The sequence below is a fragment of the Callithrix jacchus genome, chromosome X (genome assembly GCF_049354715.1).
Source record: "Callithrix jacchus isolate 240 chromosome X, calJac240_pri, whole genome shotgun sequence".
NCBI lineage: Eukaryota > Metazoa > Chordata > Mammalia > Primates > Cebidae > Callithrix > Callithrix jacchus.
In genome coordinates this window covers 41,459,031-41,603,209 of record NC_133524.1, presented here as the reverse complement: position 1 = coordinate 41,603,209, position 144,179 = coordinate 41,459,031, and the positions used below count along the sequence as shown (strand labels likewise).

The 144,179-nt window shown below is 40.2% G+C and overlaps 3 protein-coding genes across 13 annotated transcripts; 2 read left to right on the top strand and 1 right to left on the bottom strand.

The window, feature by feature from the left end:
- The first annotated feature begins 27,139 nt into the window (after window positions 1-27,139).
- MED14 (mediator complex subunit 14) lies at window positions 27,140-113,788 on the top strand. Of its 6 annotated transcripts, none has more exons than XM_078363099.1 (31): window positions 27,140-27,272; window positions 32,928-32,954; window positions 35,580-35,685; window positions 47,425-47,598; window positions 48,221-48,350; window positions 49,083-49,211; window positions 49,896-50,003; window positions 50,864-50,996; window positions 52,010-52,160; window positions 52,683-52,794; window positions 59,113-59,238; window positions 60,404-60,482; window positions 64,932-65,091; window positions 69,214-69,408; window positions 69,784-69,918; window positions 74,151-74,227; window positions 79,707-79,867; window positions 79,952-80,098; window positions 80,740-80,831; window positions 81,799-81,951; window positions 82,575-82,844; window positions 87,264-87,404; window positions 90,656-90,767; window positions 95,375-95,506; window positions 97,968-98,150; window positions 99,303-99,538; window positions 103,351-103,530; window positions 103,623-103,730; window positions 108,263-108,388; window positions 108,771-108,963; window positions 111,463-113,788. In XM_078363099.1, the coding sequence occupies exons 4-31, from the start codon at window positions 47,425-47,427 to the stop codon at window positions 111,534-111,536; spliced, it is 4,017 nt and encodes a 1,338-aa protein (XP_078219225.1). In that variant the 5' UTR covers window positions 27,140-27,272; window positions 32,928-32,954; window positions 35,580-35,685; the 3' UTR covers window positions 111,537-113,788. The 6 variants fall into 6 exon arrangements, with proteins under 6 accessions (XP_078219225.1, XP_078219226.1, XP_078219222.1 ...); XM_078363100.1 differs by having other exon boundaries at window positions 27,140-27,331; XM_078363096.1 differs by having other exon boundaries at window positions 27,140-27,855.
- A 1,981-nt stretch (window positions 113,789-115,769) lies between these two features.
- On the top strand, window positions 115,770-137,800 carry CXHXorf38 (chromosome X CXorf38 homolog). Of its 6 annotated transcripts, XM_078363104.1 has the most exons (8): window positions 115,770-116,024; window positions 116,188-116,322; window positions 121,605-121,644; window positions 123,770-123,889; window positions 125,652-125,801; window positions 126,095-126,274; window positions 129,308-129,467; window positions 129,925-133,081. In XM_078363104.1, the coding sequence occupies exons 2-7, from the start codon at window positions 116,243-116,245 to the stop codon at window positions 129,464-129,466; spliced, it is 729 nt and encodes a 242-aa protein (XP_078219230.1). In that variant the 5' UTR covers window positions 115,770-116,024; window positions 116,188-116,242; the 3' UTR covers window position 129,467; window positions 129,925-133,081. The 6 variants fall into 6 exon arrangements, with proteins under 6 accessions (XP_078219230.1, XP_008987397.1, XP_002762839.1 ...); XM_008989149.5 differs by lacking the exons at window positions 121,605-121,644; window positions 129,925-133,081 and adding an exon at window positions 134,224-137,800; XM_002762793.5 differs by lacking the exon at window positions 121,605-121,644.
- Window positions 135,410-135,868, bottom strand: MPC1L (mitochondrial pyruvate carrier 1 like). Its single transcript, XM_035289383.3, has one exon. It carries the CDS (start codon window positions 135,818-135,820, stop codon window positions 135,410-135,412), a length of 411 nt encoding a protein of 136 aa, XP_035145274.1. The 5' UTR covers window positions 135,821-135,868.
- Window positions 137,801-144,179: the final 6,379 nt, after the last annotated feature.

Here is a 144,179-nt window from a genome sequence, read left to right as displayed (position 1 = left end):
GCAAGGCATTTCAATGGGGAAAGAACAGATAGTCTTTTCAACAAATAATACTGAGAAAATTGGATATCTACATGTACACCATACTAAAAACTTAACTCAAAATGGAACAGAGACCTAAACATAAAAGGTTAAGCTATAAAACTTGTAACAGAAAACAGGAGAGCAATATGGCAGAATAGGAGGTTCCCTCACTCATATCCCCCCACAACAAGAATTCTGTACCCATCCACGGACAAAAGTGTCTTTGTGGGATCCTTGGGATACAGGTAGGAAGTTGTGAAACCCGGTGGAGCCCAAGATCTAGGAGGGTCATTTTGAGAGTGCAGACCCACACCTAGGTGGCAGACCAGCTGCCTGTTGTCCTGACTTCAGACCTGGAAATAGCCCTGTTCTTCTAAGGGTTTGGCTGCAACCCCATTTGTCCTTGAGCCTGCTAGCAAAACCATTTGCCAAGGGGTCCTGGAAGAATCAGGCCACACTAGTGCCTCAACAGACAGGCCTACCAACATTGGCGTAGGTAGTAAATCCAAACACGATCCTGTAACTCGGCCCCAGCCCCTCTCAACAGTGGTCCCAGATTGGAACTACTTGCCCAAGGACCCAGAGGGAAATTTGCACATATGTGCTACTGGGACAGTCTTGCTGGCCTCTATCCCACAGTAGATCCTGAAGGGGCCCTGTCTCAGCTACAGCTCCTCTCTGCCACAGCCCAGGAGTATTTCCACCTACGCAGAAAACTGCTGGGAGACTAGCGCATCTGAGCCATTGTGACAGGCTTGCCAGCTTCCTTCCCACAGCAGATCCTGAAGAGGCCCAGAAGCTTCACTCCAGCCCAGTCTGGGAACAAACCCAAAAGCACAGAGAAATGCTGCAAGACGTGCCTGTCTATGTCACCAGGACGGGCTTGCCAGCCTACATTCCATAGCAGACCCTGAAGAGGCCCTGTCTCAGCTTCAGTCCAGAGCTATTCCACCTGTGCAGGAAACTGCTGGGAGATACATTGGGACAGGCTTGCCAACCTCTGTCTCCTAGCAGTTCCTAAAGGAGCCCTGAATCTCAGCTCCAGCCCCTCTCAGCTGCAGTCCTGGAGCAATCCTTCCCACATAGGGAACTGTTGGAAGTCTTGCCTGATGGTGCCACCAGATTGGGCTTGCCAATATCAGTTCCACAGCATTTTCTGAAATAGCACTGAAGCTCAGTTTCAGCTCCTCTCAGCTGTGGTCTGGGAACAGTTCTGCCCAGCTGGGATCCCGCCAGGAGATGTGCCCTTCTGAGTCCCTGGATCTTGGTTCTGGAGGGAGGCAAGTCTGGCAGTGACCCTGAAGGCTGACTCTTTTACCTCAGTCTCATTGCGGATCATGAAACAGCCCTATAAATAGACTCCAGCCCTTCTCAATTGCAGTCTGATAGCAGGCCTGCTCACCCAGGAGCCCACTGGGAGACATACTTACCCCTGACCCCGGAGACAGGCCTGAAGCTCTCGGTCTCATCTGTGGACCCTGAAACAACCCTGTGTCTCTGTTCTAGCCACTCTCAGCCATGGACCAGAGCAGTATGGCCAGCCTAGGGATCCATCCAGTGATCTAGTAGCAGCCTTCTCAGAGTCACGGACGAAGCCATACCCATCAGTGTGCCTGGTAACAGGCCTGCCATCTATGAATCCTGAAGTGGACCCTCATCCTAGCATGAGCCCCACAGACGAAGATCCTGGAAATAGTTCAGTCCACTAGGGACCATATAGAATCCATGCCCAGTAAAGCTCCTTGTAATAGGCCAACTTTGGTCTCCTCTTCAGACCCAATACCAGCAACATGATGTAGATTCAACCCCACTCAACTAGGATTGTGGAGGCAATCTCATCAACCCAGATACCCAATATGGTTTGGATTTGTACCCCCACCAAATCTCATGTCAAATTGTAATCCCCAATGTTGGAAGTGGGGCCTGGTGGGAGGTGGTTGGATTATGGGGGTGGATTTCTCATGAATGGTTTAGCGCATTCTTCTTGATACCATCCTCATGTCCATGACAGAGTTTTCATGAGATCTGGTTGTTAAAAGTGTACAGCACCTCCCCACTCTCTGTGTTGCTCCTTGTTCCTACCACATGAGACACCTCACACCCCCTTTGCCTTCTGCCATGATTGGAAGCTTCCTGAGGCCTCCCCACAGGCAGAAGCCACTATGCTTCCTGTACAGCCTGCAGAACTGTGAGCCAATTACAACTCTTCTCTTTATATATTGCCCAGTCTCAGATATTTCTTTATAGTAATGTGAGAATGGACTAATACAATACCTAACAGGATAAGATTTTAACTTGCCAAAATTTATCCGTAAAAATTGAAAGAGGGGTTTGCTCCTTCAAATGCACAGCTACACAGACATCACCAAAAGAAGTTATAACAACAAATGCCTACATCAAGAAAAAAATCGCAAATAAACAGCCTAATCTTATGCCTCAAGAACTAGAAAAAGAACAAACTAAGCTCAAAATCAGTAGAAGGAAAGAAAGAATAAAGATAAGAGCAGAAATAAATGAAATAGGGGCTAAAAAGATAACAGAAAACATCAACAAAACTAAAAGTTTGTTCTTTGAAAATGAAAACAAAATTGACAAACCTTTAGTCAGACCAACTAAGAAAAAAAGAGAAGATTCAAAGAAAATCAGAAATAAAAGAAGAGATATTACTGATGTCACAGAAATACAAAGGACCACAAGAGACTGTTATGGACAATTATATCCAAAAATTTGGTTAACCTAGAAGAAATGGACAAATGCCTAGGAACATACAATCTAACAAGAGTGAATTAAGAAGAAACAGAAAATATGAGCAAATGAATAATGAGCAATGAGATTGACTCAATAATAAGACATCTTCCATCAAAGAAAAGCCCAGGACCAGATGGCTTCAGAGTGGAATTCTACCAAATATTTAAATAACTAATACAAATCCTTCTCACACTTTTTCCCAAAAGCATGAAGAAGGGGGAAATACTTCCAAACTCATTCTATGAGGCCAGCATTACCCAGATGCCAAAGCCAGGCAATGGTACTACCAAAAAAGAAAATTCAAGGCCAATATCTCTGATGAATATAGATGCAAAAATCCTAAACAAAATACTAGTAAACCAAATTCAACAGCACATTAAAAGAATAATTCACCATGATCAAATAAGATTTATCCTTGGGATGCAAGGAAGGTTCAACATTTGCAAATCAATGAATGTGATAAACCATAATAACAGAATGAAGGATAAAAACTATATGATACGATCATCTCAATAGATGCAAAAAAAAATCTGACAAAATTCAACATCCTTTTGCAATAAAAAACTCTCAACAAATTAGGCATAAATGAAGTGTACCTCAACACAATAAAGACTATATATGAAAAGCCCACAACTAACATCATACTCAACAGTGAAAAGTTGAAAGCTTTTCCTCTAAGATCAGGAATGAGACAAGGATGCCCACTCTTACCACTTCTATTCAACATAGTACTGGAAATCCTAGCTTGAGCAATGAGGCAAGAGAAAAAAATAAAAGACAGCCAAACTGGAAAGGAAGAAGTTAAATTGCCTGTTTGCAGACAACATAATCTTACATACAGAAAACCCAAAGAACTCTCGCCAAAACTGTTAGAACTAATAAATGAATTCAGCAAAGTTGCAGTATACAGGCCGGGCGTGGGGGCTCACGCCTGTAATCCAAGCACTTTGGAGGTCAAGGTGGGTGGATCACCAGAGTTTGGGCGTTCAAGACCAGCCTGACCAACATGGTGAAACCCTGTCTTTATAATTAAAAAAAAAAAAAGTTGCAGTATACAAAAGCAACATGCAAAAATCAGTAGCATTTCCTTATACTAAAATCAAACTATATGAAAAAGAAATTAAGAAAACAGTCCCATCCACAATAGCATCAAAAAATTAAATATGTAGGAGTAAATTTAACCAAGGAGGTGAAAGGTTTGTGCACTAAAAACTACAAAACATTGATAAAAAAATAGAAAAGACACAAGTGAAAAAGTATTCTGTGTTCGTGAATTGGAAGAATTAATATTGTTAAAAATGTCCATACTACCCAAAGCAATCTACAAGGTTCAACGAAATCCCTATCAAAACTCCAATGTCATTTTTTCACAGAACTAGAAAAAGCAATCCTAAAATTTGTATGGAACCACAAAAGACCCTGCATAGCTAAAGCAATCTTGAGCAAAAAAACTGGAGCCTAAAGCTCAAAAACAAAAGCTGAAGGCATCACACTACCTGGCTTCAAAATCTATTACAAAGCTGTAGTAATAAAAACAGCATGGTATTGACATTTAAAAAAGATGTGTTGATGGGGGAGGGGATTCAAGATGGCGCTGTGAGAACAACCCAGGATTGGAGCCCGCGTTGAATTCGCAAACGGTGAGTCAGTGCTGCATTTCCAGACTGATCTTTGTTGCCCACAGAACGGGGAAACTCCCAAGTATAAAAAGACACGGGATGCCAGGCAGTAGGTCTGCCTGGCGAAGCCGGCAGCCGGGGCGGCGGTGGCCGGCCCTACCCAGCAATCCCCACAGGGCGCGCTTGTCCGGGTGCCTTGTTGAACCGGCAACCTGAGACTTGAGAGGGCTGGACTTGAGACTGAACGAGACTTGCACAGTAGCCCAGACCAGGGGATTGCAGGTACAGATCGCTTGGGATACCCAGTGGGACGAACAAAACCGCGATTTCAAACTATCCCGGGCAGACGGTCTGAGACGCTCTGTGGGGGAAGGGCATCCACCACTACGAAGGCAACCTGCCCCAACTGATATACACGCCCACTGCTGACGCAGCCAGCCGTTGCCGAGGCAACCCGCCCCAACTGAGATACACGCCCACTGCTGAGGCAGCCAGCCGTTGCCGAGGCAACCCGTCCCTACTGAGATACACGCCCACTGCTGACGCAGCCTGCCGTTGCTGAGGCAACACGCTACAACGAAGAGACTCCGCCGCAGGGCGTGGCGGAGACCACAGCAGAGCCGGCAGAAACAGCGCAAATCACACAACAGCAGGGCGGAGCCTCGGCAGCCAAACAGTGGCTAGTCTGCCTTTGAGCTGGGCAGGACACCTGATCGGACATCCAAAAATAAAGCCCAAACCCCTCAACACAGAGCATTTGAGAAAAAAAAAAAGGGGTTGTTTAATGAGCTGTGTTGCAGCAGAATCAAACATAGCAGCCTAACAGCCCTGAATGAACAACAGAGTGCACAGCTCAGCAATTAAACCCCTATAAAGTACAAACTGTCTCCTCAAGCAGCTCCCTGACCCCTCTATATGCAAAAGACTGTCATTAGGCAGGCATCATCCTGGGACAAAGAGAGCAGAAAAAGAAACTGGTAGCATCCCTCGCTGTGCCACGGCTACTAGAGGTGCACCCCAGACAAGCAGGGTCTGGAGCGGACCTCAACAGTCGTACAGCGAAGGGGCTAGACTGGTAGAAGGAAAACCAAGCAACAGAAATACTTCATCATCAACATTCTGGGTGTCCACTCAGAGACCCAAACGAAAAGTCAGCAACTACGCAGACAACCAGCGGACAAATCCACAAAGATGGGGAGAAACCAGCGCAAAAAGGAGGAAAACACCCGAAACCGGAACACATCGCCTCCTAGAAAGGACCAAAACTCCTCACCAGCAAGGGAACAAAGCTGGACGGAGAATGACTGTGACGAAATGACGGAATTAGACTTCAGAAGATGGATAATGAGAAACTTTTGTGAGCTAAAAGATCATGTATTAAATCAATGCAAAGAAACTAAGAACCTTGAAAAAAGATTTGAAAAAAGATTCGAGGAAATGATAACAAGAATCGATACCTTAGAGAGGAATATGAATGAATTAAAGGAGCTGAAAAACACAATACGAGAACTTCGCGAAGCAAACGCAAGTTTCAATAGCCGAATTGACCAAGCAGAAGAAAGAATATCTGAAGTCGAAGACCAACTCAATGAAATAAAACGAGAAACCAAGATCAGAGAAAAAAGCGCAAAAAGGAATGAACAAAGTCTCCAAGAAATGTGGGACTATGTGAAAAGACCTAACCTACGTTTGATAGGTGTACCAGAATGTGACGAAGAGAATGAATCCCAGCTGGAAAATACTCTTCAGGACATCATCCAGGAAAATTTCCCCCACCTAGCAAGACAAGCCAACACTCAATTGCAGGAAATACAGAGAACACCACAAAGATATTCCGCAAGAAGAGCAACCCCAAGGCACATAATCGTCAGATTCAACAGGGTTGAAATAAAGGAGAGAATACTAAGGGCAGCCAGAGAGAAAGGTCGGGTCACCCACAAAGGGAAGCCCATCAGACTCACAGCAGATCTCTCGGCAGAAACACTACAAGCCAGAAGAGAGTGGGGGCCAATATTCAACATTCTTAAAGAAAAGAACTTTCAACCCAGAATTTCATATCCAGCCAAACTGAGCTTCAGAAGTGAAGGAAGAATAAAATCCTTTGCAAACAAGCAAGTACTCAGAGATTTTGTCACCACCAGGCCTGCTTTACAAGAGCTCCTAAAAGAGGCACTACACATAGAAAGGATCAATCAGTACCAGCCATTCCAAAATCACACTGAATGCTAAAGAGCTTCAACATAATGAAGAATCTACAACAACTAACCGGCAAAACAGCCACTTAGAATCAAAATGGCAGTATCAAATTCACACATAACAATATTAACCCTAAATGTAAATGGACTAAATGCACCAATCAAAAGACACAGACTGGCAAATTGGATAAAAATCCAAAACCCATCAGTGTGCTGTATCCAGGAAACCCATCTCACATGCAAGGATACACAAAGGCTCAAAATAAAGGGATGGAGGAAGATTTACCAAGCTAATGGAAAGCAAAAAAAAGCAGGAGTTGCAATTCTCATCTCTGATAAAATAGACTTTAAAGCAACAAAGATCAAAAGAGACAAAGAAGGCCATTACATACTGGTAAAAGGATCGATACAACAAGAAGAGCTAACGATCCTAAACATATATGGACCCAACACAGGAGCACCCAGATACATAAGGCAAGTTCTTAATGACTTACAGAAGGACTTAGACTCCCACACAATAATAGTGGGAGACTTTAACACTCCACTGTCAATACTAGACAGATCAACCAGACAGAAAATCAACAAGGATACCCAGGGCTTGAACTCAGACCTGGAGCAAGCAAACCTGGTGGACATTTACAGAACTCTCCACCCCAAATCCACAGAATACACATTCTTCTCAGCACCACATCACACCTACTCTAAAATTGACCACATAATTGGAAGTAAAGCACTGCTCAACAAATGCAAAACAACTGAAATCATAACAAACAGCCTCTCAGACCATAGTGCAATCAAGTTAGAACTCAGAATTCAGAAACCGACCCAGAACCGCACAGCTTCATGGAAACTGAACAACTGGCTCTTGAATGTTGACTGGGTAAACAACGAAATGAAGGCAGAAATAAAGAAGTTCTTCGAAACCAATGAGAATGAAGACACAACGTGCCAGAACCTCTGGGACACATTTAAAGCAGTCTCTAGAGGAAAGTATATAGCAATAAGTGCCCATATGAGGAGAATGGAGAGATCCAAAATTGACATCCTATCGTCAAAATTGAAAGAGCTAGAGGAGCAAGATCAAAAAAACTCAAAACCCAGCAGAAGACAAGAAATTACTAAGATCAGAGCTGAGCTGAAGGAGAATGAGACACGAAAAACCCTTCAAAAAATCAATAAATCCAAGAGCTGGTTTTTTGAAAAGATCAACAAAATAGACAGACCACTAGCCAGATTGATTAAAAATAAAAGAGAGAACAACCAAATAGATGCAATAAAAAATGATAAAGGGGAAATCACCACAGATTCCACAGAAATTCAAACCATCATCAGAGAATATTACAAACAACTCTATGCACATAAACTAGTAAACCTGGAAGAAATGGATAAATTCCTGGACTCCTGTGTCCTCCCAAGCCTAAACCAGGAGGAAGCTGAAACTATGAATAGACCAATAACAAGGTCTGAAGTTGAGGCAGCAATTAAGAGCCTACCTCACAAAAAAAGCCCAGGTCCAGACGGGTTCACAGCCGAATTCTACCAGACACACAAGGAGGAGCTGGTACCATTCCTTCTAAAACTATTTCAAACAATCCAAAAAGAGGGAATCCTTCCCAAATCATTTTATGAGACCAACATCATCCTGATACCAAAACCCGGCAGAGACCCAACGAGAAAAGAAAACTTCAGGCCAATATCCATGATGAACATAGATGCAAAAATCTTCAATAAAATATTGGCAAGCCGATTGCAACAGCAAATCAAAAAACTTATTCATCATGATCAAGTAGGATTCATCCCAGGGATGCAAGGCTGGTTCAACATACGCAAGTCTATCAACGTAATTCACCACATAAACAGAACCAAAAACAAAAACCACATGATTATCTCAATTGACGCAGAGAAGGCATTTGACAAAATTCAACAGCCCTTTATGCTAAAAACCCTCAATAAACTCGGTATCGATGGAACGTATCTCAAAGTAATAAAAGCTATTTATGACAAACCAACAGCCAATATCATACTGAATGGGCAAAAACTGGAAGCATTCCCTTTGAAATCTGGTACTAGACAAGGATGCCCTCTCTCACCACTCCTATTCAATATAGTACTGGAAGTTCTAGCCAGAGCAATCAGGCAAGAAAAAGAAATAAAGGGTATTCAAATAGGAAAGGTGGAAGCCAAATTGTCTCTATTTGCAGACGACATGATAGTATACCTAGAAGACCCCATCGCCTCAGCCCAAAAACTCCTGAAACTGATAAACAACTTCAGCAAAGTCTCAGGATATAAAATCAATGTGCAAAAATCACAAGCATTCGTCTACACCAATAACAGACTTAAAGAAAGCCAAATCAAGAGCGAACTGCCATTCGCAATTGCTACAAAAAGAATAAAATACCTTGGAATACAACTCACAAGGAACGTAAGGGACCTCTTCAAGGAGAACTACAAACCACTGCTCAATGAAATCAGAGAGGACACAAACAGATGGAGAAACATTCCATGTTCATGGTTAGGAAGAATTAATATCGTGAAAATGGCTATACTGCCCAAAGTAATTTACAGAATCAACGCTATCCCCATCAAGCTACCATTGACTTTCTTCACAGAACTGGAAAAAACCACCATGAACTTCATATGGAACCAAAAGAGAGCCCGCATAGCCAAGTCAATTCTAAGCAAAAAGAACACAGCGGGGGGCATCACACTACCGGATTTCAAACTATACTACAAGGCTACAGTAATCAAAACAGCATGGTACTGGTACCAAAACAGAGATATAGACCAATGGAACAAAACAGAGGCACCGGAGGCAACACAACATACATACAACTATACAATCTTTGATAAACCTGACAAAAACAAGCAATGGGGCAAGGATTCCATGTTTAACAAATGGTGTTGGGAAAACTGGCTAGCCATGTGCAGAAAGCAGAAACTGGACCCCTTCCTGACACCTTACACTAAAATTAACTCCAGATGGATTAAAGACTTAAACATAAGACCTGGCACCATAAAAACCCTAGAAGGAAATCTAGGCAAAACTATCCAGGACATAGGAGTAGGCAAGGACTTCATGAACAAAACACCAAGAGCATTGGCAACAAAAGCCAAAATAGACAAATGGGACCTAATGAAACTCCACAGCTTCTGCACGGCAAAAGAAACAGTCACTAGAGTGGATCGGCAACCAACAGAATGGGAAAAAATTTTCGCAGTCTACCCATCTGACAAAGGGCTGATATCCAGAATTTACAAACAACTCAAGCAGATTTACAGGAAAAAAACAAACAAGCCCATTCAAAAGTGGGCAAAGGATATGAACAGATACTTTACGAAAGAAGACATACATGAGGCCAACAATCATATGAAAAAATGCTCATCGTCACTGGTCATCAGAGAGATGCAAATCAAAACCACATTGAGATACCATCTCACGCCAGTTAGAATGGCGATCATTAAAAAATCTGGAGACAACAGATGCTGGAGAGGATGTGGAGAAAAAGGAACACTTTTACACTGTTGGTGGGAGTGTAAATTAGTTCAACCATTGTGGAAGACAGTGTGGCGATTCCTCAAGGCCTTAGAAATAGAAATTCCATTTGACCCAGCAATCCCATTACTGGGTATATATCCAAAAGACTATAAATCGTTCTACTCTAAGGACACATGTACACGAATGTTCATTGCAGCACTGTTTACAATAGCAAAGATCTGGAATCAACCAAAATGCCCATTGATAATAGACTGGATTGGAAAAATGTGGCACATATACACCATGGAATATTATGCAGCAATCAGAAATGATGAGTTCGTGTCGTTTGTAGGGACATGGATGAATCTGGAAAACATCATCCTCAGCAAACTGACACAAGAACAGAAAATGAAACACCGCATATTCTCACTCATAGGTGGGTGATGAAAAATGAGAACACATGGACACAGAAAGGGGAGTACTAAACACTGGGGTCTATTGGGGGGAAAAGGGGAGGGCCAGTGGGAGGGGGAGGTGGGGAGGGACAGCCTGGGGAGAAATGCCAAATGTGGGTGAAGGGGAGAAGAAAAGCAAAGCACACTGCCATGTGTGTACCTACGCAACTGTCTTGCATGCTCTGCTCATGTACCCCAAAACCTATAATCCAATAAAAAATTAAAAAAAAAAAAAAAAAAAAAAGATGTGTTGACCAATAGAACAGAATAGAGCCCAAAAATAACCCCAAGCACTTACTCAATTGATTTTTTACAAAGGTGTCAAGAACACACAATGGAGAAAGGACAATCTCTTCAATAAAAGGTATTGTGAAAACTGGACATCCACATGCAAAATGAACTTGGATTCTTATCTTATAACATGTACAAAAATCAACTCAAAATGGATTAAATACTTAAACATAAAGCTTGAAACTGTAAAACTATTGGAAGAAAACATGGGGGAAAATGCTCCACAACATGGGGGAAATGCTCCACAATAGGCTCAAAAGCAAAGGCAACAAAAGCAAAAATAAACAAATGGGATTGCATCAAACTAAAAACTTCTGTATAGGCCGGGCGCGGTGGCTCAAGCCTGTAATCCCAGCACTTTGGGAGGCCGAGGCGGGTGGATCATGAGGTCAAGATATCGAGACCATCCTGGTCAACATGGTGAAACCCCGTCTCTACTAAAGATACAAAAAATTAGCCGGGCATGGTGGCGCGCGCCTGTAATCCCAGCTACTCAGGAGGCTGAGGCAGGAGAATTGCCTGAACCCAGGAGGCGGAGGTTGCGGTGAGCCGAGATCGCGCCATTGCACTCCAGCCTGGGGAACAAGAGCGAAACTCCGTCTAAAAAAAAAAAAAAAAAAAAAACTTCTGTACAGCAAAGGATACCATTCATTAATAGAATGAAGAGACAACTCAAGGATTGGGAGAAAATATTTGCAAACCATGCAATTCGTTTCTGACAAGAAATGAATATCCAAAATAAGGGACTCAAACAACTCAATAGCAAGAAAAAAAAATAACCTAGTTAAAAAACGGACCAATGACTTGACATTTCTCAAAAACAGATATACAAATGTTCAAGAGATATAGGAAAATGCTTATCATCCCTAATCATCAGGAAAATGTAAATTAAAAGCACAAGGGAAATATTACCTTACACCTGAATGTGAGGTGATATGATAGAATATCATAGAATATATAATAGAATTGGTGATAATAGAATTACTATCAGAAAAACAGAAGATAACAAGTGTTAACAAGGGTATAGAGAAAAGGGAACACTTGTACATTGTTGGTGGAAATATAAATTAATATAGCCATTATGAAAAACATTATGGAATTTCCTCAAAAAAAAAACCCCACAATAAATAGAACTACCATATGATCCAGCAATCCCACTACTGGGATTAAAAGGAATCCAGGGCTGGGTGTGGTGGTTCACACCTGTAATCCCAGCACTTTGGGAGGCCGAAGTGGGTGGATCACCTGAGGCTGGGAGTTCGAAACCAGTCTGACCAACATGGAGAAACCTTGTCTCGTAAAAAAAAAAAAAAAAAAAAAGAAAGAAAGAAAGAAAGAAAAGAGGAATCCAAAGGAATTAAAATCAATATGTCAAGGTGATATCTGTACTCCCATGTTCATTGCAGCATTATTCACACAGGGTAAGATTTGAAAGCAATGAAAGTGTCCATCAATGAATGAATGGATTTTTAAAAATGTGGTCTATATACACAATGGAATACTATTCAGCCTTTAGAAAGAATAAAATTCTGTCACATGTGACAACATGGATGAACATGGAGGACATTATGTTAAATGAAATAAGCCAGGCACAGAAAGACAAATATCACACCATCTCACATGTGACATTTTTAAAAGTCAAACTCAAACAAGTAGAGAGTACAATGGCAATTCCCAGAGGCTGGAGGAGAAGGGTAGATATGGAAAGTGGAGATGTTTAAGTATGTGAGGTGGTGAATTTGTTAATTTGCCTGATTTAATTGTTCCACAATGTAAACATATATCAAACATCAAGGTCAGGCAAGGTGGCTCATGCCCATAATCCCAACACTATGAGAGGCTGAAGCAAGAGTATTACTTGAGGCCATGAGTTCAAGACCAGCCTGGTCAACATAGGGAGACCCCTGTTTCTATTAGCCAGGTGTGGTGATACATGCCTGTAGTCCCAGCTACTCAGGAGGCTGAGGAGGGAGGATCACTTGAACCCAGGAGTTCAAGGCTGCAGTGAGCTATGATCACGCCACTGCACTCCAGTCTAGGTGACCTAGCAAGACCCTGTCTCAAAAAAAAAAAAAAAAAAAAAAAAAGAAAAATTCTGTTTACCACAGTCTGCCCTGCCCTCTGGCCCCCGGTGATTCATGTCTCTCCTGTATGCAAAATACATTCACCTTCTCCCAAATTTCCCAAGGGTGTCAATCCCATTGCAGCTTCAACTCAAAGTCTAAACTCTCATCTAAATCTCATTAATTCAAAAATCCAACATCTTATTATTAAATCACTTAGATTAGGTGTGGGTGAGACTCCTGGCAATATTTCTCTCCATCTGTGGACCTATGAAACTGTAGAAACAAGTTATCTGTCGCTAATACATGATGATGGAACAGGCATAGGATAAGAGTTACAGACATTCCTGTTTAAAATGGAAGAAAGCTGACAGCATGGCTCAGAAAGATTAAAAATAAATAAATAAAAATTAAAATTAAAAATCAATAAAAATTAAAAAATAAAAAGGAAGAAAATGGAAGGTAAAAAGGAGTCACCAGTCCAAAGCAGTTTTAAAAGCTGGGAAACTCCCTCGGGTGTCAAGACTTGGAAATAATCCCACGTGCCTTTCAGTTCTGCCCTCTGGCTCTCTTACCTCTACCCACTGGGCTTTCAGTTCCTGTCTCTGAGCCATCCTTTTTTCATGAAAGGTAGAATGTGTTTACAGCTGAGTAGTTTTATCAACCTTCTTTCTGCCAGAGGAATTCTGGGAGTTTGACAGCTTCCTTTCACTTCAAACTCTGTCACTTTCAGTCCAAGCTGGCAGTACTTCTGCTGATATAAATTTCTCAAGAACCTTGTCTGCTTTGAGTAGATGTCATGGGAATTTACTACATTGAACAGAAGCCATGTCCACAAATCTGGTAGAGATCATCCATTCTCTAGCTTTGGCTGCTGCTGAGATGGCTCAGGGACACCCTATTTTTTTTTTTTTTTTTCCTTCTCAACCATGTTAGTTAGCAAGGGACACCCTTAAGCTTCCTAGAAGCCACTGGTGAGGCACAGCCTAAACCTCTTGTGATCAAATCTAACCTTTTGATCTTCTAAGGTTTCTGAAAAGAGTTGAACAGACACATATTCACCTTTTTCTCTATTCCATGCCTTTTTTTGGGAACCAGTCTCTTAATTTTAGTGTCGTCAATCTTGATATGCTGAGAATTACCCAATTTCTTTGTGTTTAACAGTCCTTTCCTCAATTTGTCTCTCACTTCTTGGATTTTACTATAATCAGCAAGAAGAAAATAGATGGCATCTTCAACACTTTACTTGACCAATCCAGTGAGACCCCATCTCTATAAAAATAAATTAGTCAGGTATTGTGGCATGTGCCTGCAGTCCCAGCCACTTGGGAGGCTGAGACAGGAAGATCATTTGAGCCCAGGAGTTTGAGGCTGTAGTAAGCCATAATTGTACCACTGTACTTCTGCCTGGGCAACAGAAGGAGACCCTGCCACTAAAAAACAAAAACAAAAACTCACTTTACTTGGAAATCTTTTCAGCTAAATATGTAAGTTCATTGCTTTCAAATTCTACCTTCCAAATAACTGCAGGACACAAATTTCAATCTTGCTAAGCTTGCTGCCAATACATAACAAGGATCTCACTTCCTCCAGATTCTAACAACATGAGCTCTCTTCCTTCTGAGGCCTCATCAGCAGCCTTCCTACAGTCCATACTTCTACTAACATTCTGTTCAAGGCAACTTAGGCTGTTATCATGCTCCACAAAATCCTCTTCAGACTTGGTTCTAAAGATACTTCCACATTTTTAAGTATTTTTTATAGCAGCACCACACTTTCAGGTAGCAAAATCCATATTTGTTTTCTATTGTTGCATAACAAACTGTCATGAACTTACCATATCCTGGCCTATGTTTTGTATTTTGGCATTTATCTTATCTGGCTTTCTCTTTCTAAGGGTTATTTTGTCTGTGCCTTATCCAAGTCCTCTATGCCCCACTATATTTTTTCATGGAGTTTCTTTATGCCTCTTCTCCTCTGTACTCTGCACCCACAGGTTTGCAGCAGCAGGCAGATGGCAGAAGCTCTATTAGAATTTTGTTTATTTTTCTACTTATAAGTAATTTGAACATGAGAGTATTTTCTTTTACCAAACACTGTTGAAGGCATGAGCCATTGTATTACTCTGTTTTCATGCTGTTGATAAAGACATACCTGATACTGGGTAATTTATAAAGAAAAAGAGGTTTAATGGACTCACAGTTCCATGTGGCTGGGGAGGCCTCACTTACAATCATGGTGGAAGGTGAAAGGCACATCTTACATGGCAGCAGACAAGAGAGAACTTCTGCAGGGAAACTCCGCCTTATAAAACCATCAGATCTCGTGAGACTTATTCACTATCATGAAAACAGCACAGGAAAGACCAATCCCCATGATTCAATTATTTCCCATCGGGTCCCTCCCATGAAATGTGGGAATTGTGGGAGCTACAATTCAAGATGAGATTTGGGTGGGGACACAGCCAAACTATATCAGTCCTATGTTGCTTTATTTTCTGAGATTTATTTGTGGGAAGAGGGGTGAGTAGGGAGATTCAGAATGAGGCAGTATTGCCATTGTCCTCCAAACCCAGAAGGCTAGTTTTTCACAATGGTATAGATTATCTATTCTGAAACTACTTTCTATGTATTCTACGATTGAGCAAATAAATATATTGAGCCAGACTGATCACTGTCAAAAAAGGAAGTTATAAATATGGAAAGAAGGGAAGACTAGAATGAACCTGTGGTGTTGGATTGAAATTTGAGGTATCAGTATGTACTCATGGCTTTAATATATATACATATATATATACACATACATATACATATATACACATATATACATACATATACATATATATACACATATATATACATACATATACATATATACATATATATAAAGAGACAGATGTGGAAACAAGTATGTGTATAAATGTAAACGTGTATACACAGGCACATGCATGCACATACACACATTTTCAAGAAGGAAAGAGTGAAAGGAACTGACCTGCAATTTATTTGGTGTCTTCACAAGGGGAATATCTCTAGTGGAAAGAAAATAATGCATACTTACAGTGATTACTGATATATCGGTATTTATTTTTTTCTTAATTTATGCTTTTGTTTCTTTGTTTTTTATTTTTATTTTTTTTATTTATGTTCCCATTCTTTTGCTTTATTTTTCCCTCCTCATTTCATGCCAACTATTGGATTCACGATGCCTCATTTTTTCCCTTCTTTTTCCTCTTCTGGCTTGGAAGTCATATAATCCATTTGTACTCTTGTAGAAGTTTCTCTTAAATTTGGCATACTTGGTTTGAAATCTAAAGTTAATCTACATTGGCTGGGCTTGGTGGCTCACACCTGTAATCCCAGCAGTTTAAGAGGCTGGGGTCAGAGGATTGCTTGAGCTCAGGAATTTGAGAGACCAGCCTGGGCAACATAGTGAGACCCCTGTCTCTGCCAAAAATACAAAAAAATTACTGGCATGTGCTGGTGCATGCCTGTAGTTCCAGCTACTTGAAAGGCTGAGACAGGAGAATAGTTTGAGCCCAGGAGATTGAGACTACAGTGAGCTGTGATAGTGCCACTGCATTCCAGCCTGGGTGACAGAGTGAGTACTTGACTCCAAAAAAATAAAAATAAAAAACAAAAATAAAGTTAATCTTTATCCTTACAGTCCTTCTGATGAATGCATGGACCTTGAAATACTCTACCTCCAATTTTTCCTTCCAATTTTTCATGTTACTGGTAATATTTTAATTCCATCTTGTTTTTAATATATTCAAACATTATTGTCATTTTTCTTGCTTTTTCAATTTTCTTAGTTTTTAAAAGTAGTGTCTATTTAGATTTATCTGCACATTTACTAACTTATTTCCCTCGGGTTTACCAATTTATTTGCTCACCATTACTTCTTGCATCCTACACTGTCCTTTGGGATTCAAAATACTTCTTTCTAAAGTGAATCCTTCAGAGTTTCTCAGGGTGACAGTCTGTGAATGATAAGCTCCTTCAGTCTTTGTCTGAAAATGTCTTTATTTTGCCCATCTTTGAATACAAAATGTAGTCCCGTGGTGTGGCAGCTATGAAAATATGCCACTCAGATCTCTTGCTACAGGAAGCATAATTGACAGATGGCCTCAGCTGCTGCACTCCGAATCTATTGCCTGTTAGCATGGAGACCACACTTCACACAGGCTGCTTTCAGTCAGTGATTCCACATGGCAGGGATAAGTTAGATCCATTCTTGTAAGACATGTGATTCCTTCGATGGGCCACTTTGGCTTCAGGATGCCTCATCAACCTGTCTGAACCTTTCTTTGAACCTAAATGTAGTCTTAGATTCTGACTATGCAATACTCCTTTCATTGGTGTCAGACCTGCAGAGCGGCCTGAAAGTTTTTCCCACCTCCTGGGGATCTCTCCCTCCCCTTTTACCCTTAGAGAATTTCTCCAATCAATCCTTGCATGTCCAATCCCATGCTGGCTGCTTCTTCTCAGAGGACTCAGGCATGGTTTGCGAATTAAACCAATATAAAATATATACAGGAATACAAGTCTCAGTCCCACCTTTGCCCAAATCTACTATTTCCCTCACCACAACCACATTCAGAGAGATGTACTACTTGTACACTCTCTGAATTTGTTATGGGAATATAACAACATATGAATACATATTCTTATTTTCCTTTTTCTTACACAAAAGATAGCATTCTATAAACACCGCTCTGGGCCAGGCGTGGTGGCTCATGCCTGTAATCCAAGCACTTTGGAGGCCAAGGAGGGAGGATCACCTGAGGTCGGGAGTTCAAGACCAGCCTGACCAACATGGTGAAACCCCGCCTTTATATAAAACAATAAAAAATAAACACTGCTTTGAACCTTATACATTTTATCTTTTAGGTCTTTTTAACTTGTTTAGTATTTTCAGTCTTTGTGTAACTGTGTCACAAGCGTTCTGGAAATTTTCCTTAAATCTATTTTACAGTTTATTTCTTCTCTTTGTAGCTGTCTAATCTGCTTTTTAATTTATTCACTAAATTGCTTTTCTGAAGCAATTCCAAATTTTTAAATCTTTACATTTTTATGGTTATTTTCCCCTAGTCTGTCTGTTCTTTTTTCATATTGTCTTATTCTTTTCTTAGCATTTCAATCCTTCATTGAGGTTTCTAATTGTCTAAAAGATACTGATTTTATATTTTCTTTCAAATTTTAGCCTATTGTCTCTGGTTTGGAGGACTCTAATCTTTCCTCTTTTTTTAATGCAGAACTAAATGTTTTCACATTTATGCCTTTTGATAACATTCAGAGGAAGTAATTTTGGCATGTTTCATAAATACCAAAGCAAAACTAAAATTATAATCCATATTTTCTTCCTGAGCATTGCTTTCTCTCTAAGCTTTACTTTTAGCTTAGAATTTGAAGTTTCCTTCCCTTTTGGCTCAATTCTATTTTCTTCAAAAATCACTAGAAATAATGGGCTCATTTTTTTAGAAGTAAAAATGAGTTCTGTACAAATCTTTTCACTGGTTTACAGGTAGTCCATCATAGGTCCCAAGGATCTTTGCATAGTCTTGCTAAGTGTGTCACACTAAGGCCTAACCATCCCCTGATACTGAACTGTGCAGCTGACTTTATCTGTGTATTATTCCAGCCTAATCAATGACTGGACAGATTTCTACAACACTTTCTCACTCTGAGCTACTTCATACTTTCTTACTCTTTTCTTTTGGCCAAGGGCTATAAAATTGGGCCCATGGGACATTATTTTGTGAAATCCAGATCTACACCCTGTCTGAGTTCCACTGATAGGAAGCCTATTTGGATAGCTGGATTAAAGTCAATCTTTCATGTTTCTTTCATTGTAAGATGAGCCATTGAGTCAATTTATGTGACAACGACTGAAAAATAGCATTTAAGACTCTGAAGATCACACATATGAACACTGTAACCCAGACAAATACTAACAGTAGGTTTTATAATCAGACTTTGTAGTATACTTTTAGGAATCAAGTGTGTCCAAAATTAAATGAATACTACAGGTCCTATCCCCAATCTGAAGGGTCTACAGAGCTAGCTATGAGAAAAGGGCCACTGTTCTTCAGCCCCAAGAAAGGTAGCTCCACCAATAGCTTGCACTATGCACCTGGAAAAACCTCAGGCACTCAATGCCAGCCTGTGAAGAAGCTGTCCAAGGCTGTGGGAGCCCACCCCCTGCATCAGCATGCCCAGATGTGAGACATGGAGTCAAAGGAGATCATTTTGGAGCTTTAAGATTTAAGGACTGCCCCACTGGATTTCGAATTTGCATGGGGCTTGTAGCCCCTTTGTTTTGTCCAATTTCTCCCTTTTGGAATGGGAACATTTACTCAATGCCTATACCCCTATTGTATCTTGGAAGTAACTAATTTTGTTTTTATTTTACAGGTTCATAGGCAGAAGGGATTTGCCTTGTCTCAAATGAGACAAGGGTTAATGCTGAAATGAGTGAAGACTTTGGGAGTCTGTTGGGAAGGCATGATGTTTTGAAATGTGAAAAGGACACAATATTTGGGAGGGGCCAGGGACAGAATAATATGGTTTGGCTCTGTGTCCCCACTCAAATCTTATCTCGAATTATAATTCCCATAATCCCCACGTGTCCAAGGAGGAACACAGTGGAAGGTGATTGGATCATATGGGTGGTTTCCCCCATGCTGTTCTCATGATAGTGAGTGAGTTCTCACAAGATCTGTTGGTTATAAGGGGCTCTTTCCCCTTCACTCCTCACTGGATGTAACTATAGTAACAAAGACTATTATTTAAACTTACTTGTCTATATATTTTTAAATGAAATAAACAGTTCATTAAATTTTTTTTTTTTGAGACAGAGTCTCACACAGTTCCCCAGGCTGGAGTACAGTGGAGCAATCTTAGCTCACTGCAACCTCTGCCTACCAGGTTCAAGTGATTCTCCTGCCTCAGCCTCCTGAGTAGCTGGGATTACAGGGGCCTGCCACCACACCTGGCTAATTTTTTGTATTTTTAGTTGAGACGGGGGTTTCACTATGTTGGCCAGTCTGGGCCCGAACTCCTGACCTTGTGATCCGCTTGCCTCGGCCTTCCAAAATGCTGGGATTACAGGCATGAGCCACTGTGCCCAGCCTTTAAATTTTTTCTTTCTCATAGACATGTGTGACAATTTACCTACATTAGATATTCCTAGAATATGCACGTGACTGAATGATTTTTCTGATCAACTACATTTAAAATTTCCCATTGCTCAGGGAAGGCCAGGATGGAAGGGGTAGGAGGAATGGGAGACTGGTGCTATGTATCTGTGATTGAACCCTGATAATCTTCAGTCACCCCTATTCTTTTTTTTCCAGTGGCCCTTAGTGCCTAGTAAGCCTGACTGGTTTCAGCCTAAGGTTAGGCAATAGGAGGAAGGTGACTGCAACCTTTTACTTCTGCTATGACTTGGTTTCAGTTGTTGGATATGGAAGAGTGCTGGCCATGAGGATAACAGCTGGTGAAATTCATGGTCCCTAGAGTACACTTACAGTGGCCTGCTTGGGCGGTGATAGAGGACATCATGGGCTGTTGCAAGTTCTACCCATTGTGCCTGGTTCCCACGAGCCTTCATCCCTCTGGGTAGAGGTGGGGGATGGCTGGCTGAAAGGAGAAATAGTGGCTACTGGTTTAAACAAATGGACTATATGGAAAGAGCAATAAACCTGGGACCTGGGGAAGGAATACCTCAGTCCCCAGGAGGTGTGGGAAGGGGGGAAATATTCAATGCCTTCTTTGTCCCCTACATGTAGCACTGCAGCATGGGAAAACAATCACATGGTCCACATGAGTCAGGCAGCAGCTGCAATTGGCAACACAACCCTGCTGCTAGGTTTACCATCCACATCCTCATGCTATGAAAACAGAACACTCATGTAGCTATGGCGGGATCTGAACTATTTCACTGTGCATGACACTCTCACAATAGCAGCACAGTTTAGCCATACCTAACACCGTCATAATAGCATGACTATTTGGCTGTGCCTGACACCTCAGCTCCTTCCTCATATGTGCACCAAGGCAACTTTGCTTCAGTCTCACTGGTAAGAATTAAGGCGTGGCACCCACGGTCATGGGTTCTATTAGCTATGGGACAACTCACTGTGCATATATAGTCTTCATGCTTGTCTCATTGCTCTGTGAGCGTGGAAGCATTGGAACCAGAGTTATCATGTTCATGACCCTGATGTTTGCCATGCTGTCTTACTCTCATTTCATTGTTTACTTTCAGCAGCTATGGATGGCAGGTTCATTCCTTGCCCCATTCGGAGGCAGGGGGGCTCTTCAACAAAGAGAACAAGGCAAGATGAGACTTTTATCTCTTTTTTTTTTATTGCATTTTAGGTTTTGGGGTACATGTGCAGAGCATGCAACAGTTGCATAGGTACACACATGGCAGTGTGTTTTGTTTGCTTTCTCCCCTTCACCCACATTTGGCATTTCTCCCCAGGCTATCCCTTATTGAAGAATATAATAATTGTATTCTAAATGGACTTCTTCTCTCCTTCTCCTATTTCTAATAATGCCCTTCTTTTTCTTCTTCCTTTGTTCACCCATTAGAAATCATTTATTTAAAAGATATTGAATTTTAGCATAGCTAGAAAATATTAAGATTATAAAATTGTGTAAATATTTTTTTAAGTGTTCCTTGGAAAAATTCTTTTCAAGGCCTGAAGTCAAAACAGTTAAAATATTTGACACTTTTGGCCAGGTGCAGTGGCTCAAGCCTGTAATCCTAGCACTGGGAGGCCAAGGAGGGCAGATCACGAGATCAGGAGATCGAGACCATCCTGGCTAACATGGTGAAACCCCATCTCTTCTAAAAATACAAAAAAATTAGCCGGGCATGTTGGCAAGTACCTGTCCAGCTACTCGGGAGGCTGAGGCAGAACTGCTTAAACCTGGGAGGCAGAGGTTGCAGTGATTTGAGATCACGCCAGTGTACTCCAGCCTGGGTGACAGAGCAGACTCCATCTAATATATATATATATATATATATATATATATATATATATATATATATATATATAAAATAAAATAAATATTTATTTATTTATATATTTTTGACACTTTTATCTCTTTTATAGGCCATTATAATTGAAGTTTCCATGTAGTTTTCTTTTTTTAATGTTAGACACTTTGTAAGTTACAATTTTTAAAATCTGAAAATAGATATATATTAAACGCTGTTCATTAGAAAAGTTCTGAGCCTTTAGTTGGCTACCTATTTCCTATCTTTTTTTTTGAACTTTTATTATCTATATTCTGAAACATACAGAAAAGAAGATTATAATGAATGCCCATGTATTCATCATCAGCTTTAACAATTGTCAACATTCTGCTAATCTTATTTCATCTAACTGCCAAACATTTTTTCTGAAGCATTAAAAAAAAATATTCCTGAGGCCAGGCATGGAGGCTCACACCTGTAATTCTAACACTTTGGGAGGCCAAGGCAGGAGGATCACTTGAGGCCAGCTTGAGGCCAGGTGTTTGAGATCAGCTGGGGCAATATAGCAAGACTTCATTTTTATAAAAAAAAAAAATTTAAAAATCAGCTGGGTGCAGTAGTGTGTGCCTGTAGTCCCAGCTGAGGCAGGAAGATCACTTGAGCCCAGAGAATAGAGGTTGTAGTGAACTATGATTGTGCCACTGCACTCCAGCCTGGGCAATAGAGTGAGACACCTGTGTACACCCCTACTGTAGTATAGTCAGGAAGGCCTCTCTGAGGATTTTATCATTTAAACTGATACTTGAAGGATGAGAAAGCAGCCAGGAAACAAGTATTTCAAGTATCTGCAACATAATGCAACATATCTTCAGTGGGAGGGAATGGTATGCACTATGTAACCAGTGAGATTAACACGTAATAAGGGAGTAGGTGGCAGGAGATAGGACAGATAGAGAGGTAGGAAAAGGCTACTCTACTAATGGCTTTAGAGGCCACAGTAAGAAGTTTGGGTTTATTCTAAATGCAAAGCCATTACAGTGTTATCATTTTTTTCTAGGTTGGTCAGACCATGCCCACAGTTCCTCCTTTCCTCCTCTTGACTTCACTATGAATGCTGTATCTGTTGAATGAATGAAGTTTCTGCTGTTGCTTTCCTTTTGGGATAAAAATTGATTGCAATATCTTATCAAAATAATGAAAAAAATTACTTTTCAATTCCTTTTCCACCCTTTTGAGTCTGAGGGGCAGCTGTATATTAAATGATACAATATATATCATAATTTCATTTTTTTCATCAAAAGAACTTTGAAGAAAATTCCCTTTTCTCCATGTTTTGCAATATTTTTTGTTCCTTTTGTTAAAATCAGATTAATCTCATCAAATATCTAAAGCATTTAAGTCAATCTAAGAGCTAGGAAAATATCATGCTGCTAGTTCTGAAACAATCTGAAGTGTGAATCAGGTGATCGCCAAATACAGAAACAACTGAAAAATGTGAATGAAAGAAGTATGTACCTATGCTATAGTGTGAAATATTATACTATAAGCTTTAAAATGATAAATTTGAAACTTTTCAAAAGTGGTTTGAATATGGGTCATTTCTTTAGCAACTCAGCCAAACATGCTAACATTTTCTCGATCCTTCCCCATTAATTTATTCTACTAGCCCTTCCTATGTTTGCCAAGTGGTTATATTACTGAAATCAGCCCAATTGTCCCATAGAATCGATGTTTACAGTCTTTTAAAATAAATATAGATATTGACCCTTCCAGTTTTAAATCTTGAAACTTATACTTGTCTTAACTGAGTTCCTTCCTCAGGAAAATAACCCTCATGCCTCACAGATAGTTTCAAGAAACTGAAACCAAATCACCGTATCTAGACAACAAAAAGCCAGGCCCCTCATCCTTCATGATTTCCTTACTTCTCCCTAATTCCTGTTTACCCACATGTAGTTACATTCCTTTCCCACCATATAAACCCCCAATATTAGTGAGTCAGAGAGATGGAATGACTACTTTCCTGGCAATAGTCGTCATCTCAGTGATTGGCTTTCTGTGCAGGGAGCAATGGGGCCTAGACTGAACCCCTGACATTTTGGTAACATTATCTGGTTGGGAGGTGGGATGTCACTGCGCTCAGGAGCTTTCCTTTACTTTACCTCTCTGGTCTCCAATAATTCAAGCACACTAAGTCTCATAGTCCTATTGCTGAATTGTCACCCTATTTTTCTTTACAACATTCTTTTTGATAAATAGTACTTTTGCATTTTTAAAGATATCTATTCAACTCACAGAAATGTCAATAAACTCCAATCTGATATGGGTGAAATTTTCTCTTTTCTAAAACAATTCCCACTGGTTCATTTTTTTTCTTTTCCTTGCAAGCTGGTTGTACTCTTTCTAGGTAGAATGTTACCACCAAATAGAATGACCACCAAAAAGCATGGTGTATAACTATCTTTAATATATGCAACAAGGCAGAATTAAAATCCTATTAACATCACACAGAATCAGAACTTCAGTATTAGAAAAGGCCTTAAGGACCATTTTGTGCAACCATCTATCTTTTGTGTTGACAACCAGAGTTTCTTGACCGAAGTCAACATTTTTTTAAAAGCTAGAGATAGGAAAAAAAAAAGAAAACCTGCAATATATAAAACGTGTCAAAACAACTGCAAAAGAAATGGTCCCATTCTAGTTAACATTAAAAACAACATTCCTTATGCAAATTAAAACCATACAATTAATTTTTGTAGGGAACAAACAAATTGTGTTAGACTGTCTATAATCAAAACGATGAAAGATAGTAAATGTTGGTGAAGGTGTGGAGAAACGGGAACCCTTGTATACTATTGATGGGAATGTAAATTCGTAGTACAGTCATTTTGGAAGACAGTATGGAGGTTCCTTAAGAAACTAAAAATAGACTTACTATATGATCCAGAAATCTCACTTCTGGGTATATATCCAAGGGAACTGAAATCAGTATGATGAAGAGATGTCTGCACTCCCATGTTCATTGCACTATTATTCACAATAGCTAAGATGCAGAATCAAAGTATCCATCAACCAATGAACAGATTAAAAAATGTGGTATATATACACAACAAATATTATTCAGCCTTAAAAAAGAATGAAATTCAGGCCGAGTGTGGTGGCTAATGCCTGTAATCCCAGCACTTTGGGAGGCCAAAGTGAGTGGATCACCTGAGGTCAGGAGTTCAAGACCAGCCTGGCCAACTGTGGCAAACCACTGTCTTTACTAAAAATACAACAACAACAAAAAATTCTTGTACTACTTGTTTTGGAAAAATAATAATAATAAAAAAATTAGCCAGGTGTGGTGGCGTATGTATGCCTGTAGCCCCAGCTACTTGGGAGGCTGAGGCAGGAGAATTGCTTGAATCCAGGAGGCAGAGGTTGCAGTCAGCTGAGATCACACCACTGCACTCTAGCCTGGGGACACAGTGAGAATCCATCTCAAAAAAAAAAAGAAAGAAAAAAAGAAAAAAATAGAGTAGAATGGTGGTTACCACCAGAGGCTGGAGGGGGAAGTGGGTGGGGAAAGGGAAAATATTAGTCAAAGGATACAAAGTTTCAGTTAGACAGGAGGAATAAGTTCTGGTGATCTATTGAACAACGATGTGACTACAGGTAATAATTGTATCTTTCAAAGATACTAAAGAGCTTTGGTACCTTTCAAAATTGCTAAGTAGATTATTTACTTATTTTTGAGACAGAGTATCGCTCTCCAGTCTCCAGGCTGGAGTGCAGTGGCACGATCTCGGCTCACTGAAACCTCCACCTCCCGGGTTCAAGCAATTCTCCTGCCTCAACTGGGACTACAGGCACACACCACCACGCCCAGCAAATTTTTGTATTTTTAGTAGAGACACGGTTTCACCATGTTGGCCAGGATGGTCTCTATCTCTTGACCTCATGATCAAGCCCCCTTGGCCTCCCAAAGTGCTGGGATTACAGGCGTGAGCCACAGCGCCCAGCCTAAAAGTTAATTTACATTTTTCTCACCACAAAGAAGTATGTATCTAATTTGATAGATATGTTAATAGCCTGGTTTCCCCATTCCACAATGGATACATGTTTTAAAACATCACATTGTATGCCATAAATATATACTATCATCAATTAAAAATAAAAATAACACTTAAAAATGAGGTAGCTGCCTTCCAGCAACCGTACCTGTAGGGCGTATAAATAATCCCAATGCATTTTAATAACTAGTATAGTGATATTCTGTTTCAATGTGCTTTAGGACCACCAAGGGAGGGAGCGAGTGAGATTACACCTTCAGAAGCAGATGAGCCGGTTTCAACAATGCTAAAGAATTACTCAAGTGATGACAGCGTGAGTACTCTAACCTTAGGGACCAGTATGAACCTCTCTTACACCTAAGAGAAGAGGGAGATAAAATTGCAAAAAGATGTTTAAGAGGGGTCACAGCAATGAATGCTTCTAATAGTGAATCTCTACGTTCGCTGCATATTAGAATCACCTTGGGAAAGTTCAGAAAGTACCCAAACCCAGACCTCACGCCAGATCAATTAAATCTGAACCCATGGTAGTGGAACCCATAGGCCTAAGTATTTTTTTTAAAAAGCTCCTCAGGTAATTCCAAAGTGCAGCCAAGGTTGAGAATAGCTGTTTTAAGGCAGATGCAAAAAATTAAATGTGGATTTGACGTGGGGGGAAGTGGTGGTAGGGATGGACGAACTGAAAAGCCCTTCAGAATAGAGCGGTGACTGTAAGAGTAAGGACAAAAACTGCATGAAACCCCATAGCAGGGGATTCAAGGACCGTTTTTGTGTGGGACTGACAGGATTTGGGGGACGGTGACGACCTCAACATACACCCGACTCTATTAAAGTTCAGTCATTCTGCCGGCGGCCCTGTCCCTACCCGCAATCATATTTTCTTGCACCTCTTCCCATAGTTAAAAAAAAAAAAAAGGCGAAAACGTTCTCCCACGTAACGCGCCGTGGACGTGTATGGGAGGAGCGAAGGCCTGAGACTCACAAGCGCGCGGCCGCTACCATTTCTTCGCGATTCCAGATCCAGAATTCATGAACATCTAGAGGAGGCTCCCCCGGCTGTGTTTGTGCCCCAGTTAGGGAGCGATGGACGATTTCTCTAGGCAAATTGTCGCCTTTACAACGCCAGAGGGTAGAGGCTGGAGTGAAAGCGCGGGCGGAGAGGGGGGGGTGGTAAGGGCGGGGCAACTGCTGACGTCCCCGCTGACGACTCCGGCTCCGCCCTCATCCCAGTTTCCGGCGGAGCGCGGCTCCCCTTTCCGCTTTCCCGCGCGCGCACCGGTGCCGCCTCACTCCCACGCGCCCCCCAGCGCTGCCGCGCTAGACAGCTGAGAGAACAGACACTGAGCTGTCGGAAAGGTCCGCTGCAGATCCCCCTTCCTCTCTGCCGAAAGACTTCCGCTTCGGGCGGTTAACATGTACGTTGCGGCTGTCTGGCGAAGCTGCTGCTGAGCTTTTGCGGACGCGCAGCTTTCCCTCTGCAGGGCCGCCCTGCTTCCCCCGGTTCCCCGCCTCCCCCCGCCCCTCGCTCCCGTCCCTGGGGTCGGCGGACTTCTCGCTACATGGGGGCGGGCTTCCGCGGTCAGCGAACGGTTTCCTGTTCTGAGGCTGCCCGGCGGTAGGCGGTGGCGACTCTGCCCGCGCCGGCTTCGGCGCGGTGACCGAGCGCCTGGGAGGCTTGAGGACCGTATCCTGTGCCGTTGAGCCAAGCCCGGTCCTGCGCCGCCATGGCCCCAGTGCAGCTGGAGAACCACCAGCTGGTCCCGCCCGGAGGCGGCGGTGGGAGCAGTGGCGGACCCCAGTCTGCCCCAGCCCCTCCTCCCCCGGGAGCCGCCGTGGCGGCGGCCGCTGCAGCTGCAGCTAGCCCGGGCTACCGGCTGAGCACCCTCATTGAATTTCTGCTTCACCGGGCCTACTCGGAGCTTATGGTGTTGACGGACCTGTAAGTGCCCCAAAACCCCTGCCTGTTCCCCAGCCCCCCTTCCCGCCCAACCGGCCGAGACGTTTGCACCTCCCTCTCTCCGAGAGGCTGCTGTATTCTCCGCTGGACTGCTTAGTCTAGAATTTCTGAACTCGTGGGGTTCGGCGGAGGTGGAGGGAGAAACAGCTTTGTATCTGGGGTCTTCCTGACAACGGTGTAATCGAGACTTGTTAATTTTGGGTGTTGTTACACTTCCACTGAAAATTGTATGAAATTTTTGTCTGAGTTCCCAGCAGAACTCTCTTGATTTCTTGGCTGGAATACATAATATTCCAGGTTTTAGAAAAAACTCCATAGACGGGAAATCTGTGTTACAGTCTCTTGACGATACGTTTTAAATATAAGCTGTAATTTCTTCTAAGTTAATGCAGGAGCTCTGTTGTGTATAAAATACAAATTTGGATTCAGAGTACTTTTTTCTGCAACCTTTGAGTGTTTGAGGTCTTAATGAAGTTAGTGTGAGTAGAATATTTTTTGGTAACTAGTCTGTTTTTTGTTGGAGTATGAAGGCGGTTTATAAATCACCTAGTTATCCATGAAATGCCTTGGGGCATGATTAAGTTGTTAATCCCTTCAAAATAGGATCAGAATATACTAGTGAATTTCAGTGTGAAGAAAAGGTACCATAACATTTTGGGACTTGGTTGTACATCTTATATAACCCAGGTTCAGAAAAAGTTAATCAGAGTTTTATTTTTTCATCTGTTGCAAGACTTCAGATCAGGGTTATCATTTGAGATACGTTAGTATGCAGATATTAGGCTGTAAAGCATCATAGTAATTGTTTTTAGAGACTGATAACAGATACTTGTTTGAAAATGACTAAAAGAATAGGTTCCGCTTACTCTTATAAACATCATTCTGAGTTTTGGTGTACTGTACTTTTTTGAATGGGACTGAAAAAAAGTTAAAGAAGCCTACCCATGGCTAATGAGAAATTTAAATAGCTGTCTAGGATTAGGAACTATTGTAGTGATATACTTCTCTATACCATTTATTATTGGATTCCATAAAAATCCAAGAATATTATCCATGAGGAAGTTTTATGTATGTGAAGGTTACCTGTCCTATATAGAGCTATGCAAAAAAAAATGTTGAAAACTGCTGCTGTCAGTGGTGTAACTTGCTTTTCCGTAGGGGATTTGTAGAAATTCCTTGAATTGTGATTTTTTTTGTTGTTGTTTTTTACTATTTTAGGACTTGGTTTATGAAGAGAGGGACATCTGTTTTATTGCTGTAGAATAAGTATTTAGTTATAGTCCCACACCCTTTATATGATGATGATTCCCATATTTGTATTTCCAGCACAGACCTCATGAACTCCAGACTCTATATCCAGATGCCTACATTTCAGTATCGAATGGGCATTTCAACATAGCAAGTCTGGGACTTAAGTCCTGATTCCACTGTCCTCCCTCCTGCAAAACCTTTGCTATCTCACTAAAGAGTATCTCCATTCTTCCTGTTGTTGCTCAGGCCAAAAATGTTGGAGTAATTCCTGGCTCCTGTTTCTTCACATCCCACATACATCAGCAAGTCCTGTCATCTTTGACTTTAGAGTCTGACGATTTCTCAAGACTTCCACCAAGTGTTGGTCTAAGCCACCTAATCCTCTACCCGTGTATTGCAATAGTCAGCTCACTGGTATCTTGGTAGTTCTCTTGCCCCTTCTACAGTTTATTCTCCACAAAATAGCCAGGATGATTTTTAAAAATTGTCTCTGCTCAGAACCCTTCAATGGTTCCCCATCTCACTTAGATTAAAAAGTTTTGACAATTGTCAGGCGTGGTGGCTTATGCCTGTAATCCCAGCACTTTGGGAGGCTAAGGCAGGGGGTCACCTGATCCCAGGAGTTTGAGATCAGCCTGGGCAACATAGCGAGACAGGTATGCACCACCACACCTGGTTAATTTTTGTATTTTTAGTAGAGATGGGATTTCATCATGTTGACCAGGCTGGGCTGGAACTCCCCACCTCAGGTGATCTACCCTCCTTGGCCTCCCAAAGTGCTAGGATTACAGGTGTGAGCCACCGCGCCTGGCCTCCAAACCATGATGTTTCTTGTTAGTACCTAGCACACTGCCATCTTAGAGCCTTTGCTCTTTCCCTAGAAATCTGAGTGTATTGCTTTCTCATTAGTCCTTTAGGTCCTCATTTACATATAATTTATCAGAAAGATTTTCTCTGACCACCTAAAAAATAGTACTCTGCCCCTTGACTCTATCCTTACTTGCTGCTTTTTCTTACAGCACTTATTGCCACTTGACATTATTAGTATGTTTTCTATTCCACCCCATGAGGATAGAGATTTTGGTTTGTGACTTTCCTTGGGGCCTAGAACAATGCCTGGTACACAGGGCTTAACTAAGTATTTATTGATTTAATACATGAATGAGTGAATTTTTGATACATAGGTATATTAAATTTTTTCAGCTGGGCACAGTACTACTTTTTAGGTGGTCAGAGAAAATCTTTCTGATAAATTGTATGTAAATGAGGACCTAAAGGACTAATGAGAAAGCAATACACTCAGATTTCTAGGGAAAGAGCAAAGGCTCTAAGATGGCAGTGTGCTGTGTACTAACAAGAAACAACAAGGTTTGGAGGCCAGGCACGGTGGCTCACGCCTGTAATCCCAGCACTTTGGGAGGCCAAGGTGGGTGGATCACAAGGTTAGAAGTTCGAGACAGCCTGGCCAATGTGGTGAAACCCTGTCTCTACCAAAAATATAAAAATTAGCTGGTGTGGTGGCGGGTGCCTGTAGTCCCAGCTACTCAGGAGGCTGAGGCAGTAGAATCGCTTGAACCTGGGAGGCAGAGGTTGCAGTGAGCTGAGATCACACCATTGCACTCCAGCCTGGGCGACCGAGTGAGACTCCGTCTCAAGAAAAAAAAAAAACATAACTTTTTTCAATTTTGATTGTGGTAATTATTAATAAAATTAGTTTGGGAACTCACCATGGAAGTTCCTAAATAGTGTATTTTCCCTAGAAACTCTCAGGATTACTATGTTAGTGTAGAGCCAGTGTTCTAGGTATACTTTGAGTCTTTAGGGAAACAGTTACTTATTTCAGTAACATATGATGCTTGTCTCTGAACTAGTGAAGGTAAAAAGGACAGTGTTGGCAACTTAGGTGGTTTTGTTTTGGCCTCAGATTTCTGGTTTTTTTCCTTCTGCTTGTCCACCTCCCTTCCTCCTTAACATACATACTCTCTTCCTAGAGTTTACTCTCTGCCTTGACTTTTTAGAGAACTAGGTTCTACTCTTTATTTTTTTTGAGACAGGGTCTTTCTCTGTCACCCAGGCTGGAGTGCAGTGGCACAATCATTGCTCACTGCAGCCTCGACTTACAGGGTTCAGATGATTCTTTCACTTCAGCCTCCCAGGTAGCTGGACTACTTGCCACCACACTTGGCTAATATGTATTATTTGTAGAGATACGGGTTACCATGTTGCCTAGGCTGGTCCCAAACTCCTAGACTCAAGCCATCTGCCCGCCTCAGCCTCCCAAAGTGCTAGGATTACAGGTGTGAGGGAGCCACTGCACCTGGCCCTTTTAAAAAAAAAAAAAATTCTTTTTATTAAAATCAGAAAATGCCAGGATCTCAGTCATGTAAACTTGTCTTATTGTGCTTTGGTGTAAATAAATTTCTATGCCTTACTTGCCAGCATTTGCATTTTAGGGCTTTTACCCTAAATGGTAGCTTTCTCCATAAAAGAATTTCAAATAGATTAGGAGGAATGGGGAAAAGGGGAGGCAGGCAGCAAAGCCTGTCTTTTATCCCTGATATGATACTACTTATGACATGAGATGGTGCTTTTGGGGTCTCTGAGGCAGGTAAAAGAAGTGGGAACAATGATTTCTGTCCCCAGAGACTCTACTCCTCCTCTCCCTCATAGGTTTTTCTCATTCTCCCTCCCTTGAGGTGAAGACAAGGGCTGTGGCTTCTCAAGGAGTGTTCTCAGAAGGTTTGGCATATAGAGGAAGTTGCCAATAGCTGCCTTTATTTGCAGTCTTCTAGCAGGGCCGTAATTTCTGCTTTATCCTTCGGTTCTGCTGGCTTTTCCAGCCACCACCTAGTTCCTTTTATCATTTCTGAATATAACTTTAACTTCCATCTCACTGTCTACCATAATAATAGCTTGTAACTATAAGCCAGAGCTCATTTTAATATTTTCTCCTCCTTGTACTTTGAACCTCTGAAAGTAGTTTTAGTTTTTCTGTTCCTGTGGCACAAGGGTGGGAGACAATCTGAGTGGCTGGGTGTGTATGCTTCAATAACTGATTAGCTATGGAAGAGGCATGAGAGTTGTTTAGGCCATTACATCTTGGACCATGGGATAGAGGTTAACAAAATGTGGCAATTCAGGAGGCATTAAGGATCTTTCTAGGCATCAGTGGATGTGAGTGTTAAATGGTCTAACTTGTCAGGGAAGAAGTTGACATTGGTTGCTGGCTATCAGCATTGGAGGACTAACAAAAAGAAATATAAAAATCCTATTAGAACTGTTTAAAAGCAGTAAAAATTTTTTCATCTAACCACCATGCAACATCACAATTACTGTAAAACCCTTGATACACATTGGCCCTTTTGTATGCTTGACTTCTAATTTTGTCCACCATAACACAACGTGAAGGGATTATTGCTTGGAAACAGGTATCCATTGGATACAGGGAGGCTGGCAACCAAGTAGTAAGTACTTCTTCATCTGTGACCATTTTGGTCTTAAAATAATCTTTTCTCTGATACCCTATGATATAGTGTGCTAATGTGGAACTTGGGCTTTTTAAACATTTGAGGTTCACGCAATACATTTTGAAGCATTTTGAATGGCGAGAAATATTCTTTTGTTGGTTTTTGCCTTACAGCCAAATCTAAAAAAGAGTAGGTAGCCATATGAACCTGTTGTAGCTGTTTACCCAGTTTTTCTGAAACATTAACATATTTAATAGAGTAAAAGTAAAGACTATTATCACTTTAGAACGAAGGTGTGCGTGTATTTAATCAGTTTCTTTTTTTTATTCTTCTTAGACTGCCAAGGAAATCTGATGTGGAAAGGTGAGTATGAAAAATTCTTAAAATCTCTTTATTGATCAATCTATGAGTGTTTGTGTGTAGGTATGGGTGGTGTAGGGCTGTGGATTAGAAACTTAGGCCCAAAGAGTCTAGAATGACTTTTTATACCATGTGTTTAGGGAGTCCTGGGAGATGTAATTTCTTCACCCTTAACAATACTTGGCATGGGACCAGTTCTAGATCTTCTATTCTACAAACCTTTATTAAGTGACTGACCTGATCAAGTCCCTAAGGGTGATACTAAGACATAGAAGATATAGTCTGTAAAGGAAAGTGCTGAGGAGCAGCAGATGCTTTAGAAAGTTGGCTGCTAATTTATCACTTGCTACAATGATGCTATTAAGTACTTTAGAGAATTGATAGTTGCCTGCTGCTCCTAATGTTACATAGTTAACATTTTGGTTCAGTTGGAGGTTGGAGCTTAAGATTTAACACATGGCTAGTGTGTTTCCAGAGGCCAAAGGAACAAGCTACATTAAAGTTCCAAATAAATCATATGATAGAGATTTAAATTGTAACTATAGTATAGATTACTTGACCGTATCTTTGGCACTACTTAGGCTCCTTGGTTGAATTTTTTTTTTTTTTTTTTAAATAACAAGTCACTTGGCAACTTTTTAGCATTTTTTTTTTTCTTTGATATGGAGTTTTGCTCTTGTTACCCAGGCTGGAGTACAATGGCGTGATCTCGGCTCACCACAGCCTCCGCCTTCTGGGTTCAAGCAATTCTCCTGCCTCAGCCTCCTGAGTAGCTGGGACTACAGGTGCACACCATCATGCCCAGCTAATTTTTGTATTTATAGTAGAGATGGAGTTTTACCATGTTGACCAGAATGGTCTTGATCTCTTGAGTTCATGATCCATCCACCTCAGCCTCCCAAAGTGCTGGGATTATAGGCGTGAGCCACTGTGCCCAGCCAACTTTTTAGCATTTCTTAGTGGCAGCACTCTACTGCCAACCTCAGCTTACCTTTCTGATCAAATTAGACGTGGATCAAGAAGGTAGAAGTGGAAGAGACAATTAAGGCAACCCGTGTTATGGTTTGGCTGGTCAGTATTAAAGGAGGAAAATGCTAAGTCAAGGTTGTGTTCTGTCCAATCTGGGGTATGAAGGGAAACTGGGCCTTTGGAAAACTGACTCATGTTCCCTATCGCTTGAGACAACATGGTGTCAGAAAACTGCATTACTATAGCTTACAAAGGGGGACATTTCCATTATAGTAGAGGACTGCATTTGGGCAACCGCATTAATAATAGACCAGTGTGTTTGCTCTGTGAGAGGAGCAGAGACCTTGCATCCTCTATAAGCCATTGCTGAGTTAGAGTGAAGAAGGTACTGAGGTTCCCATCCCTGAGATCTGCCGGATCTTAATGTGCGTTTAACATTTCTGCTGTGTTTTAGTCGTGTCTTAAGATCTTTCATGGACACTGGCAAAGAGTCTTAATTATGCCCTTGATTCTTCCCTTTATAGTAATAAAAATATGATTAGTGGTAATCATATTGCTGGCTGATCTTTAAGAGCCTTTTAGGGTGCTTGTGGGCTATGTGTGCTGTCAGTAGGAGCCAGCCTCTGTAGCCTTCAGTCAGGATTGTACTTCAGCAAGAACTTTGGTGCATTGTGTCATGATGGTGGTATTGGCAAGATACAGAGATGTGGATTGGATCTGTAGGTCATTGAACAGCTGTACTAAGATTAATAGGTCAGAGTCTACTTGGAGGAAGGTTGGTGTCCTGCTGAGTCCTGTCATCAGTCCTGGCTTGTTGAATATTTTTTTCAGCATCTTAAAGTAAACCATGAAAGATATAATTATCAGTTTTGTAGCTGCTATGAAGTTGAGAGATCTAGCTAACACATTGATTGACAACATAAACTTTAAGTAAAGCTTTTGGGGCTTTAGGATGAGATGATAAAAGTACTGATGAGTATTCAGGGAAAAGGAATAATAATAGTATAGGATAAAACTAGATATGGACAGACCTTTTATTTTTGGTACTCAACATAATTTTTTTAACTTTGCTTGGATATTTTTTAATGTATTCAAGTTTGTTGTTGAAATTAGTTTGTTAAAGAGTTAAATACTTAAGTTCTTTAATTATTCAATCTTTAAAATCATGCTGGTCCAGGATGGGAAATGGTGCCCTTTTGTAGAATGAATATAGTTTCAGGGCTTGGTAAAGATCAATTTCAATTCTTTTCACTTACCAAAAGGGTTACTAATTACTTACTAATTAAATTACTCCTAATTTCAGTTATGGACTTATAATTCATAACTCCTCATTTGATCCCTTCTGTGAGCCAGTTTACTTATACTGCCATATGCTAAATTTAGTACATTTTTGTAAACAATTTTTGTTACAATATAAAATTAATTTAAAAATGTGATTTATTGCTAAAACATTCTATTGGATTTATTCCGAAGCGAAAAATAAAGCATGTAGATAGTATACAAAATGTGACAATAGTTAATATTTAGTTAAATATTTTACAGCCACTCATTTTGTAGTGGTTGTAAGCAAAGGTTGATTTGTTTTTTTCCTCAGTTGAAATAAATTGTGAAATACTCTTTCTAATATGTTGGTTCATTAAGCGTTGTTTTATTTTATAGGAAAATAGAAATAGTGCAGTTTGCTAGCCGGACACGCCAACTCTTTGTTCGATTGTTAGCTTTAGTGAAATGGGCTAATAATGCTGGCAAAGTGGAAAAATGTGCGGTGAGTTAAATGTTTTATTTTACTTTGTATAAATAACTTTTTGAATGTTGTAATAAACATAGTTTTACATTTTAGCTTTAACTTATCTCCGCTGATTTGAGTGACATGTAAACAATCATGTTTCCATATGACAATATATATTTCTGTAGAAACTTAGTATTTGTTTATGGACACCTGATCAGAAAGAAGAGTAGAAGATATCTGGAGACATCATTACATGAGGAGACTTTAAATATGAGACTGGGACTAAAGGGGAGAAATTGTTAGTTTATATTTGTACAATTCCTTAGAATTTGCAAGGTTCTCCATTAAATTTTACTTATTAATTCTTGACAGTCCTGTGAGAATGGCAGAGTTAGTATTTTTTTTTCCAGTTTTTTAGATGAAATGATAAAGTCCCTAGAAGTTACATGGGTTCTTCAAGGTCACAGAGGCTGATAAAAGCATTTTTCTGTTTGTTTATTTATCTTTTAATTCTCCAAACTTTCACTGAGTGCAGGGTATAGGGCACAGAGGATGGAGTCTTCAATAAGGAATAGTCCCTGCCTTCAAGAACCTCATAGTCTTTTGACTGTAGAATCGCTCTTAGGAATGCAAAGTGACATGCAGTGCAGTGTACCAAAGATGCTAAAATCTACCAAAAAATAAAGTTTTATGCTATGTTTAAGAAGCATTAAGGAGTAAAAACTTGATTTTTTTTCAGATTGTTCACTGTTGGCATGTAAAAATATTACTGATATTTTGTATGTTGACTTTGTATCCTGTAACTTTACTGAATTTATCAGTTCTAATAGTTTTTTGGTGGGGTCTTTAGGTTTTTCCAAATATAAGATTATATTATCTGCAAACAAGGATAATTTGACTTCTTCCTTTCCAGTATGGTTGCCCTTTATTTCTTTTGTCTGATTGCTCTAGCTAGGACTTCCAGTACTATGTTGAATAATAGTGGTGAAAGTGGACATCCTTGTCACATTCCAGATCTGAAAGGAAGGGCTTTCAGTTTTCCCCATTAAGCATGATATTAGCTGTGGGTCTGTCAAATATGGCTTTTATTATGTTGAGGTGTGTTCCTTCTATACCCAGTTTTTTGAGGGTTTTTATCATGAAGGGACGTTGAATGCTTTACATGTGTTTTCAGCATCAGTTGAAATGATCACATGGTTTTTGTCCTTCATTCTATTGATATGATGTATCACATCGATTGATTTGTATATGGTGAACCATCTTTGTATCGCAGGGAGAAATCCCGCTTGGTCATGATGAATGATCTTTTTAATGTTTTGTTGAATTTGGTTTGCTAGTATTTTGTTGAGGATTTTTTGCATCAATATTCATCAGATATGTTGGCCTGTAATTTTCTTTTTTTATGTGTGTCTGATTTTGGTATCAGGATAATACTGGCCTTGTAGAATGAGTTTGGAAGTTTTCCCTCTTCCATTATTTTTGGAATAGTTTAAGTAGGATTGGCATTAGTTCTTTAAATGTTTGGTAGAATTCAGTAGTGAAGCCATAAGGTTCTGGGCTTTTCTTTGCTGGGAGACAAGTTCTAATTAATATAATGAGTTATAGCTTCAATCTTATTACTCGTTATTGGTTTATTCAGGTTTTGGATTTCTTCATGGTTCAATCTTCACAAATTGTATGTGTCCGGGAATTTATCTATTTCTTCTAGATTTTCTAATTTATTGGCATATAGTTGCTCACAGTAGCCACTAATGATCCGTTGAATTTCTGTAATGTTAATTGTAATGTCTCCTTTTTCATCCTTGATTCTATTCATTTGGGTATTCTCCCTTTTTTTCTTTGTGAGTCTGGGTAAAGGTTTGTCAATTTTGTTTATTTTTTCAAAAAACCAACTTCTTGTTGCATTGATCTTTTGTATTGTTTTCTTCATTTCAAATTCATTTATTTCTGTCCTGATCTTTATTATTTCTTCTAATTTTGGTTTCAGGTTTCTCTTGCTTTTATAATCTTTAAGGTGCATTGTTAGGTTATTTATTTGAAGTTCTTCTTCTTTTTTGATGTAGGCACTTATAACTAACTATAAATTTCTCTCTTAGTGCTGTATCCCATAGGTTTTGATATGTTGTGTTTCCATTATTTATTACAATAAATTTTTAAATTTTCTTCTTAATTAGTTCATTGACCCATTGTTTATTTGGGAGCATATTGTTTCCATGTGTTTGTATAGTTTCCAAAATTCCTCTTATTATTGTTTTCTAGTTTTATTCCATTGTGGTCAGAAAAGATGCTTGATATTATTTCAGTTTTTCTGAATGTTTTAAGACTTGCTTTGTTGCCTAACACATTGTCTATCCTTGAGAATGATCTATGTGCTGAGGAGAAGAATGTGTATCTTGCATCCTTTGGATAAAATGTTCCATAAATATCTATTAGGTCCATTTGTTCCATAGTGCAGATTAAGTCCAATGTTTCTCTGTTGAGCTTCTGTTTGGGAGATTCATCCATTGCTGAAGGTGGGGTGTTGAAGTCTCCAGCTATTACTGTATTGACATCTTGCTCTTTAACACTAGTAATATTAATATTTGGTTTACATATCTGGGTGTTCCAGTGTTGGATACACATGTATTTACAATCATATCCTTTTGCTGAATTGGCTTCTATATCATTAATGACCTTCTTTGTCTCTTTGCATAGTTTTTGTCTTGAAATCCATTTTGTCTAAGTATAGCTACTCCTACTCCTTTTTGGTTTCCATTGGAATATAAATCTTTTTCCATCCCTTTATTTTCAGACTACGTATCTGTGTCTTTATAGGTGAAGTATGTCTCTTAAAGGCAACAGATTGTTGAGTCTTGCTTTTTTTAAATCCATTTCAGCCACTGTGTGCCTTTTTAATGGAGATTTTAGTTTATTTACATTCAGTGTTGTTATTGATAAGTAGCATTTACTCCTGCCATTTTGTTATTTGTTTTCTGGCTGTTTTGTGGTCTTCTCTTCCTTTTTTCCTTCCTCCTTGTCTTTTTAGTAAAGGTGATTTTTCTCTGGTGACATGATATAATTTTTTGTTTTTTATTTTTTGTATCCATCTTTTTTTTTTTTTTTTTTTTTTCCTGAGATGGAGTCTCTCTCAGTTGCCCAGGTTGGAGTGCAGTGGTGTGATCTCGGCCCACTGTAACCTCTGACTCCCGGCTTCAAGTGATTCTACTGCCTCAGCCTCCTGAGTAGCTGGGATTACAGTCTTGTGCCATCTCGCCTGCTAATTTTTGTATTTTCAGTAGAGACGGGGTTTTGTCATGTTGGCCAGCTGGTCTTGAACTCCTGACCTCAGGTGATCCACTTGCCTCAGCTTCCCAAAGTGCTGGGATTACAGGCACGAGCCACAGCGCCCAGCCTATTATATGATTTGAGGTTACTGTGAGGCTTGCAAATACTATCTTATAAGCTATTATTTTAAACTGATGACAACTTTGATTGCATAAACAAACATGCAAAAGGAAAACTAATGAAAACTCTGCAATTTAACTTCATCCCCCGCTTTTTAACTTTCTGTTGTTTCTCTTTAGTTCTTATTGTCTTGAAAAGTTCTATGGCTTTAAAAGTTGTTGTAGTTATGACTTCCTGTTGGTTCATCATTTAGCCTTTCTACTGAACATAGTAGTAGTTTACATAGTATAATTACAGTGTTATAATATTCTGTTTTTCTGTGTGCTTACTATTACCTGTGGGTTTGTACCTTCAGATGATTTCTCATTGCTTGTTAACATACTGTTCTTTCAGATTAAAGAACTCCCTTTAGCATTTCTTGTAGGACAGGTGTGGTGTTGATGAAATCTCTCAGCTTTTGTTTATTTCTCCTTCATGCTTGAAGGATATTTCTACCAGATATGCTATCCTAGGATAAAAATTTTTTTCCTTCAGCACTTTAAATATGTCGTGCCACTCTCTCCTGGCCTGTAAGGTTTCCACTGAAAAGTCTCCTGTCAAACGTATTAGAGAGCTCCATTGTATGTTACTTGTTTCTTTTCTCTTGCTGCTTTTAGGATCCTTTCTTTCTTCTTGACCTTTGAGAGTTTGATTATTAGATGCCTTGAGGTAGTCGCCTTTGGGCTAAATCTGCTTGTATTTGAATGTTGATACTTTCTCTAAGTTTTGGAAGTTCTCGGTTATTATTCTTTTGAATAAACTTACTACCCCATCTCTCTGTTTCTACCCCCTCTTTAAGGCCAATAACTCTGAGATTTGCCCTTTTGAGGCTATTTTCTAAATCTTGAAAGTATGCTTCATTCTTTTGTCTTTTGTCTCTTCTGACTGTGTATTTTCAAATAACCTGTGTTCAAGCTCACTAATTCCTTTCTTCTGGTTGATCAGCTCTGTTATTAAGAGACTTTGATGCATTCTTCAGTATGCCAATTGCATTTTTCAACTCTAAAATTTCTGCTTGATTTTATAAAATTATTTCAATCTCTGTTAAATTTACCTGATAGAATTCAAAATTCATTCTCTGTATTATCTTGAATTTCTTTGAGTTTCCTTAAAACAACTATTTTGAATTCTCTGTCTGAAAGGTTACATGTATCTGCTTCTCCAGGATTGGTTCCTGGTACCTTCTTTTGTTGGTTTGATGAGATCCTGTTTTCCTGGATGATCTTGATGCTTTTAGATCTGGGCCTTGAAGAGTTAGGTATTTATTGTAGTCTTTGCAGTCTGGGCTTGTTTGTGCCTGTCCTTCTTGACGAGGCTTTCCAGATATTCGAAGGGACTTGGGCCCCAAGCTCAATAATGCTGTGGTTTTTGCCTACTCATGGAGGTACCGCCTTGATGGTCTTGGATAAGATCTGAAAGATTTCTCTGGCTTACCAACCAAAGACTCTTGTTCTTTTTCTTTAGTTTCTTCCAAACAAACAAAGTCTTGCTCTTTGTGCTGAGCCACGTGGGACTGGGGATGTGGTGATGCAAGCACCCATGTGGCCACCACCACATGGGTGCACCTGGTCAGACCTGAAGCCAGCACAGCACTGGGTCTTGCCCAAGGCCCACTGTATCCACTACCTGGCTACTGCTTATGTTCACTCCAGGCCCTAGGGCTCTATAATCAGCAGGTGGTGAAGCCAGTCAGGTTTGTATTTTTCAGGGTAGCAAGTTTCCCCAGGCTTTGGGTGGGCCCAAAGATGCTTTCTGGTGGCCAGGGATTAGAGTCAAAACCTTGGTGATTTGCCTGATACTTTTTTCTTACTGCGGCTAAGCTGGCACTCAAACCACAATAAGTCTTTCCTGCTTTTCCATCCCCTTTCCACAGGCAGAGAAGCCTCTCCCTTTGGCCGTCACGGGCCTATGGTGGGGGGTTCTGCTAAGCCACCACTGATGTTCACTTAAAACCTAAGGGTTCTTTAGTCAGCTTGTGGTGAATACTGCCAGGCCTGGGACTCATCCATCAGGGTAGTGGGCTCCCCTCTGGCCCTGGGGAGGTCCAGAAATGCTGTCCAAGAGCCTAGGCCTGGACTCGGGGACCCCAAGAGCCTTGTTGGTGCTCTACCCCACTTTGGCTGAGCTGGTACCTAAGGAGCAAAACAAAGTCCCCTTTACTTTTCCCCCTGCTTTTCTCAAACAGAAGGAGTCTTTCATCATAGCGACTACAGCTGAGTATGTGATTGGTCGCACCTGAAGTCAGCACATCTCGGAGCCCAAGGTCCACGGCATACTACCTGAGTATCGCTGCTGGTTATTCAGGGCCCAAGGGCTCTTTTATTCAGCAGATGATGAATCCTGCCAGGATTTGGTCCTTTCCTTCAAGGCAGCAGGTACCCTTCTGGCCCACGGTGTGTCTGTGTCATCCATGTGCTAGGGCCTGGAATAGGGCCTCATCACTCTGCCCGGTGCCCTGTCCTACTATGGCTGAGCTCGTATCCAAGATGCAAGACAAAGTCCCTACTCTTTGCTCTCCTCTCCTCAAGCAGAAGTAAGGAATCTCTTTCGTTGTCTCAAGCTGCGCTGCCTGGGGTTTGTGGAAGGGTGGTGCAAACACTCCCTTAGACTCCCCCAGCTGGTGTATCCCTAGATCATGTGCCACCCCAGTCCTGTGGCTCTGAGCCCAACCTAGCATTAGGAGTTGCCTAGGAATTGCAGTGCTTGTGTCCTAGACTGCCTTTCATGTTTACCTAGAACTCCAGAGTACTTTGGCCTACAGTAGCAAGGCTTGCCGAGAAACTGAAGTTCTGACCACTGTGATGGGCAATTCTCTGGCCAAGGCTGGTCCAAATGCTCCTGTACACTGGTGCTGGCTGGCCCAGCACAGCTTTGCTCTCCACTGTGACAGGGCAGCAGTGAGTTCAATGTAAAGTCCCCGAGTCACTGTTCTCTTCCCTCCCTTAAGTGCATAGATTCTTGCTCTGTACAGCAGGGCCTTTGCTGGGGTGGCAGGGGAGGGGCGGTGTCAGTGATTCAAGACTCTCTCTCCTGCCCTCCTCAAAGCCTCCCTCAGTGATAGGAAGTTAAAACCAAGTACTATGATTGCTCACCTGATTTTTCATTCTTGCAACGGTGCTTTTCTGTGTGCAGATAGTTGTAATTTTATGTTCCTGGAAAGGGGGTGACTGGTGCTGGCTTCTATTCCACTATCTTGCACTGACCCTCTCAGCAGTTTTGTTTCTGATACAGATGTGTTTATGTCAGGGATAAAGTCCATTAAGGAGAATTAGAGGGATTGTTCATGTTTCCATGCTTCCGTTCTCAACCTAATGTTATTTAACTAGTTTTATTAGAGATTCTTGATAATGATCTTTGGCTGTGCCAGATGTGTTATGAGTGTATAGATCCACAGTTTATAGAACTCTGACTAATGATAAAACAACTTGGATAATGTTTTGCCTAAGAAAAAGAAAATATCTGTCATTCTCCTAGAGATTATTTTTCAGTAGCCTTATTGAGATATAATTTACCCACTTAAAGTATGTAATTCAGTGGTTTTTATTATATTCATAGATATGTGCAACCATCATCACAGTCAATTTTAAAACATTTTAATAAACTCAGAAAGAAAACCTGTGCCCATTAGTTATCACCCCCCAGCTCTCTTCCAGCCCTAAGCAGCTGCTAATCTACTTTGTCTCAATAGATGTGTGTGCCTGTTCTGAACATTTCATATAAATGGAATCAAATGTGTTGTGTTGTGATTGGCTTCTTTAATTTAGCTTTTTTTTTTTTTGCTTAGTATTTTCAAGATTGAGTCATGTGGTAAAATGTATCAGTACTTCATTCCTTTTTATGGCTGAATTGCATGGATAATACTACATTTTGTTTATCTGTTCATCAGTTAATAGGCATTTGGGTTGTTTCCAGTTTTGGATTATTATGACAAATGCTGTTGTAAATAGTCACGTCCAACTGTCTGGACATATGCTTTTATTTCTCTTGAGTGTATACCCAGGAGTGGGATGGCTAGGTCATATGGTAAGTCTTTGTTGAATGTTTTGTGGAACTAACAGACTATTTTATGAAGTGGCCACACCATTTTACATTTCCACCAGCAATGTATAGAAGTTCTAGTTTCTCCACATCCATGCCAACACTTGTTGTTACCTAACTTTTCAAATCTAGCCATCCTAGTAGGTATGAAACAACATGGATTAGTTCTTTGTGAACTAAGACTGTCTATCCATGTGAATGTATTCACTAATCAGTTATTCAAAACTCAAGTTTCATTTATGTATTTATTTTTAAGAGATGGAATCTTACTCTGTCACCCAGGCTGGAGTGCAGTGGTGTAATCACAGCTCACTGCAACGTTGAACTTCTGGGCTCAAGCAGCCCTCCCACCTCAGCCTCCCTGAGTAGTTGAGACCACAGGCACACACTACTGTGCCCATGTAATTTTTAAAGAGTTTTTGTAGAGGCAGGGGTCTCACTTTGTTGCCCAGGCTGGTTTCAAACTCCTGGCTTCAAACAATCCTCCCACCTCTGCCTCCGCCTCCCAAACTGCTGGAGATTATAGGCATGAGCCACCACACCCAGCCAAGTTTCATCTTTATTAATTATATTTCTGAGTTCAAGGAATGTAGCTGACACTGGTGTATTTTGAGTTCAGTGAAGTAGTTTAGAGAGTGTTTCATTAATTGTTTATATTTAAGTGGAGCAGTAGGGGCTGGATAAACTGTGGCATCCCAATAGGGTTGATGCATGTCTTTCTCGGGGAAGGTCTTTGGTGCTCTTTGAGCTTGACTTTGGTCTGATAAGCATTTTTACAGTGACCTGAGTTAAGGGAGACTTCAGATGGCCTAAATCTGAGTAAAAGCCAGTTCAAAAGTTGAGAATGTATTAGCAGTGTCGTGGCTGCTAATAAGTTAGGGTTGGTGGCATTGATAGAAATTCATTGTACTAGTCATAGAATGTAGCATTTTTACTGGGTCATGTTGTATACTGGGTCTAACTAAGAATTAGAAGAAATAATTTTTGTGTTGTTGTTTCAGCTCTTCTGATTATTGACTTTCCTTGGGCAAGTGTCTTAAGCCTCAATTTTCTCATCTCTAAGGTCATAGTAATTATCTGGTTCTATTTCTTAGAGTTGCAAAAATCAAATGACAAGTTTGAAAACACTAAGAAATTGTGGAGCATTTTTACATGTTTGTGTGATGTTGGTATTAGTTCTGGGTACTATGTCTTCAGTTGGCCACTGACAGCCTGTTTGAAGGACATGAGAGAGAAGACTTTATTGTTCTAGAATTGAACTAGAAGATGTCTGGGCGTGGTGGCTCATGCCTGTAATCCCAGTACTTTGGGAGGCTGAGGCGGTTGGATTACCTGAGGTCAGGAGTTCAAGACCAGCCTGGCCAACATGGTGAAACCCTGTCTCTACTAAAAATACCAAAATTAACTGGGTGTGGTGGCGTGCCCCTGTAATCCCAGCTACTTGGGAGGCTGAGGCAGGAAAATTGCTTGAACCCGGGAGGCAGAGGTCACAGTGAGCAGAGATTGCGCCACTGCACTCCAGCCTGGGTGACAGAGCAAGACTGTGTCTCCAAAAAAAAAAAAAGATAAAAGTTTTAGAGAGGTAGTTTTTAGCTCTGTAATGAGCTCTACTAGTTTAGGTATCGTTATAAAATGCACTGAGTGGAAGACTGATGGAAAGGATTTCTGTATTGGGCATGAAGTTGACCTATATCTCATAATGGGTGTTTTGGAGTGTTTTTCTGTCTTTTTTCTAGGCACCGTTCTAAAGGTTTTTTTTATGTGTTAACTCTTTTTTTTTTAATTGATATAGTTGTACGTATTTTGGGGGTACATATGATATTTTGATATATATGTATAGTGATCAGATCAGGTTAATTGGGGTATTCAGTACCTTAGACATTTTTCTTTGTGTTGGGAATGTTATGGTTCTTCTCTTTTGGTTGTTTTGAATATACAATAAATTATTGCAAATTATAGTTTCCCTACTTTACTATCGAATACTAGCACTTATTCCTTTTAACTATATTTTTGTACCAACTTTTCTTCATGCCTCCTTACCCCTTCCCTGCTTCTCCTAACCACCATTCTACTCTCTACCTCCATAATATCTACTTTTTTAGCTCCCACATGTGAGAGAATGTACAATGTTTGTCTTTCTGTGCCTGGCTTATTTCATTTAACATGATGACCTTCACTTCCATACATGCTCTTGCAAATGGCAGGCTTTCATTCTTTTTTATGGCTGAATAGTATTCCATTGCATATATTTACCGTATTTTCTTTATCCATAAACTGTTGATGGACACGGGTTGATTCTGTATCTTGGCTATTGTTAATAATGCTGCAGTAAATGTGGGAGTGCAGGTATCGTTTTGGTATGCTGATTTCCTTTCTCTTGGTTAGATACTCAGCAGTGGAATTCCTGGATCATATGGCAATTCTATTTTTAGTTGTTAGTGGGTTTTTTTTGTTTGTTTGTTTTGAGACAAGGTCTCTTTCTGTCACCCAGACTAGAGTGCAATGGCACAGTCACGGCTCTTTGCAGCCTCAACCTCCTGGGCTCAAGTGATCCTCTCTATTAGCTGTGACCATAGGCATGCACCAATATGCCAGGCTAATTTTTTTGTTTTTTTAATTTGTTGTAGAGACAGGGTCTCCCTATGTTATCCAGGCTGGGATTACATATGTGAGCCACCACACACAGCCTATTTTTAGTTTTTTGTTTGAGGAATCTCCATACTGTTCTCTGTAGTAGCCATAGTCACGTGGTCCTCAACAGTGTATGAGGGTTCCCCTTCCTCCACATCCTCACAAGCATCTGCTATTTTTTGTGTTTTTAATAATAGTCATTTTAACTGGGGTAAGATGATATTTCATTGTGTTTTGATTTACATTTTCTTGATGATTAGTAATGTTGCATTTTTTCATATACCTTTTGGCCATTTGTATGTCTTCTTTTGAGAAATGTCTATTCAGGTATTTTGCTCATTTTTTAAGTGGAGTTATTTGGTTTTATTTTGCTATTGAGTTGAGTTCCTTATGTGTTCTGGACATTAATCCCTTGTCAGGTGGATATTTTGCAGAATTTTCTACCATTCTGTGGGTTGTCTCTTCACACTGTTGATTATTTCTTCTGCTGTGTAGAAACTTTTTAGCTTGATGTAATCTCTTTTGTCTGTTTTTGCTTTTGTTGCCTGTCTTTTTTTTTTTTTTTTTTAAATCAGTCTCACTCTGTGGCCCAGGCTGGAGTGCAGTGATGTGATCTTGGCTCACTGCAACCTTCGCCTCCCAGGTTCAAGTGATTCCCCTGCCTCAGCCTCCTGAGTAGCTGGGACTACAGGCGTGTGCCACCATGCCTGGCTAATTGTTTTTGTATTTTAGTAGAGATAGGGTTTCACTGTGTTGGCCAGGATGGTCTTGATCTCTTGACCTTGTGATTTGCATGCCTCTGCCTCCTGAAGTGCTGGGATTACAGGCATGAGCCACCGTGCCTGGCCTGTTGCCTGTCAAGTTTTTAAGATCTTACCCAAAGAAATCTTTGCCCAGGCCAGTGTCTTAGAGCATTTCCCCAGTGCTTTCTTCTAATAGTTTCACAGTCCCACGTCTCATGCTTAAGCCTTTAATTCATTTTGAGTTGATTTTTGTATAGTGTGAGAGATGGGGATTCTAGTTTCGTTCTTTTGCATATGGTTATTGAGTTTTCCCATCACCATTTATTAACAAAACTCTCCTTTCCCCAATATATGTTTTTGGTGCTTTTGTGGAAAATGAGTCGGCTATGTGTGGATTTCTGGGTTCTCTATTTTGCATTAACTCTTAATACTGAGAACAACTTTATGAGATTGGAAATAGTTATCACCTCCATTTTGCAGCTGAAAAAACTGAGGCACAAAGAGGTTAAGTTTCTTGCGCAAGGTTACAGGGCTAGTAAGTAGCAGAATTAAAATGGAGAACAAAGCAGTTTAGGTCTAGGAGTTTATGCTGTTAACTCCTTCATTACCAGCCAACTCTGGAAGTGTGTAAGAGGAAAACAAATTTTATTCTACTTATTTTTGTTAACTTTGATATTATGTTTGTGTAATGTTAAGGATGTAGAAATGAGTTAGGAAGCTTTTAAAGTGACAGAAAATTATTGCTCTTAATGTTAAATACAAATGTATTAAATATTTCTTCTTCAAAATAGTAGAGAATGTTTGAAGAACTACTTTGAAATATAGAAAACTTATTATATTAATTCCCCTTGAAGTTTACTTTGGAATTATTTAACAATATATAGTGTGAAAAGCAGATCATTTTCAGGGGAGCTTAATACATTTATCCTTTACTTTAAAGATGATCTCAAGTTTTTTAGATCAGCAAGCCATCCTGTTTGTGGACACTGCTGATCGCCTGGCCTCATTAGCTAGAGATGCTCTGGTCCATGCACGCCTGCCTAGTTTTGCCATCCCATATGCCATTGATGTACTGACTACTGGATCTTACCCACGGCTGCCAACCTGCATTAGGGTAAGTGCTTTGCCCCCATGTTACTAAAAACTAAAGGTTTTAGCATTGGATTGGATTGTATTAAGTAGCCCAGCAAAAACCATACTGTTAAAACAAACAGTACATATAGTTCACTTTTTTCTCTGTAACTAAAGTTGTGGTTTTTCAAATAAGTTGAGACCAGAATGTGAGTAGATATAAAAATGGGTGAAGGTTTTATTTTTTTCCCCCAGGGGTGAGCAGATGTACAAACATAGCAACATCTATTTAAGTTGTGAAAATGCTACATGCTAGTTGCTTTTTAAAAGTGCTTTAAACTTATTGTTTTGGTAGTTTACTGACTTGGTGCCACATTGTATTTTTTACTTGTAAGAACTTGTGGCAGTTATCAAGTGATATTAAGTTGGTTCATAAATAGAGCATAAAGGAGGTTATGTCGTATTATGATCTCAGATAAATGACTGGAATCATTGTTGCTCTACTGTATGATAGTAATGGCCATCGTTATTGGATGTAGACTGCAGAAATGAGTGTTGAGATTCTCTTGGGTAAAGTACGAAAACACTGTATAAAGACAGGCAAAGGTAAAAAAAAATTATCCCTTTTTGTACATTATTTAAAAATCACTTAAATTTTTTTTCAGGATAAAATTATTCCTCCAGACCCAATTACCAAAATTGAAAAGCAAGCCACACTCCATCAGCTGAATCAGATTCTTAGACATCGGCTTGTAACCACAGATCTTCCTCCTCAGTTAGCAAATCTTACAGTTGGTATGTACCTGAAATTTCTTTTTTTAAGAGTTGATGGCCAGGTGTGGTGGCTCATGCCTGTAATCTCAGCCCTTTGGGGGGCGGAGGCAGGCAGATCACTTGAGGTCAGGAGTTTGAGACCAGCCTGGCCAACATGGTGAAACTGTGTCTCTACTAAAAATACAAAAATTAGCCAGGTGTGGTGGCACACACCTGTAATCCCAGCTAATTGGGTGGCCAAGGCACGAGAATTGCTTGAACCTGGGAGGCAGAGGTTGCAGTGAGCCAAGCTTGCACCACTGTACTCCAGTCTAAGTGACAGAATTTACATTTTAGAATATTTTCTTAAACAGCTTTTTTAGTTTTATTCAAATAAATAGCATTATGAAAATTCAACTCACAATTTTGTGGTGTTTGATTCTATAACTTGTCAGCCATGTCATTTCTCTTTACTACCTAGAAATACAGTGCTGGTATTTGCAACTTGGGAGTGGGACTGGAAAGAGAGAAGAGTTCCCAGAGTTGAGCCTCAAGAAAATATTGTTCATTTATGTTAGAAGAGTTGCCTTTCATTTCTTGACCTGGAAGCTGGTTACTTCTTAAGGAACCATTGAATTGTTTGAACGCTTATGAAAGAACCTTCAATCTATTTAAAAATTTTTTATAAGTAAGACTGAAAGTTCTAGGTCAAGAGGAGGATTCTCATTTTCTTGTAAAGTATACTTCTTTTTCTTCACCTTTTTCTTCTAAAAGCAAATGGCCGGGTGAAGTTTCGTGTTGAAGGAGAATTTGAAGCCACCTTGACCGTGATGGGAGATGACCCTGATGTTCCATGGCGTCTTCTCAAGCTAGAAATTCTAGTTGAGGATAAGGAAACAGGAGGTAAATCATAAGTAGTGATTTAAATCATAAATATTAATTTAAAAGTTTGATATTTTTATATTATTGAAATATTCCTGGCTGGGAACGATGGCTCTTGCTTGTAATCCCACCACTTTGGGAGGCTGAGGCAGGTGGATCACTTGAGCTCAGGAGTTTGAGACCAGCCTGGGCAATATAGCAAGACTCCATCTCTACAAAAAATTTAAAAATTAGCTGGGCGTGGTGGTATGCTCCTGTAGTCCCAGCTACTTGGGAGGCTAAAGTGGGAGGTGGGAGGATCACCTGAGCCTAGGGAGGTTGAGACTGCGGTGAGCCATGATCATGCCGCTGCTCTCTAGCCTGGGTGACAGAGCAAGATCCTGTCTCAAATATACATATATATGTGTGTGTGTATATGTGTATATATATATATACATATAAGGAATATATATATATATTCCTTCAGAATAATAAATGTGTGTAGCAATTTATCCTGTAATATGAAGCAAGTTTTATAATTGTAACTACCTATTGACCATGGAAGTTTCAGTGTTTCTCAGAGTGTAGTGTTGTCTAGTTTCTGTAGATAATTTCAGGTTTTTTTTTAAAAAAAATTCGTTGTTATTATGTGCTTACTTAGTTGGTACAGTGACACACTTGTACACCTCTTTGATTAACCACCTTCTTTTCTCCTGCCAATGGAAGATGGGCGAGCTTTGGTTCACAGCATGCAAATCAACTTCATCCATCAGCTGGTGCAGTCTAGGCTCTTTGCTGATGAGAAACCTCTTCAGGATATGTACAACTGCCTACGTATCCTTCTGAAATTTGAGACATGTATTTGTAAGGATTTTGTGGTACTTACATTTTTCATTTGTCCTTAATCTTGAACTGTAGCAGCCTACATTCCTTGCCCCCATCTCCCCTGCCCTTTTTGGGTACAAATAGGGCTAGAGAACTGGCCATTATGAAGAATAGTAATATGTCTGTAATAAACCACATTTAAAATTTTACTGTTGACTTTGCAGGTAAAAACAAAAAGTGATTAGTTAAAAATAGTATTGTTTGAGGCTGGGCACGGTGGCTCACACCTGTAATCCCAGCACTTTGAGAGGCTGAGGTGGGTGGATCACTTGAGGTCAGGAGTTTGAGACCTGCCTGGCCAACATGGTGAAACACCGTCTCTACTAAAAAAAAAAAAAAAAAGAAATTAGCCTGGTGTGGTGGTGGGCACCTGTAATCCCAGCTTCTACGAAGGCTGAGACAGGAGAATTGCTTGAACCCAGGAAACGGAGGTTGCAGTGAGCCGAGATCATGCCACTGCATTCCAGCCTGGGCGACAGAGCAAGACTCTGTCTCAGAAAAAAAAAAAAAAGTACCGTTTGATGAAAAAAATAGTACTATTTGGTCAATCCATGTTCTCTAAACTATGATGAATTAAGACACAACCCAGACCTTATGGTTTTATATTGGTTCAAAATTAAATATAAAACCTTTTTCTGAAATTATTCTGTAAATTATAACAACTTTTTAGGATGAGCCATTGGAGAAATATTTCAGAAATTTTCTTCGTAGACAGTTTTTCAAAACCAGAGCTTTCCTTAAATCAAGTTTGCCTATACTTGATTGACTGTTGGCATAACATATTAAATTTACTTAACAACACCTATCAGACTCTTTCTGTTTATCACTTCAGTTAGAAGTCTTACATTCCCAAACTCTAATGTTAATCCGAGAACGGTGGGGAGACCTTGTGCAGGTGGAAAGATATCATGCTGGAAAGTGCCTCTCCCTCTCAGTTTGGAAGTAAGTAAAATTAGTTCTGATGGGTTCGTGCTATGACTGTAAATGCTTTTTACTTCTCTTTTTCTCTCATACATCTGATTAAATACACAGTTTACCCTTGAACAACACAAGCTTGAATTGTGTGGGTCCACTTATATGCAGATCAATTTGCAAAATGTGAAACTTGTGTATAGGGCCAACCTTCCCTATAAGTGAGTTCTGCTGGATGACTGCAGGACTGACTGCTGGATGTGAGTATGTGTGGATTTTGATATTAGGGCAGGAATCCTGGAGCCAGTCTCCCAGGTATACCGAGGAATGACTGTATACCAATAGCTCTGTACCTCTAGTAACATGCTTTTGTGTAGTAAGGTCCCATACATAGTATTATGTAGACCACATAGGACATCCATAATTGACACCTGTCTTAGAACATGTTTTAAATGCATAGACATTTACCTATTTATACTAAGATTTACTATTCTTAAAAAGTTTGAGAGATTAGTTTATGCTGGGCTTATACCAAATTTCTAAAAGACCATTAGGTTAGATTGTTGGGTATCATCTTTTAAAACATGCATGCTTAAGTTTTCCACTTTGAATTGTGCCTGTTAAAAACTTTTCTTTGGGAGAAAATTGGTACTGGGCTGTTTCCGACTCTCAGTTCCCTGTTTGTACTTTACTTTATTCCTATTTTTCTCCTCACCCCTGCATCTTATTATCCCAAATACTCCCATTTTCTGTAAAGGAATAAGAGGTGAATAGATACCACTTAGAAGACAGCTAGTTTTGTTTTGGGGTTCTTTTTCATGTGTGTATATGTCTTATTTTAAAATTCTGTGTACTTTTCTTAATGTAATAAATCAAATGTTGTATTTGATTACAGAATAGCTATCTTCTCATTGTTAATTTATTCCCTCCACAAACACTGAGGGCCTGCCATATTCCGGGCTCTGGCTAAACTGTCTCTATTTTATTCTGGAAGTTGACAGGCTGTGTTGAAAAAAATTCTTCATTTCTTTTTTTTTCTTTAGTCAACAGGTTCTTGGAAGAAAAACTGGAACAGCATCTGTTCACAAAGTTACAATTAAAATTGATGAGAATGATGTCTCCAAGCCTTTACAGATTTTTCATGATCCTCCTTTGCCAGCTTCTGATTCCAAATTAGTAGAAAGAGCCATGAAGGTAAAAGATCTCAATATATTTTAATATTGGTTTAAATGAATGTATCTTGCCATTTATACTTAAACTTTTAGCACAAATTTTTAAAAATACCTAATTATTTCTAAAACCCTTCAAGAAACTTATTTCGAGTAAATGTTACTTTCTTACATTTGTTGGTTTTTTAAAAACATCTGATACCATAATGTATAATTTTTAATATATCCTTTCATAGTTTATAATTTAGATCAGATACCATTTTAATTTTAAGATCTGGCATTTGAGCACCATGATAACTGATTTGTAGTATCTTCGCCTATACTTATCAAAATGTTAACTATAGTTTTTAAGCTATCAATACTATATAAGTTAATTTTTAACTCAATACCATATTAGTTAATTTTTAACTTTAAGTTTGCTTTCTTTTAGTGGCTAATCAATGTGATTTCAAAAGGAAATATTTTGAAGCACAGTAATCTACTCTTGGGCTTTTAAATTAAAAACTTTTAAATTGCACATATGATTTTGTTGTTCTTATTTATGCAGATTGACCACTTATCAATAGAAAAACTCCTGATTGACAGTGTCCATGCAAGAGCTCATCAGAAGCTCCAAGAACTGAAGGCCATTCTTAGAGGCTTCAATGCCAATGAAAACTGTAGGTTTTTTTAAATTGACATTTGTTTTTCTTTTGTTTAAACTAGTATCCGGTTTTATTTTATGAGGATCTTAATAAGACTTTTTCCTGATATTTTGCTTTTATTGTGGAAGCTGGTATTTCTGCATTTTAACTGGTGATCTGCCAAACTTATTCTAATTTTCCTCTTATTTCTTACTTATTTAGCTTATCCTCATTTTTGAAATATTTGTGTATTGGCTTTCCTTAAAACTTTATGAAATGGGGCTGGGCATGGTGGCTCATGCCTGTAATACCAGCACTTTGGGAGTCCAAGGTGTAAGGATCACTTGGGGCCAGGAGTTCTAGACAAGCTTGGGCAAAAAATGAGACCGTGTCTCTATTTATAAATTTTTTAAAGAAAAAAGAAAAAACTTGTGAAATGCGAGCTAACATCTTAATATGAATTTTATTTTTAAGTGATAAAACTTTTTTCTAGTGATAAAACAGCATTGCAAATATTTATAATATACTAGTAAAATATGCCCCTTTGAAGTAGAATTCATCCCTTGTCTTTTTAAAAAAGTTTTTAAAATTGTTAATACATTAACAGAGTTCAAATAAGAAATGCAGATATGTGGACATAGTGAAAAATCTTCCAAGTTTAATTACCTAGTAAGTGTATTCAGAGCTTTGAGGGAAAGTCATTTAGAAAAGTAAACCCTTTCATTCTAGGAATATAGTTTCACAACATCATAATGCGTGTATTTACTATCCCTGCCCCAATTGTTTTTGGCCATAATTACCTTGGGCCCACAGTGCACAGTCATTAATTAAGTGGGATGACGTAAGTGAAGTGCCTTATAAGTAGGAAGTCTTAATAGTGCTAGTAGCAAAGATACTGCCTTTTGTCATCACAGAGCCCACCTGCTCAATCCATTATACTTAAAAAAGCAGCTTCTTAAGTATATGCTAGTAACTCTGGATTAAAACCACTTTGACAGAAATAGATTAAAAAAAAAAAAACACTACCTGAAGGAAAGACAGAAAGTCAGAAGAATAAATGTGTATTTAGAATACATACTCCTTCTAGGAAAGTGAAAATATAGAGGTGAAAAAGGGGATCTAAGATAAGTCAAACCATTAGCTTATATTTTTAAAGAGACTAAGTGGAGGAGCAGCCTAACTTAACAAAAATGCAAATATGGGCCTTAAAAAAAGAAATAAAGGATATATCAGAAATCTTGTGAATGTATTGGTTAAATGTATATTGGGGGTGCCTATCCATTAGCCCTATCAGAGTTTAACATTAACATCATCAGTACTTCATTATCTTAATTTAATTAAAACCTTCAGTATAAGGCCCTCCCCTTTAATCCCTCAAGCAAAGATGTTAAATACAGACCTAAGAATTATGATTGGAAAGTATAATTGAAACTTTCATTAGAGTTAGAAAGGCTTCTAACCACCGCCCCCTTTTGTTCTTTTTTAACAGCTTTATTGAGATATAATTCATACATAATTATTAAATTCAGTGGTTTTTACTAAAAGAGTTGTGTAACTATCACTACAATTGGATTTTCGAACATTTTATTTTATTTACTTAATTTTTTTTTTGAGACAGAGTCTTGCTCTGTTGTCCAGGCTGGAGTACAGTGGCATGATTTCGGCTCACTGCAACCTGCGCCTCCTGGGTTCAAGCAGTTCTCCTGCCTCAGCCTCCCGAGAAGCTGGGATTACAGGTGCCCGCCACCATGCCTGCCTAATTTTTTGTATTTTTAGTAGAGATGGGGTTTTACCATATTGGCCAGGCTGGTCTCAAACTCCTAACCTTGTGATCTGCCTGCCTTAGCCTCCCAAAGTGCTGGGATTGCAGGTGTGAACCACCGTGCCTGGCCTGATTTTAGAACATTTTAATCATTTCAGAAAGAAACCCTATACCCATTAGTAGTCACAACCCCTCTCCCTCCCCACCTCCCTTCTGGCAATCATTAATCTACTTTCTATAGATTTGCCTATTTGGACATTTCATATAAATGGAATCCTAATGTGTGGTCTCTTCAGTATAGTTTTTAACAATTTTTTTGAGGTTCATAGCATGTTTCAGTACTTCATTCACTTAATTATTGTCAGATAATCCATTGTATGGCTATACCATCTTTTGTTTATCCATTCATCATTGATGAACATTGGGGTTGTTTTTCTTTTTTGGCTATTGTGGATAATGCTGTTACATTCATGTCCAAGTTTTTGTATGGACATAAATTTTCATTTCCCTTGGCTGTACATCTAGGAGTGTAATGGCTGTGTGTTGTGGTAACTCTGTTTAACACCACTTTACAATCTAACCAGCAATTGTGGGAAGGTTTCATTTTCTCCACATCCTCACCAATACTTGTTATTGTCTGCATTCTTTTACGTGAGGATATGCAGTTATTGCAGTAACATTCGTTGAAGACTATTTTTTCCTATTTAATTGTCTGTCTGTCTGTCTATCTGTCTATCAATCTAATCTAATCTATCTAAGTCCATGGCCTCCTGAATAGGCTGGTCTTATGCTCCTGGGCTCAAGCAGTCCTTCCATGTTGGCTTCCCAAAGTGCTGGGATTACAGGTGTGAACCACCATGCCTGGCTCTTTTGTTCTTAAAGAAGACTTTAAGTATTTTGCAATCTTAATTTTTCAAGATAGTAGAATGCTAAAATTTCATTTGTTGAGATTCCTGAAAATAGGGGGTTTGTAATCTTTTGATAGGCCCTGGTTTCCTTTAGTGTCATCTGTAAACAAGGATTAGTAAGTTAAAAAACAAAAAACTAACTGTGATTGCCAAGGGATAGTTAAATTATTTTGAAAAATAAACTCAAAGCATATGTTTACATAGGAATGGTTTTGTGTACTGTTCACCTAGGTTCTGAAGATTTCTAAAAAGCAATTTAGAGAAATCTTTAGAACCTAGCTGTAAAATTCCTTTTTGTAGAAATGTTAGAGGTCTGAGTTCAGCTCTCTGCTCTTGAGTAAGTCATTTATGCTATTTGGGCCATTCCCCTCATCTGGAATTTGAGGATATTATAGTAGTCCAGGCTCTTCCTAGATCTTCAACTCTAGTAGGAGTGTGCTATACCACTGATTTTCGAGTCCTAGGTGTTAGAGAAGGGTGCTTTAGGGACTATGAATTTGGAAGGAACGGAGCTCCTCAGTCCTGCTTTAATCAGGACAGTTCTAGAAATGAGGACTGCTAGAGGAAAAAGTCTGCTGACCCACCATTTTAGGGCATGTGCTTTAACTTTTTTTTTTTTTGAGACGGGGTTTCGCTCTTGTTACCCAGGCTGGAGTGCAATGGCGCGATCTTGGCTCACCGCAACCTCCGCCTCCTGGGTCCAGGCAATTCTCCTGCCTCAGCCTCCTGAGTAGCTGGGATTACAGGCATGCGCCACCATGCCCAGATAATTTTTTGTATTTTTAGTAGAGACGGGGTTTCACCATGTTGACCAGGGTGATCTCGATCTCTTGACCCCGTGATCCACCCGCCTCGGCCTCCCAAAGTGCTGGGATTACAGGCGTGAGCCACCGCACCTAGCCATTAACTTGTTTTTTAAATTCACATGCATGCATTTATACTCTTCGTATAGTCTTACTTGATTCTTTTTGTGATGGGTAAGCATCCTTTAGTAAGATCCTTACTGGAACCAGGGACTGCATAGTCTGTTCTTAGAATCCCTTGGTGCAGTCACCCCTAAATCAGATGGCTTTTCTTCTAACACCTAACTGGAATAACTCAAGGAAATGAGTAGCTCAGAGAACAGAGCATTTCAAGGGAAGGCTAGGGGAAGGGATACACTTCAGGTTTTGAGCAGCTCAGGTATGTGGTTTCGTGGGAGTGGGAATGGTTCAGGGGAGAGGAGACAGGGCTTTGGAGATAAGTTCAAAAAAGGCAGTGCAAGGCAGTAAAGGTAACTTGAGATACGGCCCACTTGGCAGCATTGCCTAACTCCTGAAAGCCAAGGTGCTGCTCCCTTGTGTTGTACTCTACCCTTCAGCGCTTGTAATCAGAGCATCATGATCAGTTTGGAAGCTGTGAACCACACACAGCCGTTCCTAATTGAGCTTAGTTGCTGCTCTTCACTCTTCACACTTTATATTACTGTCTGTTTGTCCATTCCTCATCTTGTTCTCAGTAAATGATAGAAATAAAAGAGGAGTTGCAGCAGCTGGGGCTGCAAAAAAAAAAAAAAAAAAAAAAAACAATAAAAAAGAAATAGGAGATATGTATATGTTCTTGCTGGAGGAAATAGCAGCAAGTCCTGTCATCTTGCACTGCTTTTAATTCCCTCTTTTTTATTTTATTTGCAAGTTTCCCCATTTTTGTATACTTAAAACCTGTTGCCTTTGAATGCTTTAGGGCATTTTGTATTTTATTTTCTATAAAGAAAAATATGGACATGGTGGTAAAAGAATATGTACATGATTTGTGTCAAAGTATTTCTTGTCTTTTGAATTGTGTTCTCTGTATTCTTCTCTGATGCCCTATTTTTCTAAGAATACTCAATTGTGATAATTAGATTGAAATTGTAGTTTTCATCCCAATTCCCAGAACTAGTTTTACTCCTTTGCCACACTTCAGAAATGGTTTTGATTTAGAGAATTCACTCCTACCCTGTCAGGAATGGTAACAATATGGAAATGTTTCAAAAATCAGCAACTCTGTTTCACATTTGTAATAACTTTTTATTATGTTAACATAGTAGGTTCAGCAAAACATCACTGATTTGAACTAATTTGTCACATTGGTCTGAATTATATGGTAAAAGAAATTTTTGTTTCTGCCCTTTTTTTCTGTTTTTTTTTTTTTTTCAGGTCAGAGTTCTGCTGGATTTGCATGTTTTAACATTTTGTATACAAATAGATATTAGATGTACAGGTTGAGTATCCCTTATCTGAAATGCTTGAGACCAGAAGTCTTTCAGATCTCAGATTTTTTTCAGGTTTTGGAATATTTGCATTTATACTTACCAGTTGAGCATCCCAAATCTGAAAATCCGAAATCCAAAATATTCCATTAAGCATTTCCTTTGAGTATCATGTCAGCACTCAGAAAATTTTGGATTTTGGAGCATTTCAAATTTTGGAGTTTAGGATGCTCAACCTGTGCTTTAAAGCAATTTATTTTCCTCTAATTAAATATGTCTTCTGCAATCTTTTATTAATTTGTTTGATAATTTATGTATACAGTACCAATGGTAATATCACCCATTTGAATTATTGAAAATTTTTAGTAAGAGGTTTTAATTGATTTCTTTGATTCAAAAGCAATATAGGTAATGTGCATTTGTTGAACACTTTGCTTTTTAAAGCACTTTTACAGCCTTGTCATTTCTTGCTCCTAACGACCTGGGGTGTGGAGGGGAAGATGTTACTGTCCTCGTTTGACAAAGTAGCAGGCAGAGGCCATGCCCGGTGAAAGGCCTGCATCACCACTCCCCTCTGCGCCTGCCACGTTACCTCTCCTTCCTGCACCTGCATCACCATTCCCCTCTGTATCTGCTTTTTTAAAAAATTTTTTTCTGTGCTGTAGCTTCAGAGGAACTTGGTAACAAGAAGGTTCCTTTTACAACACCTCAATCTGATCAGCACTTAGTGTGTTTTCAATGTTTTGCTTGTTTACTGGATTTCATTATGTCACTTGCAGAATTAAGAGAAAAGTTAATTGGGCCTGGTGGAAATACTATGAAACTCTAGATCAAGTATATTGTCAGCTTTGGGGATTTATGTTTAGCAATTGCCGATGTTCTTAGTTCATCTGTGACTTGAAATGGAGTACACAAATGACTTGAAAAAAAATAATTCTTCCTGGGTAATCTATAATGTTTATTAGTTTTTAAGTGTTTCTTTAAACACATTGGCTCTAATTGCCAGAATACCTCTTTTTTATGAGGAATGGCATTGAAAATCACGAGGCTATAGAAGATATTTCTTCTGTTTACCAACAATTTTCTTTCCATTATATGGAAAAGAAAATCCTTAAAAATTAACTTACTAGTAATTACCAAGTAAAAGTAAAACTAGAACTCAGCTCACTGATGAGATTGAATTTTCACTAGCTATTTCAACCCTCTTTAAGAAATTTTGGATTTTTATTGCTGTAGTGTTTGAGACAGGCATGTTTGTTTCAAGTCACCTTGAAAATTACATTCTCTCCTTTTTGAGCTGCTAACTGACAATACTATGGCAAATTTTGCAAAATCATGTTTTTTTGTCTAACATTTAGGATCCTTCAGTAGTTGGTTTGTTTGTAGTCACTGATTGAGAAATAATTTTTCCGGAAAATGTTCAGATATGTAATTTTTAATTCTTGATTGTTCAGCTTCCATAGAGACTGCACTCCCAGCTCTTGTTGTTCCCATCTTGGAGCCCTGTGGTAATTCAGAGTGTCTGCACATTTTTGTAGATTTGCATTCTGGAATGTTTCAATTGATGCTTTATGGACTTGGTAAGTTACTAAAACATGTAGTCATTCAATGTAAGAAAAAATATTTTAAACAAAAACAAAATAACATTTTGTTATTAGGTATCAGAAGGAATGATATATGCAGTGTTGAAAGTGGTTATGGAAACAGTAACTCTGGCTGATGTTAGTTAGCTTAAAACTTAAACACACAAAAATTAGAAAAGCAACAGGAAATGGTCTTTTAGGGATGTATGCTTATCTTAGCAGCTTAGGCTGCCATAACAAAATATCATAGACTAGGTGACTTAAACAACAGAAATTTATTTTCTCATAGTTCTGGAGGCCAGAAATTCAAGATCAAGGTGTCAGCAGATGAGGTCTCTCTAGCTTGTTATAGACAGCCACCTTCTTGCTGTGTCTTCACATGGCTGAGAGAGCAAGTTCTCTGGCATCCCTTCTTCTACGTCTACTAATCCCTTCATGAAGTCCCTACCCTCATGACCTCATCTAAACCTAATTGCTTCCCAAAGGCCCTTTCTCCAAATAACATACACTGGGGATTAGCGGTTCAATATATGGATCTGGGGGAGACGTAGTTGACTCCATAGCAGTGCTTTTCTAATTTTTTTCTATACTTTGTCCCTGTTAATCAACATCATTTTGTATCTTACTTTATTTGCTCATTATTCTATTTACTGGTATTTTCTGGTGTCATTAAAAATTCTAAGTGACTTAATTAGCAAGCTGATCTTCAGCCAATAGTTCTTGCATATGCCAGAAATCATTTGTGTTTTGTAAGTAAACATTGCAGTGGAGTTTTTTGTTTTTATGGTTTTTAAGGTTCTAAGTCTAGTAATACTGTGAATTTTAAATACTTATTATTTAAAAATACTAATTAAGTAGACTAAGAGTTTGGGAAATTAAAATATAGGCAAAGAATGAATTTATGTATTTATTAATTGTTCTTTCTGCCAGTGTATACTTGCTATTAATTAGTTGTCTTATCTATAATGCTCCCTAAATGTTAAAGAGGGAAAACAAATTAGGTTGGCTTATATCTAATGATGCATTTAGTTAAGTTTTTCTCTGATTTTAAAATAACATGATTTTCTGCCTAAAACAATAATTTTCATTTGTTTTAGGCTACCTAGCTAAAGATTTTCTTTCTCATGTAAACAATTAATTAATGAAGTGCTTTATTCTGTAGACCAGGCCACTCTGGATGACATGGAGAAGTCTGTGAATGATGATATGAAACGGATCATACCCTGGATTCAGCAACTTAAGTAAGCTTATTTATTTAGCCCAAGACTAAAAATGGAAACTTATTTTGACAGCATATATTTTCTTCTCCATCATTACTCTTGATCAGTCACTGTCCTTAAGATGTATGGCATGAAACTTCAGTGCCTTTTGGTACCTTAGAATCTAAATTCTCTTGGAATAGTTCCAAGATGGCAGTTTCTCATATCAAATTCTCCTCTAGAGCAAATATAGGTGTGAAGGACATAACACTCAACTTTCATCCCTTACCACATTTTCTTCTATATAAGCACTTTATAGATCACTTACACAATGAATTTTATTGTATTGAGTGTTCTCTGTAATAAAGTCCTATTTGTTATTCAGGGTAATCGTCATGGTTGACTACCAGCTGACACTTTCAAAATAGTCATTTCTGCTTCCTGAATACTGTCATTCAATTTGTCTCAAAATCCTTTAAATGCTTCATACTGTTAAACATTTGTAGAAAATGGAGCTAGATATAATTCTGTAGAGTTTCATTACCACCCTGGTACACAAAGGTACCCTTATAGCAACTTAAACAAACTCTTTCTTAAAATTAATAAAACAGAATTCCAAAGGATAAAAAAAATTCAGAGATTAAAACCAAACCTGGCAAATGGAGAAGGCAGTGGTAGGGCGAGGGGTACCTAAAGAAAGACTATAAAGTGGGATCTATTGTTCTTACAATCCTTTAGACTCTGCCTTTCCCTTTAGCCAATACTTGAAAAATTCAATATAATCAAGTAATGTTTTCATTAATGGGGCATGAATATTTTTTTTTTGAGACAGGGTTTTGCTTTGTTGACACTCAGGCTGGAGTGGAGGGCACTAGCATGACCTCAGCTCACTGCAGCCTCTGCCTCCCAGGCTTAAGCGATTCTTCCACTTAGCCTCCCAAGTAGCTGGGACACAGGCACATACCAGCAAGCCCAGCCAATTTTTGTATTCAGGACAATTTTTTTTTTTTTTTTTTGAGATAGAGTCTCTGTCACCCAGGCTGGAGTGCAGTGGGGCGATCTTGGCTCACTGCAACCTCCACCTCCGCCTCCCAGGTTCAAGGGATTATCCTGCCTTAGCCTCCTGAGTGGCTGGGATACAGGCACGTGCCACCATGCCAAACTAATTTTTTGTATTTTTAATAGAGATGAGGTTTCACCATGTTGGCCAGGTTGGTCTCAAACTCCTGACCTCAGGTGAGCCACTGTACCTGGCCCTGGGCTTAATTTTTACTGCCAGTAGATAGATAATATTATGTGAGCTTTTTTATGTGAGCTTTTTTTTTTTTTTGAGCAGCTATTTAGTTTATCTGTATGTGAAAAAAAATCAGTCATTAATATGGGTAATGATTTCTAGAACTTAGCAGTTTAGGCTGCCGTAACAAAATATAGACTAGGTGACTTAAACAACAGAAATTTATTTTCTCATAGTTCTGGAGGCCAGAAATTCAAGATCAAGGTGTCAGCAGATGGGGGCTCTCTTTCTAGCTTGTTATAGATAGCCACCTTCTTGCTGTGTCTTCACATGGCTGAGAGAGCAAGTTCTCTGGCATCCCTTCTTCTACGTCTACTAATCCCTTCATGAAGTCCCTACCCTCATGACCTCATCTAAACCTAATTACTGTTTTAGCATCATTGTGCATTTTGGCTAAATAAGCAAGATTTAAATATCCTAACATGCTTAACAATTCACATCTTGCATAACTTGAGGTTGTTTATCTGGCAGTTCTAGCTGCCAGAAATATAAACTAAAACCTGAAAGCTAAGTCCCAAAAGCCTTTAACTTACAAAATATGTGCCTGTACATAAACTTACATAGTTTATTTATAAGAAAAGTCCCCTGGTTGTCATTTATAACTTTTTTTTTCAAATGATCTGTGGTGAATGACCAGTTTATCTATCAGTTAATCTATCATGGGAGATTGATCTTTTGAAATAACTTTATTGAGGTATAATTTACATACCATAAAAATCCACCCATTTTAAGTGTACAATGATTTGTAGTAAATTTACTGACTTTTGCAACTATCACCACAATCCACCTCTAAAACATGTAGGACATTTCCATCATCCCAAAGAAATGTCCATTTATAGTTAATAACCATTCCCAATTTCAGAAAACTATGAATCTACTCTCTGTTTGCCTTTTCTCATCCTTTCATATAAAGTGGACATCAAAACGTGCTGTCTTTTATGACTGGCTTCTTTCAGTTAGCATAATGTTTTCAAGATTCATCCATATTGTAGCATATATCAGTACTTCGTTCCTTTTTATGACTGAGTAATATTTCACTATATGGATATACCACATTTGGTTTATCCATTCATCAATTGATGAACATTTGGGTTTTTTCTACTTTTTGGTTATTATGCATATTGATGCTGTGAACATTCATGTTTAAGTCTATATGTGGACTTATGTTTTCATTTCTCTTGGAGTGGAACCAAGGAGTGGAACTGTTAGGGCATACAGTACATTTGTTTAGCTTTTCAAAGAAAATGCCAAACTGTTTTCCAAAGTGCTTGTGCCATTTTATAGCTCCATCAGTAGTGTTGCGAGAATTTTCCTTTCTCTGCATCCTTGCCAACCATTATTACCATATTTGAATACAGGCATGCTAATGAACGTGAAGGGATATCTCATTGTGATTTTAATTTATGTTTCCCTAACAAATAATGATGTTGAGCATCTGTTTGTTCATATGTTACTTTTTAAAAATAATGTGCAATAAAAATGAATTATAGGAAAAAAGAAATGAAAGTACATGTACAAGATATAAGCCCCAATGTTTTTTACTATAATCAACAGATAAAGTTATATTTCCATAAATATGATCAGAACAAACATAACACTGGAAAAAAGAAAATTATAGAAACTGTGTACATTTTTCATTGAAAGTGTACACACAGGCAATTAAAATAGAAAGTCACTTAGACTCAAGTTTTTTGTCCCACAGAATCATAACAAATAAGAGTGAAATAGCAATTCCAGATCGACTTTGAAAAGAACACGTATATCAGTATTTAGAATTTTTAATATGACACATGAGCTTGTTTCTTGTTGGTAATAACTTGTCTGTGTTGGATTGATGAACATGCTAATCATGAGAGATGTTTCTCATGTTTAATAACATACATAGTAGAGATATTCTCACAAAGATATGTTGATGGGAATCGAAGTAGAGATTTGAAAAAAAGTTTAGCAAGTTCAGGATATATATTTTTAATTTTTTTTCAAAATCAAGCAAGTGGTGGTATATTTTCAAAACGTATCCTCGGCCGGGTGCGGTGGCTCGAGCCTGTAATCCCAGCACTTTGGGAGGCCGAGGCGGGTGGATCATGAGGTCAACAGATTGAGACCATCCTGGTCAACATGGTGAAACCCTGTCTCTACTAAAAATACAAAAAATTAGCTGGACATTGTGGCACCTGCCTCTAATCCCAGCTACTCAGGAGGCTGAGGCAGGAGAATTGCCTGAACCCAGGAGGCGGAGGTTGCAGTGAGCCGAGATCGCACCATTGCACTCCAGCCTGGGTAACGAGCGAAACTACGTCTAAAAAAAAAAAAAAATCCTCATTCCTTCACCAGTAACCAGTTCTTGCATTTGATCCTGTAAAGTTGTAGTTAAATTTTGTCTTTCAATGAAAAAATGAAATGGTTTCTACAACAGTTGACAAACTACCCTTAAAATGTTATATATTACAACCTGGTTTTACTGCACATGACTGGTATATGGTTTGTACCACATGCAAGTTGCCACACAAATATATCAACCCCCAAACTGATCTCTGCCCTAATTCATCAAGGCAAGTCTGCTGATCATGAGCTGGGATGTTGTGGCATTGTTATGCTGCTGTGAAAATTCTTATTTTCTGTAGTTTTCATTATGCATCAATAGAGTTTGTGAACCAGCCATTTTATCCCTTTTTTCCATATTATATGGTATCCTAGCTTCAAGGATAGATAATCAAATAAAAGGAATGAGAGGAGTACTATATTAAAAACATCAGTGAAATCTGGCAGCTTACCTGAAAGGGACATGGGAGCAAAGTTAATACTACTGGCACGTGCTACTTATACTACACACTTCACATATACACAATTTAAAAACTGGGGCTATGTAAAGAATGTTGAGATTAGTTGGTACTGTCTTTAAACTATAGGAAATCTGTCATTCCTTATAATCAACTAACATAGTATCTCATCCTCATAGTTAATTCTACCTTGTGACTAAGATTATTCACATTACAGTTTAAACTTCTTAAATTAAAACTGAAATTGACAGTCTAATGCAAAACTATGAAGAAATGATTTGTCATTATGGTCATGTGTCCTTTAATTAGTTAAATTTCAATTAATTATCTTTTTAAATAGTCTCTAATCACTTGTGAATCAATAGCACACAGTTGAAAAGTCTATGATTTTATGTGGATTATAACTTTTAAATTCAGGTTTTGGCTTGGACAACAGCGTTGCAAGCAGTCTATAAAACATTTGCCTACGATATGCAGTGAAACATTGCAGCTTTCCAATTACTCAACTCATCCTATTGGAAACCTCTCTAAGAATAAGCTGTTCATTAAACTTACCCGCCTTCCACAATACTACATTGTAAGTATGCAAAGGAGTGATTTGGTGTGATAAGCTTAGTAATTCTGTTAGTATCTTGAATGATTTATTGTTTAAGTTGCAAATGAATTTTATTGAGTATTTGACTTTCATATAGTGATTTTCAACCCAGGTGGTTAAAATGGGGTTGTGGGGGTGGGGAGAGGAACGTCATGTCTCAGTTGGGGAACACAAGGTATAACCCCATCCCTCACTGTAGAGTCTGTCCTATCATGAGGACTGGTCTTTGATTGGAATGAGATATCTCTGTAAGAATAAAAAAATTGAGAGCAACTGCTATAAAGGTCTGGTGATGTTTTGATGTCAGATAAACTTGTTTCACTAGAATATTAACTTGTATAATGAAACCTTTCAAATATGGACTGGCCGAATTAGCTTTATTATTTCATCCTTCATTGAGTGGAGGCATATTTCATTTTATTGAGTACATGTCCCTTTTAGTGCACAGTCAGGTCCTCTCTTATTCCTTTTTCACTTTTTCTGTACGTTTTCTAGTTTATTTTTGAATTAGTTAAAATTTGCAAGAATTTGAAATGTGAACTCATACTGAATGTATTTTCCTGCATGTTGAAATTTCTGTATATACCAAGTAGATATGTTGGCTAAAAATCTATGTTTTACAAATTTTAATTCAGGCCAGGTGTGGTGGCTCACACCTATAAAACTAACACTTTGGGAGGCTGAGGTGGGAGGATCACTTGAGCCCAGAAGTTTGAGGTCGGCTTAAGCAATATAGTGAGACCTTGTCTCTTATAAAAATAAAATAAAAATAAAAGTTTTAATTCAAGATTGTTGGTTGAAAGTAATGGGAGTGAAATTTTTAAGGTTTTGACCTATACTTTTAAAAGATATTATTTTAAAGGAGCACCATGTATAGGCCGCGATATATCTTAAGCTCGGGATACTTATGTAGACTAATGAGTCTGTCATTGACGTGAATTTTACTTTTTTCTGAGTTTTAAAACTGCAACTGTAGAACTAGATTTGGCCCACAACAAAAGGCTATTGTTTCAGTTCTCAGTGAGCTTGCTTGGTCTACATGTGAAATGATAATGCAGAATACATGCATCATGGCAAAACCCATGAACATACAAAGGCCTCTTATATTCATCCATGCACAAAATAAAATAAAAATGGTTGTAATTTATTATTTTCTGACATTTAGCATCAGCGAACAACCAGGCTTTAGTGTCAATGACCAGTGATTTATTGTAAAGTAATAATTTGTTTCACATGGTTTAGACCAAAGCTGAATGTAGGTTACTCCTTGTCCTCTAGATTTTATCACTTAGGGGTGATAGTAGAACTACTACCATGGACATTAAGAAGAACAGAGGAAAGTCTTGCTACAGTTGATCTCCCTTTAAATGTCTTTCTTCCATTTTACCTTTCTTTTTTGGTTAGCTTTATTGAGATATAATTTGCAAAAAGTAAAAATTCAGACCTTTTTAGCATGAGTTCTGATAAATGCATGCAGTTGTGTAGCCTCCATCTGAGGACACAGAACAGATCCCTCATACCCCAGAATTCCCTCAGAATACCCCTTATAACAATCAGCCCCCTCCAACTGGTAATCACAGGACTATTTTCTGTCTCTATAGTTTTGCTTTCTCAGTCCGGTTTCTTGGACTCAATGTAATGCCTTTGACATTCACCTGTGTTGTTGTGTGTGTAATAGTTCCTTCCTTTGGTTGCAGAGTAGCATTCCATGGTGTGGGCGTGCCAGTTTATGTTTAATCAGTCACTCATTGAGGGACATTGGGGTTGTTTCTAGTTTGGGGCAATTGTGACTAAAGCTGTTACAAACATTTACATATAGATTTTTATGTGTGCATAAGTTGTCATTTTTTATTTCATTTTGGATAAGTAACTGGGAGTGGGATTATTAGGTCATACAGTAAATGCGTGTTTAACTTTGTAGAAAACTGCCAAACTGTTTTCCAAAGTGATGTACTATTTTGCATTCCTGCCAGCAATGTATGAGAGTTCTTGTTGCTTCTCATTTTTGATAACAGTTGGTCATTACAATTAAAAAAATATTAACGATTCTGATAGGTATTTAGTGGTGTCTTATTGTAGGCTTACTTTATACTGCCCTAATGGCTGATGATGTCGAGCATATTTTCATGTGCTCATCCTTATATCTTCTTTGGTAAAATGGCCATTTGACTTTTAATTTTACCATTTCCTGAGGTACATCATCTGTGTGATGCTTTCTTGAAGAGTATGTGTGGGGAGGAGTGGGGGAGCAAGGGCGAAAGGAAGCAGGAAGAGAGATAGGAAAGAATGTGTGTTGGTCAGGAGCCTTTCCTAATGGTATTTATTTTCGTCACTAAGGTATTTAGGGGACTTTTCTTACATTTTAGCTAGACCTTGGAAACAGTAAGCAGGTATAATAGGAAGAGCAAGGTCTCTGGAGCCAAACTTCGGGAATCAAAGCATGAGTCTGTCACTTACTAGATGTGTGACCTTGGGCAAGTAACTTGCTTTTTTATGCCTCAGTTTCTTTTTTTTTGAGACGGAGTTTCGCTCGTTACCCAGGCTGGAGTGCAATGGCGCGATCTCGGCTCTCGGCAACCTCCGCCTCCTGGGTTCAGGCAATTCTCCTGCCTCAGCCTCCTGAGTAGCTGGGATTACAGGCACGTGCCACCATGCCCAGCTAATTTTTTGTATTTTTAGTAGAGACAGGGTTTCACCATGTTGACCAGGATGGTCTCGATCTGTTGACCTCGTGATCCACCCGCCTCGGCCTCCCAAAGTGCTGGGACTACAGGCGTGAGCCACCGCACCCGACCTCCTCAGTTTCTTCATCACAAAAATAAAGATAGGCTGGGCATGGTGGCTCATGCCTGTAATCCTAGTACTCTGGGAGGCCGAGGTGGGCAGATCACCTGGGGTCAGCAGTTAGAGACCAGCTTGGGCAACATGGTGAAACCCCACCTTTAATAAAAATACAAAAAATTAGCTGAGCGTAGTGGCACATGCCTGTAATCCCAGCTACTTGGGAGGCTGAGGCACGAGAACTGCTTGAACCTGGGAGGCAGAGATTGCAGTGAGCTGATATTGCGCCACTGCACTCCATCCTGGGTGACAGAGTGAGACTCTGTCTCAAAAAAAAAAAAGAAAAACCTACTTCACAGGATTATTAGAAAGATTAAATATGTTAGCGTCTGTAAAGTATTAGGACAGTACTTGGCACATAGTAAGCTTTGTATCAGTGTTAGCTGTCAATGTTGTTACCCTCACTGTGACCATAATGTTCAGTTGAAAAATTATGGTTTATTTTTACATGTTTCCAAGTATGAGGGATGGTTGTCATTTTTCTCTGCCTTAATAATGGAATATTTAGGGTGTTTGAGTGGTTAAGGGAGGCAGCAGAACAATTTCAAATAGATACCATTCTAGAAAATCTAGCAGACTGTATTAGTCCATTTTCACGCTGCTGATAAAGACATACTTGAGACTGGACAATTTACAAAAGAACAAGGTTTAATTAGACTCACAGTTCCACGTGACTGGGGAAGCCTCACAATCATGATGGAAGGCAAAGAGGAGCAAGTCATATTTTATGTGGATGATGGCAGGCAAAGGGAGAGCTTGTACAAAGAAACTCCCATTTTTAAAACCATCAGATTTCATGAAACCCATTCACTATCATGAGAACATCACAAGACCTGCCCCCATGATTCAGTCATCTCCCACTGGGTGCCTCCCACAACACATGGGAATTATGGGAGCTATAAGATGAGATTTGGGTGGGGACACAGCCAAAGCATATCATAGACCTTTTGGATTTAGGCATAATTTTTTTTTTCAATTTATAAGCTGAGGTATGAATATCAAGAACACCTAACACATAATAGTTTAAATGTCCCATGTGTTGCAGTTTATGGTTCCTTTTGCTTTTATCATTCTTCTTGGGTCTCATCTACTTTTTGGAAAACAAATTATGTATTTACTAAGAATGCTTATTTTTTCGATATGATTGATTTGACCTTTTTTTTTTTTAAGACATCTGCATTAGATTTATAATTCTGAGCCTTACTAGGAAAATATCTGATACTTCTTATTTCTTTGAGTCTTATTTCTTTTTGGAATTTTTAGGTTGTGGAGATGTTAGAGGTTCCCAATAAACCTACGCAACTGTCGTACAAGTACTACTTTATGTCTGTGAATGCTTCAGATCGTGAAGACAGCCCTGCAATGGCACTGCTGCTGCAGCAGTTCAAGGAAAACATCCAGGACTTGGTTTTTCGTACAAAAACCGGGAAACAGACCAGAACCAATGCCAAGCGCAAGGTATGATTCCATATGGAAATGAGAACAGAATTTGTGTGTGTTAACTTGGTTGTGTTCTTTACTCATTTTTAATATGAGAACTAGCATATGGTTTTTAAGAGACGAGGCAGCAATAAGGCTTAAATAACAATTGTCTACATTTTCTTGAAAATGCTTCTGTTTTAATTGAAGAATTATCCATCATTTTCCACGAGAGAACTTGTTAAACGCAAAATATTTACTAATAAATTACCAGTGTTTAGGTCAATATTTACTCAATAAATACAATGACATTTGTTTTGGTTAACCCTTAGCTTTCTTCCAGTATTTTAACTATCTTAATGAATTGCATCACATGTATTTTTTTTTTACCTGTGTTCTTTACTTAAATTCTAGTTGTCTGATGATCCATGTCCAGTAGAATCCAAGAAAATGAAACGATCAGGAGAAATGTGTGCCTTCAATAAAGTTTTAGCTCACTTTGTCGCTATGTGTGATACAAATATGCCATTTGTAGGACTTCGGTTGGAGGTAATTTTTTTTGGAACAGTTCTGGATATTCCAAATGAAAGAGTAGTTTTTAAAATGTGTTGCTCAAGGTATATAGGTTCCATTAGGAAAAGCAGAATACTTGTGATCCTGTTCATTTTGGGAGGAGTGGTAGGGTTATAATCATAGCATCTCATGGTATACATGTAAAACATGACTTGAATTATTTCATTTCTCTGATTCCAGATTCTGGGCTTTCTGCTCTTTATGGAAATTGAATGTGAATTTTTCCCAGTTAAAAAAAGCGGACAGGGTTGGGCGTGGTGGCTCACATGCATAATCCCAGCACTTTGGGAGGCTGAGGCAGGTGGATCACCTGAGGTCAGGAGTTGGAGTCCAGCCTGGCCAACATGGTGCAACCCCGTCTCTACTAAAAATACAAAAATTAGCTGGGAGTGGTGGCACATGCCTGTAGTCCCAGCTGCTCAGGAGGCTGAAGCAGGAGAATTGCTTGAACCCGGGAGGCATATGTTGCAGTGAGCTGAGATCGCTCCACTGCACTCCAGCCTGGGCAACAGATTAAGACTCTGTCTCAAAACAAAAAAGATAAAAAAAGTAAACAGGCTGAGTGCAGTGGCTAAAGCCTATAATCCAGCTCTTTGGGAGGCCATAGTGGAAGGATTCATTGAGCTCAGGAGTTTAAGACCAGCCTGGGCAACATAGAAAGACCTCATCTCCATTAAAAAAAGAAATTTAAAAAATTAAAGAAAAACAAGCGGGCAGTTTTTAAGAATTAACATTTTACTTTCATACCTCTTGGTAGGAGCAATTGTTTAAGCCTATTAGAGACGGTTAGTTGATAATCGGGTGGCTTATTTTTGAGTTGGGAAAGCCATGTATATTGCTTAAGCACTAGTAAAACTGGGATCCTTCCTAAGAAGCAGATAAGAAAGAATATTAAACTAAATTTTTACTTTTGTCACATGGGAGAAGCAATAGATTTATGCAGAATTAGTGTCTTTCAAGAATACTAAGTTGTGATATCCAGTATAATCCTCTAAAACATGAAAGGGAGGTAAAGTAACCTGTATTTTTTGTGTTTCCAAAAAGCGGTTTGGCCAAGGATGGGTAGCCCCTCAAAAGTGTTACACTAAAAACTCCAGTTATTTCTGTAGTATAAAGTTTTTTTTTTTTCCGAGACATGGTTTCACCATATTGGTCAGACTGCTCTCAAACTTCTGACCTCAGGTGATCTACCCACCTCAGCCTCCCAAAGTGCTGGGATTACAGGCGTGAGCCACTGCGCCTGGCCTAAAGTTTTATGTTTTGTAAGAATCCCCTCCTCTGTAAGTTATTGTGAATGAAGGAGAAACCTGGAAAGGTGGAAATGGACTTTTTCAGTTGGGCTGATGGTGATGGCCTTGGGAAAATTTGTTGAAAATAGCTTTTATGCTTTAGAACAGGGATTGGCAAACTTTTTCTGTAAAGAGCCAAATAGTAAATATTTTAGACTTTGTGGGTCAAGTGGTCTCTATTATAGCTACTCAAATCTGCTGTTATAGTGTGAACCAGCCAGAGCCGATATTTAAACAAAGTGAGCATGACTGTCTTACGATACAACTTTGTTTACAAAAACGGGCAGTGGGCTGGGCACGGTGGCTCATGCCGGTCCTCCTAGCACTTTGGGAGGCTGAGGCGGGCACATCACCTGAGGTCAGGAATTCGAGACCAACATGGTGAAACCCCATCTCTACTAAAAATGTAAAAATTAGTTGGGTGTGGTGGCAGGCACCTGTAATCCCAGCTACTCAGGAGGCTGAGGCAGGAGAATTGCTTCAACCTGAGAGGCAGAGGTTGCGGTGAGCCGAGATCATGCCACTGTTCTCCAGCCTGGGCAACAGAGTGAGGGGAAAACAAAACAAAACAAAACAGGCCATGGGCTGGGCTTGGCTCATGAGCTGTTGTTTGCCAACCCCTGATTTACGGGACTTTGGGATCTGCAGGCAGAGGATAAGGTGTGAAATTGAAAAGAGCCCAGAGAGAAACCCAAGCCCAAAAACAGGCACCTAAAATAAATACTTATGTCCTTGATGACCCAGCTCCTAGAACTCTGAGCTTGATGAATGTCCTCTTATGTGGATACTGGCCCTAGCTCCTAAACTGTGGAGTGTGTCTATGTTTCCTATGTACTTTACTGTATTCTTGGACTCTTATTGTGTTATTTGGATTTATTATATGAAAGCCATTCAGTTACTACCTTTGCAGTGGGAAAGGAAGATGGATATATGGTGCCGGGGCAAAGAAATGTGTTTATATCCTCTCTTCCTCTACCCACAGGCCAGAATTTGCAAAAATGTGTGACTTTGTAGGCCTATATAGGTTAACGACTGTAGACATATGTCCTCTTTGTCCACCTTCTCTGTATTCCTATAACTACTGCACATAGGGGACACAGATGAACGTTCTGCAGTGCTCTGTTGAACTCAGTCAGGCTCTTAAAAACTTACCTACTTTTTATTCTCAGTGAGCATTCTGGCTGTGTTAAAGATAAAAGCAAATATGTTTACTGCTTAAAGTAGTTTAGGCTGAGATGTGAGTAAAACTAAATCTAATTTTACAAGGGACGTTTATATCTCTTTTTTTTTTTTTTTTTGGGATGGAGTTTCACTCCTGTTGCCCAGGCTGGAATGTGATGGTGCGACTCAGCTCACTGCAACCTCCGCCTCCTGGAATCAAGCAATTCCCCTGCCACAGCCTCTCAAGTAGCTTGGATTACAGGCATGCACCACCATGCCTGGCTAATTTTTGTATTATTAGTAGAGATGGGGTTTCACCATGTTGGCTAGGCTCGTCTTAAACTCCCGACCTCAGGTGATCCGACCGCCTAGGCCTCCCAAAGTTCTAGGATTACAGGTGTGAGCCACTGCGCCCAGCCGGATATTTATATATCTGATTAATAGAATAGCAGCAACATTTTTGAGCTGGCCCACACTTCATTTCCTTTTGAATCTGAACCCCTACCTCCTATTTGGTCACCAGCTATTTTTCTAAACCTTTCTCTTTCCAAGGCCCAAAGAAGAGGGCTCATTTAAATACTTGGAACTTCCTTAAATCCTTTTCAGAACATGGTAGATATAAATAAATAGTCTGTCATGTAAGACCTGGTACTATCTGCCAAAGGCAAGCATTTCTTTAGATCAGATGACTTTCTGGCATACCATAATTATTTGCAGTCCCATGGAAAGGGTTTCAGGGACTATCTCTACATTTATCTTTTTAATTTGCTTTTTGAATCCTTTAATTGGGAAAGAGATGTCATTGGGTAAATGCACAAATTAGAAATCTTTTCTTGGGTTTCACATAGGAAGTAGATTATTTTTATTTTTATTTTTTATTTTAGAGATGGGGTTTCTCCATGTTGTCCAGGCTGGTCTCAAACTCCTGACCTCAGGTGATCCACCCACCTCAGCCTCCCAGAGTGCTGGGATTACAGGCGTGAGCCACCACGCCCAGCTATTTTTATTTTTTAAGATGCTGTTTCACTCTTGTTACCCAGGCTAGAGTGCAATGGCGTGATCTCAGCTTACCACAACCTCTGCCTCCCTGGTTCAAGCAATTCTCCTGCCTCAGCCTCCCAAGCAGCTGGGATTACAGGCATGCGCCACCACCTCTGGCTAATTTTGTATTTTTAGTAGAGATGGGTTTTCTTCATGTTGGTCAGGCTGGTCTCAAACTCCCATATCTCAGGAGATCTGCCCACCTTGGCCTCCCAAAGTGATGAGGCCACAGGCATGAGCCATTGTGCCCAGCCAGGAAGTAGTTTGTTAAGAGTATATTTCAGAAAAGTTATGAACTAAAAAATATTGTTTAGAAATAAGCTATGACAGTGACTCAAACATTGTTTTAAACAGAGTAGAATTACACAAGAAAACCATTCTTATTTTGTAGTTGCCTCTTTTGGAACTACTAAAATTGGTTCTAGATTACTTTTGACTCACTACAAAAATTGGATTGATTTCCTGAATTTTGAACATTTGCCACTTGTGGAGGTGTTTCTTAAACTAGATGCGCTGGAGCAGTTTTGAGTTCCACTGGACTTTGTGTCATTTCCCAGAAATCTAATGATGGGGATAATACTCATGCCTAATGTATTGTAACTTGGGGAAAGAATGGCCCTAGAACAGGTGCCACAAGAATAGAGACTGTAGTACTTAGAAATGGTAGTTGTTTTTGTAAATTGGTGGTCTGATAGAATTCTATTTTTCTATTTCTAGTTGTCCAATTTGGAGATTCCACATCAAGGAGTGCAAGTGGAAGGTGATGGCTTCAGTCATGCAATTCGCTTATTAAAGTAAGCCCCTGTCATGTGTCTCACTTGGTGCCACATGTTGCAATCATACTCTGAAAGCTGCTTCTTTCCCATGAGACAACATGAAGTAGTGTTCAGAACCTGTGGGTATTGTGGATTTCTGCATATAGTTATTAGGGTCCTGAAGAAGATTCCCTTTAATCTATGGAGTGGCAATCCAGCATAATTTGTGGTTCTTTTTTGTTTTGTTTTGTTTTGTTTTGACAGTCTCATTCTATTGCTCAGGTTGCTGGAGTGCAGTGGCATGATCTTGGCTCACTGCAGTCTCCCAACCTCTGCCTTCTAGGTTCAAGCAATTCTCATGCCTCAGCCTCCTGAGTAGCTGGGACTATGGGCGTGCACCACTATGCCCGGCTAGTTTTTATGTATTTTTACACAAAGAGAGAGGATTTCACCATGTTGCCCAAGCTGGTCTCAAACTCCTGGCCTCAAGTGATCTACCCTCTTTGGGCTCTCAAAGTGCTGGGATTATAGGCATGAGCCACCACACCCAGCCTCACTTGATGTTTTTGAATGTCTTTTCTCTGCATTTCTTTGATTCATTCAGCAGATATATATTGAGTATGACTGTGTGTCAGGCTTGAATTCTGACATCTGCTCAGAATGCTGTGGGTTGATAAAGCAGAGGAATATGGGCTAGTTCAGAAGTAGGAAGGGTATCCCTGAGGAAGTACCAGTTGTGCTTCTACTGAAGGAGAGGTAACAGTTAGTCAGAGGAAAATAGGGCAGAGGGAGTGAGAGGTCCTAACCAGAAGGTTAACTGCTAATGTGAAGGCTTGGAGGGAAGAGAGAGCTCTGCATTTTTGTGCTGAAAGGAGTTTGGCATGGCAGGAGATAGGAGAAATGAGGCTGGAAATGTAAGCAGGAAGGGATCAGATCCTTTAGGCCTATGTAAGTGTCCTTAAACAATTTAGGCTTTATCCTAATGGCACTAAGAAGCTATTCAGATGATTTTAAGCTAAAACTGACATCATTAGATAGATAGGTGTTTTTGAAAGCTCAACTCGATAGTAATATGGAGAATAAATTGAAGGGGAATGAGACTAAAGTAATGAAACCAGTTGGTGAAATGGTTCACACTAGAGTTGTTGGTAGCTCTGAGCAGGGTACATCCCACAAAGAGTTAGGAGAGAAATATTCACAAGTTATGATTAGACTGGTATTGAAGGGAAGAAAGAGAGGGAAGTGGCAAAGATGATTCTTGGTTTTTATCTTGGGCAAATAATGGATGGTGGCAGTGTTTTCTGAGATAAGGGACACCAAAGATGTGAGTGTGAATGGACTTTGCTAAGTTTAAGGTGTCTGAACACCCTTTGGGCAGGCAGAGATGTGTCTCAAGCTCAGGTAACAGATCTGGGAAGGAGAAGTAGATAAAGTCATCACCATGGTGATAGTAATTGAGCTGGGGTACTAAATTAGATCACCAGGAAAGAGTATACAAAAGGAGATGGGCATAGGGCTTTGTTCTAAATGGACAAAGGACAAGGAGCCAAAGGATGCTTAGAAGTAAAGCTAATGTGGTACATGTGCTTTATAAAATGACCCAGTATGGACTTGCAAAGCCAGAATACCATCTAAGAGATCAGCCTTTTTGGTCCAGGAAACAGGTTCCTTTGCAAAGGAGGGGTACACTTTATTGCTTCTCAGATATTGCTTAATGATATAAATTATATAAGCAATGTTTATTTATCGAATTCCTCTGTCTGCCAAGATATAGCAGCTCTGCAATTTGAGAAATGAGGCTTTACCATTTGTTATATAGGAATCTGTTTCTGTGGAAGGTGGATAGAGCTAGCAAATAGTGTCACATAACTCATGTGTTGTCATTAGTGCTCACTTTAGATACTATGGAATTGAAGAACTAGAGTAGTTCCTCGTCCTGACTATCTTAACACCATTTCTATAAAAAAAGTTTTCAGGAGAGAGAGAACTAGTCTTATAATGGAAATCAGTAGGAAAATGCAATATTTTCAATTGCATTTGGTTTTGAATTGCTTTGCCTCGAATATAGGTTATTTATTTCTTTTTACTCTTCTTGGCACCTGTAGATAAGTTGATAATGTTAATTAACATTTGTATTCTAGTCTGTTAGCTGTATTTTTCATGGTTTGTGAGATTTTAAAAATACCTTGTTGTTGGCATTTTTTCAAGAGAAATTTCAGTCTCCTTTCTTCTTGAACTCAAGAGAATGCATAAGACTTCCACCTAGGAAGGAAGTACTTCATACTTTTTAGCTTCATTTTATAACAATTCTTAGTCTTTAATCCTGGCTTTTGTTTTCTGTATTTTAAAATGGAAAGGAAAAGATATATAAATGGATACGTTAAAGATGTCTGTTTCTCCAGTAAGTAAGTACTCTCCATTATTGGGGTAGGGTATAGAAGTGAAGAAGGAAAAAGTAAATAATAGATGTCTCAACATGATTTTATTAGAATTCTGTATAGACCTAATTAGTATGGAATTGGACTTAAGCATTTAATCTTTAGAAACTCTTGTAAGCTTTTAGTCCTGGATATATTAATATTAAATATGAATATGAATATGAGTTGATACTTAAAAGCTTTACACTTGGCACACTTTCCTTCTCTTTGCCAAAAATACATTATATTCTTGTTCTACTTTATTTCCTTGAAAATTTGTTGAGCAGGCCTCCTTGATGCATCTCTGCAATCAGAGTATCAAATGTATCATAGTAAACTTCGATTGCTATGGTTCATGGATCTGTTGCCTTGTGCAAATTCAAGAGCCTTGATCCTATGACCCAAATGAGGCTTGGGACACAAGTTTTGATAGAGCAGCATGCTCATGGTGCCTAGTTTAGAGCTCTTCAGCAAACCTCCCACCTTCTTGTTGAACTCATGTTACAGTCATGCTCAGTCGTAAAAGTCCTCTGGCCATACTCACAAGGGTTTTTCATTTCCTCCATTGTGTTTCTTTGCTTCCTGTAGCCTATGCTGATAATGCACAGGCACAGCTTTTTTTTTGCAAGTTGTGTGGTTCAGCTTGTCCTTCATGCAAGTGTGCAGTCTCTATAAAAAGCTCTTCACTTCCCTTTTAGGCACACTCATGCTGCTTTTGCTAGCACTTTCAGTGATCTCCCTGCTTTTGTACTGCAGGGCTATCGTGGGGGTTAATGATGTTTGTAAAACCCCTCACAACAATGCTGACACACATCTGCCAGACCATAAAAGACCATAGCCTGGCTCCTCCATTTGCTTAGTACTGAGAAGTACAGGAGAAAAAATGGTTAGGAGCAGCTGTATAAATCAGAAGTTTTTGAATTGGTAGAAGTTTTCAGATAGGTTAATTCATTGTCCAGAAAACACCTTCCTGGGTTCTTAGTTTTTGGCTACTATAATAGTATTTTGCAGTATTTTAAGTTTGTAACTATTTTGTCAGGTTTCCTTTTGGGGAACCTGGCTTTGGGTTGTATTTTGTTTTTCCCTCACATGATCATGCTGAGAAGATTAAAGTTACAGTTTATTTTTATTCATTCTGTTTCATTCATAACCTTAAAAGCAAGTAACTATTTTACGGGTTCCTTGAGGTAGAGCTTATTGTATCTGCATCACAGATTAAAGTGATATACAATGCACTTCCAGGGTTCCACTGTCCCTAAGAACTTAATTTGAAAGGAGGCTTACACTGATGTTAGTTCTCACTTGAACACATGTTACCTTCTGTACTTTCCTTTTCTAACTAGATAGATTTTATAAAAAAACCGGCTTTATTTGAAAGGAAGATATGTACTGCATTTATATTTTCAAACTTGAGATTTAAAAATCTATCTGAATTGGCTACTTTATAATTCCTATGAGAAGGGCTGTGTTGTGAAGGGTAAGGGTAGACAAGTCCTCCGTATACCTGTCAAGTTGAGGAACAAATAGGTAGTGTATGCAATTTCTGTAATAACTACCCAGAATATAGTTGCACAAGATCTTTCTGGTAGCGATAAAAAGTATGTAGTGTGAAAGATTAACTTTTGAAAAACTTCAAAATCTGTATATCGAAGAGGAGCTGTGATAGAAGTTTAAATTACTACAAGCAATCTATTTTTTGCTCTCTTAAGTTGTTTATTCTAGGTCAGTGGTTCTCAACTCCAGGGCAGTTTTGCCCTGCAGCGGACTTCTAACAATGTCTGCAGATGTTTTGATTATCATTAACTGAGAAGAGGGAGTAGGAAGTGCTGCTGGCACCTAATAGTAAGTAGAGGCCAGGGCTGCACAAGACAGCCCCTCATCCGGCAACAAAGGATTTTCCAGCCCCAAATGTCAGTATTGCCAAGACTGAGAAACTCTGTTCTAGGTGTTATATTCTGAATTAAAGGGTCTGAGCCAAGATTTCATAATTCCAATTATATTTGTTGGTCTTTTTGCCTCAATATAGATATTCACTATACCAAATTTGAGAATTAACCACCTTCTGTATGAGTTAAAGGTTATGTATAATTAAATAATATCTCATTATTTCATCTATTACTGAAATAACTCATTAATAGCTAAAATATAGTATCGCATAATGTTTTATGACCAATGAGATAGTTTGTAAAGCCGTAGAAGGAAAATGGATAGGTAGGTATTTTAAGATATTAGGCTACTACATTATTCTTGTGTATGTGACATATGTGTGACAATATGTATATTAAATGAGTTAATACATGTAAAACTCTATCTAAATAAGAGTTGCCTCTACAGAGGAGGTGGTGGCAAAGTGGGGATAACGAACCTGGAGTTTTATCGTGGTTATTCAGTCAGTGAACAAGATTTCGTTTTACTGCAAGTGAGAATTAACATGCATGGGGCCAGGCTTGGTGGTGTGCACCTGTAATTCCAGCTACTTGGGGGGTTGAAGTGGGAGGATCGCTCAGGAGTTCAAGGCCAGCCTGGGCAACACAGCAAAACTCCATCTCTTAAAAACCAAAACATATGAATACCTGTAGTGTCAGCCACATAAGCACTTTCATTTTCTTTGTCAATGACACATAAAGTAATTCTTCATCTCTATTTTATAGTTGGGAAATTCAGAGACACTAAGTGTGGCTGAGTCAGAGTTAGAATGAAGGTCTCTGACTCCAAGGTCCTTATTCTTTGTACAGTATTATCCTGTCTTCAAAGAGTGGTTTTATAAGGGTTTGTTCCCGTTAGCTTTTCCTTGAGGATGTTCTAGATAGATTTGTAGAAAACCAGTATTCTTAATTTTCATTCTGTAGAATTGTAGTCTTTTTTTAAAGAACAAAATTATGAATAAAGACAAACATCACTAAAATGAGAGTTCTCATCCATATTGATGTGAATGGAATGGATCAAATACTATTAATTACTGTGAACTGTTTCCTCTCTTTGCAAAAGGTATCTAGAAGTGGAGTTTGAACTGAAGCTCTGATGTCATACTCTGCCTGTCATTGTGTACATTGTGCTTTCTCTGTGTAAAGTATACTTCATATTCTGTCTTTTATCACCAGAATTCCTCCCTGTAAGGGTATAAGTGAGGAAACCCAAAAGGCTCTGGACCGCTGTCTTCTTGATTGCACTTTCCGACTACAAGGTAGAAATAACCGCACGTGGGTAGCAGAGTTAGTGTTTGCGAATTGTCCGCTTAATGGCACTTCTACTAGGGAGCAAGGTGAGATGTTTCACACATTTTGTCTTTGCAGATTTTTGGATTTTTAAAGTATCGATTACTATTAATATTCTCTCAATCTTATAGGACCATCCCGGCACGTTTACCTGACATATGAAAATCTGTTGTCTGAGCCTGTTGGTGGTAGAAAAGTGGTTGAAATGTTTCTCAATGACTGGAATAGTATTGCACGATTATATGAGTGTGTGTTGGAATTTGCACGTTCTCTACCAGGTACATGTAATAATCTCCTTTTTAAATAAGAAAAAAAGGCCACCCCCTCCCTTTTTTTAAGTAGAAGAAGTAAAACATATACAGTGTTAAAGGCAAAAAAGTCAAAATTATATCTAATAAAACTTGTGTTCCTTTTCCTTCAGACTTCAATTTCCTTTCCCTAAACACAACCACTGTTGTTTCTTTTGTTTGTAAAAATTATACACACAGGTATACTGTCTCATAATAGTGCCTATTTACTGTGTGCCATACAATATAATAAACTGTTTGTGTTAACTCATTTAATCTTCACAATCACAATTATGTGGTGGCTATTATTCCTCATTTTACAGAATAAAACAAGTTGCAGAGACTAAGAACTTTGCATAAAGTCCCATAGCTAGTGAGTGATAGAGTTGTAATTGGAACCCTTTAACCACTATGCTAGATGCTTCAGTATGTCTCACCTGCCTTTGCCCCCTTTTGTAGAAATGGAGGCATATTATCTATTTATGCTGTTGCTTTTTTTTTTTTTTCCACTAAATTACTTAACTAGAGACCTGTCTTGGCATATAATATTACCAAAATGCCCTCCTAATCAAATTTGTATTTTAAATTTTGCATGTATAATATTGATCTCCTTTTTATTTTCTTCTGTTTAGACATACCTGCTCATCTAAATATTTTCTCAGAAGTTCGTGTTTATAATTACCGAAAACTTATCTTGTGTTACGGAACTACCAAGGGAAGCTCAGTAAGTCTATTAATTAAAATGCTGAACTTCCTGTCTTATGACTAGTTTAAAAATCAAGATTTCAAAAAAACATAAAAATTACCTTAATATAAGTAAGAGCTCAAGTAAAAGGGATAAAATGGTAAATTTTAAATGCTTTGTGGCTATAAATATAGTATACTACAATGCTTAACTCCTTAAAATTGATAACAAAAATAATACTCTGATGGGGTATGTGATCTTGAAGCATTTTGGTCAAGGTGATATACTGTTGGTGTTTGTATTTCTTCACTGATTCCAGATTTGCTTGGCAATGTCATTATTGTAAGGAAAATTATGTATGAGTGGTTGTAACAATATGGTATGGTTTGTTTTGCTTTTGGTCACATGAATGTTAACATTGTTTCATCTTATTTTAATCTTGAAGTATTTCCTGTAATCTATAGTTCTTTATTTTTTCCCCACCTCATATGTAAAGTCCTAGAAATGTAGTATGAAAATGAAGCCAGTAGGCTTCTCTCTAGACTTCTGCATCAAGTAATGTCAGGTTACTCGAGTGTTTTAAAATCATCTATTAACCAAGTGTATCTGTGTTTGGAGTGGCTTCCTTCCCCTTTAAGACAGTGCTTTTTAGTTGGTGGTACCAAGAGTGTGACTCTTCTTCAAGAGAAGACTTCAAGAGTGTGACTTCAGTTCAAGAGAAAAAGTAAAAGAAACACTAATGATAGTTTTGAAATAAAGTTTAGTAAAGAAAGTTATTTTAACACCTTTCTGTTTTATTTAGTAAAAGAGGGCTAACACATGGTCAGGAAATGTACTGTTCCATATTATTAGTATATCTGGAGTTCGATTCCAGTCTTATTTTATTACTTGTTTAAAAAAAAAAAATCTCATTTCGATTTTTGGCATTTTGCCTTTTAACATTTTTTCCCTCCTACTTGAATCTGTTACTTTCTCAGTTTCTGAAACATGTAACTTTTTGCTTTAGATTAGTATCCAATGGAATTCGATACATCAAAAATTCCACATTTCTTTGGGAACTGTTGGCCCAAACTCAGGTTGCAGTAACTGTCACAATACCATTCTCCATCAGCTTCAAGAAATGTTCAACAAAACACCAAATGTGGTTCAGTTATTACAGGTAATTAAGTTTATTTTCTGTCTAAAAATAAGACTTAGTATGCCAGGTGTGGTGGCTCACACCTATAATCCTAACACTTTGGGAGGCCAAGGCAGAAGGGTTGCTTGTGCTCACAAATTCAAGACCAGCTTGAGCAATGTGGCAACACCCTGTCTCTACAAAAACCAGGTGTGGTGACGCATGCCTATAGTCCCAGCTACTTGGGAGGCTGAAGTGAGAGGATCACCTGAGCCTGGGGAGGTCAAGGCTGCAGTGAGCCATGATTGTACCAGTGCAATCCAGTCTGGGTGTCAGAGTGAGACCCTGCCTCAAAAAACAAAGAAAAAAACCCCCAGCACTTAGTGTTTCAGGCAAAAGTCTTCAGAAGATCATGGGGACTTAACTTGTCTTTAATGACTAAGGCTGGTAACTTTTGTCTTTTATATCTTGAACACTTCTTTGAGAATTTTTTTTTTTATTCAATGTGGACTCAGTGATCTAGTTTGCATTCTCTTCAAGGGGAAGTTTTATAGAATGTGCCCGAAGGATGTTGTCTCATTTGTGACAGTTATGTACTGAAAATTCTGAGGTTTTAACATTCATACAGAAACTGGCTCCTCTCACTGTGTTTTTGTTCCTTATAGGTACTGTTTGATACTCAGGCTCCATTAAATGCCATCAACAAACTCCCCACTGTGCCGATGTTGGGCTTGACCCAGAGAACCAACACTGCATACCAGTGCTTCTCCATTCTGCCGCAGTCGTCCACCCACATCAGACTGGCCTTCAGGAACATGTATTGCATTGATATATACTGCCGGAGTCGAGGTGTTGTGGCAATACGAGATGGTGCCTACAGTCTTTTTGATAACAGCAAATTAGTTGAAGGTTTTTATCCTGCACCAGGACTAAAGGTAACAGACTTTAGTGTTATAACATGAGTAAACATAAAAATCATCTCTAAAATAATTTCTTTGAGGAGGAAATAATGGGGAAAAGCAACAAATTCCTGTTTAAATTTAACACGTAACAATGTTAATTCATCATCTCTGCAATTTCGTTCTGAAGGTGCTGGAACTTCTGATAAAGTGCCATGCTTATGTGTATGAGATGATTAAAAGTCTTTTTCTTTTATTCTTACCTTTTGATCAGTAGGGTGAAGATACTAAAAAGAGTTATATTTGCTCTTTGGAACTTTAGGGAACTTTAAAAGTAGTTTTTATCATTGGTTTTTAAAAAGGTTTGGTTACTGATTCTACTGTGATGCTTATTTATTTATTTATTTTTGAGACAGAGTGTCACTGTGTCACCCAGGCTGGAGTGCAACAGCATGATTTCAGCTCACTCGTGCCTCAGCCTCCTCAGTAGCTGAGATTTTAGGCATCTGCCACCACGCCTGGCTAATTTTTGTATTTTTAGTAGAGATGGGGTTTCATCATGTTGGCCAGGCTGGTCTCAAACTCCTGACCTCAGGTGATCCACCTGCCTCAGCCTTCCACATGAGACCCTTTGCCTGGCTTGATGCTTTTTAAAAATGCAAGATTGTGGACCACAACTGCCAGAGTGGTTAACTGATGTGATAGCTCAGTTGTATGTGTTTATAGTTTAGAGTCAAATAAATCGAAAAGGCTTGATTTGAAAAATAGTCTCCTGCAACCCACTCTTGTCATTTTCTTGCTCCCCACATGCCCTGTTTTGAATTCTTATATAGTTGATTCTCTTGGTATTTATATCTTTATCTCTAACCAGAATGCCCACATTGCTATTTGTTTACTTTTTGGTTGAGGGCATTATCTGATTCTCACAATGGAAGATTAATATTCTTTTTTTTTTTCTGTTTTTCTTTTCTTTTCTTTTCTTTTTTTTTTTTTTTTTTTTTGGAGACAAAGTTTTGTTCTATCCCTCAGGCTGGAGTGCAGTGGTATGATCATAGCTCACTGCAGCCTCAACCACTAGGGCTAAATCCATCCTCCCACCTCAGTTTCCCCAGTAGCTGGGACCACACCTGGATAATTTTTATGTTTTTTTGTAGAGATGGGGTTTTGTTGTGTTGCCCAGGCTTTAATTCTTATTAAATTCTTCTTTTTGTGTGCCTTCCCCCTTCCAGGCTGCACTCAGTATGTAAACACATTTGTCTTTCCTCCTATCTGTGTAATGTGGTTGGGTAGCAATTTTGATTAGATCATTTTTCAGTGTTTGCACTGTTATGAATATGTAAGCACTGCTGTAACCAAGCTTACTATGATTATTTTTCCTGTCTTGCTCAACATTATATTTTATTGGGAATTATTAATTGGGTCTTTTTTTTTTTTGGTTTTGCTTTCTCTGTAGCTGTTGCTAATTAACCTTAAACTGTCTCCTGCTTATGTAACTCCTTTTGGTATGTTCAAACATGTCAGATGCCTTATTGATTTCATCTTGAAGAAATCTCTTCAATAGGCCTCCGACCTGCTCTAATTTGGACTGATAGCAATCTGGGCCTTTTACGCAGTGTTGACTTAGGTATCTGCAAAAGAATGAACGGGGAGATTCCTTCATTTCTTTTATGTTGCACGTTTCATGCCTTGTGTTGCAGGCCCCTTGGTTTTTTTTTTCTTAGTTTACTTCATTGTTTTGATTATTGGGATAAGGTACATGGGGGGTGGGAAGTTAATTTTAGCTCTTGTACATCTGAAAGCATCTTTAGTTTACCCCCATCTAACTGAAGTGGCTAGAAATAGAATTCTAGGTTGCAGTCATTTTCTGTAAAAATTTTGAAGATACTGCTTCACTGTCTCCTAGATTCCATTGTGACTATTGAGATGTGTAATTCTGTTCTAATTCTTAAACATTATGTGACTTGAGTGGGCTCTTTCAGTCTGAAAACTTACATCCTTTTGCTTTGGGAAATCTTACAGTATTTATTGATTCATCTCTGTTGTTTTCCATGGTAGCTCGTTCAGGTACTCCTAATGTTCTGATGCTAGGCATTGTGGACTTGTCCTCCAATTTTCTTATCTCTTCTGTTTTTTTGTCTCTGTTTCTGGGAGATACCTCACTTTTTTCCTCTAATCCCTCTAATTTTCATTTCTACCAATATTTTATTTTGGCCATCCTTTAAACATTTTTTCAGAAGGTCTTTCCTGTTTCTAAATGTTTATCTTAAACATTCTATTATATGGTGACATTACTTTTTCTTCTTTTTATCTTATATATAATCTCTATTCACCTTGCTTTTGTGGAGTGGGGGTGTAGTATTGATCTCTTTTATGTTAGTGTCTTTCCTCAAATGTTAAGTGATTCTTAACTGTCTGCTCTTATTTAAAAGTAAGACTTATTGACTGTGGTCTTCATTGCAGGATGATCTCCTTAGGGCATTTCTTTGGGAAACTTCCAATATCAATAGCTTTAGGTCTTTTTGTTAGGCTGGTTTGAGTACCAAGAGAAGAGTATCCAAATCTTCTGCATAGATGGTATGCATCTGGCTCTCAATCTTGGGAAAGTCAAATGAGAAAATGAGTATTCTCAACTTTATGTAGACTTTGATTCCCATTTTTTTATATGGTAGTCCTCTCAATTGATCTTTGGTGTACCCCAAGTCAGAGATCCTCCTCCAGGGTGGAAGAGATCAAACGAGCTAAGTGAGAGTAGCAGAGGATCTGGGAGAGTCTAAGTGTCTCTTAGACTTTCACTTAGTCCTTCTGTTGTTAGTCCCGCTTTTATCCCCACTTCCAAAGGTACCTGTATTAGTCTGTTTTCACATTGCTATAAAGATATTACCCGAGCCTGGATAATTTATAAAGGAAAGAGGTTTAATTGACTCAGAGTTCCACTGGCTTAACAGAAAGCATGGCTAGGAGACCTCAGGAAACTTACAATCATGGTGGAAGGTAAAGGGGAAGCAAGCACGTCTTATATGGTGGCAGGCAAGAGGCACAAGAACAGAGGAAACTTCTTATAAAACCATCAGATCTTGTGAGAACTCATTATCACGAGAACATCGTGAGGGGAACTGTCCCCATAATCCAATCAATTGGCCCCTCTCTCAACACTTGGAAATTACAATTTGGATTACAATTCAAGGTGAGATTTGGGTGGGGACACAGAGCCAAACCATATCAGTGCCTGATACTGCCCATTCCAAAGTGTCTTGGGGATCTGGATGGAAATAGCTTGCTTCTTGCTTTTCCCACAATTTACTTAGGATACAACTTTATCACATTGGGTCGTTCTATTTGCTACTCAGCCATCTGCTTTGCAGCCTCCAGGATGTATTATTTTTTCTCTTCTCCCATTCTTTTTGTCTTTGTTACTTATTGCTTCAAAATTTTTTTCCAGTAGTTTTAGCAGGGAGAGAATGCAATGTGTGTTGTGGGCCCATCATCTTTAATTAAAAGTAGACTGTGGACTTTTTTTTTGAGACAGGGTCTTGCTCTGTCACCCAGGCTGGAGTGCAGTGGTGGGATCACAGCTCACTGCAGCCTCAACTTACCAGGCTCAAACAGTCTTCCCATCTCATCCTCCCTGGTAGCTGGATCTACAGGTGTGCACCACCATTCCTGGCTGATTTTGTATTTTTTAATACAAAATTAGGTTTTGCCATTGTTGCCCAGGTTGGTCTTGCAAGGGATCTTTCCACCTCGGCCTCCCAAAGTGCTGAGATTATAGGCATGAGTCACCGTGCTCAGCCCACTGTGGACTTTTAATAGCTCTCTAGTGATTCTGATAAGCTTATGATACACAGACACATACACACACACTTGAATACTGGGGATGTGAGGAGTGTTAAAGAGAATCTGTGTTTGAAACACAAACTCTGGTAACCGTACTCAATTTTGACAATGTGTAAAACAAGGCTGTCCTACTCTTAATGATTCAAGATTAAATCATATAATATAAAAAAGAAAAAATTAGATTGTTTCTTATTCAATTTTCCTTTCATGTTTTCTAGTTTAAGAAGTGAGAGTGCTCACTAGCTGGGATATTTTCCAAGTCATTGAAGTTATGGCCAATATATTCTTCATTCTTCATTTTTTACCCCCATTTCTGGATTAGAAGTTAGTAAGAAAATATATAATCTGGTGGTAAGAGGTGCCAGGATGTACTTCTTTCTTCAACTTTTTGCTCAAACAATATTTCTTAGTTGATATGACTTTTTTCTTAGATGCTGTTTTTGTTAACTGTTTTCCTCAATTTCCTGCTTGAAAATTAACAATATTTCTTCTAGGTTATCCTGCTAATGGTTTTCAAGGATCAGCATACTATGTTTCTGTTGAAATATTCTAAATAATTTAAAATATTTTACTAATAATGTTAGGCAAAATAATCTAAATGTAACCTGTTTCTATCCGTAGACGTTCCTAAATATGTTTGTGGACAGCAATCAGGATGCTCGAAGAAGGTCTGTAAATGAGGACGATAATCCCCCTTCTCCTATAGGAGGAGATATGATGGATTCTTTAATATCGCAGCTCCAGCCACCACCCCAGCAACAGGTAAAATGTAGCCAAAATTCCAAGTGGTACCACATTTCTGTAACTTCACAGGTTCTACAGGCGTCAGGGCTTCATTGAAAGACAAGGAGATCATTGGTGGGCCTGAGATGCCCAAGAAATCCTTATGAAATGAAGAGTTGCAGAAGGAGGTGAGGAGACTTCTAGTGACAGGAAATGAATAGTGTTAGAAACAGCATTAATCTCAGATCATTCATGCACTTAAAATGATGTTATGTGATTCCATGGGTGGAAATATCATCTGCAGGATCTGAGATCTTTGAGAGAGTTTCCTCACCTTTTCTTGAAAGACAGATGCTATTAAAGTAGAACACAGTGGACTAAATGTCTAGTGATGTTCCGCGGGGACTCCTACAGAGAACAGGTGAACAAATTTCCAGGGTTCTGTCCTCAGACCATTTGGATAAAAGCCACATTATAGAAACATAAGAGCTTTCAGTTCTGTCCTGTCACCTTTACATTTCTGAGAGTTGAACAGGCCCCAAGGCCAGCCATTGTTCTCTCACTGAGCCTCCTGAAATAGAAGGTGAACAGTGATCATTTAGCCCTTCAACAGTCCTGTGTGACTCCCTAGACTGGGAAATACCCATTGGGGCTGTAGACTTTGGGCTGGAGTCTTCAGTGGCTCCATTTTTTAGTTGTATATGAGCACATACCCTGTAGGCAAGGCTCTTTGGCACATTCTTTAGTGTTGTTTTACAAAATAGCTCACTGCTTCTCACTCAGAAGCTTTCATGAATAGCATTGTGCAGAGAGTCTTCTTAGCTTATTTTATTGCTTAGCCTCTGATCTGGCTACTTAGTGACTACAACTTCCCAGTGCTTACATCTTTGAAAAAGTACTAGATTCTTACTAGAAGGAGGGTTTTGTGGAAGGTGTATTATTCCTGGCAGCTATTTAGGGTTACTTGCCTTCTCACTGTTTCCCATCTTGGCCTTCATGTGGAATAGGGAAGCTCAGTAAAGTCTATGCCAATGTCTCTATGTAGCCAAGGCATGGGGCTCTTGTGACAAACATTGACTCAGATGAGATACTAGCCCTCTAAAGATGTTGGGCTACCATGGAAGAAAAGTACCTTGGCCCAGCAGATATCAGACAAGCTTTTTTCTTGTGGAAGCGACTTCCTTGCATTTTCGATCTTTCCTATACCTGGTATGGAGCAGGGGATCAGCCACATCCTTTGGGGGAAAGATGTAACTGAGATGGGCTGCTGATGACCATGGCTGTAGCAGGGCCAGTGTTATAGGGGGAATGGAGGGAGAATGTGGTCCATTACTCTATTCCTCTCCCAAAATAAGTTGTTCATTGGCCCCTCTATAATTCTTTAATTTAATTAATTAATTTATTTTTGAGACAGAGTTTTGCTCTCATTGCCCAGGCTGGAGTGCAATGGTGCGATCTCGGCTCACCACAACTTCTGCCTCCTGGGTTCAAGAGATTCTCCTGCCTCAACCTCCCGAGTAGCTGGGACTACAGGCATGCGCCACCATGCCCGGCTAATTTTGTATTTTTAGTAGAGACAGGGTTTCTCCATGTTGGTCAGGCTGGTCTCGAACTCCCGATCTTAGGTGATCCGCCTGCCTCGGCTTCCCAAAGTGCTTTTGTTACTGAAAAAAAAATCATAATTTGACACAGTGAGCGCCTGCAGCGCTAATTTATTAGATATTCTGATTTGGCTAAGAGCTCTGTACACCTGGTAGCATTTCATACTGAACATGAGATTTCTAACTAGGAAAACAGTTACAGGCTAAGTCAGAAGGATTAGAAGTGTGTAGATTGGCAAAAGGTTAGGATATTCTAGAAAAGTTAGAATTATTTGTCTTTGGGAAAACTTGAGGAATTTTCTGCTTTTTCTTGCTCTGTGTTCAACCTGCAGATAGAGCTTTTTTATTTGTTTTGTTTTTAAGTTAAAAAGTTTGACAATACCAAGTCAGAATTATTTTAAAAGAATATTCATCTGCCATGGTTAAACGTCTTCCGTCAGTGGCTTTGACTTTACATACCTCCTAAAGATTGAGCCTTTTATTGAGCAGTTTCAGTTTTCAGCTTTTTTGTGTTTATCAGATATCTGTGCTATACTTCTATTTATAAACTATTCATGTCCCTGATAAGACAGTTGTGAGCAAAAAATGTTCATAAAGGGATTCATGTACATTTTTTACTTGATGTTAGCAGGTAGCTTTTCTTCTTTTATATAAAAATGCAGTTTTAGTGCATAAGCTAGTCCATGAGAAAGGAAAGGAAGAAAAATATAAAAAGTTTATGACTATCATAGTTTTAGTTAACAAGTTAGTGTGGCTTACATCTCCAAACATAAAGGTACATTCTACATTATTGGATAAAACAGTACTGGCAAATATATGATTTTGTAGCTTATGAGTTAGAAAGCCTGAATGCTATAATTTCTTTAAGATAGCATAGAAGGAATCAATAAAAAAAAGAGTAGACAATCTGGTTTTAAAAATAGGTAAAAGGTTCAAGTCATTTCACGTACTAGGATGTCCAAGTGGCCAGTAAGCACAGAAAAGGTATTCAAACACCATTTGCCATTGCAGAAATACAAATTAAAGCTACAATGAGATAATGCTCCACATCCCCAAAAATGGCTTTAAAAAAATAGATAATTATTTCCAACATTTGATATTAGGAACAACTAAAACCCTCATTTGCCACTAGAAAATGTATAAAATGTTACAACTACCTTGTGATAGTGATAAAGATGAGTAAAGCTCAGGCTGAACTACCGTATTTCATTGATACTAAATGCCACCAAATGTAAGATGCACCAGTTTTTATCTACTGCTCAGAAAGAGAAAACACTGCCAGTTAAACTAACATTCCATAAATGGAAAGACATACCCTGATTTTAGAGATGTTGAAGTGTGGGGGAAAAACGTCTTAGAATCAATTAAATGGTAGATAAATTATTATAGCGATAAATCAGTGATGTGCTAGATAAAAAATGAGCAAAAAAACATCTTGAGGGATAGAAAGCAATAGCATTGCAAGATCAGAAATGAGGATGTTGCTATTTTAAAACATTTTGGAAGTCAGGGTTTATAAAGACTTGTGTTGTTGATGTGTATTTATTTTGCACACTTTTATACCTCATGTTTTCTATTTGGTAACCAACAAAGTATGTAAATGTTAACACTGTAGCTATAATTAGGGAATGCCACACTCTTACGCTCCATGCAGTTGGCCATTTTACCAACGTTTAATTTTCTTTTCAGCCATTTCCAAAGCAGCCAGGAACATCAGGCGCTTATCCTCTTACTTCACCCCCTACATCTTATCACAGCACAGTCAATCAGTCTCCCTCTATGATGCACACACAGTCTCCAGGTAAGATACTACTTACTCTCTTGTCATGTTCAACTTTCAAATCCAAAACACACACACACACACCCCATGTTGAGAAGCACTGTGCATCTAGCCTCAGGCTTCAGAGAAAATTCCCTTTCTGGTCTGTGGCTAGATAGTTGTCACTCATTTATTATGGAAGGTTTGTGAAGTCTGTGTCCAGGCTCAGGAGCATGTTAAAAGGCTTACATTAAATGGAGGTGTCACCTAGAACCAGACTCACAGCACAACTCCAGGGGAGTACTAATCACAATATGATCTATGCTACAGGTTGACAGACTCTACTATGAGCCAAATCCTGCCTGCCACTTGTTTTTGTAAATTAAGTTTCACTGGAATGAAGCCACACTTGTCTATGTAGTATCTATGGCTGCCTTCCCACCACAACAACCCTTTACAGAAAAAGTTTGTTAAGCCATGGAAAGGTGAAGGGTGGCCTGCCCCCAAGCTCCAGAGTTAGGCAGTGCATAGCCTGCTTGTCCAGACATAATGGCTTTGTTGGCAGCCCCATGAAGTGCACTGTAAAAGTGCTTGAGAATGCCAAATGTTTGCTTTTAACTGAATGATTCAGTGGTATCTCTTGAGCACTTGGTCTGTGCCAACTGCTGCCTAGTGCTGGTGATTCAGTGGTGAACCAGATACCAGCCCTGTTCTTGAGCTTATCATCTAGCAGAAAGATAGGTCATCAGATTTCCTGGGGAGAATGACCCTTGCCTACTAGGTCCTAGTAATATTTCCAGAGCATAATGATGGGTTTTCAAAGAAACTTTTAGCATAAAAGATGTGATATGTAATATAGGATAAAAAATGTAAGAAATTTAATTACTTTTAAAAGCATGCACAATAAAACCTTTTATGTACTATAACTATATCAGTCCAGTCAACTAAAGAATGCAGTAAGTAGTTTTGTACTGAGGGCATTCAGGCTTATCAGAAAACAGGACAAAACCAAATTAAATCCTGATTTTTAAGTAATAAACCCAACAAATACATCTGCTTTTAAGTTCACACTGTGAAAAGCAGAATTTGCAGTGCATACTTTCCTCCTTTACAAAATGCAAAAGAAGTTCTTTTATGTATGTATATGTGTGTCTGTATATGAGAAATTTGTATTGACCAGTAGAATCTGTTAACCTGCAGGTGGGAGATACAGTGACATCACTTATTCAGTAGCTAATTCCATTTGTAAAATGAGAATAATATAAAACCTTTTCCATAGAGATGTCGTGAGAATTGAATGCAATAGTTCATATAAAGTGTTTAGCCTGGGGCATGGCACACGACAAATGCCTCTGACCACCAGCCCATTGTAATCTGTCTTGTTGCCCAAATTCGGCTGCTCAACATCCCGCACTGCCTAGGAACTCATACCCTGGCAGATCCCACCCCTACCACATCTCATACATAGCCACTCATATTGCTCTTTATATTACTCTTCACATTACTTCAGTGGTGGTGTTTTTAAAAAAATAGATCCTCATTTTAAGTCTTTAAATTCGCTTTTATTTAGGGGGTGGGGTGTGCTTCCTCTACTTAGATTCCTAGATAAACACTCTTCATCTGTAATGCCAGGTATGATAAGTGTTACAAAAAGGGTCACTTGGACTTTTGAAAGAGCATTCAATAAGGGGGTTTCGATTGTTTCTTTCCTGGGAATGGCTTTTTTGCCTCCCTCCTTTCGACACTGCTTAAGCTGAGACTTGAAGGATAGGTCAGAGTTTCCCAGATGCAGGGACATGGACGAGGAGGATCTCTCAGGCAGACTGTGCAGGGTGTGTGGAGTCTGAACTCCCAGAAGATGGTAGACTGTTCCAAATGGCTGGTGTGTGGAGAGACAGAGCTCTGTTCAAGGTTTTGGCCTCTATTGTATGGGTAAATAGGAAGCCATTGTTGGACTTTAGTCTGAGTTAAATTTGTACAACTGAAAGTGACAAGAGTGGTGGATGGGCAGATTTCACAGAGAAAGGAGCAGGTGGTTCTCTTGAACCTGTTGATTTTACAACTCCCCAGAGATTCCTAAGTCAAGATGTCCAGTAGGCAGTTGGCTGTATGAGCCTATGGCCCATCAGAGTTGGCTGGAGTACAGATGAAGACTTGGAAGTTGTTGTTGTTGTGTCTAGGGTCAGTGAACCCCAAGTGGGTGATTGAGTCAGCCCCTAGGAATACCAGTGGTCAGTGAGTGGGGAAGCAGCAGCTAGGGAGGAAGTAGGCAAAACAGGAGAAACTGGGTTGTAGAACTCCATGGGAGTGTGTCTTTAGGATATGAGCTGACATTGTTTTTGTGTAGTAGGAAGAGAAAAATATTTGGAAATAATTATAGTAGTAGACAAGCATACAGTACTATGTGCCCAGCTCTATTCTAAGCACTTTATCCATTTAATCCTCACAGCAAACCTGTGGTGTAGGTCCTATTGTTATTCCCGTTTTATGAAGGAAAAGTGAGACATGGAGAAGTTAGGTCACTTGTCCAGATACCCAGCTAAGTAAGTAAACAAACACTTAAAGGTTAGTCAGGTTGATCAACATACTGATCGAATATAAGGCAGTGCTTTAGGTATTACAGAACACAAAAATATGAAATTATCTCACATAGTACAGTCCCCACCCCGCTTATTGCCCTCCGAGGTTTTAGTTGCCTGAGGTGAACTATAGACCAAAAATGAGCAAGTGCAGTACAATAAGATATTTAGAGACAGAGAGATACCATATTCACATAACTTTTATTACAACCTACTGCTAAGAGTATTCTATTTTACTGTTATTGTTAATTTCTTACAATGCTTAATTTGTAAATTAAACTTTGTCATCTATGTATATAGGGAAAAAAAACAGGTTTCAATACTATCTGAGGTTTCAAGCATCCACTGGGGGCTCTTGGAACATCCCCTGTGGATATGCTGGAGACTGCTATAGTAGAGAATTTAAAACATGCTGATGTTAAAGATAATTATGATAATGTAGCAAGTGTTTAAATGTTGCATTTACTCATTGTTTTGGTAGCCATAGTTTGCCCTTTCATAATCCTAAATTAAAATTAGTCCTGTGGCTTTAAATAAGTTAACATTTCCCTGTTTTTTATATCTCCAATCTCAGTCTCTCCCTAAGTCTAGCTTTTTTTTTTTTTGGAGACAGAGTCTTGCTCTGTCACTCAGGCTAGAGTGCAATGATGCGATCTCAGCTCACTGCAACCTCCACCTCCCGGGTTCAAGCGATTCTCCTGCCTCAGCCTCCTGGGTAGCTGGGATTACAGGCATGTGCCGCTGTGCCTGGCTAATTTTGTATTTTTAGTAGAGATAGGATTTCACCATGTTGGCCAGGCTGGTCTCTAACTCCTGGCCTTAGTATTGTATTTTCTAGCTGCCTACTCTGCATCATTTCCATGTAATGTCTGGTAGACACCTGAAACTCAGCATGGCCGAAACTAAACTCCGGATCTCTTCACTGCCCCAGTGCTCCTCTTCCCATAGACACCCCAGCTCAGTAAATGGCAGGCCCTTCCTTCCTGTGACTTGTGCCAAAGCTCTTTGAGTCATGCTGGATGTCCCTTTCTTTCATACCCATATTTGGTCATTTACCAAATACTGTCAGCTTGATTTTCACAATTTACCCAGAATCCAACCACTTTTCACTACCATAGTCTGCCACCTTTACCCAAGCTACTCGTCCTCTCTCAGCTGAATTATTGCAGTCGTTTCTAACTGGTTTTCCTGTCCCTACCCCTACCCTTGCTCTGTAGTCTGTCCCACAGCAGCTAGAGTGATACTTCTGAGACAGAAGTTCGTCCATGATTTCCGCTCCAAACTCTGCATTGGATTCCCATTCATTCAGGGTAAACCCTAAGTCCTTAGAGTGGCCCACAAGTCCCCATGTGATCCGGGATCCACCCCTTTTCCTCCAGCCTCCCTGGTGTCCTCTTTTCCCACTGCCCTGCTCGTTCACTCTATTCTTGCCACACTGGCTTCCTCCCTGTTATTTATAACTGCTTCCACCTTTGGGGCATTTGCACATCTGTTTGGCTGGAATATCTCATCCCCTGGGTATTTTCATGTCTTGTCCTTCACTTTCTTCACATCTCAGGTCACATGCCCCTTCCTTAGAGAGGTCTTTTCTGATTGCTTATATAAAGAACAGTATTCACCTCCTTCACTACGCGATATTGTCCCCTTACCCTGCTGTATTTTTTTCCATAGCGCTTACCTGACAGATACTTGTCTTTCTCATTCTATTAGAATATAAGCTTTGTGAGGGCAGGAACTTTAGTCTCTTTTGTTAACTGCTGCATCCCCAATGCCTAGAACAGTGCTTGTTATGAAGTTGGCATTCAGGCCTTCTCGATGAATGAGTGCATAACTGAATAAAAAGTACACTGGATTTTTTTTTAATCTGTCAATATAAGAGCTAGAATTTGGGTCCATAGAATTGAACACTCTCTTTCGATAATGAAATCTTGCCAGTTTTTCTCTATGTTATATATATGGGAGCTTTACTACTTGTTTCTTTAGATCGTAGGAAGATTTTTAACTTGGGGTCCTTGGACAGGACATAAAGTGTGTCCTGCAAGATTATCTATAATTATTTTCCTTTATTAGGAAATCTGCATGCTGCCAGCTCCCCCAGTGGGGCTTTGAGAGCCCCATCACCAGCGTCATTTGTTCCAACTCCTCCCCCATCCTCGCATGGAATCTCAATAGGACCAGGGGCCAGTTTTGCTAGTCCACATGGTGAGTCCATACATGGAAATTGATATAGCATAAGAGCTTGATGTGAAAATAATTTTTATTGAGTAAATTTTCTCATTGCAAAATTAATAACTTGTTTGTTGTTGAGGAAGTAGCAAAAATATTGCTCAAGCAAAAGGAAAATCAAATTTATCTAATCCCACTACACAGAGGTAATGACCAGTGAGTTTGTCTCTGCCTTGGACTCTCCCTTGCTGTCTCCATTGCTCTGCCTTGCCCTTCCTGTCACACATGTCCTGCTTGCCTGCCCTGTCACGTGTCTGTTACTCTTGCTTGCCCTCTACCCAGCTGCTTGTCTCCCCACTCAAATACCTGCCCTTGCCCCCCTCAATTGGATACCCTAACATATGAATTGTTTTGAGACTTGGATTTTAACTCAAAAATTTTATTTTGAATTGATGCAACTAGATAAAGCATAGAACAAGTAGTCAGTGAAATGTTTCCTTTTTATTCCACCAACCACCTACCTAGTTCCTCTTCCCAGAAACATTTATACATTCTTGCAGAGCTGTTTTATGCATACATAAGCAAATACATGCAAGTGTTCTTTCCCCTCTTGTTTACACACAGGACAGCATACTGTACAGTGTTCAGTGCCATTTTTCCCTTAATATATCATGAGTATCATGCCATAGAACATACACAGGTTCCTCAGTTTTTAAGCTGTGTAGCACCTGGGATTTTACTTTTTGCTATTAATATTTGCAGGAACATTTCTGTCAGTAAAAACTCCACATCATCATACCATATGGCTTCGTAATATTCCCTTGTCTGGGCATACCATGACTTAACTGCTTTCCTATTGTTATACATTTAGAACATTTCCATTTTTTCCCACAATTAAAAATGGTGTCGTCTGTGCTCGCATCCATGATTATTTCCTTAAGTAAGTTCCAGAAGTGGAATTGTTGTCTCAAGGGGTTTGAGAAATTCTAAAGCCTTTGAAACGTATTGCAAACTGCATCTGAAAGGCTGTACCAATTCCCCATTCAAGAATGTCTGTTATCCTGCATCATTGCCAGCAGGGGCTATTACATATTTTTAAAAATCTTGGCCATTTCGACAGGTGAAAAATTGTATCTTATTGTTTAATATGTTTCTTTGTTAGTGAAGTTAATTGAACCCTTTTTGGTTGGTCTTTGTTTTTTGATGGGGGGTGGGTTTGGCTGTTTTTTTTTTTTTTTTGAGACAGGGTCTCGGGCTGGGTGCGGTGGCTCATGCCTGTAATCCCAGGACTGTGGGATGCCGAGACGGGTGGATCATGAGGTCAGGAGTTCGAGACTAGCCTAACCAACATGGTGAAACCCCATTTCTATTCAAAATACAAAAATTAGCCAGGCGTGGTGGTGCGTGCCCGTAATCCAAGCTACTCAGGAGGCTGAGGCAGCTGAATCGCTTGAACCCGGGTGGCCGAGGTTGCTGTGAGCTGAGATCACACCACTGGACTCTAGCCTGGGCAACAGAGGGAGAGACTTCATCTCAAAAAAAAAAAAAAAGACAGGGTCTCACTCTGTTACCTAGTCTGTAGTGCAGTAGCACAAGTTTCAAATGATCCTCTTGCCTCAGCCCCCTCCCTGGCAAAGTAGCTGGGACTACAGGTGTGCACCACCACGCCTGGCTAGTTTTTGTGTGTTTTTTTTTGTAGAGATGGGGTTTTGCCATGTTGCCCGGTCTGGTCTTGAATTCCTGGGCTCAAGCAGTCCACCATCTCAGCCTCCCAAAGTACTGGGATTACAAGTGTGAGCCGCCATGCCTGGCTGGTCCTTGGTGTTTCTTATTTTATTCCTCCCAGTTATATATGCTTTGCCTATGTTCTTGTGATTTTTCTTACCCATTTGTAAGAAAGTAAAGACCATTTACTCTCTGATATATACATGGTAAAAGTATTTTTTCAGTTTGTCATTTGGCTACAAAGATATATCAATAATATGTTGAAGGCATCTGGAGGATGAAATTTTTTTAAATTTTTGAATATCTTCGTGGATACCAATGGAGGATTAAATTTAAATATCAAATTGTTCAGGAAGTTGCTGCTTTCAAAACTTGAGTCTTGGTTCATTTCTTAGTTGACGTGGCCTATGTAAAGAATATGGAACATTTCCTTTTCATTCTACTTTGAGTAAAATGAAAATTTAGCTTGTCAAAGTTGGTTTAAAAGTATAATAATTCTGCCTTTAAAGGAACTCTTGAGATTGTTTGCTTAATATTTTCTTGCATATAGTAGCATACTTTGTTACATGTTACATACATTGAAGCTTTTGTGAAGGTAAATTTTATCCTTTCTCAGTCTTTTTATTTTTCTAATTTTTGTATTATGTTGTAACTTACACAAAATAGAGATTCAGGCATGACATGTTAACACACATCAAGCAAGCTATGCTGTCAAATAATTTTCAGTTATTAAAAGACAGGTTTTGAGAATCATTTGTTTACTTTTTTATAGGAACTCTTGACCCTAGTTCCCCATACACTATGGTGTCACCAAGTGGACGAGCAGGGAACTGGCCAGGATCTCCTCAAGTGTCTGGCCCCTCACCAGCAACACGCATGCCTGGAATGTCACCAGCCAACCCCTCATTACATTCTCCGGTTCCAGATGCTTCTCATTCCCCTCGAGCTGGAGCAAGTGAGTATCATCAACATTTTTATGTCCTTTTTTAGTATAGCCCAAAGTGTCCTATTTTGTTCCATCCTCACATTTGAAAGTCATGACCTACTTTTTAAGAGGTGATACTTAAAGGATATTACAAAGGATGCAGATGAAGAGATGCATAGGGGGAGTGGAGTTTCCTTGTCCTCTGTAAACCTCCACATGTTTGGCTATCTGGTAGTTGTCCAAACTCTGTCCTGTTGGGTTTTTACAGAAGTTTCATCACGTAGGTATTATTGATTAAATCACTGGCCACTGGTGATCAGCTTTGGGGATGGGGCTGAAACTACCAACCCTCTAATTGTGCCTTGTCTTTCCTGTGATCAGCCCCCTTCCTGAAGCCATCTAGGGGCTGCCAGCCATCAGCCATCTCATTAGAATACAAAAGGATACTTAACCACTTTGAAGACTCCAAAAATTTTAGAATTTGTATGCCAGAAGCTGGGACAAAGATCAAATATATATTTCACAATATCACACACATTAACACAGAAGAGAATTGTACCTCTTTATTGGTTAGCTTTCGCTACATAACATTTAGTGGCTTAAAACAATGTATGATCATTATATATTGGTTCACAATTCTGCAGGTTGGCAGTTTATGCTGAGCACAGCTGAGTGATTCTTTCAGGCTCTGCTGGGCAGCTCACTCATGTGTCTGTAGTCAGCTGTCAGGTTGGTTTGGGACTAGCTCATCTAAGATGGCAAGGTTTCTCTCTGCTTTGTCTGTTTTCACACTTGATCGGAGGCTTGTTCACATGGTGGCTCAACAGGGTTTTAAGGCAGGGAGTAGAAGCCTAGGCTTACAACTAGCCCAGTGTCACTTCCATCACATTCTGTTGGCCAGAAGCAAGTCACTAGACCAGCCAGGTTTCAGGTGGAGAAATAGAGTCCACCCATTAAAGGAGTTGCTACAAAGTCACATTGCAAGGGGCCTGGTTATAAGAAGGAGAAAAATAGTGGCCATTTTGGCTAACAGATTGTTGATATATGATTGTTACACCATAAAGAGTGATTAAAACAGTACAGATTGATTTAGAACATCACAGATTTGTGATGAAAGCAAAACAGGAAGCAATGAGATAGTATGTGTTTGTAAATGACATAACGTGTCTTCCTTCCCAAAAGGTTCCCAAACAATGCCAACGAACATGCCTCCACCTCGTAAACTACCTCAGCGCTCTTGGGCGGCATCCATACCTACCATCCTCACTCACAGTGCCTTGAACATTTTGCTGCTGCCCTCTCCAACGCCAGGCCTCGTGCCTGGTCTGGCAGGTAGTTACCTTTGTTCTCCACTTGAGAGATTCCTTGGATCAGTCATCATGAGACGGCATCTTCAAAGAATTATTCAACAAGAAACGGTATGCGGACTTAGTGACCTTCTACGTGGTGATTGTTAAGGGTAAAATGCTCAATTGTCCTACAGGATAGGATCTGAACAAATGTGACATTCCTTTACCTTCCCTCCTGTAACAAGCTTGTTAGAAATGTCCTTTTCACCCTACCCTGGCATTAAAAATGGACTCCATTATTTTCTTTTCCATTCTTATGTTAACATATTTCTGCATTATACAGTTTGCTGTGCTGTGGCTTTTATGTGATGTGGCGAACATGAAACTTGAGATAGGTCTCTGCAGCACGTACGACTGATGTGCACAGGATCCAACCTTGCAGAGAACAGCATATCAGTAATTATTTGCCTGCTGGAGTGCCCATGCAGGCAGGCTCATTTTGAGTCTCAGTCTTTATTGAAATAAAATAATTGGGCGCGGTGGCTCACACCTGTAATCCCAGCACTTTGGAAGGCTGAGGCAGGAGGCTCACTTGAGCCCAAGAGTTCCAGACCACCCTAGGCAACATAGCAAGACCCTCTTTCTACAAATTTTAAAAATTAGCAGGCATGCACCTGTAGTCCTAGCTACTTAGGAGGTTGAAGCAGGAGGATTGCTTGAGACCAAGAGTTCCAGGTTACGGCGAGCTGTGATCATGTTGCTACACTCTATCCTGCGTGATCAAGTGAGACTCTTTCTCTAAAATAATAAAAATAAAAATAGAAAAAAATTCTTTAAAGAAAATTATTTATGGTTACAAGGATGAAAACTGCTTTTTAGATATGTGAACAGGATGAGCACCATGGCTTACGCCTGTAATCCCAACACTTTGGAGGCTGAGGTGGACCACTTGAGGTCAGGAGTTCAAGACCAGCCTGGGCAACATGATGAAACCCCATCTCTACTAAAAAACACAAAAATTAGCCAGGCATGGTGATGCATGCCTGTAATCCCAGCTACTCGGGAGGCTGAGGCAGGAGAATTTCTTGAATCTGGGAGGTGGAGGTTGCAGTGAGCTGAGATCGTGCCACCACATTCCAGGCTGGGCAACAGAGTGAGACTCTGTCTCAAAAAAAAATAGATACATGAACAATTGAAATTTTAAAAACTCATGTAGACAGAAGACTTCTACCTTATCCTATGGTGATAGCCTTAGGAGATAGTTTATAGTTGAAAGCACCAGTTCTAGAGTCAGGCTGCCTGAGTTTGTAGCCAGTGATACTACCTGTTAATGTGGGCTTGGGCAAATTTCTTCAGATAATAGTATTTACCTAACTGATACCAGTTGTGGGAATTTGAGATATTTCATGTAAAGCCCTTAATATAATGTCTTGGCATTCAATAGCTATTCATTATTTGTAATTACTATTATTATTGGTAGATGCATGTATTAATGAGGTAGTCAAAATGGTGAATGTTTAGGCCAGGCTTGGTGGCTCACGCCTGTAATCCCAGCACTTTGGGAGACCCGAGGTGGGTGGATCACTTGAGATCAGAGGTTTGAGACCAGCCTGGACAACATGGTGAAACCCCATCTCTACTGAAAAATGCAAGGGCCAGGCACGGTGACTCACTCCTGTAATCCCAGCACTTTGGGAGAATGAGGCAGGTGGATCACTTGAGCCCAGGAGTTCGAGACCAGCCTGACCAACATGGTTAAACTCCATCTCTACTAGAAATAGAAAAATTAGTCTGGCGTGGTGGCACGTGCCTATAATCCCAGCTACTTGGGTGGCTGAGGCATGAGAATTGTTTGAACCTGGGAAGCAGAGGTTGCAGTGAGCCAAGATCGTGCCACTGCACTCCAGCCTGAGCAGACAGAGCGAGACTCTGTCTCAAAAAAACAAAAACAAAAATTAGCTGGGCATAGTGGCACATGCCTGTAATTCCAGCGACTCGGGAGACTGAGGCAGGAGAATCGCTTGAACCGAAGAGGCAGAGGTTGCATTGAGCCGAGATCGTGACACTGTACTTCGATCTAGAAATAGAAATTCCATTTGACCCAGCAATCCCATTGCTAGGTATATACCCAAAGGATTATAAATTGTTCTATTATAAAGACACATGGACATGTATGTTCATTGTGACACTGTTTACAATAGCAAAGACCTAGAACCAGTCCAAATGCCCATCAGTGATAGACTGGACAAAGAAAACATAGCACATATACACCATGGAATACTATGCAACCATAAAAAATGATGAGTTCATGTCCTTTGTAGGGACATGGATGAATTCTGGAAACCATCATTCTCAGCAAACTGACACAAGAACAGAAAACCAAACACCACATGTTCTCACTCATAGGTGGGTGTTGAACAATGAGAACATATGGACTCAGGGAGGGGAGCATCACACACTGGGGTTTGTTGGTTGGGGGGCTAGGGGAGGGACAGCAGGGGGTGGGGATGGTGGGGAGGGATAACGTGGGGAGAAATGCCAGATATAGGTGATGGGATGGAAGCAGCAATCCACCTTGCCAGGTATGTACCTATGCAACAATCCTGCATGATCTGCACATGTTCCCCAGAACCTAAAGTACAATAAAATAAATAAAGAACTAAAAATGGTGAATGTTTAAAATACTCCATGCTTGGTGTGAAGCCATTTTGCAACCTTTACATTAAGATTTGGTGGGGAAATGTTTTTTAATAAATCAGCATTCAAAAGAAAAAAAAAAAAAAACTAAAGTTAGCATTCAAAATGGTAATCATCAGACCTGGGATCTAGCTCAGCTATGCCACTTACCATCTATGTAAGCTTTCAGCTCTTTGGCTTCATTTTGCTCAGGTGCATAATCAACATAATCTGCTAAACTATGGCCCCTGGTGCTATGTCCTTCTCACCACCTGTTTTTGTAAATAAAGTTTCATTGGAACGCAGCCATACCTGTTCATTTATGTATGGTCTAGAGCTGCTTTCAGCTATGGTGGCAACATTGAATAGTTGTGACAGAGACCGTATAGTACATAAAACCTGCAACTTTTTCTACATAGCACTTTACAGAAAATGTTTGTCAACCCCTTGGCTGGAATAAGAGCCTAATCCAGATCTAACCTTTTGTAATTGTACTCTGTATTCTTTTTTTCTAATGTGCCACTTAAAAAAAAATATTGTAGAAAATGTTCAGCATATACAGGAGTAGAACAGTATAATGAACTTCTGTGCTCTCATCACCCACCTCTAGCTGTTAACTCATATCAGTGTTGTTTCATCTGTAACTCATCCCCCTAGATTGTTTCACAGCAAATCTCAGACCTAATTTCCTCAATAAAAATTTTTGCATGTGTCTCTAAAAGGTATAGACTCTTTGAAAAAAAGAAAAAAACACACACCATTCTCATACCTAAAGAAAACATTTCTTTATCATCACATATCTAGTTAATATCCAGATTTCCCAGGTTGTCTCATTTTTTACACTTTGAATCAGAACCCAAATAAGTTTTTCTAAATCCCCTTCAAACTTTTGGTTCCCCCCTCTAGTTCTTTTTCTTTATCCTTATACAATTTGGAATCACTGATTTTTTTTTTTTTGATCCCTGTGTTTTCTATCACATTGGTCAGTCCTCTAGATCAAGCTACTGAATGAATTCAGGCTCAAGTTTTTTGATGCTGTTTTACAAGAATACTTCATAGGTAGTATTACGTTCTTCCATCAAGAGGCACATAATGTCTGATCATACCTGTTTTTGCAGTGTTGCTAGCAGTTGATGGTCAATGCTGTAGCTGCCTTTGTTTTGGAATAGGTATCAACTTAGTGGTTTTTCTTTTGGAACAGTTCTCTCAGTAACATCATTTTCTTTTTGACTTACATGTTAATTTGATGCATCCTTGTTTTGCAGCTGCAGCTGATCAATTCCAACGAACCTGGAGTGATCATGTTTAAGACGGATGCCCTGAAATGCAGAGTAGCCCTTAGTCCCAAAACCAACCAGACACTTCAGCTAAAAGTGACACCTGAAAATGCAGGACAGTGGAAACCTGATGAGCTTCAAGTTTTGGAGAAATTCTTTGAAACAAGAGTATGTGTTTAATAATGCATAATTTGAATATAATTAATGAAACAGAATAGTTAAGGTAGAATGAAGAGTAACTTGCTTTATTTTCCCTGTAGGTTGCAGGACCACCATTTAAAGCTAATACGTTAATAGCCTTCACCAAGTTATTAGGAGCTCCTACACACATTCTGAGGGATTGTGTGCACATTATGAAGCTGGAGCTGGTAAGTTACAGAGATACACATTTCTAGCAAGGTTTCTTTGAGGAGGTTAGACTTGGTGGGAGCAGTGTTTATTGGTTTCCACCCATCTATGTAGTTTCTTCTATTTTTCTCTTAAATTCTTTTTTTTTTTTTTTTTTTTTGAGTCTTGCTCTGTTGCCTATGCTGGAGTGCAATGATCTCAGCTCACCGCAACCTCTACCTCCCGGATTCAAACGATTCTCCTGCCTCAGCCTCCCAAGTAGCTGGGACTACAGGTGCATGCCACCATGCCCAGCTAATTTTTTGTATCTTTAGTAGAGACAGGGTTTCACTGTGTTAGCCAGGATGGTCTCGATCTCCTGACCTTGTGATCGTCCACTTCAGCCTCCCAAAGTGCTGGGATTACAGGCATAACCATCGCGCCTGGCCTTAAATTCTTAATTTTTAACTTAAATTTTACTTATCTTCAAATAGGTAACACAATTCTGTTGTATCTTTTGAATTTAAAACAAGATAATATAGTGAGAAATTTCCTGTCAGTTCCTGTCTAGCTAACCCTGTTCCCTCCATCCCTGTCCAACTGTCTTCTGGCCAACCAGAGTTACTATGGCTTGCCTCTCCTTCCAGAGATGGTCTATTCATAAAAGCAAATAACATTGCTCTCATAAACTTTTGATTGATTGAGACAGGGTCTCACTCCGATGCCCAGGCTGGAGTGCAGTGATACGATCTTGGCTCACTACAGCCTCGACCTTCGGTGCTCAGGTGATTCTTCCACCTTAGCCTCCTGAGTAGCTGGGGCTGCAGATACACACCACCATGCCTGGCTAATTTTTTCAATTTTTTTTTTTTTTTCTGTAGAGATGGGGTTTTGCCATGTTGCTTAGGCTTGTCTCAGACTTCAGGGCTCGAGTGATCCACCCACCTCGCCTCCTAAAGTGCTGGGATTACAGGCATGAGCCACTGTGCCCGGCCTTCTCATAAATACTTTAAATGAAATGATATCATTTACACATCCTGTGTTGTACTTTTTTCCCATTTTTATTATGAGATGGTTCATGTATAAATTTATAACACATAATTTAAAAAAATCTGACTCCCCACCTTTAATGATCCTAGGCTTTGTGTCCTGAATTGATATTAAAAGTGAAGTGCAGACCGGGAGCACAATTCAATCTATAACAGCATTTTAAAAGATGCCTTTTGGCTGGGCGTGGTAGCTCATGCCTGTAATCCCAGTACTTTGGGAGGCCAAGGCAGGCAGATCACCTGAGGTCAGGAGTTCAAGACCAGCCTGGCCAACATGGTGAAACTCCATTTCTACTAAAAATACCACGCCTGGCTAATTTTTTGTAACAGGCAACTGTAATCCCAGCTACTTGGGAGGTTGAGGCAGAAAAATCACTTGAACCTGGGAGACAGAGGTTGCAGTGAGCCGAGATCATGCCACTGCACTCCAGCTTGGGTAACAGAGTGAGACTGTCTCAAAAAAAAAAAAAAAAAAAAAAAAGGCTGGACACGATGGCTCATGCCTGTAATCCTAGCACTTTGGGAGGCCGAGGTGGGCAGATTGCCTGAGCTCAGGAGTTCCAGACCAGCTTGGACAATATGGTGAAACACCTTCTCTACTAAAAATACAAAAAAATTAGCCAGGTGTGGTGATACATGCCTCTAGTCCCAGCTACTTGGGAGGCTGAGGCAGGAATTGCTTGAACCCAGGAGGGAGAGGTTGCGGTGAGCCGAGATCGTGCCACTGCACTCCAACCTGGCTGACAGAGTGAGATTCCATCTCCAAAAAATCAGTCTATCAATCTGAAGTGCAAAGTGACAGCAGGATTCTCCATGTGCAGCAGCTGCCTTCGGTGCACTGAATATCTTTTTTTGGTTTGTTTTTGGCCCTTTGGGGATTTCCCTTAGTTTCTACATAGCGCAATCTGCATTTGTATTAGTTTTCTAGGGCTGCTACAACAAATTACCGTAAACTGAGTGGCTTAAAATAATACAAATGTATTCTCTCACAGTTCTGGAGGCCAGAAATCCTAAATCAAGGGGTCAGCAGAGCCATGCTCTCTAAAGACTCTAGGGGTGGATCTATTCCATGCGTTTCTCTTAGCTTCATCTGGTTCCAGTGATCTTTGATATTCCTTAGTTATAGACTCATCACTGCAACGTCTGCCTCTGTCATCACATGGTGTTCTCTCCGTGTGTGTCTCTGGCTGTGTCTCTTCTCTTCTTATAAAAGGACAGCAGTCATATTGGATTAGGGACCATTCTGATGACCTCATCTTAATTTGATTGCATCTGCAAAGACCTGGTTTTCAGATAAGATCATATTCATGGGTGCTGGGGATTAGGACTTAACGTCTTTTTCAGGTGTATAATTCAATCCATAACAGCATTTAAAAAGATGCCTTTTGGCTGGGTGTGGTAGCTCATGCCTGTAATCCCAGTACTTTGGGAGGCCAAAGCAGGCCTAAGGTCGAGAATTCAAGACCAGCCTGGCCAACGTGGTGAAACCCCATCTCTTCTAAAAATACAAAAAATTAGCCAGGTGTGGTGACAGGCACCTATAATTCCAGCTACTCAGGAGGCTGAGTCAAGAGAATCACTAGAACCTGGGAGGCAGAGGTTGCAGTAAGCCGAGATCACACCATTGCACTCCAGCATGGGTGACAGAGCAAGACTCTGACTCAAAAATAAAAAATAAAAAGATGGCTTTCCATCCCCAGTATTTTTTGTGTTTGTGGTAGAAGTGATTTCCAGGATATCTAGCCTGCCATATTGCTTGAAATGGAGGAGGAACTTGCTTTATTCACTGAACAAATCTTGGAGATCTTTCCATATCAGTGTATAAAGGATGTCTTTGTTTTGTTTTGTTTTGTTTAACAAAGCTTAGTATTTCATTAGATGAATGTATTAAAATTGCTAAGTAGTCCTCATTTGATGGCCATTTTGGTTTCTTCTGATATTTTGCTGTTACAAACAGTGCTACAATAAAGAGCCTTTTTATGGATGTGCCAGTATACCTGTAGTATTGCTGGGTCGAAGGATATTTATATATAGTTTTAATTTCGGTAGATTTTGCCTAATTGTTCTCCATAGAGGTTATGTCAGTTTATATTCCCACCAGCAATGAGAGTACCGGCTGTTTCCCACATCTTTGTTAACAGTTTTATTAGTCTTTAAAAGACTTTGGGTCTTTCTGGTTTGTAGGATTTTTAGGTCTTTTGATTTGTAGGAATTCTGTATATACATTAGGGAAGTTAGTCCCTTGGGATATTCATTGTACATATTTTTTCCTAGTTTGCCATTTGTGTTTTGACTTGACTTTTGGTAGGTTTAGCTGTGTAAATTTTTCTTTTAAATAAATAATGAAATGTATCAATATTGGTTTTTAAGTTTTCCTGGTTTTGTATGATGGTTAGACCTTCTCACTCCCAGATTTTGAAATAATCCTCCCAAAGTTTTTTTTTCTAATACTGATATGGATTCATTTTTTAAAATTATTTAAATTTTTGATCTATTATATTTTACTTATTTTGAGACAGGGTCTCATTTTGTTTTAGTGTCAAATGTGAGGAGGTATGGATCCAACTTTTTCAGATGCCCATTTATCAAATAATCTATCTTCTCTGAATGGGAGATTTTGAATTCTTCTTTCCTGTGAAAGTATGCAGTTATATAGATGGAATCCAGATGGCAGATGATATGTTTTTCAGTCTTACAGTGGTCTTTTCATTTTAATGTTTCTAGCATTGATTTGAGTAACTTCAGCTACCCCACTCCTTTTTCTAGTTCGCGTTTTACTATAAATATTGGGGCAACAGTGTTCTTTTGCTAATAGTCTCAACATTCGGCCTCTGATCTAAGAGGCTGTAGGAAACATTATTTATGTCAAAAAGAAATCTATTTGAATTTTTAAAGGTGTAAATATTTTTGTGGCTAAAAAAGCACCAATGGATGTAATTAAAAAATCTGTCACACAGTTTGACTAGTTTGTTTAGGGAAAGAGTTGGAAACAGGACTGCAAAGTCTAGATTGGCACAGTTGAGAAGGACATTAATGCTAGGTGTTGGTCCTTAGTTGTGGGTGGTAGGGGGACAGCATGTGTCACTAAATGGCACTGAACATTTGTGAGCTTGAGTAGAACCATGTTGTAGGACATATGTCTGATGGTGGTATAGGATGGACTGGAAGAGGCAGCCACTGGGAAGAGCTGTTAGGGGAGCACAGGAGAAGCAATAAAGCCCTGCATATGGTGGCCTCAGTGAATATAGAGAGGAAGAAATAGATGTCAGAGATACTGCAGAAGCCAAATCCATAGGCCTTAGGAATAAACAAAGTGGGAGGGAAGCAAGGGGAAAATCCACAGTTGATTTTTCAGTTAGCAGCTTCATGTATATATTTGTTTTGAAAAAGTGCAGCTTATCAACTTTTATGTTCTGTTAAATAATTGGATATAAAATAAAATTCTAACCTCTCTGACTCCCATACTAGAATATGATTTTAAATGTTTATATGCCTTTATCTTGATTTTTCCCCCCTCAAAACAGTTCCCTGACCAGGCAACACAGCTCAAATGGAATGTTCAGTTTTGCCTGACCATCCCTCCCAGTGCACCGCCGATTGCACCTCCTGGGACACCTGCTGTGGTGCTGAAATCCAAAATGTTATTTTTTGTAAGTATACCACCTAGCATTTGTGCATGTACAGAGCTTCTGAGGAAAAAGCCACGTGAGGATAATAGAGCAACTTTTGGATAACTGTATAAATTATCTCTTGCTGCCAAATAGAGGCCAGGATTCCTTAATTGTCAGCATAGATGTCATGGGATCCTGGTTCCTTTAGTAATAAACAGAAATGTATTGAACTAGGTAATTGTGTAGCGCAGTTGCATCTTAACCATAACGTTCAGTTGTTTTTCACTTTTCTTGTCATGAATAATTTTCTTTTGCTTGCTTATCTTAATCTGAAAGTATAGTAAATGATAGTACCTTTTATACATTTAGACAGATGCTTTATGATGTTTTTATTCTTTTTGTGTGTGTTGTGTGTATACAGCTTCAACTAACTCAGAAAACATCGGTCCCTCCCCAAGAACCTGTTAGTATTATAGTTCCAATCATTTATGACATGGCTTCAGGTACAACCCAGCAGGCAGACATTCCCAGACAGCAGAACTCTTCTGTTGCTGCTCCCATGATGGTCAGCAACATTCTGAAGAGGTTTGCAGAGATGAATCCTCCACGACAAGGTACATGACCAGTAGACAATATTTTATTGCATATATGTTGTAAAAGTTCTTTTGAGAGACCCCCCTTTCTCCTCTTCTCTTCTCCCTCCTTACCTACTCCACCACCCAGTCCTAGTAGTAGAGCTCTGGTTGCCGTGGCTCTCTTAATGTCTGCCTGTCGCTTTCTTCCTTTCTCACTGGCTCTTCAGTTTTGTCCATTTCTCTGCTGCCTGGACTTTATTTTTGTTAGTGATTTACTGTTGGGACTGACCCAGTTGCTAATGCCAGAAGCTTGTATTTATAGCACACATTGCCACAAAGCCCTAGGTTAGGATGATAGAATTTTCCATGGCTGTGAATTCCTGCCCTACCATCAATACCTGCCACTCTGTACATCACAAAGTTGAAATGCATGTTGGTTTCTCATATTTCATGCTTCAATCATGAATAGAATAATATCATTAAAAGTTCTGTATCTTCTAAATGTTTTGTGAAGAATAAAAGCTGATACAAATGGCATCACTGCTTTTTTGGGCTTCTTATATAAGTGTCAGGTGGGTGCAAGTGAACCTTTTCACCATGTGCACAATGAAGCTCTCAAACTGAACATTTCCGAGGAAACCAGAATGTTTCTAGAAAGATAAACAAGGACCCTGCTATAATGGAGTAGCCTACACTTAACATGTAACTCCTGGCAGTGCTGAATTTGGGGTTACAAAATACAAAGCTCAGCAAAGAGAACTTTTCTTCCATTTTGCTCATTTCTAATACTAAGGAAATTTTAATTTAAAATTTGCTTATTTCTAATATTAAGGAAGTTCTCTGTATCTCTCTGTTTAGAACAGTTAAATAACAATTATGTTTTTAAATGAGGGAAAGTTGTTCTCTGAAACATTTTTAGGTACTACAGTCTCCAAAGTTTTCTAGAACTAGGAGTCAAAAGAGAAATGATATGTGTAGCTGTTTGTTTCCCCACATTGGATACATAGACGAGTTCTCACTTTAGTGTATAAGGAATACACTGGGCAGTAGAGAAGGGTGTGCTGCTTTTGTTGTAATATTTCTACTTCTTAAAATTTTCTGCTTTCATCCTTTGACTTCTCTCTTCTTTCAGCTAAAAATAGATCCTCAAGAATCAAAGTTTAAAGCTATCAGAATTCTCAAAGTAACAGTCCAGTAGAGCCTTGATAATAAACACCATTCCTTCACAAGCAGATGGCTATCATTATCTTATGTGTTTTTATGTATTATGTCTTGTGGAATTTAAAATTAAAAGAAAAATGTTTTGATCCTATTGGGGATCAAGCAAGTTTTCCTGCCTATCAATAATGAAAATGTGTTTTTTTAAAAAAACAGTATCACTTCTCCTTTTAAGAAATTGTTGAGATATTTTGGAAGTGTTTTCCTTCCCCCGCCGCACCCCCCCCTTGGACTGGGCAGACCTTTGGATTTCCTTTTCTTTCTGTACCTTCTCAAGTGCACAGGATCACTGCACACCCTGCCCTTTGCTGAAAGGCCATGGTTCACATGAGGTCTTCAGTTCTCCCACTTTCAGCCACTGTATACAGTGTTAGACCATGCTCTAGAGGAAGGGATCCAGCTTTTGGTTTATAATATTTAAATACCTGTAATATTTACAAGAAGCAGAGTATTTGGTTTCTTTGAGCAAAGGGGAAGTTGAGAGAATGAATTGCCAGCACCTTCCCCACCCACAAGTCTTGTTTTTGGATTGTTGGTGCACCAGACTTCAGTCTCCCACCCCACCTCCCACACCCATCACTTCTCTTCTGGTGAAGTGCTTTTAAGAAAAATTATTTTTGTATTTAATTGATTTTAATGTCGAACTCTGGAAGTTGACCATTTCCTTGAATTTTGAGAGAAAACTACAATAGATGTCAGAGACTTGCACTGTCCAGTGTAAGTAACTGCCACTAGCCAACATGTGGCTGCTTAAATTTAATTAAAATTAAATAAAGCTTTAAAGTAAGTTCCTCAGTCACACTAGCTGTATTACAAGTTCTTGGTAGCTATAGCACACTTATACAACATTTCCATCATTACAAAAAGTTCTATTGGACAGTGCTGTCATAGACATTTTTATCTGGGCTTTAATGCAACGTTTGAAAGATACCACCAAAGTTGTAACTAATGCATAGATATAAACTAGATATTCTTATGAGATCCAAAATGCCCATAAGCACTCAGTAGCCTTAAAGCCCAACTTCAAAGGCTTATCTAATGCTACAGTATTTCTAAACAGGAACTCTAGGCCTATCTTCCTAAATTCAAACCTAACTGGGACTCGCTCCAAGTTTCTTCCTGAGAAAAAAAAACCAAACCAAATATAATCTGATACTTTTAACACCACAGCTTAATCCCCAATAATCTGGGCAGTTAAAATTTATTTTGATATTTCAAGTTCTTACTAATTTTAGATTTAATTACCCCTTCCCCCACCGGTGTGTTAACATCATCTTTCCTGTATTGCGAATAGCTAATGACCATTTTTCTCTGTTGCAGGTGAATGCACAATATTTGCAGCTGTTCGTGATTTAATGGCTAATCTTACACTGCCCCCTGGTGGGCGTCCATAGACACTATTGTTTTTAAACCAGGAAGGCTGACAGATGAGACAAAACAACAAAAATAAATCTGAATTCAGCCTTCAGTTTAAAAAAGGAAAAGAACTTTTTTTTTTTTTAAAGAGCTAAATATTCTAAACTGGCAAAAATTTTCAGGGTGCACTTCTTTCATGAAAATGATCATCAGTCTTTTGTATAATGAACTTGTATAGTGTGTTTAAATGGGACACATTTCAAAGTAGGAAATAAATCAGTGTCCGTTTGCCAGTAATAGATTTAATATTCTGTTTTATACTATAAAGTTATGAAATGCCAAACTTGTTTATTTAATTGTTTTCTTATGTTTTGGGTGTAATGGTCCTTTTTTTGGTTTTTCTTTTGTTTTTTAAGGCAGGTCTGTCATTTTTGAATACTGTAAAACTGTGATAAAGTTTATATTGAAGCTGTATTTTAATATGACCGCTTTGAATCCTCACATGAAGTGTTCTGGGAGTTGTTATAAACACACCCCAAGGAAGCAATATTTAATAAAATTAGGTAAAAAACAAAACAAAACAATGACACTCACTTGTGTGTATATAAACTCTAGAGACAGCTTAGGCCCTCCCTTCATCTTTAACCTGGTGAATGGAGCCAGTAATTAATTTCTAATAATACATGTCTGAAATTTGACCAAAAACATCTTCTTTATGTCAAGGTTAATTTATTTTCTTCAGACATTCCTAAGTTGACTAGTGGTTAACATTTAGCACCTCAGTTGTCTTTCAGTACATAGGATTTGGTGAAAAATAAGGAACTTAGTCTTTGAGAAGGAAAGTATGTGGTTCATATTGATATAGGATCCCACATGCAATCATTGTCATCTCAAGAGGATGTGGGAACTTTTCTGTCAGGCAAATTCAGTTTACAGAATACTTCTGCGTACGTTAATTAGGAAACAATGAATTTTAATGCTGTACTCCTGCATGAAGTTTCTGTGAGCTTTCTTTATCTTGCTTAACTTCTCCTTGCCTTCCCCACCAAAATTGGGATTTTTCTAAACAATCTCAATTTAATTCATTGTCAACAAAATGGTAGAATGTTTTGCTTGGAAGAAACCTGGTCCATTCTCCTCATTTTGAAGAATCCAGGATTCTGGGCCTGTCCAGTGTCAAATGGAGTTTTTAGTACTGATACATCTCTGCAGAGTTTCTTTGGAGCACTGGGCTGTCTTCCTAGTCAGTCAGGGACTTTTTTAAGCTTCAAAGAACATGATCTGATGCAGAGGTCTTTTACCAACTTCATGTTATTTAGGAAAAGTTTTTAAATGATACCATACCGAGTTATCTGGTCACTGTAATACTGTTTCTCCATTAAAATGTATATGCTTTGTCTAATTCCACTTTAATATGATTTCATTGAGCTTCTATAACTATCAGCTACCAAATTCTAGTTTCAAGCATCTGACTGCAACTGTATCATATCTGTTCTCAACTTTGCTTGGTTCTCCACTCATTTTCAATCAGAGTTGAGGCCTTCTTTGCCTTTCTTCTTTGTCTTGTTTCTGCCTTCATCTCCCACTTCTCACCCAACTCTGCCACTGTTCAGGAGCAGCTGACTAAACTTTTATCCTTCCTTTAACTTAACCTTTTTATCCTTCTGTTTTTAGTTCTTAACAGTGGTAATCACATCAGTTTGGCAATCTAAGATGTCTTTATCAAGGGTCAGCCCTTTTCTATTTGGAGCTGAATCTTTTCTTTCATGTAGAAATCTACATGTATATATAAGAAATGTATTTTTATCTGCAGCATAATATTGTTTCAAATAATTTTATTAAGAGTTAACTTTTTAGGTATTTTCCCTTTTAATGTGGTTTTGAAATGTTAATTGCATTTTTACACATGATGCATTCAATGGACTCTTTTTTCCTAATTATAACTCATCTCTGAATGCATTGTGTCAATCAAGAGGAAGATAGGATTCAGTGAACAGAATTTGCTTTTGATGCTTACTAAGAGTAAACTCATGAATTTGAATTTTTATATTATGCTTGATACTTGGAATTGATATATACCTTATTAAAGCTTGAAAACATTTAACTTTTGAATAGTAAGTTTCATCACAATCCTGTCTTTTGCCTCTTTTGTTACGCAGGTTCAATCAAAGGGACTGGATGCCCATAGTGATTTTCTCTAATAATTGGGTTGGGACTTAACTTTAAGGTGTTTTCAATGTGATTTTAGTATTTACAGTAATAAATAAACTTTATACAAAGTTTCAGAGAACTACCAACTCTCTCTAGTTAATTTTGATGAAAACGTTTTTGTTAATAGTCTGGTTTAGTATTAATTTAACCTTGAAATAAGAAATTGGTCCTGATTTGCCACCTTCATTTTTCCATCTGCTGAAATGCCATTTCAGAATGTATAAAAGTACTGGAATTAGAAGAAAAGTGGGAGCTTCAACAGAACATGTCAAGTTGTTAATAACAGGAGCCACACCTTATGTTTGAAAATTAACTGAGTGAGCTAAGTGCAAGCATAAGCTAAAATATATATGACTTTGAATTTAAGAACCACTAATAACTATGTTCTAATTAACACAGTATCTGTTCAGCCAAAGGATACTGACAGCCATTCTTTGGACTGTGGTTAATTTGATAAATTCAAGAAGTTATAACTTTCTACCCTGGATTCTGATCCAATTTCAGTATAAAAAGTTGTTCCTTTCATAGTTTTTCCCCCCAAAAGAAATGCCTATTATGTTTTACCTTAATATTTATTTATCATCCAAGTGTTCTTGATATAAAATCAGTATACAGAAAATTTTAAGAGAACTTACATTTAGGGGACACAGAGGGAAAATGTTAACATATATTTCATTGTTTTCTTGTGGAATTTTTTTTCATTTGGTCTGAGAATGGACAGTGTGTCTAATGATGTGATTTGAATTTACTTAGGATGGATTTAGCATTGAGATTATTAAAACAGAATTAGCAGAGGGCAGCCAGCACTGTGCTGCACAACTCCAGGAGGTGCGCCATGGTACGCTCACAATTTTCTGAAAGTTGCCTCCACTTCCAAGTGGCCAGTGATTTGTTAAAATACCTTGTCCAGAAATATAACTGATTGGTGAAAGGGCACATTTAGGTCAATATAAAATAATAGCAAGTATTAGAGCTATGTGCTAGACATTTTCTTAATATTTCAATGTGTATTTAATCCTCACAACAACCCAATGAGGTAGGTTATTAATATCCTCCTCTTGAAAATGAGTAAATGGAGGCCCAGAGAAATGTAATTTGCCTGAGATCAAATTAAGGTTGTTAAGATCAAACTGCTAAGAAGGGCAGTTTGACTGTGAGCTGGTGCTCCTAAACACTGGGCTTTTTTTGCTGTGAACCACAGTCAGGGGAAGGTTTAACGTTTAGACTATTTCCTCAGAGGTTTTTAACTACACACAATTTTGACATGTTTTCCAAGTTCAGAAAGCTCACTAAAAACAACTAAAACTGACCTGACTTGTCACTTGCAGTTGACAATCCAATGCCTTCTAACCTTTGTGGCACTTCTTTGGAACTTAAATCAGACTTCCATGTGCAAGGAGCACTAATTATCATATAACCAAAATTACTAGATAATTATCGTCTGACCTTTGCTGGGTGCTTCAGGATGCCCTTATCCAAGCTCAGGTGTGCAACCCTCTAGAATCCAAGTGATGTGTTGCCCTAAACAGGCAAACGCCCCCTTCTAGGTGATCCAGTGGTGGGGGATTTTGAGATTGGGGTCAGCTTGGCACTCCGCAGGCTGCCCGAAGTCACGGTTCACTAATACCGCAATTTGCTACAGCTGGTGTGTGGGCTTAGGAACCAACCAGTAACTATAGAATTGTATACGCGATTAAAGCAATGTGCCCTGAGCACCTTGTACATCGGTACAATAAAAAAAGTGCCCGTACATTGGGAGAGGAAGTCGAATCGGATGCTGGCAGGGTCTCAGTCTAGGGGACAAAGACGGCCTAAAGGTTTCAGAGTGGCTGCTTCCGCAAGCACCAAAGTTCTTTGACATCAGACGTCACCTAAGTAGGGTGGAGCCGACGTGCCCGGATGTCAAGACGCCCCGCCCCGGGTTCGGTGTCACGCGCCGCCGTCTCTGCCAACCCCGCCTCCTGGTGGGGGCCGCGCAGGCGCAGGGGCCGCGCAGGCGCTGCGCAGGCGCAGGGGCCGCTGCCTCGGGCAGCTCCCAGGCTTCGCGCCTGCGCACTGCCGTCCGCCCCTCCCCGCAGCCTCCTGGGTCCAAGTGAGACATGGTGTTGTGGGAGCTGGCCGCGCGCCTTAACTGCGCCGAGTACAAGAACTGGGTGAAGGCGGGCTACTGCCTGCTTCTGCTGCGCAGCTGCTTGCAGGGTTTCGTCGGCCGCGAGGTACTCTCCTTCCACCGCGGCCTACTTGCTGCAATCTCTGGCCTGGGGCCCCGCGCCGCCTGTCGCGGCGGCTCACGGTGCAGTCCGCGCGCCCGCCAGGTGAGTACCTGGCTCCAGGCCCTGACCTCTGCCCCCAGCCCGCCCCCCCTCATCCCGGTTCCTGTCCCAGACCCAGAGCGCAAGTGTCCAGTTCCGTCCGCGAGGTGGGGCCAACTGCGACGCCCCTCCCTCCTGGGCACCTCCTCACCGCCGCCCCCTGTAGTTTCAGCCACAGTGTGAGGTGTGCGCTGAGTGGAAACGGGAGATTTTGAGACATCATGTCAACAGAAATGGAGACGTGCACTGGGGAAACTGCCGGCCGGGCCTCTGGCCCGTGGACGCCTGGGAGGTGGCCAAGGTAAGCGCCTGAGGCCGGGATGGAAGGAGCAGGTGGCGGGTCACCCAGCACTTGGGGTGGCTATTTGGTCTTGTGGATGCCGGGGCTTCGTTAACAAATACAGAAAGAGAGATTGATCAAGGGTCTAGGAGGTTCAGGGCTGATATGGGGGACCCAACCCAACTTAGTGAAGTAGAAGCTTTCTTCTACCCATCTGCTTCCTGAAGGCATTTGAGTTTGTTGTCCCTGCTTTGAAAGTTACAGGAAAGATTTCTAGAAGAGATGCTGGGGCAAGATGTAGAGCGAGCGTTATGAGCACAGGCAGGGAGGGAGACTCTTGTGTGGTCTGTTTGAGGGTAGGCTCACTGAACAGCTCATCAGCTGTTTCTGGCTAAAGGATGCCATAAGGCAGAGTAAGCCAAGGGAAGTTAGGGCTAAAATAGAAAGGACCTTAAGTGCCCAGCCAAAGGCACTTTGGGGAGCTGGGAATGGGGTAGGCAGCCCGATCTGTCTTCAGATCCTGGTAATGTCACTTATTAAGTGGACCGAGTGGGAGATTTTTTTGCTCAGTAAGGGATGGAGAGGGACAGCCAGAAGTGGCTTCCTAACACACATTGACTTTGGCAGTCAATCTACATGCCAGTAGTTATCAGCAGGCACAGAGTGGGCACTGGGAAGGAGCAGTGCCTGGGAAGCAGGTGATCTGAGTCTTGGCTCAGCTGTTGTGTGTGACACTGGGCCAGCCTGTGCTCCCCAATCTCAAAAATGAAAGGCATTGGGACCGGGTGCAATGGCTCGTGCCTGTAATCCCAGCACTTTGGGACGCCAAGGTGGGAGGATGACTTGAGCTCAGGAGTTCAAGACCACCTTGGGCAACATGACAAAACCCCTTCCCTACAAAAAATACAAAAATCATCTGGGCTTGGTGGTACGCACCTGTAGTCCCAGTTATTCAGGAGGCTGAGGTGAGAGGATTGCTGGAGCCCTGGAAGTTGAGGCTGCAGTGAGCCGTGATCATGCCACTGCATTGCAGCCTGGGTGACAGAGCAAGACCCTGTCTTAAAAAATTAAACTGTATCAGCGGTCCCCAGACTTTTGGGTATCACGAGCCAGTAAACCCACCACACCTACACCTTCTTCCCCATTTTTTTCCACTGTAACCATAGCATTGCTGCCTTCTACTTTTACCTAGAAAAGAGAAAAAACAGAAAGAAAGAAAACTCTGCCCTTTACAATGCCTGTCCCTCATCTGTGTGGTCTCCGTTGCTGCTTTCACACCATTGGAATCCTTATACTACTCTCTGCTCCTCTTGGTTGCTGTCACCTGCAGACTTCTAGTCCAACCCATCCTCTCAGTTTCTGGGCTCCTGATTCTAATCCTCTGCTCCACTCCCCCTCAGCCTCCCGCTTGCATGCCCACACCCTGGACTTTGTCAGCACAGGAAGTCTCAGTGTCTAACATCCTGCTAGCCTTTGGCGCACTTATTCACACGCCCCTGCCCCCAACCCTGGGCCCCATACTACTTCTGCCTCTCTGAGGCTTCTACTGCTTCCTCAGTACCCAGCAACCTCCGCCCTCCTGCCTGCCCTTGTCACCTCAGCTAGCCCAGATTCCATGACCCGTCATTATAATCAGTCCCTTGCTGTTATCTCAGCTTTTTTTCCTCCTTTCTCTGAACTTGCCTGGCCCAACTCCAGTCCTGATGACAACATTGTCTGCTTCTGCTTAGTGGGAAAGAATCTCACAAGGGAGCTGACTGGTTTCACTTTCATTCTTGATCATGAGCCCCAGTGGTCTGGCCACATCTCTCACTAGGCGTCTGTTTTTGGAGACTACTACTCTTCCCGCTCCCGTTCCTCCGCCCTTGCTCATGCTTCACAGAGTTGATGGAGGCCCCTGGACATACACAGTTGTCTCTCCTTATACATGGGGTATTGTGTCCAGGACCCCCAAGGATACCAGAATCAGGTATGCTCAAGTCCCTGATATAAAATGATGTATGTGGTATTTGCATGTTACTTACATTCTCCTATATACTTTAAATCATCTCTAGATTACTTATACTACCTCATACAATGTAAGTGCTATGTAAATAGTTGTTATGCTATATTTTTTAAAAATCTCTATTTTTACTTCTGTATTTTTTTTTCCTGAGAATTTTTCATCCACAGTTGGTTGATTCTATGAGTGTGGAACCCATGGATGGTGGAGGGCTGACTCTATTTCCTCTTTTTGCCAACACCAGCTTATCTCCATGTGCACCATCTATTTCCTTCTGCTACAAAGGAGGAAGGGTGTGTCTCTTCTTACTGCTTACACCTCTACTCTTGTGTTGGATCTTATCCCTTTTCTCCTGCTCAAGGCCTTTGAGACTTCACCTGTCCACTCTTTCTCTCTTGCAGCTTATTCCCATCACTATAGAAAAAGTTTTAATAGAGCCATGGTTTATTTTCATTTTTTTAAAAGAAAGAAAGAAACAGTTACCACATGACCCAGCAATTCCCCTTCTAGGTATATTCCCAAGAGAAATGAAAACATAAATTCATACAAAAAAGTGTACACACATGTTCATAGCAGCTCCATTCATTATAGCCAAAAGGTGGAAACAACCCAAACACCCAGCAGCTGATGCATGGAATTTTTAAAATGTAGTGTCTCTATACAATGGAATATTGTTTTCCTGTAACAAAGGAATGAAGTACTGATTCATGTTACAATGTGGATAAATCTTGAAAACAGTATGCTGAGTGAAAGAAACCAGTCACATATTTATGTGATATGTCCATTTTATAAATTCCGTTTTGATTCCATTTATGAGAAATGTCCAGAATAGGCAAATCTGCAGAAGCAGAAGTATATTAGTGGTTGCCAGGACTTTGAGGAACGAGGGGTGATAGCTAATGGGTATGGGGTTTCTTTCTAAGGCAATGAAAATGTTCTAAAATCGACTGTAGTGATGGTTGCACACCTCTGTGTAAATATGCTGGAAACCACTGAATTGTAATGTATAGATGGGTGAATTATATCTCAAGAAAGCTGTTTTTTAAAAACACTTGAATAAATACTTGGAAAATAAGATTTTAAAAGAGGCTGGATATGGTGGCTCATGCCTGTTATCATTAGCACTTTGGGAGGCAGAGGTGAGAAGATTGCTTAAGCTCAGAAGTTCAAGACCAGCCTGGGCAATGTGGGGAAACCCCATAACTGTCTCCACAAAAAAATAACAAAAATTAGCCGGATGTGGCTGGATGTGGTGGCTCATGCCATAATCCCAGTACTTTGGGAGGCCGAGGTGAGTGGATCACTTGAGGTCAGGAATTTGAAACCAGCCTGGCCAGCATGGTGAAACCCGATCTCTACTAAAAATACAAAAAAAATTAGCCAGCTCTGGTGGTGTGTGCCTGTAATCCCAGGTACTTAGGAGGCTGAGATGGGTGGATTGCTTGATCCCAGGAGGTTGCGGCTGCAGTGAACTGTGGTGGCACCACTATATTCCAGCCTGGGTAACAGAGTAAGACCCTGTTTCAGAAAACAAAAAGAAAAAAAGAGAAAAATATCCCTTGATCCATTCTCTCCTGCTATCTCCCCGCTTCTCTAACTGCCTCCCATATACATACCCAGCAGAACATCTCAAAAAAGAGGTTTCACGCCTCTTCTCTTCTCTGCTCCCACTTCTTCTTCAACCCACTCCATCTCGGCTTCTGCCTCTGCCACTCCACTGCATCTATCACCTTCAGTTCCCTGGCCTCGTCTCTCTTACCTCCCGGAGGCATTTGGCACTACTGGCTGCTCTTCTTAAAACCCTCTTGGCTTTCCTCCCATCTCCCTGGCTTTTCCTGCTCAGCCTCCTTCTGGGAGTCTTTTGGCTTTCCTCGGGACTCAGGGCTGGGTCTCTTCTGTTCCCCTCTTCTCTGGTGACATTGCCCAGGCCTGTGGAGTTAAATGATAACTGGCTCCCAAATTGGTGGCTCTAGCCCTGCCCTCTCTTCTGAGTTCTAGATGTACACATCCTACTGCTTACTTGCCCCCTCCACTCCATCACCTATGGAGCACATTTTATTTAGTTCTAAAGTAGAACTGTTTGTCTTTACCCTGCACCCTATGCCCATTCCCCATTACCAACTTTCCAGAATCATTCTTGTTTCATCTCTTTCCCTCTCAGTACCCCCCTCCCCTTGTTTGTACCTGCAAAATACTTTTGGAATTGTCTTTTCCATCTCCACATCACAGCTCTTACCTTCTCCTACCGGGCCTCTGCTGCTTTGAGCATCTGTGGTTGGTCCTTCACACAGCAGGGTGTGCAGTCTTCAAATGGGAATTAGGTTGTTCTATAACCCTTGCCTAAAACCTTTGGATGGCTTCCTGATAGCCTTAGAATAAACCCCACACCTTTCCAGAGCCAATAAGGCCCAGCACGATTGGGCCTTTGTTTATTTTCCAACCGCATTTCCTACTCAGCAAAGAGACAGTGGAGGATAGAGAGAGGCAATAACACGTTTCTCACTGCTGTACGTTTGGCATGTGGAACACAGTGGTATGCAATACAATTTTAAGACCCTGCTTTCACTGCAAGGAAGCAGCAGAGCCTCCCTGTTGGCTTCCAGTTCTGAAGAAAGGGAATAATTACTAAAATAACATTTTAACAAGGCCAGGCACAGTGGCTTACGCCTGTAATCCCAGCACTTTGGGAGGCCGAAGCAGGCAGATCACTTGACTCCAGGAGTTTAAGGTCAGCCTGGGCAACATGGCAAAACCCCATGTCTACAAAAAATACAAAAAAATTAGCCAAGCATGGTGGTGCATGTCTATAATCCTCCCAGGTACTTAGGAGGCTGAAGTGGAAGGATTGTTTGAGCCTGGGAGTTTGAGGCTGCAGTGAGCTGTGATTGTGCCACTGTACTCCAGTCTAGGTAACAGGAAGACCCTGTCTCTCCAAAACAAAACGAAAACTTTAACATGGAATAGGTTGGCTTATATTGGTGAGAAAATGCCAGACAGGACCTACCTTATAATGAAAAAGAAAAACTACACCTGATTTGGAGGTAACTAAGACCCTACTAACTTTGCATTTTCTTCCCAGCAATAGCTGAATTCAGCAGTTCATTTTATTTTTTATTTTTATTTTTCCTTTTTGAGACAGGGTCTTTTACTGCAGCCCAGGCTTGAGTGCAATGGTACAATCTTGGCTCACTGCAACTTCCACCTTCTGGGCTTAAACAATCTTCCCATTTCAGCCTCTGAAGTAGCTGGTACTAGAGGCATGTGCCACCATGCCCAGCTAATGTTCTTTTGTATTTTTCAGAGCTTCTTTTCTTCAGTTTCATGGCATTAGTTTGCCTGTGGTAAGTTAGCTTCTTTGTTAACCTTTGTAGCATCCATAATAGACTGTGTGTGTGTGTGTGTGTGTGTGTGTGTGTGTGTGTGTGTGTGTCAGAATCTCACTCTGTTGCCCAGGCTGGAGTGTAATGGAGTGATCTCAGGTCGCTGCAACCTCCGCCTCCCGGGTTCAAGTGATTCTCCTGCCTTAGCTTCCCAAGTAGCTGGGATTACAGGCACGTGCCATCACGCCCAGTTGATTTTTGTATTTTTAGTAGAGATGGGGTTTCACTGTGTTGACCAGGCTGGTCTTGAGCTCCTGACCTCAGGTGATCTGCCAGCCTTGGCCTCCCAAAGTGCTGGGATTACAGGTGTGAGCCACAGCACCTGGCCCATAAGAGACTTCTTTCAGAGGGTCAGCATGCCTATGGCTATTAAGGCACAGAAAGATAGTGATGGTACTGGCTACTGTACTTGTTGATAGCGGCCAGCCAGGCTTTACAAAATTCTGAATTATGTGAGGCTCGGGAATGTAGCCACCATCAGGAATGTAGCCCTGACTCTCCTTGGCATACATGAGCACTTACCCAGCCTTTTCATAATGCTTTCATGAGCAGCCCTGTAGGAGGCATTGTAGTTGCCTATTGAGATGTGTTTTCGATGGAACAGGTCTCTTAAAGACTTTTTTAAAAAAAATAGGGTCTTGCTTCCTTGTCCAGGCTGGAGTGCAGTGGTGTAAAAACCTTGAACTCCTGGGGTCAAGCAAGCCTCCTGCCTCAGTCTCTTGAGTCCCTGGGACTACAGCACACACCACCATGCATGGCTAATTTTTTATTTTTATTTAATTTTTTGAGACAGAGTTTTGCTCTTCTTGCCCAGGCTGGAGTGCAATAGCACAATCTTGACTCACTGCAGCTTCCACCTCCGGTTCAAGCAATTCTGCCTCAGCCTCCCGAGTAGCTGGGATGGGGTTTCACCATGTTGGCCAGGCTGGTCTTGAACTTCTGACCTCAGTTGATTCACCTACCTCAGCCTCCCAAAGTGCTGGGATTACAGGCATGAGCCACTGCATCCAGCCTTTTTTTTTTTTTTTTTTTTTTTTTTTAATGGAGATAGGGGTCTCACTTTGTTGCCCAGGCTGGCCTCAAACTCCTGATCTCAAGTGATCCTCCCGCTTTTGCCTCCCAAAGTGCTAGGATTACGGGCATGAGCCTCTATGCCCAGCCTATGTAGAATTCTTATTGCAAGTAACTTTTTGTTCTAGTCCCTTGGCAGGAGTGTATCCTTGAGATTCTTAGCCTAGTAAAGTTGTTCTATCCTGATATAAATTGAGAAATACTTCAGGAAAGAAATACGCCCAAGCTTTCCCATAACACCATTTTGGGAGTCTGTGCCATAAAATCTTACTAAAGGCAAGATCCTGCTAGCTTGAGGCCCTTCTGGTATGTCTAGTATCTCATCCTGGGATTCCATCTGTAACTCCTATGTGGTCCTAGTCACCTTGCACCATCTATGTAATAATTCCCAACATTCATGTCTTGGTTATTAGCATGTGCCCAATACTGTGCTGTACCTGCATTCCCTTATTTCATTCTCACAATATCCTTTGAAGTAGATAAGGACAGTTATTCCCCAGTTACTGATGAGGAATCTGAGAGTAACTTGACCATGGTCACACTTGGCAAATGACAGAGCTGGTATTTGAACCCAGTTTGCACTCCAAAGCCCAGACTCTTAATGTAATACTTCCATATTGAACTTACTCAGGTCATTCAGAAAGTGTCCAGTTTTATTTTATTTTTAAATTTTTTTATTTAACAACTCAGCCATTGAAATTTCAGTAAGGAAAAGAAAAAAGGTGCCTTCTACTCATGCTTTCTGTTTATATGCCATTAAGACAGGATGGAAAGCCAGTTACATCATGTGTCTCTAATAAAGGGATAGTACAGCCCTTCAGTTATTGCCCTTGGCCAAGGCTTAGCTGTGACACTGTTTTCCTACTTGCATTTTGGGCACATGAGGCTCTAAGTTGAAACCTCAGTGCGTAAGAGAATTTCAGTCATCATTTGGAAAGTAGACAAGTAACCATTGCCTTTCCAGCTCCTAGAGTTGGAAGAGGCTCAGGTCCCCCTCCTCCCTCCCTTACTACAGGCCTTCATGCCCCGAGGACTAGCAGAAAAACGAGGACCTGAGGAATGTGATGCGGTTGCTCTTTTAAGTCTCATCAACTCCTGCGATCACTTCGTGGTTGATCGAAAGAAAGTCACAGAGGTAAGAGCTGTCAGATTGAAAACCATACCCCAGTCAGTTGGGTATGCTTAGCCAGCCATGCAGGTGGAACACACAGGAACTCCCCAGAACAGTGGTGTACAAATAGACTTGGGGTCAAAGTTGGCATTGCTAAGCAAGCTAGTGGGGCTCATATCATGTGTACCTTCTGTGATGTCCAAGAACCCCGGTGCAAATGCAATCAAGAGACTCATCCTTCAGTTCTCTCGAATTAGTTTCCTGACAACTCATTGTGCCATTTGCTACTGAAGTAGATGAACCAAAAATCTCTTCCCTGTTCTGCCATAAACAGAACAGGGAAGTAATTTTTCTTGTTTTTTAAAAAAAATACAGAACATTGCATCATTCTGCCTGTTGTATGCCAACATCTGAATCCTACCTTTTGAAATTTCATTGACTAAGCAGCTGCAAGACCAAATGATATGGAACTGAAGAAAATGTGAACATTGATGGATAACAGTGTCAGAATAGATCACTGTGCTTGTTAGATTTCCTCTGGGAAATTCAGATTTTCCTCTAGTTCACCAGAGAACAACTCATACATTTATTACCCTGAAGATCATTGGAAAGAGTATATAGCTATAGCTGGATTATTTACGATAAGTAGAGAAAATGCATGTATCATTTGTCAGCATGCCAGCAACTACCAGGATTGAGACCCCTTTATGACAGCAGCAGAAACAAAGGACTGTCACAGTAGTTGACCCCTTTGATATCTTTTAACCAAACGGTGGAGGCTCTATATGAATTACATATTAATACATGATTAGACAGGACCATTTTGCTAAAGGTAGAGGCCAAAGTTTATTTTCTTTTCATCATGATTTCCACATCAGGAAACTCCCTTGACCCAGCTTCCTGGTGCTCCAACAGTATTTAAAAGATTTTCCTATTGTCTGCTTCATCCTGTGGGTCTACCCAGAGCCGATGAGCTTGCTCTTTGGCAGGTTGATTTAAGTTAAGGGATTTTGGGGGACGGTGTAATATCCAGCTGGCCATAAGACTTCAAGGGCTAAGGATAGTTGGAGGCTTATTTGTATTTCTTACCCTGACTAATGTATTATTCATGTGGCAGGGGATTGAACATCCCCTCAAGCCTCAACAACACCGACAGGTACCTACAGGTTATGTTAGGAACTTCTGGATTGCTTGGAAATCTGCTCCAGAGACTCAGTGAGGGAGAAAACACAGCTGTTGCCCAGGAGCCGTCTCTTTATTCCTAGAATCCTGTGGCCAAAATCTGGCTTATTGCCATGTATTTGTCCTGCATGATTTTTTAGAATTTCAAATTAGTTGTCATAAATATCTAAATTTCCAGTTTCTCATGAAAAATCAGATAGGGCCTCTACTCTCCAGTTTGTTCCAAACCAGTTTTAGTAGGGAGATGACCCCTTACTATTACACATAGCCACCCTCCCTCAGGCTACCTGCCTGACCCTTGAAGGCATTTCAGTTTGTGACCCAGGGAGAACTTCACATCTTGGCATATGTCCTCTAGACAGGATGAAACTAAATATGGATCTGACCTGGGGGGCTGGAGGGGTGAAGTATCCTCTACTCTGATACAAGTACATGCCAGATTATGCCCATGATCCCAAGAAAGTTCCAGCCCTTCTCATCTGAAGACTGCTCTTGTTGATTTTGTAATTAAGAAAGCCTTTCTGTGAGTTTTTTGAGGGGTCAGAGATCTCAGTTTACCCCATTGTTTGACTTTGAAGCGTTTTATGTTTTTGTCTTTATGCAGGTAATTAAATGTCGTAATGAGATCATGCACTCTTCTGAGATGAAAGTATCTTCTATGTGGCTTCGCGATTTTCAGATGAAGATCCGAAATTTTCTGGATGAATTCAAGAACATTCCAGACATTGTGGCAGTATATTCCAGAATAGAACAGGTAAAAATCATGTTTAATAGTTCTGGCATACAGAATGAAGGGAGAGAAAAGAACAGCCACACATTTAAAATTTGAAGTTTATTAGATTTAACCTAAATGTTAGAATGTAAGCAGGGGGAAAGAATACTGATATGAAATCTGCAGTTACACTGGGCTGAGAAGCTTTTCTGTGGTCACAGTGCACTATTAATATGGATCCAGTCCATTATGTTTAACTATGAATTATTTGAGTAATTCAGTGGAATGCCTTTTTTATGAAATGAGTTCATATATTTGTATGGCATTCCTCTCAGCTGTTGACATCTGACTGGGCTGTTCACATCCCTGAGGAAGATCAGCGAGATGGGTGTGAATGTGAAATGGGAACTTACCTGAGTGAGAGTCAAGTCAATGAAATAGAAATGCAGTTACTAAAGGAGAAACTTCAAGAGATATATCTTCAAGCAGAAGAGCAAGAGCTGTTGCCTGAAGAGGTAAAAGAAAAGTATTATATCCTCTGTGAGTAAACAACACAAAGAAAGATGGTGGGGAGGAAGCGTAGCTCATCTTAGCAAATAACCAATAGTGTTTTCGATTTATAAGTCAAATAATTTCCAGAAGTGTGAATATGCTTTGGGCACAGATTAATATTACCTCTTAACAAATATTTTCATTTAATCAGCAAACAGCAAACATTTGAGTGCCTAATCTGTGCCACAAAGTGGAAAAATGTAGTAAGGGCTACAATAAAATTCTGAAAAAAAAATAACGCTCCAGACATTCTCTGCTGGTCAGGGGGATTGCCAAAAAAGATTTTGCCGAGAAGGTGCTGTTGAGCTGCGGCTCACAGAATCAAATAAGAGTCACAAATTGGCAAGGAAAAAGGTTCTTCTTGGCAGAGGGCACAGTACTTGCAAAGGCGGGAAAGGATAGTCTGAGCCTAGGCAAGGACAGGTGAACACAGGAGCTATGGGCAGATTTGAGGGTGGTAAAGTGGGCTGAAGCGACATGCCGAAAGGTTTCCTAGGCCATGCCAAAGGGTTTGGGCTTCATTCCCAAAAAGCAGTCAAGAAAGAGTGATAGGATCAGATATTCAGATGTAGCTTTTAGAAAAGTTAACTCTTGTGGTAGCTGGAGGTTGGATGAGTGGCTAGCAACTACCCAGAAGGCTCTTGGAGTCATGTGAAGGTGAGAGAGAACAAAAACTAGGGCTGTAGAGGAGCTGGATTCTGGAGGCAGTGCCTGGGCAGAGCTGATGGTTCTTGGTGGCCAGGGAGATTACTTGGAGCATGGCATGGGGCTGGAAAAGGGTGGAGAAGGAGGGGAGGGGAGTGTTTGAAGGATCATCAACGTTTCTAGTTTAAGACCTGCAGGCTAATGATGGTCTAAACTCCCAAGTACAGGAGGAATGAATCTCCATGTCACATCCAAGGTATAAAAGAAATTAACAGTGGTAGAATTATATTCCAGTAAGGTTCAGAAATATTCTAGCACTGGCTGGATTAGATTTCTAGATCACCAGGAGATCTTGGAAAAATCATTTCACCTCTCCATTCCTCCTTGTCCAAGGAAAGTAGTTTTGCTGGTTACCTTATTAAACCTAGGGAGGGTTTATTAAATACAAATTCATGGAGCCGTGCTCCTTGCAGGTAAATATGCCTGTATTAACTATTCCAGTGTTGACCCAGATGCTTTATTCAGCATGGTGAGCCCGTTTAGCAGAAGGACTTGGTACCCCTGGTTTTTTGGGTGTGCCCACCATGGTATACCCCATAGGTATTTAAAATGATGAATTAGAATATTAAATCTGTTCTTTTCTAAATCCATGTGTTTCAGTTCATCTGGTTTTATTTTTTAATGCCATTAGAGCCCCAGTTTTCTTTCTGCTGATGCTGCTTTCAGAAGCTAGGGCCAGGAGTTTGTGTCAGTTGAGAGCTAGAAGGAAACCTGGCAGTCATCTTATCATATCCCCTGCTTTGCATGTGAGGCAAGGGCCCCATGGAGCTTGCACTGGGGCTGAGGGCTGGCCCGCAGGTCTCTCGGTTCTGATCCTGTGGCTTCCACTCTGCTGTGCTGCAGATCTTACATCTCTGAGGAGCTGGCAGCTATAAATTTTGAACCCCCATTATCTCTGTTTTACTGAAAGGAAGTAGGGATTAGTTGGCTTGTCCTCTGGGTCACAAATTCTCTAGGTAGAGTTGATAAATTCTCATTTTTCATGCTTTCTCTTCGGCAGACCATGGCATTTCTTATAATATTTCGATTAATCAAAATGTGAGGATCAATTTACATGTTATCTTAAAAAAGTTGGAGGTCAGGTTTTTACATATATTAAATTTGACATCTTCTGAAAGTTCATATCCTATATGATTATCCATGTTATTTAGGGTTAGTTGCCAAAGTCAGAGGATTTATTAAGACCAGATTTCAGTGAATCTAAAATTGCTGTCAATAGTAAAACATACCAGTATTTTAGTTACTTCTAAGAAAGAAGAAAAATGCTGCCAATTTAGTACAAGACACTATCAATGCTAACATGCCTTCTCCTTTGAGATGTTAGAATAGGGAAAAATGTGAATCTGGGATCAGGAAAAACAGTGATTGTATTATGACCCCAGGATTTTTGTTGTAAATGTTATCAAGACCTGTTTCTTGTTTTTGTTTAAACAGTAGGGATGGAAAGAGGACTGACTTTTTATCTTACACCTTTGTGTTGATTTTGAGATTTGAACCTGTATATTTGTTACTATTAAATACATATACATGCGGCTGGGTGTTGTGGCTCATGCCTGTAATCCCAGCTCTTTGGGAGGCTGAGGCGGGCAGATCACCTGAGGTCAGGAGTTTGAGAGCAGCCTGGCCAACATGGCAAAAACCTGTGTCTACTAAAAACACAAAAATTAGCCAGGCAGGGTGGCACATTCCTGTAATCACAGTTACTCTGGAGGCTGAGGCAGGAGACTTGCTTGAACCCGGGAAGCAAAGGTTGAAGTGTGCCGAGATTGTACCATTGCCCTCCATCCTGGGCGATAGAGCAAGACTCTGTCTCAAAAAAACAACACACACACACACACACACACACACACACACACTTTTATATATTTATATGAACATATGTATATATCCATGTATATGTTTAATAATTCAGGTACAGAATTCAAAAGAAAAGGGCATTTTATTTATTTGTACACATACACGTGTGTATGTATAAAATGAAGCCCTTTCATGTAAAGGCAGGAAGTTTTAAAGCACAAAAAAATGGAAGGAGACAAGCAAATACCCCCTTGTGTACCCCCAGAACCGTTTATCCTGGGTCACTAGTTTTTGACTGGAGGATGCTTTGCTTTAAAGGGTTTGTTTTGTTTTTGTTTTCAAGCGTTAACTTGTGGACAGATGCCTATGGCCAAGATTTCTGTCTCTTGGGCACATGAGTAGGAGCCAGACTGGGAGCTAGTAGGTTTTTCGTTTGAATTTCAAATCTGCTACAAAACTGTCTAAGCTATACGTTGCATGGTTTCCTCTTGCAGCTCTCAAATCGACTAGAAGTGGTGAAGGAATTTCTGAGAAGCAATGAGGATCTTAGAAATGGCCTTACAGAAGATCTGCAGAAGCTAGACAGCCTCTGTCTACATCAAAAACTGGATTCAAAGGAACCTGAGAGCCAGACACCTGACAGGAAGGCCTGAGGTGAGTTCAGGCAGATGATGGTGTTAAAGAAGGACAGAATCGCCTCATCTCTTTCATGTCTGTTCTCTCATGTGAGGCCATCGTGAACACACAGCAGTCTAACAGGAAGTTTGCCTTTGTCCTTATTGTTTCAAAGAAAGGACACCGAGGTTTGTGTTCTTTCTCTAATTAATGGTTCTCACGTCTGGGAAGTAATTCGACATCAGTTCCTGGGAGCTTTGTTTAGCCAAATACACCTGAAGTCATTGGTCTAGAATTAAATGAATCAGCTTTATAACATAATCAAAAAGCATTTCTGCCTTAAAATGATGCCATTGATGCCTAGCTTTTACGGTGGCATTAATAGCAATTGATTAGTTTCCATAAGGAGAACTTGTTAAAATGAGTTAACTGTCTTGAGCATTTTACTTTTTTCCCCTCAATTAAAAAAAAATTAAAGCATTCTCTTTCATTTTAGGTTGCCCGTCAACCAAAATCAGGCATGTTCTGTGAAAGTCAGCATGGCTTCTGTCTCAGACATCCTTTTCTGTACAAAAGGAAAAAGTTACCAGAGTATTGTACCCGAACAAAAAGGAATTTTTGTTGTTTTGTCCTGGACTTTGCTCTGACTCTTTTGGAACTTTTTCAATATTCATAAACTTGGGGTTGTATAATCTATTGCAGTCAAAAAATATTAGATACTCTTATGCCAAAACTTGCTACCAGGCCAGGCGTAGTGGCTCACGCCTGTAATCCCAGCACTTTGGGAGGCCAAGGTGGGCGGATCACCCGAGGTCAGGAGTTCAAGACCAGCCTGGCCAACATGGTGAAACCCCCATCCCTAGTAAAAAAAAAAAAAAAAAAAAATTAGCCAGACATGGTGGCGTGTGCCTGTAATCTCAGCTACTCGGGAGGCTGAGGCAGGAGAATCACTTGAACCTGGGAGGCTGAGAGTGTGCCAGTGTACTACAGCCTGGGCAACAGAGTGAGACTCTTATCTGCCAGCCCCCACCCCCCAAAAAAAAAAAAAAAACAACTTGCTACCATCCAGGGATTTTTTGCTGTTTAAAAGGTGAATTTCTTTTCTGGTCCTAAACTGTAGCTGCTTAACTTAGTAAAGACTGTGTTTGGCCAGGCCTGTGCTAGAGGCTCACCCAGAGTGCTCTACCCACTGGCAGGCAAGTCCTATTCCTATTCACCCAGGATGCCCAAGGCTGCGCTGGGATATAAATGTTGGGCTAGAAATCTTTCCTTTTTAGAAGAAAGCAAGAAGAAACATTGCCTGAAAGGTGATTTTCTAGCCATTTCCAATTAGTACAGAAATGTTACTGCCACTGGGTGCAGTGGCTCAGGCCTATAATCCCAGCACTGTGGGTGGATCACTTGAGCCCAGGAGTTTGAGACCAACCTGGGCAAGATAGCGCAATCCCGTTTCTACAAAAAATTTAAAAATTAGCTGGGTGTGGTGGCACACACCGTTAGTCTCAGCTACTCAGCTACTTGACCCTTGAGCCCAGGTGGTCAAGGCTGTGGTGAGCTATAATCATGCCACTGCACTTCAGCCTGGGTGACAGAACAAGACCATCTCTCAAGAAAACCCCCCAAAATTGTTACCACAAGGTTGGAGTAGCCTAAGGCAGTAGGGCAAGGAGGTAGACCTAGGCTGGTCCATGGGGAGCTGGAGAATGGTGACTCGAGGGACCAGTGAACAGGCAGGACCCAGGCCAGCATCACAAGCAGGGATGTCAGGCAGGAGTGGGGGAGCTTCTCACTTGCCAGCTTGTTTATGGTACACTTTTGAAAAGGACAATCCCAGAGCCTGGCTGTCACATGCTCAGTGAATATTTGACTGAAGGGTCCTCTTTTAGTGTGGGAGTATTTGTAGACCTAAATGTTAGTTATCCTGTTAACTAAGCCTGGTCCTTTGTTGCGAAATTTAAGAAGGAAATTGCAACATTCTTGTGGAAATTCAAAGACAACATTTTCTTTCAACAAATTCACACATTCATTCATGCTTCCTCTATACCTTTTACCCATGAAGTCATCCGTTCCTGACTTCCTCCTGCTTGTTTCCCAAACTGCTCAATGAATGCCCCATTGTAGGCAGCGGTCTGTGGAGTCAGCCTCACTTTCACCTTCTCCTGCATCTACTTGTTTCCGAGGCCAGTGGTACTTCACTGGGTCAAGTTGGCTGTGGACCTTCAGGAACAGAATTGCCATGTGCCTCACTGCCTGCAGGAAGGGCTCCATTCTAAGCCCAGTGAAGATGTGCTCCAGTGCCTTTCCACCCACCCACCAAGGATGTCCTCTGTAGAATGGGTGGAGGCCTGGGGCATATTTGGTGTATATTTTATGTTAAAATTCACTTAATATAACTCTGTAAGCCCAGATGAATGCAAATGTGCCTGTAACTTCCTGCTTTAATCTGTCAGATAGTATTTAGTCTTTGTCTTACATTTTCTTTCCTCATTTCATAAAATTCCTTGAGAAGACTTCAGCAGTAAAGAAAGAAGAAATTTCGTTCATCTCACAACTCTTCCAAACTCAGAAACTTGGTGAAATATTTTCAAAACTTGAGATCAAATGGAATCTTGATTCACTAACCAATTTAAGATCTGATTTCAAATTTTAGGAACTTTGGGTTATGAACACTTCCATTTTCTATCTGTATCTAGCTAGTTTCTCCTTATCTATCCAACAAGCTTTTGTCAAGGGTCCACCATGTGCCAGCCACTGAAGTAGATATAAATATAAGGATGTGTAAGGTATGGATGACGGTGTACAAGCTGTCATCTTACTGGATTTGTCCGCTCTGATAAAGATACAGTTCCGAAAACTTTCTAAAGCCCCATAGAGGGCTTTAAGGCAATATAGCCTATATAGAGACATCAACCTGTTCATGTCCTATTTAACAGAGCTGTGCACCTTGGCACAAGGTTGTGCACAGCAAGATGTGTATAGCAGCGCTGTTAAAGTGTAGCATGTTCATACTACAGGATCTTATGCAACTGTTGGAAAGAATGAAGTTGGCTGCACTGCAGCCATGCAGTGATCGAGAGGTTTAACAATGCATAGCAGCTGGGGGTGGTGGCTGTGCCTGCATTCCTGGCACTGTGGGAGGCCAAGTGCGGTAGATTACCTGAGGTCAGAAGTTTGAGACCACCTGGGCCAACATGGCAAAACCCTGTCTCTACTAAAACTACAAAAATTAGCTGGGTATGGTGGTATGCACCTGTGGTCCCAACTACTCGGCAGGCTGAGGCAGGAGAATCGCTTGAACTGGGGAGGCAGAGGTTGCATTGAGCTGAGATCGTGGCACTGCACTCTGGCCTGGGCAATAGAGGGATAGTCCATCTCAAAAAAAAAAAAAACAAAACAAAACAAAGCAATGCATGGCATGCTGTAATGCTCTTTGTGTTTTAGAATAGTAGAGGTCTAGAAAGTTGTTTGCTTTTTTTTTTTTTTTTTTTTTTCCGCTGTATCGTGAAGGGAATTGAGGTGGGGGGGAGTTAGAAGGAATTTGGCTTCTCTATTTTATAGCCTCAATTTTTACAACAAACGTACTGGTGTATTTTGAAATGTTTTTAATTAAAAGTTTGAATTTCAAAATAATAAAATATAAATTCAAACTGCAAGCTGGCTGTGTCGCATTTCCTGAGCTTTACTTATTTGGCTTTAAACACTAATATCCTAGGCAACATGGGTTTAGCTCTCTTAGTTGGGTGGGCAGATTATGAATTAGATGCGTAAGTGGAGCATTGCATTATTGTGGAGGTGTTGCAATCTTTTGGATATTTTCTCAAATCATTTTGACCTCTAAATTATAAGTATAGGGCAATAGGAAACTATCAGTAGAGATTACCCCCTTTTCCCTCACCAGGTTAATTAGAAACCTTCCTACTTTGAAATGTCTTCAACAGACAGTGGCCTTTTATTGAAATGTACTCAAATTACAAAATGCATATTGTAAGGTAACCTAAAAATATATTAATTTCTACTCATGAAATCATTAGTGAAGTGGATGGATATAAAGTTATTTCATAACTTTAAGAACTGGTTTTTAATACTTCATTGTAGTCTGAATTATCTAAAACATTTAGATCAACTATTATCTTTCAGAGATTTCTGCTTCTCAAACCCATGCTCTATGATATATGCATGTTAGTAATGACCACAACACTGTAAACGGCATTTTGTGACCTCTCTTTGGGAAGGTAGGCAACAAACTTACATGCTTTACCTTCTACTGACTCCCAGAAAGGCATGAGAATTCGTTAGCACCACGTGTGGTAGCCAGCATTCAAGATGGCCCCTAACAGTGCCTGCTTCACATCCTCATATTGTCCTCCCACAGTGTACCAGATTTTTTTTTTTTATGTGAACACAGCAGAAGTGATGGTATGTGACTTCCAAGATGGAGCTATAAAAGACCAGAACTTCCATATTGGGCTGTCTCTTGGAACACCACTCTGAGGGAAGCCACATCACAAGCAGCCCTGTGGAGAGGCCCAGATGATGAGGAACTGAAGCCTCTTACAGAACAACTGAGTGAGCTTGGAAGTGGATCTTCCAGCTCCTCTCAAATCTTCAGAGACTGCAGCCCCAGCTGACAGCTGAGAGTCCCTGAGCCAAAAGCCCCCCTCTAAATGACTCCCAGATTCCTGACCTTCAGAAATTACATCAGATAACTGTTTTAAACTATGTGTTGCGGTGATTACAGGGCTATAGATAACTAATACACTACTTCCCCATACTTTGTTTCCCCCCGCCCCCACAGGCAGAATGCCGTGAAACACATGAGACTGCCCACAAAGAGGACTTCTGCTTAAATGCCACAGGAGACAGGGGAATCTTCAGAATTCCACCAATGTGCCTGTTTTTTCTTCAGAATCTTTGATAGTGCTTTTAAATTTCTTTGTATTTGAAAGCTTTACCTAAATCAGGGTTCAGACACTTCTGAATACCTACTTTGGGGTTCACCAGCAAACACTCTGGAACTTTCTGCATCCTCCAGGGGCAGGGGGAAATTTTGAGTCAAATCTTAGAGGGCAGCCTCTGCCATGTGGGTAATGGCCTTACCCTATTGCCCCATCACCCCACCCTTCTCGTTTCCCTTTTCTCAGCTCTGTGCTTAATCCATAGGAACCCCCAGGATTCCTAGTGGAATACTCCGAGCTGCCGCTGTTGACCGCTGACCTTCACCCCCAGCTCTAGCTAGCATTCAACAGAGTGATAGGTAACCAGTTTTACAAACTGCCATTTCCCGTTTTTAAGGATAAGAAAAGGAGGAAAGAATGATTTTGTCATTTTACCTATTTGTCTAGAATCCAGGGTTGACGGCAATTGTCCCCAGAGTTGTTTATCCTGTTTCCATGGCTGATTCCATAATTGCTCTCCGTCACCAAGGGACCCTAGGTTCTCTTACGGACTCCGTAAATCTACAGTGTATCTCACGACATTCATTTAAAACCCACTTCGAAACATTTCCCTCAGTAGAAATAGCCCCCAGACTTTTTTGATGTACCGATTTGGGACTGCACCAAGTTCTGAGTCGTGTGTGATACTAAGCAACCCTATTTGCCTTGGACACCCAAAGCAAGTAACAAAAACATGTTCCCAAGAGAGCTTTAAAACAAAAAAGCTACGAGTTAGTGAATAGTGTGAGGTGCTTTCCATTCAAAGTCTTCCTCCCCCACATAAACTATCTTGAGTTGCGGGTCCTGTGAAGAGAAAGACCAGCTAATCCACCCTCCCCTTCTAAATAACATTTCCAGTTTACAAAAGAGGCAACACTCGACTTCAGTTCAATGCTATCTTGTATTTGTTTATCAACCAAACTGCAGGTTTAAGTCAGATTTGCACTGTTTTAGAGTCAAAACCGAAGTCTTCATTGGTCTTTTTTCAGGAAGAGTAACAGTTCAGTGCTTGTGACCCGCAGAAATGCGATCAGGCCCTCTCAGTTCTTAAGAAGCTTGTTTCGGGGGCTGGGAACTGGGGCTGGTGGCAGCGGCGGCGGTGGTAGCCGGAGGGTCGCCGGCTTCGGCCTTGGTGCCGCCGCCGAAGCGGTAGTGTAGGTAGCGACTGGCCTGCACACTCTGAGCCACCACGTTGGTGCCGTGGCACGCCATCAGCAGCAGGTTTCGAGGCTGTACGCGGTAGGCGAAGCGTATGAAGATCGCCGAGTAGAAGATGAGCGCAGTAGTCATGCGGCCACTGATGAGCTCCGGCGACTCCTTCATGTCCTTAAAGGCAGCCAGTGGCAGGCCCCAGTTGGCCACGGGACCCCAAAAGTGAGTGCTGGTCACGTATTCCCGGAACTCCTTGCTCAGGAAGTAATTTCTGGTCTTCTGCCACAGTGCCGCCATCCTAGCCATGATAGAATAGCCGTAGGTGTGCCAACGGACCAACAGCCAGACCACAATGAGATACAGCGCAAAGTCCCGTAACGGCAGCAGACCCTGACGCAGCAGACGTTCTCGACCTCGCGCCTTTGTGTAGCTGCCGTAAAGTATGCCGGACAGCACGTGCAGCTATTCTGTGGGGGTGAAAGGGCGTGGCTTAACCCTACTGCCTTGGCATTGACTGCCGTAAAGTGCTCCGGACAGCACGTGCTGCTGTTCTGTCGGGGTCAAAGGCCGTGGCATCACCCGCGCCTTAGCCTAAAGGCCGTTAAAGTGCTCCGGACAGCACGGGCTCCTGTTCTGCGGGGGTACAAGGCCGTGGCTTTGCCCTCGCACCTTCATGTAACTGCCATAAAGTGCTCCAGACTACATGCCACTGTTCTGTGGGGATGAAAGGGCATGGCTTTGCCCTCACATTTGCATAACTGAGGTAAAGTGCTCCAGAAGCACGTGCAGCTGTTCTGTGAGGGTGAAGGGGCGTGGCCTCATCCTCGCACCTTTGCCTGACTGCCGTAAAGTGTTCCAAACAGCTGGTGCTGCTGTCCTGTGGGGAGTGAAAGGGCAAGGCTTTGCCCTCGGGCGGACGTGACTGCTGTAAAGTTCTCTGCACGGCCCGCTGTCGTAAGTTCCTGTGGGGGTTAGGGGAGGTGTGCAGCCTCACCCTTGCACTTTTGCATCTTCCATGTAAAGTGCACAGAGCATGGGTGCACGTGTGTGTCCTCTGGCAGAAATGGAACCACAGCCTCAGCCTTCGTTCCCCAAGGGCTGCAGCTGCTTTTAAGTGCTGAGCTTACACGTGCCGCCTGGGGAGGAGAGGGTCAGGCTGCCTGCTTCTCAGCCGTGCGAAGGAAAACTGCTTGTTCTACCTAGTCCCCGGACAGTGTTGACTAGATGTTGATACAAAATTCCTCAACCAGGTTCAGAATTTTAGTCCTTACACAATTTGGCTGTTACTTGAAGACACAGTGACATTTCACCTTAAACATTTTAGCATCTGTCTCTTAAAAACAAGGATGGTCTCCTACTTAACCACAATGCAGTAACCCACTCAGATAATTAACATTTAGGATGGCACTATAAGATGCAGAGCATATTTAAATTTATGGCTTATTTTTTTCCTTTCTTGTTGGGAGGGGGAAATAAGGATTCAATCAAAATTGAAGTTTAGTTAACCCCTTTGATTAATCTCTAATCTAGAAGAGTTCCCCAGCTTTTTGTCTTTTGTGACATGGACATTTTTGAACAGTCCAAGCTCGTTGCTTTTCAGAATGTCTTTAAGTTGGATTTGTCTGTTTTCTCATTAGATTTAGGTTAAACAATTTTTGACAAAACAGCTTCACAGGTGATGTCGTATTCTTAGTGCATCACAATGCGAGGCACATGATGTCACTTTGTTCCAACATTGGTGATACTAAGTTCGGCCACTTGGTTAAGAAGTTATCTGCCTGGTTTCTCCATTGTAAAGTTACCTGTTCCTTTCAAAAAATCCACACAGAGCCGCCTTGAGAGTGTATGGATATTCTATTCTCCAACACTTTTTTTTTTTTTAGATGGAGTCTCGCTCTGTCACCCAGGCTGGAGTGCAGTGGCAAGATCTCAGTTCACTGCAACCTCCACTTCCCCAGTTTGAGCAATTCTCCTGCTTCAGCCTCCCTAGTAGCTGGGATTACAGGCGCTTGCCACCATTCCTGGTTAATTTTTGTATTTTTCATAGAGATGTGATTCCACCCTGTTGGCCAGGCTGATCTTGAACTCCCGACCTCAGGTGATCCGACAGCCTTGGCCTCCCAAAGTGCTGGGATTACAGGTGTGAGCCACTGCTCCTGGCCTCTCCAACAGTTTTTCACCTAATAGTTTTGATATCTGTGGATGAAAGTTTTTTAGTGACAAAACTGGTGATTATTTTTTCAATGCTTTCTGATTTTTCTAATAAAAACAACAACTGTTGAAAAGCAATTGAATATGCATTGAAGTACTAATGCTTTATGTAGTGATTTACACACAAGCCCATTGTACCTTTAAAATTAATATTCATTATCTGTGTTCATTTATACCCCAAACATTTTACAAACATGGCTTAAAAATATATAGTATAGCCATTACTCTAAAAAAAAGGTGGCATAATTTTTAGATAACCCTTTTAAAATGTGGAGCTTCCGAATATGGGTGACTAGTATACTAGTGTAAATCAGGTCAGTATAAGTTTGAACTAATGAATCAGCAAGCATGTACTGAATGACATTTTAGGCCTACACTGCCAAATGCTCCAATGCCCTAAAAGAAATAGAAGCTACTCCTCCTTGTCCACAGCTTTCAGTACTTACAGATTGTCTCACATAGGTGATCAAATAGGTTTTGAACTAGGTTTTGCTGTACAACAAATTACCCCAAAACATAGTGGCTTAGAACAACTATCTTTTCCTTTACTCCCAAATTTACAACTTGGGCAGGACTTACTAGGGATAGCTCATCGGTTCCATGCATTGCCAGTGGGATATTTCAGCCTGGGGCTTGGAGGATCCACTTTGAAAATGGCTCACTCACATGGCACGTTGATGCTGGCTATTGGCTGGGAGCTCAGTTGGGGCTGTTAACTGGGGCCAGTTTCTCTCCATGTGGACCATTCCACAGGGTGCTTAGGCTTCCTCATAGTATGGTGGCTGAATTCCAGGAGTAAACATGAGAATGAAACAGGCCGGGCATGGTGGCTCACACCTGTAATCTCAGCACTTTGGGAGGCCAAGACGGGCGGATCATGAGGTCAGGAGATCAAGACCATCCTGGCTAACGTGGTGAAACCCCATCTCTACTAAAAATACAAAAAATTGGTTTTTTTTGGTGGTGGCAGACGCCTGTAGTCCCAGCTACTCAGGAGGCTGAGGCGGGAGAATCACTTGAACGGGGAGGTGAAGTGAGCAGAGATCGCACCACTGCCCTCCAGCCTGAGCGACAGAGCAAGACTCTGTCTTAAAAAAAAAAAGAATCAAGCAGAAGCTATCGGGTAGGCAGCTAAGATGGCCCCAATGACTCTCACCCTTGTATAATCTTCCCTTGAGTGTGAGTGGAACCTATGAATATCATTAGATATTATTTCCATGATTACTTGACAAAAGAGATTTTGCAGATATAAATGAGGTTTGGAATCAGTTGATCTTAAGATAGGGAGATTCCCTAAGTGAGCCTCACCTAACCACATGAACCATTTAAATCTGGGTCTGGAGGTTGGAGACTGGAATTCAGAGATTCGAAAAATGAGAGGGATTTAACATGAAGGATATTCTCCACAGCCAGCTTTCAGGGCGGAGGTGACCACCTGGCAAAAAATGCAGGCAGCCCCAGCTGACCAAAGAAACAGTTCTCAGTCTTGCAACCATAAAGAACTGAATTCAACTATCCATGTAACGAGCTTGGAAGCGGGTCCCCACCTTGACCCTGATCCTCCAAGAACTCAGTCCAGCTAACACCTTCATTTCAGCTGTGTGACACCCTGAGCAGAGAACCCAGTGATGCTGTGCCCAGAATTCTGACCTACAAAACCATGAGCTAGTAAACAGGTATTATGTATGATAAGCTACTAAGTTTGGGGCAATTTGTTGCATAGCAATAGAAAACTAACATAAGCTATATTGGTTTTTATGGACTTAGCCTCAGAAGTCAACACGACATCACTTTTTCCATAGTCACAAGGCCACCCAAATTCAATGGGAGGGTAGATAAACCCACTTCTCAAAGATACAAGTGTCAAAGCTATATTTCAAGAAGAGCACAGGAGCTGGGTGCAGTGGCACACTCCCATGGTTCCAGCTACTCAGAAGGCCGAGGTAAGAGGATTGCTTGAGCCCAGGAGTTTGAGACCAGCCTGGGTGACAGAGAAAGATCCCATCTCTAAAAATATTTTATTAATTGATTGATTGATATCTGGTCTCACTCTGTCACCCAGGCTGGAGTGCAGTGGCACAATCACAACTCACTGCAGCCTCAACTTCCTGGGCTCAAGTGATCCTCCCACCTCAGCCTCCCAAAGTGTTGGGATTACAGGTGAACCACTGTGCCCAAACACACACATACACACACACACACACACAAAATATATATATATGTATATATATGTATACATAATATATGTGTATATATATGTATGCATATATATATTTAAAGAGTGTATAAGATGGGAAATATTGTTGTGTCCACCTTTGGAAAATACAATCTACCATATTCTTTCACTTGAAGTCACATCATTATAGAACTTTGGAGTTGAAAGAGTCTCACGGATTATCTGTGAAAGGAGGGATGATAGTGGTACCTACCTCACAGCAGTGTTGCAAGGTTTCAGCATGTTAACCCACAGTAAGTGCTTACTATAGGGCTTGATATATAGGAAGTCCTCAGTGCATTTTAGCTGTTACCATTTTTATCATCCAGTCCATCCATCTCATTTTACAAAGGAGGCATGAGGCCTTGAGGGATCATGTCATCTGTCACGGTGACACAGCAAATTCATGGGAAACCAGGATTAAGGTTTCCTGTTCCTCACCTCACTCCTCTACACAAACTACTGTAACTTCTGATGTGTTTATATGTCTTTCCAACTATGTTGTTACATTCCTTTAGGCCAGGGAAGAAATCACCAAATGAAATATTCCTTCTCCCCTCAAACCTTCCTAACATGTTGACTGGATGTGGCCCAAATTGAACAAGACAGGGCCTGCCCATCCAAAGGGGCATTTTACAGAAATTCTAGAGAAACGGAGGTACAGACATGTGTATTTAACTTTCCTGGTAGATGCTGGGCTGTATGTAGCCTTTGTATAACATATGTGTCTAGTAGACATTTGTTTTGTTTTAACAAATGGGCCAGACCTACACTAGAAATAGAAGGTAAGACATTATCATGGAACCTGGCCAGCAGCTAAAGGGATACACATAGAGGTAAAAGGGTACAAGGCTAGGATTGAGCAAAACTGTTGAGAATTTTATGTGTCTGAAGCAAAGGTAGTGATGAAACAGCCTTAGGATTAGAGAACATCAGTAATGTTGTCCAGTGGTTACCTCTCCTCACAGGTAAATTAGTTCTGCTGTACAGTTCACTGTGTGTGTGTGTGTGTGTGTGTGTGTGTGTGTGTGTGTGTTTGAGACAGAGTCTCGCTCTGTCACTGGAGTGCAGTGGTGCGATCTTGGCTCACTGCAACCTCTGCCTCCTAGGTTCAAACATTCTACTGCCTCAGCCTCCTGAGTAGCTGGGATTACAGGTGCAGGCCACCACGCCTGGCTAATTTTTGTATTTTTAATAGCGACAGGGTTTCACCATGCTTGCCAGGTTGGTCTCGAACTCCCAACCTCAGGTGATCCACCTCGCTGTAACCTCTGCCTCCCAAGTTCAAGGCGATTCTCCTGTCTCAGCCTCCCAAATATCCCGCTGGGATTACAGGTGTCTGCCACCATGCCCGGCTACTTTTTGTATTTTTAGTAGAGATGGGGTTTCACCATGTTGGCCAGGCTGGTCTCAAACTTCTGACTTCAGGTGATCTGCCCTCCTTGGCCTCCCAAAGGCCTCCCACTGTGCCCAGCCTCAGTGTGTATTTTCTAAGCATAGAGACTTTTGTAAACTTTCTTTTACATTATCGTGATACTCCTATCAAAATCAAGACATTTAACATTGATGTAATACTATAATCTACAATCAGTATTCTTATTTGACCAATTGTCTCAATAATACCCAGTATAACAATTTTGTTTTTGTAGTCTAGGATCCAGACCAGGATTACACATGGCACTTAACTGTAACGTCACTTTAGCCTCCTTTAATTTAGACCAGGTCCTTTACCTTTCTCTGGCGTTCATGACCGTGACATCTCTTTTCTTTTTGTGAGACAGAGTCTCCCTCTGTTGCCAAGCCTGGAGTACGGTGATGCAACCTTGGCTCACCGCAAGCTCCGCCTCATGGGTTCAGGCAATTGTCCTGCCTCAGCCTCCTGAGTAGCTGGGATCACAGGCACGCGCCACCATGCCCAGCTAACTTTTTGTATTCTTAGTAGAGACGGAGTTTCACCATGTTGACCAGGATGGTCTCGATCTCTTGACCTCATGATCCACCCGCCTCGGCCTCGCAAAGTGCTGGGATTACAGGCTTGAGCCACCGCGCCTGGCCAACATTATATTTTTTAAGTGATTTTCTGTCTTGTGGTTTGAAACAATAAAAATCAGAAATGTATTTCATTAAATTTGCCATGGAATGCTGGCCAACATTTACAAAAACATACCTGCTCTTGAATTAAGGCTGTGAAACAAAACACTTAGGATTTGAGTATTTTATGAAAGGTTTGGTTTTTGGCCATATCCTATACTGATTTCCTGGAATATTTGCTGTTAAATTCTACCAAAGGGAATGAATAGTATTGTGCCTCAAGAGCAGCTGAATGAATAAAACAGTAGGCAGATATATTGGCTCTGCTATTTTCAGATACTGCTGAAAGTAATTTTAGAGCCATCTGTGGCCCTGATTCTAATCTTTTGCCTTTTTCATTATTTTTCTCATGTGACTACAATGGCTGAAGGCTGTGTGGTTATCCAGCATCTTCCAGTAGCTACAAGAACGTTAGTTAAGTGTATTGTACCTCAGTTTCTCGAGCTATAAAATGCCACTTGTCGTTGGAGTCTGGCCTGGATCCCCAGTGCAATGAACTGGCAGGAGGGAATAGGTTATTTTCAGCTCCCATTGAACCATGGTTTCCTCCAATCTTTTGTTTGGTTTATCTGTCTTATTCCAGATGAAAGGGGACTACTGGCTGCGTGCAGTGGCTCAGGCCTGTAATCCCAGCATTTTGGGAAGCTGAGGGCACAGGATTGCTTGAACCCAGGGGTTCAAGAGCAGCCTGGGTAGCATGACCTCATCTCTACAAAAAATACAAAAATTAGGGCCAGGCATGGTGGCTCACTCCTGTAATCTCAGTACTTTGGGCGGCCGAGGCAGGTGGATTACTTGAGCTCTGGGGTTTGAGACCAGCCTGGACAACATGACAAAAACCCCATCTCTACCAAAAATACAAAAAATTAGCTGGGCATGGTGACATGGGCCTGTGGTCCCAGCTACTGGGAGGCTGAGGTTGGAGGATCGCTTGAGTCTGGAAGGTGAAGGTTGCAGTGAGCTGAGATCATGCTACTGCACTCCAGCCTGGGTGACAGAGCAAGACCCTGTCTCAAAAGAATAAAATAAAATAATAAAATAAATAATAAATCTTCAAAAAAACAAAAATTAGCTGGGAATGGTGGCACACACCTGTAGTCTCAGGTACCTGGGAGGCTGAGGTGGGAGGATCACTTGAGCCTGGCAGATGGAGGCTGCAGTGAGCCATAATTGTGTCACTGTACTCCAGCCTGGGTGACAGAGTGAGACCCTGTCTCAAAAAAAAAAAAAAAAAAAAAAAGAAAAAGAAAGAAAAAACTATGTAAATAGCTTGCTCTTTAGCAGACTTTCTCCCCCATAGATTTAGCATTCATCAGTGATTCTTGTCCAAATCAATATGTACTGATGAAGTGAAAGTGACAGTTTTCCAATGCCATTGATTCTTCTACACACACACACGCGCGCGCACACACACACACATACGTTAGCATTCTAATATAAGGAATACCCTCCCTTCTCTCCCCATTTACTTACTTATCTACTTATTATCAATATGGTCTCATGGACTTTATTTATTCAGTGGGTTATAATCTATTACTGTCCTCTTAATTTTAATGGTGAAATTGGCTCAGCTTTGGACAGTGGGAGTCCCTTGAAGCTGTCTCCTTTGACCTTCTGGCATGAAAACTAAACAAAAGGTCTACTCTGAAAGTGCTGTCTCCTCCCTTATTTATTCCATTCTGTCTACTCCCATATCTTGTAATTAACTTTATTGTTTTTTAGTTTATATTTCCTATGTTTCTCTTTACAAAAACAAGAAGATACAGGTTGAGAATCCCAAATCTAAAAGCTGAAATCCAAAATGCTCCAAAATTCAAAACTTTTTGAGACATAGGAAGGAAATGCTTATTGAAGTATTTCAGATTGTGGAATTTTAGATTGGGGATGTTCAACCAGTATAAATGCAAAAACTCCAAAGTCCAAGAAAATCTGAAATCTGGAACGCATCTGGTCCCAAGCATTTCAGATAAGGGGTATTCAACCTGTTATGCTTCCTCTTTTCTCCTGTCTCACATAAACAGTAACAACAGAATAATACTATTTCTTTCTTTCTTTTTGAGACAGGGTCTCACTTTTTTTTTGAGACAGGGTGTCACTCCAGTGGCTGAGCTTGGCTCACTGCAGCCTCAACCTCTGGAGATCAAGTGA

Coding starts and splice junctions, on each gene's coding strand:
- MED14 (XM_078363096.1), top strand. CDS start 27,641: ATGGCCCCAGTGCAGCTGGAGAACCACCAGCTGGTCCCGCCCGGAGGC. Junction 80,832..81,798: donor GAACTACCAAGGGAAGCTCA/GTAAGTCTATTA, acceptor TTTTTGCTTTAG/ATTAGTATCCAATGGAATTC. Junction 103,731..108,262: donor ACATTATGAAGCTGGAGCTG/GTAAGTTACAGA, acceptor CCCTCAAAACAG/TTCCCTGACCAGGCAACACA.
- CXHXorf38 (XM_008989149.5), top strand. CDS start 115,809: ATGGTGTTGTGGGAGCTGGCCGCGCGCCTTAACTGCGCCGAGTACAAG. Junction 116,323..123,769: donor ACGCCTGGGAGGTGGCCAAG/GTAAGCGCCTGA, acceptor CCCTTACTACAG/GCCTTCATGCCCCGAGGACT. Junction 123,890..125,651: donor ATCGAAAGAAAGTCACAGAG/GTAAGAGCTGTC, acceptor GTCTTTATGCAG/GTAATTAAATGTCGTAATGA.
- MPC1L (XM_035289383.3), bottom strand. CDS start 135,820: ATGGCTAGGATGGCGGCACTGTGGCAGAAGACCAGAAATTACTTCCTG.